Source organism: Vombatus ursinus, unplaced genomic scaffold (genome assembly GCF_900497805.2).
Source record: "Vombatus ursinus unplaced genomic scaffold, bare-nosed wombat genome assembly UNPS02014812.1, whole genome shotgun sequence".
Lineage (NCBI taxonomy): Eukaryota > Metazoa > Chordata > Mammalia > Diprotodontia > Vombatidae > Vombatus > Vombatus ursinus.
In genome coordinates this window covers 11,379,448-11,523,626 of record NW_020954590.1, presented here as the reverse complement: position 1 = coordinate 11,523,626, position 144,179 = coordinate 11,379,448, and positions in this window count along the sequence as shown.

Genomic DNA, 144,179 nt, shown 5'->3' with positions numbered 1-144,179 from the left:
TATCCACTCTCAGGAATTTAACGCTTTCCCAAAATCTTTAAGTTCTGCTCAAGCTTCTTTCCCATATATCTCTAGCCATGTACTTCATAAATCTCTTATTACATCAAATCCCGTGTTTCTACTTTTTCCTTTGATTTTTCTTTATTTTGAACATTAAAAAAAATTTTTAGTTCCAAATTTTCTGTCTCCCTCCATACTCTCTCCCACTCATTAAGAAGGCAAGCAATATAATAGCAATTTATACATGTGAAGTCATGTAAAACATTTCCATATTAGCCACATTGCAAAAAAAAAAAAAACCCCAAAAAAACAAACAAAACAAAAAACCCCAAAAATATAAAAAGTAAGGAACATAAAGAAAGTTTAAACAGTATGCTCCAGTCTGCATCCAGACTTTATCAGTTCTCTTTCTGGAGGTAGATAGCATTTTTCATCATGGGTCCTTTGGAATTGTCTTGGATCATTGTATTGATCAGACTTGCTAAATCTTTCACAATTGATCATTGTTACAATATTACTATTACTGTGTATGATGTTCTCCTGGTTCTACTCTCTTCAATTTACATAAGTTCGTACAGATCTTCCCAGGTTTTTCTGAAACCATCCCCTTCATCATTTCTTAGAGTAAAATACTATTCCGTCACAATCATGTACCACAACTTTTTTAGACATTCTCCATTTGATGGGAGTCCCCTCATTTTCCAATTCTTTGCTACCACAAAAAAGAGCTGCTATAAATATTTTTGTACATGTAATTCTTTTTTGCTTTTCTTTGATCTCTTTGCAAACCCAGTGTTTCTAAAATGAAATTCATGAAATTTGTACCCAGCCACTTTAGCACACCATGATCTTTTTCTCCTTTGTATTTCCATAGCAATTGCTGTGGGTCTGCACCATTCATTTGATGCTTAATCCTATCCTTATATTGTGTTGTATGACTTGTTGTGTGTGCATACCTTGATTCCTTAATGTGATTAGCCCCTCCAGAGAAGGGACATTTTTCATTTCAGACTTAAACCATGGTGCCTTGTACAGTACTATTTGTATAATAGATGCTCAATAATATTTGCTGATTGAATGTAGTGAACCATTTATAAAGTATTTATATTAAATAGATATGAAGATTGGATATTGTAAATCTTTAATATTTATATCAGTTATAAAGAAGTTTTTTTCAAAAGGAGCATACTTTTTATTTTTTTATCTTATTTATTTATTTTTAGTTTTCAACATTAATTTCCATAAGATTTTGAGTTCCAAATTTTCTCCTCCTCCCTGTCTTCTCCCTTCCCCAAGATGGCATGCAGTCTGATATAGGCTATACATATAAATTAATATTAAACATTTTCACATTAGTCTTATTGTAAAGAAGAATTAGAACCAATGGGAGAAACCATGAGAAAGAAGAAACAACAAGAGAGGAAATAGTATGCTTTGATCTGCATTCGGATTCCATAGTTCTTTCTCTGGATGTGGATAGCGTTTTCCATCATGAGTCTTTTGGAGTTCTCTTAGATCCTTGCATTGCTGAGAAAAGCTAAGTCTATCAAAGTTAGTCATCGCACAGTGTTGCTATTACTGTGTACAATGTTCTTCTGGTTCTAGGAACATACTTCTTAGCCTTGTGAGTTTTATAAAATTTGTTTTTGATCAGTGGCATCTAAATATTGTCATAACACATTTTGGCTTCAGGATTTTGGAAAAATCCAAATAATTTTCAAATGGATTCCAGATATTCTCATAGGTACTTGCTAGGTTTTTTTTCTTATGGTACTATGAATAACCCTAGGAGGACTGTTTGAACCCTAGGAGGACTGTTTGGCTTATCTTCGTAGCAGCTCCAGTCTTCACTTCTCCCTGTCCCATAATGAGCTTTACATTAAACAGATGCTAACAAGATTGGGGAGTTATATTTCCCTCCTTTTCCCCTGTTCATTTGTGGAATTTGCCATCCAGTTATCTTTCTGAAGTTCTTTTCACCCTTTTCAAATGACACCAGTTAAACTTCTGTATCACTTCATGCCATCATTTCTAAAATGAAAATCATTAGGACTCATATTTGAAAAATAGCATCCACATTTAAAATTCTCAGTTTAAGTCTTTGTACTTTTAACCTGACTCCTTAGTTCACTTCTCCAGCCTTCTGCTGGTTAATACTGAGTTGATTGTTCTGACCACAGCCTAGGAGAGAGGTAAGAAGTAAACAATTAAAATGACTATGGACTAAAATAACCTTGTCTCCCTTTACCCTCACTATTGACAGGTAACTCCCTTACATTTTTTCCTCCCTGCACCGCCCACCCCCTTTTTTTCTTCTAACAAAGCCCATTTGGTTTGGAAAAACTACCAATTTTATAGCATAAGAAGGAAGGAGGGGTGACATGGAGGAAGGGAAGAATAGTTCTTTGAGGAAAATATATTTCTTTATTTTCTTAAAATGTAGGGGGAATTCTGAATGAGGAAAATATATATGAGTGAATGCGGTGTCTGATTTCTTTAAAGTTTCTACAGTTCTGTAAGCAGCAGTCCAGTGTATCAGAAAGAGCATTGTACTTGAAGTTAGAGGTCGTGAAACATAGTCCTGGTTTTGGCACTAACCAGCAAGTCACTTAATTTCTGCCTCATCTTTCTCATCAATAAAATGAGGAGTTGGACTAGATGATCCATAAGCCTCCTCCTCAGAATTTCTATAATCCTCTGTTTCCCTGACCACATACTAGCTCCTTATCAAGCCTGGTAGATTAACCATTTTTGTGGTCAGCTGCCCCTCTCTTCAGCCCTGCCCCCATGTCTGGTCGTTAAGTCCTGTTGTTCCTTAGAAATATTTCTCATTTTTCTCTCTTGCCCTTCTCACTGCCACTGATCTAATCTAAACCCTCTTCACCTCACATCTGGGTTGTTTCACTAGGCTCTTAGCTTTCCTGACTCCAGCTGCTTCCCATTCTAATTTATTCTGTCTATTGCTGCAAAATGAATCTTCTTAAGGCAGTGAGATGATGTGTTGGACAGAATACAGGGCTTAGAGACCGGAAGAACTGAGTTCATATTTGGCCTCAGACACTAGCTGTGTGACTTTGGACAACCCTCAGTTTCCTCAAATGCAAAATGGGACTGATAATAACACTTAACAATCCGTGTTGTTGTGAGATATTTGTAAAGTAGCACAGTGCCTGTCATACATAGTAGGTGCTACTATTTATGTCATGATACTTCTCTAACAGTTTTTTTCGTACTACATGAGCTCTAAACTTTGGCTTTCGTGGTCACGTAAATAATAGTATAATATGTGTGTGTATATATATATATGTATAATGATATGTGTATATATCACATATATGTATGTGTATGTGTATATATATTATGTGTAATAGTGACCTTGTCCCTTCCCAGCTCAAGGGCCTTCAGTGCCTCCCTATGGATTCTAAATAAAACTACTAAAAAAACCAAACTACTCAACTTGGCATTGGAAGCCACCCTACAATCTTTTCCTAGCTTTTGTCACATTACCGCCTTTCCTACACTCTTATCTTTAATTTTTGTGTGTGTGTTTCCGTTTGGCAGTGAGCTAATGAAACTAATGAACCCTTTTCAGAATGATGTTTTTTAATGCATAAAATAGATGGGATTATGGCAGAAGCAAATTATATGGAAATGAAGTTATCAAAATATTAGTTAAAAGCAAGTTCATTGGCCCCACATTGAGGAGCCCCTCCCCTTAGCAGAACTGACCTATTTGATTCTAGAATTTGGCATTCTATCTCCTGGCTTTTTGTTTACGTATAAGCTACTCACATTGCTTAGGCTGTGTACCCCTCCTTCAGGGTTCAAGTCATATGCTACCTTCTATGAGAAACTTTCTTGAAAGCCCCAGTTGTTTAGTGTCCTCTCCCTTCCCAGATTATTGTGGATATTTGTTTATTTGTTGTTAAGGGAAGAAACTAATTTTTGCTTGTTTTTTTATCTCCTAGAACTCATATTTAGTAGATAGTAAGTGCTTGTCGAGCTGAATGAGGCTTTGTAAATATAGCCTAGGTTGGTCCTTGGATGCATGATCTACCTGGTCTATTACCAGTCCTTTAGGCAAAATATTTCTAACTTTGTAGGGATTGCCAGAGCTTGCATTCTAGGATGTCATAGCTTTCAATAATAGAAAGTGACACCCATGCCTTGAATCGTTAGAGTAAGAGTTTAGTGGCAATAATAGAGATTAGATATTATATAGTAAACACTGGGGCTTTTTTTTTTCCTTTTTTTTTTTAAAGCAATTGGGGTTAAGTGACTTGCTCAGGGTCACACAGCTAGTAAGTGTCAAGTGCTTGGTCTGAGGCCAGATTTGAACTCAGGTCTTCCTGACTTCAGGGCCAGTGCTCTATCCACTGCGCCACCTGGCTGCCCCTGCACTAGGACTTTTCAAACAGTGCTTTGAGATTCCTGGGGAGAAAGGTTGTTTCCAATGTGGGGGAAGGACAAAGGATTTGAGAAAGATAAATGGAGGAAGTGGCATTTGATTTCAGCTTTAAAGGTTAGGCTGGAGTTCAGGTAAAGAGGAGAGAGGATGACTAGAGAATGGCATGGATAAAGGCACAGGAGTGGGAATAGGACAGGGCATGTTATATTTGGGGGACAGTGAGTAATACAATTTGGCTAAAATACAGAGTAGGTGATGGGGATTGATGGGAAGGAGTAAGGGTATCACTAGATCTGATGACTTCGAAAGCCAGCAAAGGGTTTTGAACTTTGATAAGCAGTAGAGATCTGCTGAAGATTTTTGAGCAGAGCAGTGATGTTATTAGATCTGTTTGTAAGGGTGTTTAGTACTAGGGCCAGAAAGAGTCAAGATAGATCCCAGGTGGGTAGTAATGAGAGCCTTCTGATACTGGAGTAATGGCAGTTAGGATTAGAGAGGGTGGGAAAATCTGTGAGTTGCTTTAGTTGTTACAGAAAATGTGATGTCTAAAGTGGGAATTTAATCAGCAGGGATTGGTGACTGAGTCTTCTCTCATATCCAAAGATAACCCCAAGATTTAAAACATAAAAAACTGGTTGAATCATAGTACCACAGTTAGAAATAGTGATGTTGGAAAGCAAAGTGGCATTAGAGTGAAAAATAATTTGTAAGCACACTTGTATATAAGAAATTTAATTTCCCTCATCTTGAAGAAACTATTGTTACCTTTATCTTTTTCCAACTTTTGACTCACATTCTTTGCCTCCAGATAAGGAAGAAAAGAGTACCTATGTGTTAACTTGAATGTTGTCATTATTCAATCATTCAGTCTGTCCAACTCTTGGTAATCCCGTAGACCATAGCACGCCAGTGCTGTCCATGAGGTTTTCTTGGCAAAGATACTAGAGTGGTATGTCATTTCCTTCTCCAGCGGATTGAGGCAAACAGATTAAGTGACTTGTTCCGGGTCGTACAGCTAGTAAATATCTGAAGTCAGATTTGAATTTGGGTCATCCTAACTCCAGGCCTAGTGCTCTATCCACTGAACCACCTAGCCACCTCTGAAGTAGGAATGAGCTGGCCAAAAAAGGGAAGATTTTTGGTTCTGGTGCTTGAGCTACTATTTAGTAGCTTAATAAACATTAATGAAAGGAAGTAAACAGTAAAGCCTTGAAATTTGTATGTAATACTCAGTTTTCTGGGTAATGAAATGCAAAGCTGATCATCTCAGGTTATGTGAATCAGGTATGTGTGGAAATGTTAGGTTAATTTTAGGGTGGACAAATGCAAGGTAATAAATTTTGGAGAAAAATCCAAATTGCACATGGAAGATAATGAACTCTGACCCATATATAATCTGGGACAGGAAACTAAGATTCATAGTAGATTGGCCAGTAAAGATATCATTTCACTGTGGTACTTTAACCAGGCAGTCCCAACAATTCTGCTCATTGTAAATGAAAGATACTGAAAAATAATGCATGTATTTTTGGAAGTAGCACCTCAAGGAAGATAGAACCATTGAAGAAAGACTAGATATAGGTAAATGAAATGATCCAGAGGATAGACTTGCTTAGGTTCATAGCTTTAGAGTTGTAAGAGACCTTAAATACCACCTACTTCAGCCCCTCAATTTTACAATGAGAGAGACAGAGAGATTGAGAGATGTTTGCATAATGTCATACAAAGGAACAGCCAGTATTTGAACTGAGGCCTTCCAAGTCCAAATCATATACTCTGGTATAGCACCAAGAACAATTTTAAAAAATATTTTACTTTTCAGTGATTGAATTTTTTCTAGTGAATGAAGGTATGGCTAGGGATCACCATGGATTTGTTTACAAACCTCATAATATACTATTAATCTTATCCTCCCCTCCCCCCTTAAATTTTCTAGCTAACTGGAGATTCCCCTTTTAAGTGTCAGAGAATAGTTTTATATCATAGATAGACTTCTTTTTATAGGAAGGAATTTTCTAAACTTGTTTATGGAGCAAGCTAGAAATACAAGTTCAAGAAAATTTTAGAAAAAGAGGAGAGATCCATAATGGACTCGTTTTAAATTAGGTGTGTTTTGGGTACTGCCCTAGCTTCTGAGTTTATATCTAGTGCAGAGGTTCCCAAAGTGGGCCATACCACCTCTTGGGGGGTGCTGGAATGATCCAGGCAAGACGGTAGTATCCTCTGGTGCAATTGGGGGGTGTTGAATAAAAATAAGGGGGCAATGGAAGTATAAGGAGACAAGAGAACATTTTGAAAAAAACACTTTGAACATGTTTCATCTGTTGTGTAACAGAGTTAAAAAGTTGTAGTGATTACATTATTTTCCAAATAAACACGCAAAATGCAAGTTATAACCAATCACTTGTCAAGTCTGCTGACAGGTCTTAACAAGCAAGTATTGGCAGGTGAGCATGTAGTGCATCATTGGGATGTGTAGCATGTATTGGCAGGAATATGTGTGTGTAATGACTTGTTTACAATATGTTACTATACAGTTATATGATGCAATATTGCATCATCAAAATTTCAGTGTAGGAAAAAACTCAAATTTACAGTAAACTATTTAAGATGCATCATTTTAAAAAATTTATATTTTTTTGAAATGATGCAAATTTTAAAAAAAACCATTAAAGGTTAAAGAAAGATTTCCAGGAGGGTGCTGAGTAATTTTTTTTAAAGGGGGATAGTAGGCAGAATGTTTGGGAACCTCTTCTGTAGTGGAACATATCTGTTGTGTCCCACAAAGCTCCCCTAGGTCTTTTCTGCCAGAGGCCAAAATTGTTTGGGGAGAACACTGATCTGACCCAGTATAGCATTTCTGATCATATTAGTTCTTATTGATGCAAAGACCGAAAAGGACAAGATCATTGTCAATTTGATGCTTAACATAAAGGATAGATGATGACTAATTGAAGTAGAAATGTGTTCAGACTATTAATTCAGCAAAGTAAGAACACTTTTTATATTGTAGTTTTATAAAATTTGAAAATGAATCAGAAAAAATATTAAGATAAATGAAGTAATCTGCATTAATACATAGTGAACAAATAATTTATAAAGCATTTTCCTCATAATAGTACAAGTATCTTCCTTTTACAGATTAGGAAAATAGGCCTTTGAGAGATTAAAAGACTTGCCTGTATTTACACAGCTGTTGCCTGAAGCGGGAATTGAACCCAGGTCTCCTGACTCCAAATCCATTGTTTTTTCTGAGATAAAATTGCTAAGTAGTCCAAGAAAACAATAATAATAATAATAATAATGATAAATAGATTTCTTCTTTTCCTGGTTACTGTGATCCCTTTGTTTTTCATATTTTAAGCTTAATAATATCTAGCATTTATATAGCACTTTAAAATTTGTAAAAAATTTTATATCACACATAAATATCATTTGATTCTCATAAACAACTTTGTAAGGCAGGTGCTATTATTATCCCCATTTTACAAATGAGGAAACTGAGAGAGAGGTTAAGTGACTTTTCCAGGGTCACACAGGTAGTAAATGTTTGAGGCAGGATTCAAATTCAGGTCTTCCTGACTCCCAAGTCCCATGCTTTGTCTACTATGCCCCTTAGCTACCTCTCCTTAACCATCTACTATTACATATGCTTAGTTCTTGGACCAAATGCATAGAAATTAGAAAGGCAGATTCTGGCAAATTATTAAGAAAGAACTTCTAAACATGTATTTTTTGAAAATGGAGTGTTTTTCCTTGTTATGGAGAAAATTCTCCATCACTGAAGGTTTTCAAATAGATTGGATAAACATTGTCAGGCTTTTCTAGGACAAGGTCAATGTGTTGAGTAGATAGTTGGAACAAGACCTCTTCAGGTCAAATATTCTCCTTGATTTTGGTTGCTACATTTTAGGAGGAATATTGTTAAGTAGGAATACATTCAGAGGAGAGTGACCAAGATGGTAAAGGGCCTTGAGATCATACCATGTAAGGATGGATTAAAGGAAATGCTGTTATTTAGCCTGGAGAGAAGACTTAGGGGATGTGCTAATAATCTTCTGGTATTTGAACAGCTGTAGGGTATAGATGGCTAGGCTTGTTTTGCTTGGCCTCAGCAGGTAGTACTAGGACCAGTGGGTGACAGTTACAGAGAGGAAAAATTAAACACTTCCCAACAATTAGAATTATCCAAATTAGCTTCCCTAGCCCCTTCTAACTCTCACTTTCTATGATTCTGTGCAAATAATGGATTCCTCACCACCATAGTTCCTTTAAGCTGGGATGACCATTTGTTAGATAATCATATCAGTTTGTCAAGTATTTATGCATCCCCAATGATACACAAAACACTGTGGTAGTTATAAAAAAATAGTCCCTGTCCCCAAGAATCTTACATTCTCTTGATAAGTCATATAGAGATGTCTTAGAATTACTATTCAGATATAGATTGGAATAGATGGCCTTGGAGATCCCTTCCAAATATGATTCTGCAAAACACTCTCCCTGTCCTATTTAAAATAACAAAAACTCCTAAAATATAGTTTATTGAAAGTTTACCCAGTGCACGAAAATCCCCTTTTAGTTTCAGTGAGCTATTCTTTTCACAAATATGAAATTCAGCACTCCCTAGGCCACCTATATTGCTTCCAGCCCATTCCTCACAGCCATCATCTGGCAGTAACTTCTGGGGAAAAGGCCCCCCCCTTCCCGTTCTCACCAAATGCCCACAAGGCAGGCAACTAGCTGCAAGGCACTCTGAGGGAAAGACAGCAGCAGGTGCCGGACAAGTCAAACCACTATTGTCATTTTGACCACCATCTTTCCTCAGACCCTGATGAGACAGCCAGATGACCCTGAATTCAAAAGCTTTGGGAATAGCAATGCTTCCAGCACATTGCCCTGGGAATCAACATATCATCTTGGGAAACCACCCCTGTGGAGATGCAGCCTTGTAAATAAATAATCCTGCAGGTACTACAGCCACATCTGTTGAAAACTCAGAACAGAAAGTTCTTGATACCAAAATCCTTGATTCTGTTAAATGGTTCAACTTCAAATACTGATGTAATTTTTATCAGTGGAAGTGATATTAAAAAAGAGACATTAATGAAGCAGAAGACATACAGTGCCCTAAAGGCTAAGTTTTTTAAAGAAACAAATTTTAATTAAGAGTTGTTTTTCCAGCTCCTTGTGAGGCCCCTCCTGAACTTGAGGGCTTCGTGGAGTCTCTTTCCCTTATCTTGGGATACCATAAAACTTCCTCCCCTATCCTGGACCATAAAAATTCCCTGCCTTCCTCATCCTGAGTCATAAGATTTCCCCGCCTTCCTTATCTTGAGTCCCTATTCTGCCACCCATCTTCCTTATCCTGTGTCATGACAACCCCTCCCCTTATCTTGTAAGATAAAAAAGACCCCTATTCCTCTGTAAGTTGCTAGTTTTCTTTCCAGAGCTAGCCCGCTGCTTTTGCGTCAATAAAGCTCCCAATGGTTACAGACAAGGTCTAAGTGAATTCTTTCACACCTGAACCAGCTCTCCCAACTCTAAACCTCAACATTAACATCTGCTTTGCTGCACTTTAAGGACCACAGGACCTTTCCATCTGATTTGAAGCTGAAACCTTCTGCATGTGTTGTCTCTATCATTAGAATGTGAGCGGCTTGGGAGTGTCTTACTCAGTACATCTCTAAGTATGTTCTGTGGCCCCCTTGATCCTTTCAGAGGATCTGTGAAATCAAAACTTTTCATAATGATAATTAGATGCTATTGGCCTATGAAAATACTCTTCCCTGTCTCTGTGAGGCTGAATTTTCTTGATTAACTTCAACCGAAATAAGATATCGAAACAGATTGAATGAAGAAGCAGATAGAATCCACTTGTCTTCTGTTAAGCCAGACATTAAAGAGATTTGCAAAAATATATATGTAAAACAATGACTCTCTTCTTATTTTTTTTTGATTGGGAAAATAAAATTTTTCTTTAAAAATGTTATTATGTGAACATATAGTGGGCTTGTTATTTTGAAGTGAATTAGTATTTAAAAGATTTATCAGTTTTCATTTCCAATATAGCAAATATTGTTAGCTGTAATCCACATAAACAAAAGCTCTTTGGAGTCCTAAGTTTTAAAGAGTGTAAAGGGGTCTTGAGACTGAAAAGTTTGAAAAACCTGGTTTTTTCCTATTAGTATCTTTAGTGCTTAACACAGGGATTTGCACATGAAAAGTATTTTATTCATCTTGCATTCATAAATTCTACGATACAAAAGCACACATATGAACACAGTCCTTGGAGTTTTTGCTTCACTTCACCACTTTTGTATGGTTGGCTTTATGTGTGTCGTTAGCCATCTTTCATAGTCTTCTTTCTTGGTTTGTAAGTTACTAGAAATTTTATTCCTTACTGCTTTGAAACTGGACAATGCTACATGCTTGTTGATAGAATACTTTTTATGGGATGAAAAAAAGTTTTTGTGGTTCTTGACTTTTTCTAAGTAGGAAGGCCTTAAGACCCAGAATAAAATGTTGAGATCTGATCCCTATCCAGAGTTCTTTGCCTGGGCCTCAGGAATACTACCACTTACACAGTTTTTCAGGTGATGGTAGAAGGAGTGGCTCAAGGAGATTTGAAAGCTCTGTTAGGGGAGACAATATAAATTTAAACAACTGAGTACTTATTGAAATATTTCAAAATTGGTTGTCAGATAGCAGCATCAATATAAATTTGATAGAAAAAAGGAACTATTGACTGTAGTTAGCACTATAATAGTTATTTATATGTGATAATTTACTGCTTTTAATGTTAAATGAACGTACTATAATATGGGTCTGTGAATCCTAGTTATTTGGTATTAACAAAATTCCTTTTTGCTTATAAATTTGCCAGTTGCAGAAGTTTTTTTTTCAGAACTCTGAAGAGCAAATGTTAGTGTCATTATTTTAGAGGATTCTGTTAATTTAAAAATCTTACTCTGGGATGTTTGGATGTTTATAACAGCAATGAGCCATAAAATGTTCCTGCTCCTGTTTTGCAAAGGCGTAGTTTGGCTTATTTAAAAACGACATTCACTCTATGTGATATTTTAGCAAATTGTGACTATTATTGTTTCTCTTTTAGCCATTTGGTTAGCTATAACACATGGAATGTTTTTGTAAGTGCTTTTCTTTATGTATAAAATACTATTAGTACTTATCACAGATGAATAGTGTCAACTACTTAATTTTCAGTTGTCTACATTTTCAAAACAATGAAGACATATCACCGACTATAATATGGAAATAGCTGTCATTTAATATAGTTGAACATTTTCTGTGTCATTTGCTCTACAGAAGTAATCATGTTATTAAAATAAATATAAACAGTTCTGTGCATATGTAGATGTACTGATATATAATACTCATTACAGTTTGTAACCATAAAATAGAAACTTAATGGATATTTTGGTTTCTTTTCCAATACAGGCTTATAAAAAACTGAACCAGGTCCTGAGCTGATGTAATGCATTAGGGACACGGGTTTCAATTGAAACCGGAGATTAGGAAGCCTGTGACTTAAATTTTGTCTGTTTTATAGATAAGCTATTGAAAGGAAAACAGGGAACTAAATTAAGACAACATAAATGCTCTCCTTAGAATTCAGATTCACATGATCTTCGGTAACATTGCCTCTGAGAAGTCCTTTTCCAATCAAAATTTCATCTGCTTTATAAGCCATAAAAATAATTTCATAGAGTCTCCTATGTGGATGGAATACCAAGAGGTCATCTGGTTCAACTCATTCCTAAACAGAAATCCCCTCTCCACTGTCTTCAGAAAGTGGTTTTCAAGCCCTGCTGAAAGAGGAACTCTTCAAAATAATGATTTACTATAAACTTAATGTTGACCATCAGTCAACTAATTAACATATAAAGTATAATTATTTTTCAGTAACTCTAAATCTCCAAGATTCTTTGTTTTTATCTTCATTTTCTGTCACATTTTCTATTTTATAGAAATAAAATAGAAAATATAAAATTTTTATAAAAATAAAAATATAAAATTTTTTATAGCTGCTGTGAACTCTTTTCTGGTTCTGCTTTGTTTTCCACTATGCATTTGATGAAGGTGTCTCCAAATTTCTTTATGTTCCTCATACTTGTGAGTCTTGCATTATAGCATTTCGTCATATCAGTGTACTGCAATTTATCGAACCTTTTCCCTGTTGATAGACATTTAGGTAATTTTCAGGTTGTTGTTTGTTTGTTTATTTTCCAGTAGAAGTAATGCTACTGTGAAAATCTTTGAACAGATAACTCTTTTTTTGTTCTTTTTGATAATGCTTTCGGGGCATATTCCTTAAAATGAAAAAGCTGGGTTGAAAGATAGGATTAAATTTTGTAGCTTTTACTGTGTACTATAAGGTTTTTCTGATTAGGAACTCCACTTCTTAAGTAGCCCTTTTCCCTTTCAAATAGCTTTAATTCTTGTAGTTGAATTCTAGTTTACGAAAATGTCTACCACTGATTCTAGATCTATTCCTTCAGATCATATAGACCAAGTTTGATCATCCTTCCTGACTGGACCCCACTCTGACTTGACTCACATATACTGAGCTCTACATGGAAGGGTCCAGAGGCTCTTGGACTCCAACATTGACAGATACCACCTCCTGCCTCCCTCTTTGGAGACTCCTAGGTGGCTGTATCATTTTCCCCTTCTTGCCTTTGAGGTCAGCCTCTGGGACACTTTTAACCAGGGGACAACCTCCAACTTCTGACAGGAGAGCTTCTGCATGCCCTCTAGGACATAGCAACCCGAACTTCCATTCTTTTTGCTTTAGGAGCAGAGAAAGCAAATGGGGGTGGCATAACCTGGGATTGAGACAGGTGGAGGCTTAGTGGATAGAGAACTGGACCTGGTGGCAGGAAGACTAAAGTTCAAACCCTGCCTCAGATACTCCCTAGCTGTGTGACCCTGGGCAAGTCACTTAACCACTTATTGTCTGACAGAAAGTATCTACTGGGCCCACTGGAGGAGAAAAAAAAACAAAACAAAACACTCCAGTATCTTTTCTAAGAAAACTCAATAGACAGTTGGTCCACAGGGACAAGAAGAGTTGGACATAACTGACTGACTGAACCACCACAACAAAATAACCTGGGATTGATGATTGTAGATATAAACAGAAGCATAAGGGGACAAGGGATTCAAGGGCAGATGAAGGTACATAGATGAACTGGTTAACTACAGATTCAAGCAGATAAGGAAAGAAAAGTGAGACTGTGATGGGAGTGATGGACTGAAGGTTTGAGAGGGTGGAAAATAATTTGAGAGCAAGTGAAGGAGCAGAAAAAACGAAAAAACAAGTTTGTGATTAGATAGGGAAATTTCAAAGTTCGAGATAATAGAGATGGTACAGTTTTGGTTGAATGAAGAGATCTAAAGTGTGACCACGTCTGTGGGTGTCTGGGGTGGATTGAATGTAAGACATAGAAGCTGGGAGGGCTTACGAATTTTGGAGCCAGCGTGTGTTTGACAGAACATTAAAGTGTATATTGAAATCTTCAAGGTTGAAGGCAGGAGCCTTCACCTTACTGGTGAGAACAAGCAGAAAAGAGGGAAAGTGCTATGATGTAGAGTGAACTTCAAAAGAAGACTGGTTGGAAAGTGATAATAGCAGAGAGGGAATCTCGAAGTGGCAGTGGGTAGCATAGAATATGCCAACTTCTTTTCTTGACCCAGATAATTCAGAGGAAATAACTGAAAGAACAACCTGCACTCTCCCAGGATTTGTTGTCTTCTAAAGCCAGATTTCCATGATTACCAGAATAAAGTGAGAGGAAGAGACCTAGCATGGAGTTCCAAAGAGCAGAGAAAGGTGTCCAAAGGGATGATGGAAAGGTAGGACTAAAGTAATTGAGAATGAGAGTGAAGAAATGGGTTATAAAAGAAAGGAGTTTTTCTCTCAGTGGATGGAGACTTTGAATCATCAAAGGATGAATCAAAGGAATTAGAAACTTGAAGTTTGTTAGGTGTTGCATGAACAAATGGCAATTGATTCTCCAGCAGCCTGTGATGATCAGGGCCATTGGTGGTAGGACATTATCAGGAATTTTGGGCCAGAAAGAAGCTATGATGTTCAGGTCTTCAGGGACAAAAATGTACTCATACATAGTATTAACTCCATAGTCTGATTCAAGAACTAAAGTGGATGACACGCACCCAGAAGGCACTATGTATGCTAAGCATATACATTCTCTGCTTGGGCAATCTTTGTGTCTGTTGCCCTCACCTGGGCCATTAGTAGTGATCTTGATGTCTGAGGCCCTGATCTATGAAGGGGCTGTCTAAATTATCTAAGTAATAAAGCATAGTGAAATGTGATTTAGCTCAATTAACAAATATTAAGTGCCTGCTCTTTTGGCTAACAGAAATGCAAAGATGATAAATAATACCATGTCTACTTCTAAGAAGCTTATTATCTGGGAGTTTACCCTTTTTTTGTGCTATGTTCTTCTTTGTCCTTCTGGTGAAGCCTGTGGATTCCCTCTCAGAATAATGTGTGTGTTTTTTTAAATGCATAACATAAAATAGAATTACAAAGAAAAACTTTTAAAATGTAATTATAAAAATATTAAATGTTCCAAGTTCATAGATTCCTTGTCCCACCATCCCCAGCTGTGTTCTCTCTCTCTCCCTTTTTTTTTTTTTTTGGCAAGGCAATCAGGGTTAAGTGAGTTGCCCAGGGTCACACAGCTAGTAAGTGTCAAGGGTCTGAAGCTGGATTTGAACTCAGGTCCTTCTGACTCCAAGGCTGGTGCTCTATCCACTATGCCACCTGGCTGCCCCATGTGGGCTCCTTTTTAAGATCCCCCATTATAATCTAATGGGCAATATATAAATACAAATAAATATACAAAGTAGAATGCAATAAGAGTAGTGTGGTTGGTAAATGGAAAGGGATATTGGCTTTGGAGTCTGAGTCTTAGGTTCAAATCCCATCTCTGTTACTACTGCTGTAACCTTGGGCAAGTCACTAATTTCCCTGGACCTCAGTTTCCTTATCTGTAAAATAAAGGAATTGAACTGGATGACCTAAGACCCCTTCCAACTCTAAATCTGTAATTCTAAGTATAGATCCAAAGTGATTTGGGAAAATTTGAGGAGGGGGTAGGTTTCATGGAGGAAGTGATATCTGAGTTGGACCTTGATGGAGGAGAAGGTTAAAGTATGGAAATACTGTGCTAGGCTATAATCAGATCGTGGAGTGCCCTAAATGTCAGGCTGAAGAGTTTGTCTTTTATTCTGTAGGCCAAAGGGAGCTATAAATGTTAGAGAACATTTAATATTTGAAGCACCAGACTCAGGATCTACTCACTAAAAAACAAGCTTATTAAATGAACTATTCATTAAGGAGATTGTCCATAGAAATATTCAATTAGGAAAGATTTTTTAAAAAAATAAATTTATTGATATATTTTGAATTTTTTTATATCACCAAAATTTTCTTTAGTATCTTTCCTCCTGTCCCTTCCAGAGTGCCACCTCATATAACAAAGTACTTTTAAAGACAAAAAAAAAATCAGCATAACATCATAAAAGTCTGAAAAATATGCCACGATCCACACCCTTGGACTTCTATCTCTGCAAAGGAGGGGAGTAAGGATGTCTTTTTCATATTTCCACTTTGGAGCCATTCTTAGTCTTTGCAATTTTGTAACATTCACTTTGTGAGTGTGTGTGTGTGTGTGTGTGTGTGTGTGTTGATTCTTTCCATTTATATTGTGGTAGTTATTGCATGTATTGCTTTCTTGGTTCTACTTATTTTACTATGTATCAATACATATAAATCTTTCCATGCTTTTCTGTATTCATCATATTAAGCATTTCCTAAATCATAATAATATTCCATTGCATTCACATACCACAGTTTGTTTAGCCATTGCTATAAATATTTTGATAAATGTATGGTGACTTTCTGCTTATCAGTGGTCTCTTTGGGTATAAGCCTTGTAATGGAATCTCTGGGTCAAAAAATATAAACTTATATTTTATTTATTTGCATAATTCCAAATTGCTTTCCAAAATGGTTATACTAATTCATAGTTCTACCAACAGTCTACTAGTGTGTCAGTGTTCCTATATACACTCCAAACATTGACAATTCCTCTCTTCTGTCATCTGCTATTTTGCAGGGTGTGGCACAAAACTGCAGGGTTTTGAATTACATTTCTCGTATTAATGATTTGGAGCCCTTCTCATGTGGTTTTTAATAGTTTGCAATTCTTTTGAGAACTCTTTGTTCATATACTGTGACCACTTAGCTATTGGTAAATGACTTTTAGCTGTGTGTGTGTGTGTGTGTGTGGGTGTGTGGTTTATATATATATATATCTTAGATACCAAACTCTTATTAGAGACATTTGATAGAAAGATTTTTCCCCCCAAAAGACTGATTTCTTTCTTATCCTAGGTGCATTAATTTTGTGTAGTAGTTTTTCAGTTTCATGTTGAGACAAATGAAATGCCCAAGAGACAGTTTCTGGGTAATTAATAATCAATTTATTAATTAGGCTAGCACGTAATAAATGAGTGATCAGTGTTCTCAGTAACCAAAGACAAAACCATTGAGATCATTGAATGCTTAAATACCTTTGGAAAAGTAGATGCCCTTGTCAGGCAGAGATTAACCCTACTAGGTGAACAATTAATGAGGGGGTGGATGAGGAGGTGGGCTTGATGAGGTCTAGAGCTTAGGGCTCCTGGAATCCCAAAATCACGACAAGCAGGTCCTGCCCGAAAGAATTCGACCCAAGCCTTCTTGCAGCCAAAAACAAGGTTTATTGAAGATTCGCCATATTAACTAGACTCTTAAGGAATCTGAGCATCTATGGGCTATTGGCTAGATTGTGAAAATCTGAGCATCTTAATGGAGACAAGATGGACCTTTTTATACAGAAAGACTGTGGGAGGGATCCAGGAGTGGCCAAGTAGTCTATGAGGTAATATCTAGGAGTGGCCAAGTAGTCTATGAGGTAATAGAATTCCAGGGAAATGGAACCTAGGTGGGACCAAGGGTGGGAAGTGGCCTGGGGCTATAGGGAGGCAAGACAATGGAGGACCAGGCTAGGTCAAGGTTAACAGAATTGGGGGATTGGGTGTAGCCAAAACAATGGGAGTCATGGCCTCCAGGGAATGCCAGAGATCTCCTTGATCAAGTTGGAGAATTCAAGGACAGTCCAAAGGTTTTCTAGGGCCCATAGACAAATGGAGCCCAAATTGGGACAAAGGTCTCATTTTGGGCCCATACCCCATCAGGCTGAAAGCTCCTTTTGCTGAGAGAGTGGCTTGATCTTGAGACTCAGCTGACTCCAGCACTCTGGACAAAAGAATTGATCTCCACCCGACCACTGAAGTTGAACAGTGGGGGACCGTTGTGGGGTGGGGCAGAGAGAGGTTTCAAGGGCATGCCCTTGAGCCTAATACTTTTAGGGTTGGAATTCACCTAGATTAGATTCTGTTTACACTTTAATCAGAAGTAAATTCTCCTACTTTGGCGAAGGCCCATCCAAATTTGAGGAGAATGTTACAGGAGCATTTGGCCAATCTCATCAGCCCTGTCTTTCAGAGACTGACTGATCTACAACAGTTGTTCCCTGAATGAAGAAAAAAAGGGGGAAAAACCCAATCCTAATTTAATAATTGGTTATTAATAGAAAAATAATAATAATTTATCTCAATGTAATCAGTTATACTATTCTATCTTTTGTAATTGTTTCTATAATTTGGTTACAAATACATCTACTACCCTGGCTGTGAGAACCTGTATCCTAGAATCTCACTGGTCATTCTGCCTTTCCTTTTAACTTTGATTTGTAGGTGACATCGAAACTAGTTAGATGTGACAGATCTTAGTCTTAAGTGAGCAATTAAGTTAAATTCAAAAAGCACTGCATAACTGCCAACCATGGGCAAGGCACATTACTGGGCTATCCAGAAACAAGGAGAGCTTACAGTCCACTAGGGGGAATAGGGCATGTACATAAAGAACAGTAGGACAAGTGAGAATCTAAGTGTATGTGCAAGGTCAGATGGAGAGGCATGAAAGATTCAGGAAGGGTTGGAGCATTTCTAATTGGAAGGAGCAAGAACTAGAGAAGGTTTCAGGAGGAGGCATCTGAACTGAGCATTGAAAGAAAAGAAGGATTTTAGGGAGAGAGATAGGAAGGCACTCTTTTTTAGGCATGGGGCTCAGCATAGGTAAATGCAAAATCAGAAAAGGGTAGGTAGGATATGTTTGGAGAAAGGATAGTAGTAGATCAAATCAGCTGGAACATAGGAGTGCATGAAGATTGATAGTGTGAAAAAAGGCTGGAATGTCAAGTTAGAGCTTTGAATGCTAGACCAAAGGATTTTGTATTTTATGTGATAGATTCTTGAAGGTTTTTGAATGAGACCAGGTCACACTTGTGCACTAGGAAGACTACTTTAATGATACATCTATGAAGGATAGATTGGAGAGGGTGGGGCCCAGAGAAGAAGAAGATGGGAAAACCCAGCATTCTATAGACTCTTAGTAAAACGATATTTATATTGAGCCGACTCTGTGCTAGGCACAATGTAAGCACTTTACAAATATCCCATTTTAGGAGATCGGTGCTATTATTACCCCCATTTTATAGTAGAGGAAACTGAGGAAGACAATTAAGTGACTTGCCTAGGATCACTTAGCTACTGTCTGAGGTCAGATTTGAATTCAGGTCTTCCTGATTCCAGGTTCTTTTCCTGTCTCTCCATCCATCCATCGTACCACCTAGCTGTTAGCTCGATATTAGCTAATACCTAGCTGTTAGCTGAATCCTCCAACTTAATGTCAGGCAATTATTAGATTTCTAAATAATCCAGTTATCTAAAAGATAAGTTAGCTTAATTTCTTTTCCCCCTACTTAATCAACATGCTGCTTGAATTATTATTATTACTGCTATTAATCACAACTAGCATTTATATATTGTTTCAAAAGCTTGCAAAGCACCTTGCACACATCATATCATTTTTTTTTCTTCACATTATATCATTTGATCCTTAACAACAATCTCATGAAAAGGCACCATTCATATCCCCATTTGAAAGATAGGGAAATTGAGCCTGAGAGGTTAGGTGACTTGTCCAGGGTTGCATAGCTAGTAAATTCTTGTGGCAGTATTTAAACTTAAGTCTGCCTGACTTCAAGTCCAACATGCTATCCCCATTACTATCCCCACTATAACCATCTAGCTTTGTTATAGGAATAGCTAGCATTTATATGGTACTTTAAGCTTGCAAAACATTTCACAAAATTTTATCTTACTTGATCCTGATTTTCTATGTTGCCCCTAGATGGCAAAATAACAGAATAGTCCAAAACATTTCTTCTATGTAGGTGTCCAGGGTAAGTTTTTAGAAGCAACGTCTATCTAATTGGAAACACCTTAGTTCAGTTGTTCAGTTAGATGCTTAAATACTCCTTTGTTTAGAGCCATTTTTTTTACAGATATTTGGAGGGGTTTGGGGCTTAAATATTCCTTTGATAAGCTAAGACCCATTGCATGCATTTATTTCCACGTTTTTTTTCTGAGTAAATTAAATTCTACAAGCCTAAACCTTGTACTGTGACCTGAAAATGATCGTTAGCTCCTAATACTTTTTGTTTGTTTGTTTTTGCTTTTTGGTGAGGCAGTTGGGGTTAAGTGACTTGCCCAGGGTCACACCGCTAGTTAAGTGTCAGGTGTCTGAGATGGATTTGAACTCAGGTCCTCCTGACTCCAAGGCCAGAGCTCTATCCACTACACTACTGAGCTGCCCCAAGCTCCTAATACTTTTAAAAAATGCAGTCTCTCACTAAGAGCTTTTATTCTTAAACACTTTTTATGACTTTTGGGGAAAGAAAGAAATGCTTCTAATGGGAATCTTGCTGAGTAATGTGGGTATATGTTCTTTGCAGATGATAAGCAAATTCCTGACTACCAAAATGTATCCTTGTAAAAGATGTATTTACAAAAACGCAGAAGAAGTATTTCCACAAACAAAACAGTGATACCATTATTTTAAATGGTTGAAGTTGGGTTATGCATATGTGAGGACTGTCCAGGTCATCTCTATAGTGGTGGTAGGAATAGGCTAACAACCTTTGCTTTATATCCCTTTTGGTACCCTTGGATCCAGCTATGCTGATGGTTCCTCCATTGAAGACCTCACTGTCGTATGGGGGTGACCATGGGTTCTCCAAAGCTATTCTAGTGGAGTTGGTCCTACTAATAATAGCAGCTCATATTTATATTTTCTTTCTTTTTATTTTTAAATAATTAAAAAAATAAATAATTATAAATAAAAAATCATTTAAAAAATTAAATAATTAAATAATTAAACTAAATAAATTTTAAAAAAAATTAACAAGTATTCATTTTCTCTCATGCTTACTTCTGCACCAACCCCTTCCCTGTGGGGAAAAAAGAAAAGACCTTATAACAAATGTATTTAATCAAAGAAAACCAATTCCCATATTGTCCACATTCCAAAATATCTCATTCTGTATATTTGGTCCCTCACCTCTGTGTCAGGAAGTGGGTGGCACGTTTCATTTTTGCTCCACTGGATCATGGCTAGTCACTGCATTATATTCAGAATTCTTAAGTCTCTCAAAGTTTTTTTGTCTTAGCAATTTCGATATTTGTCTTAACATTGCTGTGACTATTCTACTGGTTTTGCTCACTGCACTCGGTAGCAATTCATACAAGTCTTCTTAGATTTCTCTAAAACTGTCCCTTTCATCATTTCTTATGGCAAAATATTATATCCATGAATCATAAGTTATTCAGTTATTCCCCATTGTTAGATAGCTCCCTAAAATTCCAGTTCTTTGCTACTCTAAAAAGGGTAACCCCCATTTACTTTATTTTTTGTTTTATTTGTTTATAACATTTATTTTTTTAAGAAAAATTTTGAGGTCTAAATTCTCTCTCCCTCTCTCACACCTCTCTCACCTATTGAGAAGATTAAACAATAAAACTTCAGTTATTCATGTGAAGTCTTGTAAAATATATTACCATATTAGTTATGTTGCAAAGAAAAGCAAAAAAGCAAGAAAAACAAAGAAAGTAAAAAAATATGCTTCAGTCTGCACTCAGAATTTATCAGTTCTCTCTCTGGAGTTGAATAGCATTTTTCATCATGGTAATGGTCCTTTGGAATTGTCTTGAGTAATTGCCTTGATCAGAGTAGGTAAATCTTTCACAGTTAATCATTGTGTTTTGTTTTGGTTTTTTTGGGGGGGGGGCGGTTAGGCAATAGGGTTAAGTGACTTGCCCAGGGTCATACAGGTAATAAGTGTTATGTGTCTGAGGCTGAATTTGAATTCAGGCTGGTGTTCTATCCACTGTGCCACCTAGCTGCCCCACACAGTTAATCATTGTTACAATATTACTGTTACTGTATACAATGTTCTCCTTGTTCTTCTCATTTCATTTTGCATCAGTTCACATAAAACTTAACATGTTTTTCTGAAACTGTCCTGTTCATTATTTTCTTAGAGCACAATAATATTCCATTACAATCATACACAACAAGTTGTTCAGCTGTTCTCTGATGGGCATCCCTGCAATTTTTAGTTGTTTGCCACCACAAAAAGAGCTACTATAAATATTTTTGTACATATAGGTCCTTTATATAGTCTGGCAGGTACATTTTTCCTTGCTTCCTTAGTTTACTTAAGATATCACCTTTCATATCTAAATAATTTACTAATTTTGACCTCATTTTGGCGTATGATTTGAGATGTTGGTCTATACGCCTAGTTTCTCTTAAACTGCTTCCCAGTTTCCCCAGCATTTTTTGTCAAATGGTGAGTTTTTGCTCCAAAAGCTTGGATCTTTCTTTGGGTTTATCAAACACTGGCTTACTATGGTCATTTACAACTGTATAGTGTATACCTAATCTGTTCCACTCTGTTTCATAACTGGTACCAGATTTTTTTTTTTTTGATGATTGCCACTTTGTAATATTGTTTGAAATCTGGAACTGCTAGGCTGCCTTCCTTCACATTTTTTTTCCCATTTATTGCCTTGATATTCTTGACTTTTTGTTCTTCCAAAGAAATTTTGTTATTATTTTTTCTAGTTCCATAAAATAATTCTTTGGTAGTTTTATTGGTATGGTACTGAATAAGTAAATTAATTTAGACAGAATGGTCATTTTTAATACATTGACTTAGTCTATCCATGAGCAATCAATGTTTTTTTCAATTGTTTAGCGCTGTTGTGATTTCTGTGAAAAGTGTTTTGTAATTGTGTTTTTATAGTCTCTAGATTTCTTTTGGCAAGTAGACTCCCAAATATTTTATATTGTCTGCAGTTGTTTTATATAAAATCTCTTTTTCTATCTCTTCCTGCTGGACTTTGCTGGTAATATATAGAAATGATTTATGTGGATTTATTTTATATTCTGTGACTTTTCTAAAGTTGTTAATTGTTTCAACTAGTTTCTTAATTCTCTAGGGTTCACTAAATATACCATCATATCATCTGCAAAGAGTGATAGTTTTATTTCTTCATTGCCTATTTTTATTCCTTTATATATAGCGAGCATTTTGAATAAAATACTGAATAATAGCAGTGATAATGGACATCCTTGCTTCACTCCTGATCTTATTGAGGAGGCTTCTAGTTTATGCTCATTATAGATATTACTTGCTCTTGGTTTTAGATAGATACTACTAATCATTTTAAGAAGAGATCCATTTATTTCTATGCTTTCTAGTTTTGTGCTTTCTCATGGGTGTTGTGCTTTGTCAAAAATGTTTTCTGCATCTGTTGATATAATCGTCTGATTTTTTTTATATGCTTAGAGTTTTCCTAATATTGAACCAGCCCTGCCTTCTTGCTATAAATCCCATCTGGTCATAGTATATGATCTTTGTGATATAATACTGTAATCTCCTTGCTAGTATTTTTTTTTAAGTTTTGCTTCAATATTCATTAGGGAAATTGGCCTATAGTTTTCTTTCTCTGTTTTTGATTCCCCTGATTTAGGTATCAAAACTATATTTGTGTCGTAGAAGGAATTTGGTAGGATTTCTTCTTTGCCAACTTTTTCAAATAGTTTATATATTATTGGGATTAATTGTTCTGCTTGGGGAGCATGGAAAAATTTACCTGTAAGATCTAGAAATTAATTATTATTCTTTCTACAATATTATTCAGACTATTTAAAAGATCAGTCTGTAAGCATTTAAGTGCCTACTATGTGCTAGGCACTGTGCTAAGCACTTTACAAATAATATCTCATTTTCCTACTATGTGCTAGGCATTGTGCTAGTTTCTAGGAATACAAAGGCAAAAATGAAGTTCTCTGCTCTCAAGTAGCTTACATTCTAGTGATGAGGAATTGGATGAATCTGATGTTCTGGCTGGTTAAAGGATTTGTCCAAGAATACACAACAGAGCCATAATTCAAACTCAGTTCCTCTAACCCTAATGCAATATCCTTTCCACTGTGCCTTCCTAACAAGGCGGGAAGTTTTGACCATTGATAAAATAACCCTATGCCTGTTATCCGTAGATGACACTAACCAAATTCAGAGATGTTCATCGCCAGAAGGCTCTCCTCCAGCTGCTTTTTTTTTCTCCCTAGCAGCTCATTTAACTTGTCTAGGCTAGAGGGGTTTCTCTCTTTATTAGTTAAGGAGACAGTACCTTATATTTCAGTGGATCAGTGATTCGTGAAATGACTGGTCCTTGAAGTATTGAAGTTATGACAAGAATATGACAAGCAAATGCCATTACAAGCTGCATTAGGAGAAGCATAGCGTCCAGAACAAGGGAGGTGATAATTCTGCAATAGACTGCCATGGTCAGACCACATCTAGAGTACTCTGTTCACTTCTGGATGCTAATTGTAAAATGGATAAAGACGAAATGGAGCACATTCAGAGGAGGAGGACCAGGATCACAAGAGGACTGAACAAAGATCTATTGAAGGGTCTGCAGATAGACTAAAGAAGAGAAATCTTAGGGGGAAAAGAATAAGCACTTATTAATGATTAATTTATTAATTATTATGTGCCAAGTACCTTACAACTATGTCATGTGATCCTCACAACAACCCCGTGAGGTAGGAGCTATTATTATGCACATTTTATAGTTGAGGGAACTGAGGCAGGCAGATTAAATAACTCTTTCTTAGGCTCACACAGCTAGTAATGTGTTTGAGGCTGCATTTGAACTCGGATTTTTCTGACTCCAGGGCTATATGACCTAGCGCTTCCTTGGGGAAGGCAATACGATAATAGCCGAGATGATAAAAGCCATTCATTCTTAGCCCCATGGTGGAGTTCCCAATTGAGTGGACAAACTCACCTGGGAAAGGAGATGTGGTCACTGGTCTGGAAAGATTGTTCCAAATGGGGAAGGGGCAGTGGCTGCCATGTCAGGGGAGATGATGAGATATCTTAAGGCATCTGGGATGGATGAACGTGAAAAATAGTCTGGGATCAACTAAATGAAGATCTTGTGCATGTTTGCATTCACTCAGTCCCAAGTTTAAAAAGCAAAATGTCAAAGGACTATAGTATTGAAATGCCTTTTAAATTATTGTTGCAGGCAAATGAGTAGCCATATTAAAAGATAAATTTGTACCTAAATTAAAATTTCTTTAAGCTGAATGTGGTGGTGCAGGCCTATAACCCTTGCTACCAGGGAGGCTGGGCAATGGTGGGGTGGCAGGGAGTGTTGGAGCTGTGGCCTAAGCTGATTGGGTGTCTTCACTAAGTTTTGCACTAAGATGGGTGTTAATATAGTGAGTCCCCACAGGAATGGAATTTACTGGGTTGCTTAAAGAGGGGTGAATCCTCGTAAGTCCAAAATTTATCAGACAGGGATGTGCCAGGAAATGTTTACAACCAGCTCTAAAAAATTAAAAGTACCCATAACACGCTTTTATGTTTAATCTTTTTAGAAAACAACTATTTAGTTTTAAATTTATGGAATAAAACGAACATTTCTATAACATAGTATAATAAAAAAAGATGATTGCATATGAAGCTACAAATCTGTTACACATAACTAGCAATGCTATTCCTTTTAAATATATAATGAAGTTATCATGTATATTTTCTCCTTTTTTTTCCTTTCCTCCCTGCCCAATCTTCATAATTAACATTTTCTCCATCACTCTCTAAAGTCTAGACAATCAACAAAACAATAAATTAAGCTCTGATTTGTTGTGCTTACCTATTTCCAAGGCTTAAATGTTCACAGTAGATATTTTTTTTGGCTCCAGCTTACCTGTGGTAGGTATTGATTCTGTGAGTAGCCCCTGTACCTCCATCGCAGGTAGGAAGGGGAGGCTTGGTTTAAAATATAAATTAAAAAAAAATTCCTTCAAAATGAATTTATTGCTTACATAGGGTTTACAAAAAGTCAGTGAAGTTTAAATCTTAAGCTTTTAAGACTTCAATATCAAACAAAGGAATTTGTATTTGATCATAGAAGTATTAGGGAACCACTGGAGTTTCTTGAGTAAGGAATGTTAAGGTCAGGGCTGTGCTTAAGAAAATATTTTGGCAACCATGGAGGATGGATTGGGGAGGAAAGAGAAGGGACTTGAAGGAAAGAAACCAATTAAGAGGCTGTTGAAATGTAGGGGAGAGGAAAGGGAGCATTAGTAGGTGAGTAATAAGGTCCTCAGCTGAGAAGGTGGGTCGAAGGGTGTATGGTATAGGAGACTTCAGAAGACAAGAGAAGCCTGGAGGGATCAAGCGACTTGCTCATGGTCACTCAGCTGCTAAGTAGCAGAAATGAGTTTCAAACTTAAGTACCTCCAGACGCTAGGAGTGGTATAATACGAAGAGTTCTGGTTGACAGCTAGGTAGTGCAATGGGTAGAATACTGGGTTTGGAGTCAGGAAGACCCAAGTTCAAATCTAGCCTCTTACTTGCTGTGTAGCCCTAGGCAAGTCACTTGAGCTCTCTTTGCCTCAGTTTCCTCATCTGTAAAATGGGGATTGTAATAGCCCTTCCTTTAGGGCTGTTGTGAGGACCAAATGAGGTAGTAATTGCAAAGCACTTTGTCAGCACAGTGCCTGGCACATTGCAAGTGCTGTATAAATGCTATTGTTATCATGACACACTGGATGATTGAAATGACATATTTACTGTCAAAAAATGTACAGGGTTTCCCAAAAGTCAGTGCAATTTTAAGCTTAATTGGGCTCCCTCTTCTCCTCTCTACACTTCAATAGCCTCCTAATTGGTCTCTCTGCTTCAAGTCTCTTCTTTTCCCTCCCCAATCCATTCTCTACACAGCTGCCAAAATGATTTTTCTTAGGCACAGATCTGACCATATCATTCCCCACTCAATAAACTCCAGTGGTTCCCTAGTACCTCTGTGATCAAATACAAACTTTTTTGTTTGGCATTTAAAAGCCTTTTGTAATGTAGTTCCAACTTACCTCTCTAGATTTAAAAAAAAAAAATGACTTTTCTCCTTTCACTGACTGGTCTAGTCAAACTCACCCTTCTTGCTATTTCTCATACATGATATTCCACTTCCCATTCCTTGCCTGGGATATATCTCCATCTCTTAGAATCCTTAGTTTTCTTTAAAGTCCAGCTTAAATGCCACCTTCTACATGATGCCTTTACTGATTTCCCCAACTGCTAATTCCTTTTGCCTTTGAAATACCTTGTTTTATTTCATAGATATTTTGTGTATATTTATATGTGTGCATATTATCTTCTCTCATAGAATGTAAGCTCCTTGAGGGCAGCGACTATTTCATTTTGAATCCCTAGCACTTCATGCAATATCTAGCATGTAGTAGCTACTTAATATTGTTGTCATTGTTCATCCTTTGTTTTCAAAGAGGACCAATGACATCACGGAATAATGTCTTGACTTGTGTATGAATTGGATTTAAGTGAGGCAGAGTTCCATAAACTTGTCAGCCTCACTTTCTCTTACGGAGTTATTGAAGTCCTGGGACAAGACAAAAGTCAGGATGACTGGCGATGGCCTGGGATGCAGTGGGTGTCTTATCATCTTTGAAGTCTGACCAAGCTCCACAGAGCCTACTTCAGCTGCCTTCATGACCATTGGAACAAACTGTTCTTATCTGCCCATTCTGCTGGAGGAAGTCTTCACATGCTTATCTCACTGATTGGCTTGAGGCCTCAACCTGATTTAGCCCATCTGCTGAGGTGGTTTTACCTGGGTGTGGCTGCTGTGCATTTGACATCTTCTCTGAGCCACAGGTGAGAGTTGGGTGACAGGTAGTCACCAAAAGTGGATGAGTAGTCCTAGGAAAGGCTCACCTAGCCCTCACATCACTGGTGCTATTCCTACTCAGGTAGGAATACATACATACACATACACCCCAGATAAAAGCCTATTAAAGAGCTATTGTATTCAGAAGACTGGCTTGCTGAAAAATGCTGTGATTTGTTATGCCTTCCTCCACTGTGGGGTGGGGCAGTCCAGCCCTATGAGGGTTCATTATAATTCCCTTAAAGAACTTTTACACACAACCTAGAAGAAGGATACTACCAAAGAGTGACTCTTCAGATGAGTGCTAGTTCTGCTTTCCACACTTTGGCATTTCTTTCCTTCTCCCACTGTTTGCGCCCTCCCCACCATACCCATTCAGTATAATTTATGCCCCCATTTACAGGAAAACATGGAGGATTCAAGTCCTGTCAGGCCGCCATGATGAAAGATGGAGAAGAAAAGGTGGGAGCAATGGGCTAAAAACTTGTTGGTGGCATAACCTAAAAATGAAATCTATGTTTATGTAGATCAAAACTAGGGGGAAAATGCATTTTTTAAAATCTAGGGTAAAAACCTTTGGCAGGGGTGCTGGTGGTATTTGCTAACAGAAGCAGTTATATAGGGAGAAGGGTTAGTCTTTTGTCACTTTGGAGTTTGGGTGGGGATTGAAAGGGGGCCTCTGAGAGAGGGGTAACATTACCATAAGACTTTGGGTAGGGTATAGAAAGACAAAATGAAAGCCAGGCATGGAGACAGTGGACAGTGGGACACAAGTATTCTAAATCTAGTGACACTGCTATCCCTGCTGCTTCTTAAACAAGATATTCCATTTCTGAATCTGCACTTCGCTGGCCTGTATGGGCCTGGAATTCTCTTCTTCCTCATGTCCCACTTCCAACAAGAAGCCTTTTCCAATCCCCCTTAATGCCAGTGTCTTCCCTCCGAGACTATCCCCAATGTATCCTGTATGTATGTTGTTTGTACGTTAGTTGTTTGAATGTTCTCTTCCCCATCAGGGTATGAACTCCTTGAGAGCAGGGGCTGTTTTTGCCTTTCTTTGTATCCCCAGTGCATAGCACAGTGTCTGGCGTATAGTAGGTGCTTAATAAAAACTTGTTGACAGATTCTTCCACAAACTAAAAAAGCAAAACAAAAGGCCTTTCCAACGATAGTTATTGGTAACTGGCAACCTGAGGGGTGATGTCCAGAGCAAAAGAAGAAATGATTGTAGATTTATCCTCAAAGTGTGACTTTCCTATTAATTTTGAGAAAATAAATGTTATCAACTTTGCTCTCAAAGTTCAACTCTGAGTGGTAGAGATAGTACTCTTTAATATAAGAAAGTTGTTTTTTTTTTCCCTTTAAGAAAGTTCTACTAAAATCCTACTGTAATGTTTCTTCATTGTATGGAGGTAAGCCTATGTTCTTCAGGACTTTGGCTGAGAAGTACAAACTGGCAAATTCTCACAAGTTGGAGAAGCTCCAAGGTTGGGCCCGGAGATGGATTGATTGTATGTCTTTTCAATGGACCAGCTTAGCTAAGTCCGGAGAAGCTCATGGTAATGGTTTTTGTTTGTTTGTTTGTTTGTTTTGTGTGTGTGTTTTGTTTTGTTTTTGCCCTAGTGAATCTTGTAAGTCACATGCTAAATCATAAAGGAGTTGCAATCTTCCTTTGTGGAGGGAGGGCCTCCACTGATTAGATCACATATCTCTCAGGTATTGCCTTAAAAGATCTTTTCTGTGACAGAGTAGCGACATTGGGACAAACTGTCAAAATATCCATTGTTCCTCAAGTTTGGTTAAAACAACCAGGGGTGAAGTAGTGTGCCCTCCATACCAACCTTATATCTTTGTTCTGGTAGGTGGCTCTAACTCATTGATCAAATAGGAATTTCCTGTGTCTAGTAAAACTTCCTTCCTTCTCCTCCTTCCCTCCCTCCTTCCCTCCTTCCTTCCCTCCCTCCTTCCTTCCTTCCCTCCTTCCTTCCTTCCTTCCTTCCCTCTTTCCTTTTCCCTTCCTTCCTTCCTTTTCTTTTTAAAAATTATTTTAGGCTTTAAGCCCAACACATTACCTTACATGTTTTGTCTGCATTACCTAAAGAATGCACTAGATGGCAGCATAGAAATATTATTTTTAAAATGTGTCAGCACTCAAGTCATAGAAATGTATTTTTAGGAAGACATAAACTAACCCCTTGTAATTTATTTGACCTTTCCTAAACACAAGAGTGGACAGTCAGTATGGTCAGGCTTGTTTCTCTATTCTGTTGTGAGAGGCAGAAAAAAAAGAGGTTTCCATATCATTCTCCATAGTCGATTCTTATCTTTGATGATGATGCTGTGGAGGAATGAATGAGTGTATAAATTCCTCACCTTCTCTTCTTGCAGTGTGCATGATTCTCATTCCCACAACTAAACTTACAGAACCTTCCCCTACGCCCATTCGGTTTTTGATTATTTGTTAGAGCTGACCTGTGGTGACTTAGGGCTTACCTTGTGGTCATGTAGGGATAAAAAAGAAGGCCCCAGTGGCAGAATACTTAGCTTTGGGTCTGTGTATCTGAAACTAGAGATTTGATAATCTGATAGCATTCCTAAATGAAATGGAAATAATTATTATGTCATTATTTTGTAGTACCTGAGCCTGTTCTGTTAGCAAAGATAACAGTTAAATACAGATATTTGCAATATATTTTTAGTCTATAAATTTGAATTATGAATTATGAATTTAGTCTGTGAAGGCAGATAAGTGTCTGTTAAATTAAAGAGTTTAAAACACCTCCACTTTATAATTTTTAGGTTATGTAAGTTTGCTTGATGAATTACCAAAAGGTATGGAAACTCCAGAATCTTAATCTTTCTGTTCTATGGTTATCATTGGCAATTGTTATTTATATAACTGCAACTAATCGATTTATTGTTTTGCCTTTTTGTCAGGCCTTTTGCTAGAGGATCTTAATTTCCTAAAGTTTACATGATCATTATGTGTCAACAGAAATTAGGCAACTGCAAATGAAATTAGCAATAAAAGCCTGATGTTATGCTATGTCTGGAGTGGGCAGAGTTTAACTAGTAAACGTAGTTTGTTAATGAAGCATGAGATATAGAGGTGAAAAAGTCCTGAATGTGTTTTGTAGGATTTGAGAGAAGCTTAAGCCCTGGAAGGGTGGCAGTTAAGGACAATAGGAAGTGACTTCTCTACTATCATTTAAAAAAAATTTTGTTGTATTACAGAGAGGTTTTTCAAAGCCTTTGCATATCCTGTGGAGTATGTGACACGTGTGCTGCACAGCCTTTCCAAGCCCCCAGTATTCTTTGCCTAGCTGTTCAAGGTGTTTGCTTTCATCTATAAAGTCAAATAGGATTGAAGTACTGGGTACTCTGGCGACAGCCCTCTCCTCCAATTCTCCCATGGCACTGGAGATCAAGGAGCAAACAGAGCTTGCTGAAGGTTTGAAGTCTAGGGACCCAGGGGCAGGGCATTCTCAGAGAAGGGAACATGACTCTGGAATTTCCTCCCTCCTAGTGGTCCAACAGAGCCCCTGTCTGTTTGCCTTCAGGGCACAGTAGAGGACCCATCTGTTTGTGCAAGCATTTGTCTGAGTGGTAGCCTTATGCTGGCTCTCCTCAGACCCCCTCCCCCCACTTCTTTCCAACCTACCTACCCACCAACCTTGATAGAATGGGGATGAACATTTGACATTTCTTATTTAGAAATAGGATATTCGAAAAATGTTTGTTTTATTTATACAAGTATTTCCATCTAAAGAATTAAAATGTTTTTCTTTAAATCAGGAAAGATAATACTTTGTATACAAAAAAGTAAAAAAAAAAATCAAATTCAGGACTGCATTTCATACTCTCTCACTTATAATTTTGTTTTTTGTTATGTTTTGACTAAAATTAGGCAGGTCCTAGAAGCTGACATCCCATCTTCCATCTCTGTGTCTTTATGCAGGCTTTCCTATTATGCCTGGAATGCAGTCCCTCCTAAAGTAATCATCATCATCATAATGATGATGATGATAATAACTGGCATTTATATAGTAATTTAAGGTTTGCATAGTGCTTTACATATATTATCTCACTTGATTTTCACAACAACCCTATCAAATTATTATCCCCATTTTATAGTAAAGGAGACCAAATTTGAGAGAGGTTAAGTGATTTGCCCAGGGTCACCAGCTAGTAAATGTTTGAGGCAGAATTTGAACTAACTTCCTCTTCATTTAAAAATCTTTAGCTTTCTTCAAGGCTAAGTTTAGGTCCTACCGCTAATGCGAAACCTTTTCTGATGCCCTCAGTTGTTAGTGGTCTCTCTCTCTCTTTCCTTAAATTGCCTTTACTTATCTTTCTCCAGTAGAATTTAAGATCCTCAAGGGAAAACACTGTTTTGTTTTTATCACTGTATCCCAGTACTTAGTACATTGCCTAGCACAGAGTAGCCTCTAAATATTTGGTATTGAAAACCACATTTATGTGGTTTTATACAAGCAGCAAATCTACACTTTATTGGATGAATGCTCTCAATACCATTGGTTCCTGTGTTCAGATCCTGCTTAGACACGTACTGGCTGAATGATCATGGGTAAATGAATCACCTTTTTGGGTTTCAGTCTTCTCATCTGTAAAATAAAGAGGGTTAGACTCAGTGGCTCCCTTCTATCTCTTAATCTGATCCTGTGTCCCTATGAGCTATGGAATCCCAGAATAAGAGTTCTCAGAGATCATTTTGTTCTACCTGAACAACCTTCCTATATAATATTCTTTATCCAGATTCTGAGTGAATTCCTCCAATATAAGGGAACCCATTTGTTCCCAAGACAGAATATGCCACATTGCCATATCTCTAATTTAGAAACTTTTTTTTACTTAAATCAAGTTATGCAAGTATGACTGAGTCAACAAAGTGCTGGCTATCTCAGCCATGTTAGTCCAGTGGGATTTTACTCAAGGAAAGAGTCCACACTCACCACTTGGTTGATTAATGCTATTTGTTGGCAAGAGTACTGGTCAAGAGAATGTGTACTTCACTCTGGACCCCAGATTCCCAAACACGCTAGAGTACATCACAACATAGTGCCTGCCCCTGGAGGAATCTATGGGCCTTCCATGAAGGGGTTAAATTGTCATTTGGGTGACTGGAGGACTAAATGTTGGGTGTTAGAACTTGGTTTGGAGTCTGCCATCCCTGGAGATCTTTAGTTTTGATTAGGTTTGTGAACACACTGTTCAAGGTGAGGTGATGTGTTGATCTAGCCGAATGTGCTGGTGATAAAAATACAGATTCTGGTAGCACACATCAGCACAAATTCCAAACCTGAATCAAATCCTGTTGGTATCACAAAGTAAAGAAAAACATTCTAGAATATTCTAATAATAATTCTTAAGGAGGGTATCTCAAATGAGGGCATGCTCTTGCATTTCTATTATGAACAAGCTAGGATAAAAAGTTAAAAGATTCAGGTTGAAGAATTATAGTCCTTCACACAGTCTAGGTATTGCATCAAGAGCCTTGGGGTGGGGATCCTATCTGGGTCAGATGGGGGAGGCAAGCACAGAAAAAAGAATAATCCCAGAAAGTAGCAGGGTGGGGACTCATGAATAGGGGGATGCTCAGTCATGAGACTGAGAGAGCCAATTGAAAATATGCTTCTCAGGTTATAAGGGCCTGTGTTGGCCAGGTCTGCTGGCAGGATGCACAAGACTACTCTACTTCTCTCCATCACTCCTCGCTCTTCCCACCAAGGGCCAAGCAGAACGTCTAATACAGGTTCTTCATGGCTGATATTCAAATATGTGAAGACAAATATCTTTGCCTCCTTAAGCTTTCTCTTTCCAGGTCAAATACTCCCAGTTTCTTCAGCCACCTTTCATGTAACATCTTCTTAAAAAGAAAATAAAAAGAGGAGCTTTATACAAGGGGCCAGGGGTGGGTGGGAAGAGACGGGTGAATGGAGAGAAGTAGGGAAAAAAAAGATTTAAAGAGGCAAAAGGAAAACCTGATCTGTGTTAGGATTTTTTTTTCCTATTAAAGTATTTTCACATTGGTGATGTTGTAAGAATTAGAACCAATGGGAGGAACTACCAGAAAGAGAAAACAAAACTCAACAGAAGAAAAAAAAATAGCAAATGGTATGCTTCGATCTACATTCAAACTCCATAATTCTTTCTTTGGATGTGGATAGCATTATGTTAGGATTTTGAAGAGTGGAAGAATGTCAGAAAGAAGAAGAAAAAGAAATACCATTGTACACTTAGAATTAAAAAACACATGAGTAAACAATAATATAGGCATACCTTGAAGATACTGGAGATATTGGGTTCAGTTTCAGACCACTGTAATAAAGCAGATATTGCAGTAAAGTGAGTCACGTGAATTTTTTGGTTCCCCAGTGTGTATAAAAGTTACGTTTACACTATGCTGTAGTTTTTTAAGTATGCAATAGTATTATGTCTTAAAAAAGTACATACTTTATTTAAAAATACTGTATTGCTAAAGAATCCTTACCATCATCTGAGCCTTCAGCAAGTTGTAATCTTTTTGCTGGTGAAGGTTCTTGCCTCAGTGCTGATGGTTGCTGACGGATCAGGGTAGTTGTTGCTGAAGGTTGGGGTGGCTGTGGCAATTTCTTAAAACAAAACAATGAAGTTTGCAGCATAAATTGACTCTTCCTTTCACTTGAAGGCTTAGAGGCCATTGTAGAGTGATCAATTGGCCTAATTTCAATACTGTTGTGTCTTAGGCTCAAGGAGAGGGGGGAGGGAGGGAGGGAGGGAGGGAGGAGGAGGAACCACTGGTCAGTGGAGCAATCAGAACATGCACATTTTTCTAGTGAGTTTGCTGTCTTATATGGACACAGTTTGTGTTTCCCCAAAACAATTACAATACTAACATCAAAAAATCACTGACCACAGATGACCGTAACAGATATAACAATAATGAACAAGTTTGAAATAATGGAAGAATTACCAAAATACGACACAGAGACACTATGTGAGCACATGCAGTTAGTAAAATGGCGCAGATAGATTTGCTCCATGCAGAGTTGCTACAGACCTTCAATTTGTAAAAAATGCAGTATCTGTGAAGCACAGCAAAATGAAGAGCAATAAACCAAAGTATATCTGTAATAACTAACATTTATATGCTACTTACTATATGCCAAACACTGTGCAGAGCACTTTACAATTATTATCTCATTTGATCCTTACAATATCCCTGCAAAGTAGGCACCCTTACTATCCTGATTTTACAAATGAGGAAAATGAGGCAAACAGATTAAGCGACTTGTCCAGGGTCTTGCAGCTAGTTTATGTCTGAGGCCACATTTGAACTCAGTTCTTCTTGACTCTAGTCCTAGCTCTCTATCTATTGTGCCACCTAGCTGCATCTAAATGAGTAAAGAACAACAAAGATAAAGACTTTTATGATGCCAAGGGTGCCCAAGACACAAACTCATAAAAGGAGAACAAATTAAAAACCCTATCCACAAGCAAAAACTCAAAGAAAAAAATAGTTTGCATAAGAAATCAATTAAAATTCCTTGAAGAAATAATGCAAGAACTGTTTTGTTGCTTGTCCTTTGTTCTTGAAGAGGACCATGATATCAGGACGGTGATGCCATGACTTGCAAGTGAATTGGATTTAAGTGAGGGATGGCTGTGCAAAGTCACCAGCCTCACTTTCTCCTCTGGAACTGTGTGGGTCCAGTGACAAGATAAAGATCAGGCTGACTGGAGATGGTCTAGCAAGAACTAAAAAAAGAAAGAGAAAGAAAGAGAGAGTTAAAATAATATTATAAATGAAATGAAAGCTATGGAGCAGAGCCTTGGAAAAAGAATTAAAAATACCATATGAAAGGTTTGTGACTCCAGAAGGCAACAAGTAATATTAAATAAAGTGAAAAGACTGGAAAAAAAAGAAGAGAATGTAAGGTGTTTCATATAAAAAACAACTGACTTAGAAAGTAGATCAAGGAGAAATAACTTAATCATTGAACTATCTGAAATACATGATAAAAAAAGAACATGACTATCATTTTAGGAGAATGTTCAAAGAAACTACCCAGGTATATTGAAATAAGAGGATGATGTGAAAATAGGATCTACTAGTCATCACTTGAAAGAAGCCCCAAAATGATGAGTTCTAGGAATGTCAATCATTGACAAAATCCAGAGCATCTAGATCAAAGAAAAGATATTGTAAATAGCCAGAAAAAAAGATTTCAAATACTGATAACCTACAGTCAGGATCACACAAGCTTTTGCAGTTAGTACTATGAAAGAATAGAAAACATGGAATGTGATATTTTGAAAGGCAAGATGTAGACAGGCAACCAAGAATAACTTATTGAGAAAACTGAATATAATCCTACAAGGGAAAAATAGACATTTAGTGAAATAGAGGACTTATTACAAAGTAACTGGAACTGAATGACAACTTTGAAAGACAAATATGGGAGTCTAGAAAAAAGTTAAATATAAATGAACAATTATTGAAAGGGAATTTATTTACATCCTAATTGGGATGGGAAGGAATGATAAAAAGACTTTTCAGAATTGTATGTCATTGAAGGTCATAGAAATAGTCAAATGAGACAGAAGACCTAGAAAAGGTTATGTCATGTTTTAATACTGAAAGAAGGAAGAAAAGAGAGGAGGGAAGTATACACTAGGTGGAAAATAGGAAGAAAGATGGGAAAACTGATCTCACATAGTCAAGGTGTGCAAGTAGAAGTGCAAATACATACAAATGTGGAAGAAGTGGGAAGAGTGGGTGTCAACGGTACTTCACTTTCATATAAATTGGTCAAAAGAGGGCAAAACACACAAATACATACCCATACACACACACAAAGATTATGATGTAGAAATACATTCAACTCAACAGGGATACAGGAAGGAACAGGAAGAGAGGAAAGGGGGGAATAAGAGGGACAGTTGATTCAGGGAGGTGTTAATCATTAACAAAATAAACTCTAACCTGGGAGAGGAGATCATGAAGAGGAGGTTAAAATGAAAGCCTGTAATAAAGAGAGGGCAGGTAACAAAGAGAAGAAAACATACATGAGAACAGTATGGAGGGAAATATGGAATTAAATATTAATGTGAATGGGATGAACTCACCAACAGAATGGAAGAAGATAACAGAATGAATTAGAAAGCAGAATCCAACAATATGTTGTTTATAAGAAACACAGTTGAAACAAACACTCACACTTTTAAGTTAAAGAGTTGGAGCAAAATCTGTTATGCCTCAGCTGAACTAAAAGAAAAACAAACAAGGGTAGCAATTATGATTTTAATCGAGGCAACGGCAAAACTAGATTTAAAAAAGACAACAGAGAAACTACTTTTTGGAAAAGGATATTATAGGCAATGAATTAATTTTAATACTTAGCATGTACACACCAAATTACACAGAATTTAATATTTAAAAGAAAAGCTATTAAATGAATTATAAGGAGAAATTGACAATGAAATTATAATAGTTGAAAAAGTTAATGTATACCTTTAGCCGTAGTTAAAAAAAATCAGAAGTTAAGGATCTGAATAGAATGTTGGAAGAGTTAGATACGATAGACCTCTGGTTATTACTGAACAAGAATACAAAGGAGTATACATATTTATCATCTGTGAAAAGCAACTTCAGAAAATTTCCTATGGAGCAGCTAGGGGATGCAGTGAATAGATCACCAGCCCTGGATTCAGGAGGACATGAGTTCAAATCTGGCCTCAGACACATAACACTTACTAGCTGTGTGACCCCATTGCCTAGCCAAAAAAATCCAAAAAACAAAAAAAAATTTGCCTATGCATTAGGGTATAAAACTTCACAAAATCAGATATATGAAACACATCCTTTACGGACAACAATGCAATAAAATCATATTAAATAATGGGCAACAGAAAAAAATATTAAACATCGACTGTTGACCACATAACTTGATTTTAAATAATTGATGGGTTAAAGAATAAGTCATAAAAATGATAGAATAATTTTATTAAAGATAACAATGACAATGAGAAAACATACCAAAATTTTTGGAATGCAGTCAAAGCAATTCTTAAGGGAAATTTTTATATCTCTAAACATTGTCATTAACAAAAAAAAAAGAGAAAGAACAGATCAATGAATTGGACAGACAACTGAAAAAAAAAACCTAGGGAAAAAAAACCTGAATAAAGGTTCAAAATATAAAACCTGAAAATCAAGGAACATATTAAGAATATAGTGAACACTCTAAGAACAACACAAGAACAAGATGAATAAGTAACACTAAGAGCTGTTTTTTTTTTTGAAAAAAAAAACCAGCAAATTTTATTAAAAAGAAATGAAAACTAAATTATGATTATCAAAAATGAAAAAGAATTCACAACAAATGAAGTAGCAAGGGTTATTATTAGAATCTATTTTTTCAATTCTGTGCCAACAAACCTGATAATTTAAAATGAAATACATTAATATTTGCAAAAATATAAAATCTCAAATTAGCAGAACAAGAAATAAAGAATTTATGCAATTTAATCTCAGAAAAAGAAATTAAAGAAGTCATAAATGAGCTCTTAAAGAAAAAAAAAACCAGGACCAGATGGATTCACAAGTGAATTCTACCAAACCTTCAAAGAACAAGTAATTCTAATATTATATGAGCTATTTGCAAAAATAAAAAAAGAAAGGATCCTACCAAATGCCTTCTATGACAGAAATATGGTCCTGATACCTGAACCAAGGAGAGTCAAAACAGAAAAAGAAACCTTAGACCTATATTTCTAATGAATATTGATGCAAAAATTTTAAATAAAATATTAGCAAAGAGGATTCAACATATCCAAAAATTAACACAGATTGGACTTTTATCAGGAATGAAAGGCTGCTTTAATATTAGGAAAATTATAAACTTAATTAGCCACATTAATAAGAAAAAGCAACATACTAGTAGGTACAAAAAGAGTTTTTGACAAAATACAACATACATTTTTGTTAAACACTAGAAAAATAGGAAAAAACGTACTTTTCCTTAACATGATAAATAACACATATCTAAAATAAAAAGCCAGCATTATAAGTAACAGGGATAAACTAGACTGAGGTGAAACAAGGATGCTATATCAATAAGCAAGAAAAAGAAATTGAGGAAATAAGCATAGGAGAAGAAGAAAGAAAACAATGTAGATTTTAGTAGGTGATAGAGTGATATAAATGGAGTTCTTTGCTCTTTGCTATGTGTTTTCATTGTGTAACTGGTATTATGGGGGAAAGGGGTCAAAACTTGGATTCAGAGCTTGGGGTCCTCCTTCCCCCCACCAAATGACAAAGTGATTAGAAGTTAGATGGAACTTGATTACATCCTAGTCTAGACTAATGATATTTTTAAGGGAACAGATGGATATATCCCTAGCCTGTTGACCACATAACTTGATTTTAAATAATTGATGGGTTAAAGAATAAGTCATAAAAATGATAGAATAATTTTATTAAAGATAACGATGACAATGAGAAAACATACCAAAATTTTTGGAATGCAGTCAAAGCAATTCTTTTCTCTACTCTCAGACCCTTCCGCACTGAACTGCATGGCGTTATCTGCTGTGAATGAATTAAGTTTTTTATCACAGGAAAGAGAGTGCAAGATTAACTTTTGAAAAAGGAGTCTTTGTGTAGGTGAAGAACATAGGAATTGGGAAGTTAAAGGACCACGATTACTTCGCTCAACAAATGCTTATGGTGGCATTGTAACAAGGGTGAAGAGCTCAATCTCCATCTGAAGAATGATGGACATCATTACAGATTGTTAAGGAGTAGGGGACATAATTAAAGCAATGTGCACAGAAGGTGTCTTTATCAGCAGTGTTGAGGATACATCCATAAATCTCAAAACACAATTTAATTATGTGAAAGACCTTTTTAGCCACGCTCCAAGATGTGGTCATATAGCCACAAAGCATCATTTTAATTTCATCAAGGTTTAGCTTGGGACCAAAGAAGTCAAATTAACCCTAACTACCTGCTTAGTCTCTGAAACGATAGTCCATTGCACTCACCTAGGGACTGGTTTTCTGCATCTTGTCTGGTCACCAAATGAATGGCATCCCTTGGAGATAAATTAGCATAATATTTTGCCACTTATACTCCAATGTCTCTTCTTGCCTTTGACTCTGACTTACATTATATGCTGTCTCTTTAATGACATTTCAGGAGTTAGGAAAGGAAAAAGAAGTTACATATAGTAGGACTTAGCAATGGATTATAGGATTTGGAATTGCAAGGAACCTTAGACACGCTCTAATCCAGGATCCTCATTTTACACATGAGGAAAAAAAGTCCCAAGGAGGGTGGTTTTTTTTTTTTTTTTTTGCTTTGTCTTTCTTATCCCTAACATACAACTAAATACATGCTTGTTGGATTGAAATCCTAACCCACATCTTGGGACTCAAAATCTAGTGCTTTTTCCAATATGACACATTATGTTACAGTTTTGTTGTTCCTTCAGTTTGGTAATATGGTAGTATAATGAGAGCACAGGTTGTTGCAGCTGCAAGAATGTTTCTCTGGTAGTAAGTAGGAGTAAAAATCCAAATGAAGTCAGCTTTTCACATGGAAAGACAGGGTGTGTGGGAAGGACCTAAGGAGACTGTCCTTGTATATGGGTCACAGTGTGGGAGGAAAATCACTTTTGGGGAAAAAAAGGAATAGATAGACCTTTTCTTAGCTCAAGATCAGAAGAACTCAGAATTAATCTTCTCCATTGTTTTGAGGACAGCAGATGGAAAAAATGGATGAAGATAATGAAGGAGAATCTCAGGAAACCAGGCAGCAAAGTAGAGACACTGAAAGCTTATATTCTTTTTCTAATGTGGACTTTGCAGTGTGCTGATTTCAATTAAAAATAATGATTAATTCAAAGATGAGTAAGTCATAGTGCTTGCTTCACAAGAGAGAGAAGTTGGAGATGGCTCTGAGGTTTCTAGATCAGGCGATTGGCAGAATGTGGTATCATTAGTAGAAATGGAGAATGTAGGAGGACAGTCTGGGTCTTTGGGAGAAAGATGATGAGGTGAGTTCTGGATATGTTGAGTTTGAGGCAGTAGTGAATTGGTAAATGTTTAACAACTGGCTTTCTGGGGAAAAAATGTACACACACCTCACTTTTAAATTTAATTTTCATTAAAAACGTTATTTTTACATCACTTTCTTGAGTCTGGACAATCAATAAAACAAATCAAGGCCTGATCTGCAGCAGTTGCTGATACCTGAGGTAAAATGATCACACTGAAAATTGAACAACCAGATCTTATGAACTAGTTGAAACTGGTTCCAGAACACCACTGTTTTGGGATCTATGGGATTCAATTTAGAACCAACAAGTTTTGCAAGCAATCAGGTGAAAGACCTTCAAATGTAAAGGAAAGGGAATTCTAATAACATAGACTATTCTGCTCCCACCAGAAAACACAGGAGGGAATGGAATAATTTGTTCTGAAGAGATTTGGAGCTCAGGATGCAGCCTAATTTATCCTTCAAATACAAACAGCCATTTAAAAAATGGATGTTTTTGAAACATTCTCAGAAAGAAAGCCAGATCCAAAGAGATTATGTGCTTCTAGAGCACTCTTGACAACAGGAAAGCAGGTAGGACAGTAATGGAAACAGATTGATAGTCTAGTAAGAGACTTCTTTCTCAAGGTAAAAACACAAAAGAGGGAGAGATAAAGGAAGGTGGAGGTACAGTGAAGAGGTGGGCCTGGGGCATTATGGACAGAACCTGGTGACACTCTGTGAATCAATGTTTTTTTGTGGGATTACATTACAAAGTGGTAGGGTGAATGAGGGGTGATGGAAACCTTATGTTGGGTATGGTCTGAGGGGCTGGTGCTTCAAAGGATCATTTGTCTTTCCTCCAGAGTGGGGGCGATTAAAACTCTTGGAGGCTACTGGCACTTGGGAGAATGGGAGGAGATTTTGAGGCAAATGGAATAAAGCTGACCCCTAGAAAGGAGAGCCCAGAATGTGTACCTTGGAAATTTTGATTCCACAAGGAACACAAAGAATAGAGAGAGAGACTAGATAATTATAGGGCTCAGGAACCAGAAAATGAGGGTCCAAAGTAGACAGAAAGATAAGATGGATAATGAAGAGAGTTAAGAGAAATCCTTTTTGGAAAAGGATGAAAAAAAGGAATTAAAAAAAACTAATGAACCGGACTAATTGAAGAGGAGAGTAAGGGAGAACCTACTTGACACAGAGAAAAAAAGGGGGAAGAAGTGAATCACCGGATTAAAGTAGGAAAGAAAAAATAATTAATAAGTAAAACCCCTAAAGCAAGCACAAAGAGGAGTTATTAAAAACTAAAGGCAATACAGATAAATTTGAAACAAAACCCTCCATAGAAATGATAACTAAACTAAAAGCTATTTCTTTCAAGAGACTAATAAAATTGATAAACCTTTGGCTAATCTACTTAGAAAGAAGAGGGCAGAAAATAATATCAATAAAATGTCAATGAACAAGGTGAAATAACAACAAAATTAGAAGAATATATAGTTACATGATAACAAAATTGAGAATCCAAAAGAAATAGAAAAATGCTTTCAAAAATTTAAAATATCTGTACTAATCAGAAGGCCAGATAAAAGACTTTAAATAATCCAATCTTAGAGAAAGAAATGGTTGTGGCTATAAAGGAAATACCAAAGAAAAATACTGATAGTCTTGATGGATTTATAGGAGAATTCTATCAAACTTTTAAATAATAATTAATGCCATTACTTCACAAATTATTCTTAAAAATTGCACAGGAAAGCACTCTACCAGAATCCTTTTATGAGACAAATATAATCTTAATATTTAAACCAGGGAATCATAAAATACAGAAGTAAAACTATAGGCCAATATCATTGATGAATATTGACTCAAATTTCAAACAAAATCTTGTCAAACAGATTACAGTGATTTATCCAAGAAATCATTCATTATGAGTAAGTTCGATTTATATCAGGGATGCAAAGATGGTTCAAAATTAAAAAAAAAACTTGTCAATATAATATAAACCAAAATATTCAAAATTCTTATGATTATCTCAATATATTCAGAGAAAGCCTTTAACAAAGTTCAGCACTCTTATGCTATAGGAATACTACAAAATATAGGCATAGAGGGACCTTTTTTTTACTATAACAAAAAGTATCTTTCTCAAACCAAAAACAAGTATCCTAAACAATGGTGATACACTAGAACTTTTCCCAATAAATAAAAGAGTAAAGCAAGGATGCCCACTTTCCCCACTATTATTTAATATAGTTGCGGAAATGCTAGCAATATCAACAATATGAGAATTAAAGGCATAAAAATAATCAAAGAGGAGATAAAAAAACTATCCCTATTGCTGATGACATGATGGTATACTTGGAAAATCCTAAGGAATTAGCAAATATGTTGACTGAGATGATAATTTAGACAAATTTAACCAAAAAAAACCCCTCAGAAATCAATAGCATTTCTGTATGGAAATAACAAAATCCAAGATGCAAAAATAGAAAGGGAAATCCCATTCTGAAAAACTATGACATGCATAAAATTTGGGGATAGATATCTCAAAGCACACAAAAGACTTGTATAAATTAAATTACAAAGTGCTCACTAAAGAAAAAAAAGAACAACTTAAATAGCTAGAGGAATATTTAGTACTCATGGCTAGGCCATGCCAATGTAATAAAAACAATAATTATCCCAAAGTTAATTTAAAGTTTTTATGCTAAACCAATCAAATTACTACTTTATTGAACTTGATAAAAAATAACAAAGTTCATTTGGAAGAAAAAATGATCTAGACTATCAAAGAAATGACGAAAGGAAACAGAGATAAAGAGGCAGCAGCATTTCTAGACCTCAAACTATATGATAAAGCAGAAACTATAGAAACCATCTAGTATTAATTTAAAAATGGAGAGATAGATTAGTGAAATAGACTAGACAAGGGAGAATCAGAAACAATGGAACTCAATAACCTGACGATAAATTCTAAAACATAAATTACCTAGAAAAACTCTTTCTTTGATAAAAACTGGGTAACCTGGAAAGCAGTCTGGCAGAAATTAGGCTTAAACCAACACCTTCCACAACATTCCTCAATACAGTCTAAATAGATACAAAACATTAACATTAATGATCATATTATAAAAAAATTAGAAGAGAAGGAGAATCTATTCCTCTCACAGTTATGAGTAGGAGATATATTCTTAAGCAAATGACATAGAGGCAATTGTAAAAGGTAAGATCGATAACTTTGATGACATAAAACTGAAGAGCTTCTTTACAGACAAAATTAATGCACCTAGGATACTCCCATGTTTCTCTGTCTTGCAGAGGCCTTGTTGTATATAAACAAACAAACAAATGTAGTTGTAGTTAATATAGACACATATGCCTATGTGCATATGCATACACTCATATATACATGCATATATACACACATACATACAACAAGGCCTCTGTAAGACAGGGAGAAATGTGTGTATACTTATATATGCATACACACACACACACACACACACACACACACACACAAAACTAGGTGGCTCAGTAGATAGAGTGCTGGGCCTGGAGTCAGGAAGAACCTAAGTTCAAATCTGACTTCAAACACTGTGTGTGACCCTGGGAAAGTCACTTAACCTCTGTTTGTTTTAATCCACTGGAGAAGGAAATGGCAAACCACTCCAGTGTCTTTGCCAAGAAAACCCCATGGTTGGTATTGGTGTGATGTGATCCATGGAGTCATGAAGATCTGGACACAACTAAATGACTGAACAACAACATATATGTTTGTGTGTGTGTTTGTATATGTGTATATGTATACACACATTTATATGCACATATGTATATATACACACATATATATTTTATACAATAACCACTTCCCAATAGATACACAATCAAAGAATATGAACAAAATAGTTCTCCAAAGAAGAATTGTGAAGTATTCACAGCCATATTAATAAATTCTCCACATTATAAGAAAAATGCAAATCAAAGTAACCCTGAGGTTACACATTACACTTTGCAAATTGGCAAAGGTAACCAAAAAAATAGTAATATTCAATGTTAAAGGGGTTGTGGAATAATAGCTACCAATATATTATTGGTCCAGTTATGAAATGATACAACCATTTTGGAAAGCAATTTGGAATTACAAAAATAAAGTGACTAAAACGTTCATGCTCTTTGAAGCATAGACTCTGTTACTGAGCTTACACTATCATTAAGAAGCAAGTCTCCATATACATAAAAATATTTATAGTAGCATTTTTGTGTGTGATAGCAATGAATTGGAAACAAAGTAGATGTTTATCTATTGGAAATGTCTAAATAAATTGTGGCACATGAATGTAATGGAATATTACTGTACTGTAAGAAATGTATGTGATGAATACAGAAAAAAATGGAAAGATTTACATGAACTGATAACAGAGAGAATAAAAGGGAGCCAGAAAAACAATATATATAGTAAGCACAACAATGTAAATGAAAGAACAATCCCCCCCCACCAAAAAAGTGAATGTAACAAAAGTATAAAGACCAAGCATAACTTATGCATCAGATCTTTGTGGAGGTAGGAGGTTTACAGGTATTCCACACTCCACATGTTTTTGGACTTTTTCAATGAATCTGATGCACTGATTTTTTTTTTCCTCTTTGAAAAAATATAGGATAGTTCTGAGAATCAGAGGGGGATGGATACCGAGGATAACTATGATGATATAAGAAACAGAAGACATCAATAAAAACTCATTTTCAAAAAGAAAGTGTTTATGATTCACAGACATGAAGAACTTTAGTCTCTTTTTTCTTCTTTTTATTAATGTCTTTTGTTTTTATGTTGCTTTGCATATAAATACATACATAATATACATACATGTAATCCCCACTTTCCCTACTCTGTGATCCTTTCCTTTTAAGAAAGATTAAAAGAAAAAAAAAACTACAGCAAAACCAAACAACAGAGCAACCATGTGTGATAGTCTGTTCGTTATTCACCTCTTTAATAAAAAGAGGGAGGTACATTTTCTCAACTATTCTCTTGAGAAAGACTTGATCATTAAAATTGGATAGTGTTCAATTTTTTTCTTTTGTTCTTTCCATTTAGCCTGTTAAAGTCATTTTGCATATTGTTTTCTTGGTTCTGTTTATTTCACTCTGTATCAGTTCATATATCTTCCCATATTTCTCTGAGTTCTCTATATCTTTTGTTCCTTATGACCAGTAATACTCCATTTTATTCCTCTGCCGAAGTTTATTATCCATTCTCCTACTGATGGACATCTGTTGTTTCTAGTTCTTTGCTAGCACAAAAAAGTGCTGCAGTGAATATTTTGGTATTCAGGGGAGCCTTTTTCTGTCTTCATCCTCATTAGGTTATGCCAAGCAATAGTTAATGTCTTCTCATCCACCCTGCATGTCACTGTATGCTCTGGACCAGTGGACCTTGACATTCTCCCTGCTGCTTAGGAACAAGTTCTTCTAAGCCTCTAATTATCCACTTTATTTTTTTTTTTTGCCAATCTGCCACTGTTGTTCCAGAAATAGAGGGAAGATACAAGTTTTGATGGTCACTTTGTATTTTTGTTTGTTTCCTAAGTGGTCATCATCATAAGCTTTATTATCTCATTTCCATTCTTCTATTGATGAGCCTCTCAGCATTTTAACAAGATTGGTCCTTGGATGGCAGACATAGACTTGGAACGGAAGTAGTTTAAAGGTCATTAGTTTTTTCCTATGTCCTGAGTGATTTGAATGGTCCATGACTGACAAGATAGAAATGGAAAAGGGTTGAGAGGAATTTTTGCACCCTAAGTCAAATAACAGGTTGAGTTTAGGGAGTGGAAACTGAGGAAAAATCAAAGGAGTTCAAAAAGCAGATTTAATCTGAGATTCTGCTGGTTAGCTGGCAGATTTGGCGCTTAAATCACAAAAGAGAGAAATAGTCTCTAATTTAGCTTTATGCTTGAAGACCTGAAATCTTCCTCATGGGAGTAGAAGAAGCTACATAGCATGCAAATTCAGTGGTAGATTGGCACAGCAGAGGACAAACCCCAGCCTCCAGGGACCACAGGTAGTAGGACAGAAGAGAGGAAAAGCTCAGTAGTGTAATCCAGAAGCTTATGATCTAACATCAGCAGTTCTGTGGGGTGTGTGTAGCAAATGGCATCATCAGTGGTGGAGAGATATTCTAGCTAAAATGCAGCACGAGAATTGTGAGTTGTTCTGGACATGCATGTTTCTTATGCATGTGCCTCTAACGTGTTTCCTGGCCATGCATGTTCCTCACAAGTATTCTTTTTTGTATTAGTAGTTTGGGAATCTATAGGAAAGTCTATTTCTCTGTATATGGAGAGACTTTCCCTTTGTTATTTTTCTATGTTGTATAAGTTGATGTATTTTGCTTTGAATTACTGTGTCTTTGACTTGGTCTGATAAAAGGAGCAATGATTTTGTTGTCTTCTTCCGGTTGTATGTTTTGATCTTCTTTGTCACCAAAGTAAGATAATATAGTCTGACTCTTTTTGCGGGGCTTACTCATGATCCCGGCCAATTACTTGAGTTTTAAACTCTTTGTTAAGGTAAGAGTCTGTTTCCAATGTGGAGAATGTACTGTCCCAAGCTTTGGGGGTTTGTACACATGTTTTCAGAGGTACTTCTGCTGACCTGAAAAGTGTTAGTTCTTCCAAGGTGCTATGATAAGGGGTGAGGTGTTTCACCTCCACCTCCACAACAAGCTGCACCATGCCAGCACTCCTCTTTGCCCCAGGACTGCCACTCAGAACTGTGACCCAGATCCTGAAGCTCAGGAGGCAGCCGCTGCCCCAGAGACCGTGTTCAGGACTTACGACTGAAACCTAGCTCCTTCTCTCACTGCAGTCACAGACTTTTCCCACTGACCTAAGTTGTCTTTGGTGTTTGTGGGTTGAGAAGTCTGGAAACTGCCACAGCTGCCTGCGATTCAGTCCTCTGAGGCCTACTCCAGGTTCGTTGCGGCCTGCGCCCCCACGCTGAACTGCGCTCCTCTCCCCGCCCTGTGCGATATACCTTTCCGATGAACCATCCAGGCTGCCTTGGTCTGGAAATTTGTTTCACTCTGTCTTTTTGTGGGTTCTGCTGCTTTAGAATTTGTTTAGAGCCATTTTCTACAGGTATTTGGAGGGGTTTGGGGCTAAAAGGAACAATGATTAGGGCTTATGTGCAATGGTTCTCAGGAGAGGGTGACCCAAAACATACATTGAACCTGCAGTAGCCTTGGGAGTAGAGGGTGCAGGGTAGATACATGAAAGGGAGAAGCTGGATTATGCAGGTAAAGAAAAAGAAATGAGGTGTTTTTGTTTTTTTTTTTTTTGGCACTACTAAAAGAAACAACATGTGTGGATACTGAAGAGAATCAACATAAAGTCAGTCATCCCAATACTTTGTCCAACATGCATTTTATTATATATCTTTTGGAAACAGAGACTTGCAACGTTTTGGTCACAATTCAGGAGGTAATGCTTTTGAATATTTACCATATCAGCAAGAAGTTTCTATCCCAATACTGAATTTGTACATTACCAATAAGCTTGTACTAGATTTATCTGACCTAAAAAAACTAATTATAAGTGATTGATGTTCATGCCCAAATATTGTCATCAACATGTCAGAATGAGCTGGCTATGAACTTTATCGAGACTACTTTAATTCCCATTTGTTGCTTGGGTGTCTTCTGTATTAACAAAAATACCCAAATTTTTATCACCTAATCAGTATGAGGGCCCCTAGGTTAAGGGTATGTTAAATGCCCTAAAAACTAGTGCAAGAACCTCTTGAGTGGACTTCCTCCCACTATCACCAGCCTTCTCCAGTACGACTTTGCTGTTGCTGTAGCCTCTAATTATTTTTTCTCATATCTTTTTTAAATTCGGAAAGCGGGTGATTTCTCATCACCTTATTTGGATAAAGTCTCTAAATTTTTAAACTCTTCACTGAGCACTATTCCTTTATCCTTGCTTTTTCTACTTATCTCAGATAAACCTGTTCAGAATTCTTTGTTTACTCTTCCATGCGTAGTTCTATTTTTTCCCAAAGTAGCCTCTTATGCTTGAAATGCACTTTTCCCAACTCATGGAACAGTCTCTCTCTCATGACCTTCCCTATTGTCAGTATTAGCTATTCCTCAGGAGCTCTAGCTGTTCCAGGTTTAGTCTTCACTGACATGAGGCCTCCAAATGAATCCATTTTCTCAAATCCTTAATTACATCTGATGCACAGGGGAGGCACCTCCTAAGGACAACTGAGAATGACCTGTGAATATTAAAATGTTTTCCAGTTAATTTTTAAAAATTTATTTGGGAGCAGGCTGTGTGACCAACTCCCAAACTACAGTACAGATAGGCATTTGCCTGAGTTACTTAGATAGTTAAGAGCTGACAGTCCTCAGATGTTTGTGCTCCAGATCCTCAGATTTCTACTCAGAAATTAAGTTTTCACAGTGTGCCATCTGGGCCCTGGATGGAGGAAAAAAAAATTTCTCTAATCTTCAGTACTACTTTTTCAAGACAAAAATAAAAAAGGGTCATTTATAAGCAGAACCTGAGAAATGATGGTGTTTTGTCCTAAAATATCACAGTTGTCAAAAGTGTCTTGGTCCTCTGGTGATAGGTGCTATATAAAAATACAGAAAGACCAAAAAATATCTACCCTAATAGATTTGACAGAGATGCTTCTTGATTTAGAGTTTTTTGATGTGGGTATTTGGAAATTTTTGTGATGTGTATATGATACTGAAATCCATAAAAATGTCCTTGCTGTCCTTATTCTTGTGGGTGTTTTGATAGTGGGATAGATATTAAGCATAGACTTTTTTGTGTTATTCTAATTAACTATTTAGAATATTTTTTAACTAAGATTTTTCAGATAATTGCCATAACTTATATACTTTGCCAATAAACATATAATTGTAAAAATATAGTTGTCAAAGTTTGATGAAACCCTAGATGGGAAAGGATAAGGACAATTCAGTGTGTAGAGGTAGAAAAAAGAAATAGCCAAAACACAACGAATATGATGGTAGCTCCTGCTCTTATAAGCCGTTTAGATGAATGGCATGGAACATTTCGGGTGAACCTCCTTTCATTATACCCTTTTCTCCATTGCCATTTACAGTGTCAGATTAATCCTTTGTCCTTTGTGCCATGTGTATTTAAATACAGAGTGTGAGTATTGTCCTGTTTAAAATTGTGTATATTTTCCAGAGTCATCTCTCCATTCTTTGTTTTATAGGCTATCATGGCCAAAGCATTTATCACCAAAGGGCCAGTCTATTAATGATGAGCTTTTTTGTCCCTAGCTAGGCTGATCTTCAGAAAACAGACTTCATCTCTTTCCAAGACCATACTCATAATCTTTTCAGTATGGTAGAAGCTGCCAGACATTATGCTTTTCTGGCATAATCTCTGAGAATCCAGGGTCAAATCTCTATGCCATGATGAGGCATCAGAATAAAGTTTTATTCTGTACAATGTAGATTGTGCAAGTGAACCATCCAACTGGCAATTTATACAAGAATGTGTTTTCTATTTCTGTTAGCATGGATGCTGTACCTATTTCTTGTGCTCGGTTCTTATAGCAAACCTCCCACTATACAATCATATTGTGAGAAAAAGAAAATAAATGATGTTTTATTGAAATTTGAAAAGGAAAAATGGAAGGGAGGAAAAAAATAAAGTGAGCACTGGATTGGAAATTAGGATACTTGTGTTCTAGGGTCAAAACTTTCATATGTGTGACCTTCGGTAACTCAATGTAGATCTTTTTTTTTTCATCTTTAAAATAAAGGGAATGGATGAGTTTTCCTCTTAGGCCTATTTAGCATCTGATTTATAATTTCATAATTCATACATATATGTACACACTCAAATATGCACATATTAATTCCAAAGACAGACCAACAAGTAATAAATTTTGGTGGAATTGAAAGTAGGAAAAATTGGTAATGGTGGTGTTAGCTTTCTTAAAATATCTAAACTATGTAACTACAAAGATATTGATTCTCATCAACAGAGAATTGTGAAGGTTTTTAACTAAGATGTTCAACTAATTGCCTTTCCCTTTCTCCCCACTCTTCAGGTTGTCTTAATAAATTAATTCTATGTATTATTCAAATGCTTTTTTTCATATTGCAGAAGGCAAGCTGTAGCTCCCATGAGTTCAATTATCATCGCTGTGCAGACAACTTCCTAATCTATATCTCCAAACCCAGTTTCTCACTGGAATTCTAGTCCTGTATCACCAATTACCTGGTGAACAACCTTTATTGAATTTACCATAGGCATCTCAAATTCAACACATCCCATATTAAACTCATCATCTACCCTCAACCTTCCCTTTCTCCAAATTCCCCTATTTCAGACCCTCTTTGCAGTCATCCAGGTTCCTAACTTCCTAACTTTCCACTTCAGTCTCTTTCAATTATTCATATATAGAAGAAAAATCCTAAAGGGGAAATACTGAAAATGTCACAGTGAATTATTTGTCTAGTGCAGTTCAGCATAGGCAGACAGACAAGGAAGTCTGAGGATACTGGGGACAGGGTAACTTGCACCCTTCAGGGAGTACTTCAGCACCAAGGAAGAGGCTGTGCATTGGAGTAAGAAGAAGTCCCAGATTCATACAAGAAGCATCACCAGACCCATAATAGGGCAGTGTGACAGAGATAAGTGCAAACTGGCAGCTTTGTTGCCTACTATTCAGTCTTGGGTCATAGCTCCAAGGTGGAGTGAGAAGGGGATCTGTACAGGGTGTGGTGTTCTCAGGTAGGGAGGCCTTAGTAGTATTATAGTAAAAGGTAAAGAGGTATTATGGTGGAAAGGAAGCTAAAGACATAAACACAGAAGAAGAGAATGACTCCAAAACATCTAGAAGTAATGCTTTAGAGGAAAACATCTTAGGCACAAAACAATTGGAATTCCTAGAAGAGATGAAGCAAGAGTTAAAACAAAGAGTTTAAAATGTTTTTGTAAATGAAATACAAGTGCTTGAGGAAAAATTTGAAAGAAGTAAGAATACATGTACATATATACACGGAATTCTAGAGTTTGTACATATTTATTCCAAATTTATTTCAACACGCAGAAGTTGGGTACAGAAAGACAATTTACTCAACAGTGAAATTTCGGAAAGAGGAGAGGGGAGATTAGAATGAAGAAAGATCAAGAGATAGATTAGTCCTAAACAAAACAAATGCTAAAGATATACAAAAATAACTTACCTGGGAAAACTGAGTGTAATGAAAAAGGGGTTAAAAATAGACCCATAGTGGAACAAAGGACTTCTAATCATTCCTGAAGTAAAGACCAGACCCGTGGAGAAATGTTGAAGTTCAAACACAGTAGTGAAGAGAAATGTAAATAAGAATGAAAAATGATAAAAGACTACACAAAGATAAACTCCTTAAATTCAAATATGAGCAGATGGTATGTGTCCCCTCTCAACTCCATCATCATTAGAGGTCATAGAGGCAATCTAATTAGACAAAGCTTGGGTGTGGTCCTGTTATGTCTTGATGATCTTAAGAGAAGCATGGAAAGAGAGGGAAAGAGAGGTCTATTGGGAAGGGGAAAGGAAAAGAAAAGGGGGAGCAACTGACACTTGAATCTTATGAACTGGTCACACAAAAGTATTTATGGCTCTTTTTGAGGTGGCAAAGAATGGGAATTTGAGGAGTTGCCCACATATTAAGGAAAGGATGAACAAATTTTGGTATATAAATGTGATGGAACATTATTGAACTCATATCAGTGTAATGAGCTACCAAAATTCCAGAGGACTAATGAGGAAACATGCTATATACCTTCTGATAGAGAGGAGAAGGACTCAGAATGCAGAATGGGACAAATTGTTTTGTTTTTGTTTTGGATATGGCCAATGTGGAAATTTGTTTTGATTGTAGCAGATTTTGTTTTTCTTGTGTTCTCAATTTTGGCAGGGTGGGGTTGGGGGTGAAATGGTGAAAAGGTGAATCTTGACTAATTAAAACAAATAAATATCTTAAAAAACCACACCATATATAATCAATTGTAATGCCAGTCTCCCATCCTGGGAAGATACTTGCTCCTCACTTCGACCTCTTAGAATTTCTAGCTTCCTTCAAGGATCAGCTCAAATAACACCTTCTACATGAAGCTTTTCCTGATTTCCTCAGGTATTAATGTTCTCTCACTCCTGAGATTATTTTGCATTTATTCATCAGAATACATATTGTACCTCTCCCCGTCTTATACTCCCAGTAAAATAAGAGCCTCCTTGAGAGTAGGATCTATTTAGGATAGAACCTTCTACCCTCCATATGAGGGCAGAAAACTTTTTTGTCTTTGTATTCCCAGAACTTAGTACTTTGCCTTATCAAACAGCAGTCAGTGTGCACCTACAAACTTTCCCATTGGCTTCCATCTCTCCCACTGCTGATCAGAGGGTGTTTAGCTTACACATGAGTATATTATTTCCCCCTTCCCAGACCCTAGCTCTCCTGAATTCAGTGTTACTGGTCCTAGGTTTTATACCTAGGAGTATAGAACCTATATACACCTAGTTCTGGATTTTATACCTAGGAGTATGGGTTCACTAAGGGAGTATACCTATGGATTCTCTAAACCTATCCCTAGTTCTAGGTTCTATACCTAGGCCTGGCACATTCTCAAAAATGAACTATATCCCCAGTTAGGTTCTCCTTTTTTCTTTTATCACTGACTGACTTCATTCATAATGCTTAGAAAATGTACTTTCTAATGCACATATGATATCTTGAAAAACAAGCTTTGGATTCCTCTCTGTTCCTCCTGTCTCCAACCCTTTATTTGTTGTGGAATAGGGAGAAGGATTTGTTCTCAGATTAGTTCAACAAGAACTTGGAGAAAGGGGATTGGGGGAAGGAGGGGAAGTTCCAGAGGCTAGTATCAGCTTCTGTTTAATCTGGGGTAGGGACTGGAGGGGCAGTAAGAAGGGTGCTCTTCTCTAACTGTCCCTGCCTTTGGATCCTTGATGCAGCTGTCACGGCTCTTTGATTGTCCTTCAATCTATTCTGGTCCTCTGCAGTGACAATGCACAGCCACAAGGCCTCCTGGCCTCTCGGGCCATTCTTGTTCCAAAGCCTTGAATGGCCAACTGGAGGAACCAGTCTCTCTGCTTCCCACCCGCATGAAGAAGCTCACATGGGGAGGGGAACAGGTCAGGGAGGGTCCAGGACCTCTTGTTCATTGATCTTCATTCAAAACGTCATACTGCCTGCAAACCTCTGGCATGATCTCATCTGGGTCTTGATTTCACACCAGGGGCAAAGGGGTTGGTAAATAGGAACCCAAGGCTTTGAAAGCTCCAGTAGATTGTCTGAGGTCACACAGTTATAGAGTGGGTTTTGCGGGCTGGGTTTTCTGACTTCTTTTCCATACTCTGCTGACTCTTGTTGTCCCATATTTCTTTGCACCTTTCTCTCCTATGCCCTGATATGAACTATATATACCTTATAAATAGAGATTATCAGCTTCTACTTACAATGACATTTTTTATTGAATTCATGAGTCTTGACTGGCTGACAGGCACTTTTTATACTATACGCCAAACACTAATTTGTTAAAAATGCTTACAGTGTCAAGGGAAGGAAGGATGCCAGCCCAACATGGGCACTAGGTGGGAGAGAGGTGCTGAGCAGATGTAAAAAGGAGAGTTCAAAGCATTCCCTCTGCTCATAAAATGCTGGGAGAATTGCAAACAAAGACCCATTCCTGGGCGATATCAGAATGTAGTTGATGTTGGTTAGGTACAGCTCTGAGAACAAAGCCTCTTGGAATTCAGAGAGGTAGAAGTATTTAGAGGCAGCTAGGTGCCATAGTGCTTAAAGTACAGGGCCTGGAGTCAGGGCCAGGAAGACTCAACTTCCTGAGTTAAAATCTGGTCTCAGACACTGTTTGTGTGACCCAGGGCAAGTCATTTAACCCTGTTTGCCTCAGTTTCCTCATCTGCAAAATGATCTGGAGAAGGAAACGGCAAAACCACTCCATTGTCTTTGCCAAGAGAGCCCCAAATGGGGTCGTAAAGAGTTGGACGTGACTGAAATGACTAAACAACAGAGGCATTTAGCAGTTAGACTAGACCACACACCTTAAATTAGATCTCTTTGAATGGGAAAAGAAGACATAGGCATGCACTGAGAGGTAGCATCGATTAGAGGTTAAATTTAGGTTATATAGAAACCAGATTTGGGGTGAAAATGCGTATATTTGAAAAGTAACTGTCCAGAGTTCCTTTTGGATGCAAATAGATTTCTTTTTTCAAAAAAGAAACCAAATTGATCAGTATGTCTAAAGAATACTAATGTATCTATGTTAAGATGAGTGGAGACTTGAGTTTTTCCCTTTTTAAAAGAAAAAACAAAACACTTTAAAAGAGGGAAAATTGATCAGAATGCTTCATTAATTAGTTGCACATATAGAATTGCTAAAGTTAGGAAAAATTCTCATAAAATATCTGAGCTTTGAGGTAGTTCTGTTTTCACTTTAAATTCAGTTTAATTCATCAAACATTTATTAAGCACCTACAGTGTGCAAGGCACTGCTCTGCCAGTAGTATTACTTTAAATAATATTAATATATGTCCTTCATCTTCACAGAATTTAAGAATCTGATAATTGGTAACCCCTGAGCGGCCCTCGTGAAGGTCTTCCCAGCAGTGAAGGTAGTTGTCATGATTTACAAAACTGCATCTTTTGGTGCAATTTATTCAAAGAGTTATTTTTTTTTTCTAAAAGCTCCTGATGTTCTCAACTCCCCACATTTTCTCTTTAATCCTACTTGGAGATCTTATAAAACACCCCATCTCATCTATTTCCTCTAGTGAGATATTTCACCTGGGTTATTATCACAACTATTTTGCTACGTGCAATGAAATTATCAGTGATTCCATTTGTTGAAATCATATGTAGATGGCAAGTACTCTCTGCCTTATTACCAAATGAGTACAGCATGCCCTTCAGTAATTCTCTAAACTCTCAAATGCCTTGGAAATAATATGCTGGAATATTACTGAACTGTGACTGAAGCACCATTTGTGCTAAATGTGACAGCCCACAAATGATATTCCTCCATAAAAGTTCAAACTACATTAATCTTTTAGGGAGCTTCATTGACTGGGAAGATGGCTTTAGATACAAAATGAAGATACTCAGGCCCATTTTTGGAGGTTTTCTGATCTGGTTTTCTAGGAACGAGTGTGTGGTTTAGTCCTGTTTAACTCCATCTCCCAAAATGGGAGGTGGGGTGATGTGTAGGGTTGATGCTAAGGTATATAAGAATTAGGGCATAAGGGTATATGTCATCCAGCTCAAATATGAATCATTGCTGAGAAAAAAATAAAAAGTAAAACAGATACTAAAGGGTTGAGGAAAACAAGCAATATTTTTGCTGTTGGAATCTCTGAATTCAAGCTGGTTGAGAGTTCACGGGAAAATATACATGATGCTTTTGGGTTTAACTTTAAAGCCTATTGTGGATCAGAAAATATGGTAGGCTCTTTTTACTCTGTGCAGTCTGTACAATGAGTTTGTTATCCTTCATTTCTCTTAGATGTGTTGGTAGGGTCGTATGGCCTGGGCCCAATGATCTGGAGCTTCTGCACAGGTGTGCTGGTAAATGTTTAACAACCAGGTCTTTGAAACAAAAACTTCTGCATGATATATTTTAAAGTTTGATCTTACATTTATTAACATTTCCTCCTTTTTAAAATGAATTAATTTTAATTTTCTTCTTTACTTTTCTCCTATTCTCAGATCTAGGCAATCAATAAAACAATAAATTATGCTTTGATTTATAGTATTTCCTGATTTTGGAGGTGTAAATGTTCTCACTGATAATTTAACAGTGGTCCAAGCTGGCTCCCACACACTCCTCCTGCTGATTCTGCCCCTTTGACAACACTCTGACTTCATGACAACATACTTTTCAGACCAGCCTTCTTGATACCCATCTGTCTGACGTAATTAATCTGTTGAGGATCTGCTTCCTCTAGCTTTCCTGCTACCAGGAACCTTGAGAGTTGCAGCCACTGAGTTTCCTCCATTTCGCCATTTCCTCCTGTTGCTCCTTGAAATAGTATGCTAACCTTCTAGGTGTTTTTAAGGAAGAATTAATGAGTTCCAGCAAGATGACAGAGTAGAAGGTCATCTGTAAGTCAGGCTGCCTCTTACAATCTAAAATAGCTAGAAATGCATTGAACAGACAAAAAAAAACTCCAGCAGTAATAAGTAAAATAGGGGAAAGGGATCCCTATAAGTAAGTTCCCACGGGAAAAAAATAGCAGCGATGACCTCCACGATAAGCGGCCCATACCACTGATTGGACCTTTAGGCCTGACACCGTATTAGAACTGAGAGAACCATCTACCTTACTGCGTCAACAGAGGCCCAGTCTCATACATCCTGTCCTGTGCCCCAAATAAATAGTCCCCTCATGCTTCATGACTTTTTGTGACCATTGAAGCTGTTGATTTGTCTTTTTTCTTCTTGACTCTCTCTTCTCCCTAAGTTTTTGGAACACTGCCCCCTTTTAGTTCTCTTCCCCCCCCAGTCTCCTTTGTTAGATTCTATCTCGGTCATTTCTACTGATCATAGGTATCCCACAGGGCCCATTTATCCTTCTATACTGTTTCACTTGGTGATCTCATCAGCTCCCACAAATGCAATAATCATTGCTCTGCTGATGATTCTTAGTTCTATTTATCCAGCCCTAATCTAACTTTCCTTCTGATCTCTAGTTCCTATCCAGTCACCCAGGCTCACTAAGTGTCATCCTCAATTCCTCACTAATTCTCACTCTGTATATCGAATTTGTTCCCGGGGGTGGGGAACCTGTGGCCTCGAGGCCACATGTGGCCCCCTAGGCCCTCAAGTGCGGCTCTTTGACTGAATCCAAACCTCATAGAACAAATCTCCAAGGATGCCACATGTGGCCTCGAGGCCACAGGTTCCCTGGGAGACCTATTGCTTCTACCTTTGAAGCTACTCTTGGATATGTCTTTTTCTCTCTTCTGCCACTGCTGCCACACTAATATAGGCCCTTTTCACCTCACATCTGAGTTGTTGCCATAGCCTGCTGGTTGGTTTCCCTGCTCCAAATACCTCTCCATTCAGCTGCCAAATTGATCTTCCATCAGCATGGGTCTGACCATGTCATGCATCTACTTCATGTTGTCTCTTGAAAACTGGTTGACTTGTATAGCACCAGTCCCCCATTTTAGCCTTGATGGTATGTTACTGTTACGGTTAACTTTCTTACTTCCCTATCTATTCTTCATCCCTTCTTCCCTGGTGTGCATTCTAACCTCATTAGGTAATTTGGAAAAATACCTTCATTTTACTGGTCCTGTGGATAATAGGGCAGTCTCCCATTGGTATCACACGGTCTCTTTGTTTCAAATGCTATATTAGGTCAAGCCCTGAGGATCCTGGAGCCTTCAGCTAGTGTGGATAGCTGCCCACTGCAGACATAGAAGCCACACACAGAGACTGTCCCTGATAGCAATTGTTTTCCTCTTTCTCTTGTGAGTAGCAATAAAGTTTGTTAAAGCAATCTCTGAGTGGGATGATGCTTTTCATTTGACTTCTCCTCTGCTACACTCCATAAACTCCCATGGCTTCCTATTACCTGAAACATCAAATATAAAATCCTGTTTGTCTTTCAAAGTCCTTCGCTACCTAGCCTCCTCCTACCTTCTGGTCTCTAGTACCTTACTCCCCTCCCAGTACTTTATGAATCAGTGACACTGGCATGCACCTGTATGTTGTTTGTACATAATTATTTACATATTGTTTTCTCCTTTAGAATGTAAGCCTCTTGATGGCAGGGACTGTTTTTGCCTTATCTCTAGTGCTTAGCACAGTGCTTGGCACATAGTATGTGCTTGATAAATACTTGTTAACTTGACCCACATTGTCTTTCCCCAGGCCAGGCCCTTTCACCACATTAACATTTTCCTTGTGCCCTGGGAGGCGAAGAGAAACCAGAATCACATAATTTGAGAGTTGGAAAGGATCTTGGCAGCCATCTACTCTAACCCATATGTGAAAGGAATCACTACCATACATACCCAACAAGTGACTGTCCAAACTTTGCTTAAAGTCTTCCAAATAGGAGGATCATGCTGCCCACCCTCCCCCCCACCCCTGCCCGGAGGCAGCCTATGCCACTTGTGGAGAGCTTCTCCTATCTGTTAGGAAGTTTTCCCTGACATCAAGCCTAAATTTATTTCTTTGCAACTTCTACTCATTATTCATTCTATCTTCTGGGGGCAAAACAGAACAAATCTAATCCTTTAATTATAGTGATTATTATAATAACCATTATTATAATGATGCCCTCTGTGTCTTCTCTTCTTTAGGCCAAACATCCTCAGTTCCTTCCACTTGTCCTCATATAAAGTGGACTCAAGGACATTCACCATCTTTGATATCCTGCTTTGGACACTCTCTAACTTGTCAATGGTCTCTGTGTCATATGTGTGCTTCCATGCCCTCCCAATTGATCCCGTATCCTAGGAACTCATTGGTGAAGCTATCCACCTGTATCACTATTAACCAGGACTGCCTGTTCCCTGATGACTCAGAGGCAAGGCAAAATCTTCCCTCTGTATTCTTTTGGCCCCAGCATGGACTTGTAATCTCTCTTTACGGGGTTTCAGATCTTCACATTCTGACCCTTGGTGTTCTCTCTCTCTCTCTCTCTCTCTCTCTCTCATATATATCTCTATTCTAGCTGATATACCTTAAGCATCTTCCACTAACCCTTTTGCTGCTGGTAGGAATGTATGACAAAGGAACACAGAGGAAATAGGGTCAGTCTCCAGCCCTGCCAGCTCCACCTGACTCTTTTGATTTTACCTTAAGTTGATTTATGTGGCAATAAAGAAAAAAGATCTTCTCACCCCAGATCCACATAACTCCTTTGCATTTTGCTAAGGGGAGTCCTTGGGTTGTTTTGAACTGACACATACCAATGGCCAAGAATTTGTAACTTTAAGTCAGATAGGAGATTGGGTTTAGGGATCCTCATACCAACATAAGTGAAAATAGTGCAAAAGACATACTTAACATGTCTGAGAACTTCTCTAAGTGGCTAGCTATGTGGGTTTTGATTCTTTTTTTTTTCAGCCAAAAACAAGGTTTATTAAAGATCCGCCATATTAGTCAGACTCTTAAGGAATCTGAGCATCTGTGGGCTATTGGCTAGATTGTAAAAATCTGAGCAGTGGCTAGATTATAAGAATCTGAGCCATAATATGATTAAAGTTTTTGAGGGTTTTGATTCTTGAAAGAGATATTGATGACCCCTGGGATAAAGACCAGAAGAGAATAGCACTTCAGAACAGAGAGCTACAGCTCAGCAAAGAAAGCAGTTTGACCAACGTCATCACCAAAGGACACTGTCAGGGCTTCAGAATCAGAGACATAAACTTCTGGTAACATGACTAATAAGAGGACTAGGCACTTGCTCTGATCCTCACAATATCTCAAGCCTCTCCAAAATGGGAAATATGTATAAGAGATAAGGCAATTTCAGCTGCCTCCGTGGTCAAAGATACCAGCAAACCTAATGAGGTAACAATCAAATGAACAAACAGCAGAGAAGGGCCAATTTCTACTGGCTAACACTTTCACACAGCACCTCCTCCTCTACTGGCAACTATATTCTGGCAAGGATGCACAAGCCAAGCCATAGTTTTGCAACAGAAATCAACAGCTGCCCCCTCACCTTCACTTCACCTGCTGCCACAAAAAAATATAATCCAGAATCTTGCTTTGGCTAGGACAGCAACATGGCGGTGTTCTCTGCTGTGAAGTTCTCAGCCAGAGAATGGAGGAACAGAAGGAACTGGCAAAATTTTGGGTGTGTCTCCACCAAACTCAGGGAAAAAAGAGACTGGAATTCATCTGTCTATGACCAGTTCTGTCCATCCCCCACTCCCAAAGTAACTTGGCGACAGATACTAAGGCTAGTGATTTATGAATTGTCTAGCATGGGAAAGGGCCAATACAGCTTTGAGATCCAGCTCCTGGAAAGCTTCCATCAAAAGGGAAGGAGTCAGAAAGTGAGCAATAGGGAAATATAAGGGAAAAAAAAGACTGAAATTATCAAAGATCTCAGGAGGAAGAAAGCTCAGTTAAAGATCTTGAGCAAAAGCAGGTAAACCAATAGGTTAAATATTAATAACAGAAGGAAATATAGCCTTTAGATCACCTAAATGTTTCAATGAATAATATTGTAAGATAAAGGAAGATGAACCAATACCTGATGAGGTAGAAGACTCTTTGGATTCCCAAGAGAGCATGAAACAACAGCAGGTATATTCCTGAATGGTTTAAAAGAAAAATAAGTGTTGTGAAAGCAGAATTTATGGCCTATACAGCAGAAATAATGGGAAGAATGGAAAAACTTGAATCCATGGTGGCAAATCTCATCAAAGAATTAGAATTAAAAGCATCAGCTGGCCTATTTATATGTAGAAGAGTAAGCTGGTTTGGCTACACATGTTCTCTATGTGCAGATCTTTTCATGTATTTTTTTTTTTTTTGGTCAGTGGGATTCCCTGTGTGCATATCCTCCACCACTGGTGGTATGGGGAGATAATATATGCTTGGGCATATAGGGGATTTCCTAGTCACTTATTTTGCTCTGCTGTTTAATGACATGTCTTTTGCTTTGAACTAATGTGTCCTCTGATTGATAAAAGAAACACATCAGTAGGTGTGCACTATTATTTTTGGTAGATGTTGACTAATACCCATAACATGTCTCAATCCTGTGGAGGCTTTCAGGTTGTCCATATGTCTGAGAGGCCACAGTGACTACGATATCTCTGTTTCTGGACCACCTAACTAACTCTTCAGCCACTTGTATTTTTGTTCTTTAGTAACCTCAAATTTGTATGTGTTTCATCTGTTGTGTAGCAGAGTTAAAGTCATAGTGATCACATTATTTTCCAAATAAACACACCGATTGTAAGTTATAACCATTCAGTGGTCAAGTCTACTGACAGGTCAAGCAAGTGTTGGCAGGTGAGTGTATTGTATGTTGTTGGGAAGTCCAGCATGCATTGGCAGGAATGTGTGCAGTATGATTATTTACAGTATGATACTATATGGTTACATGGTGCAATATTGCATCAAAATTTCATCAAAATTTCAATGCAGGAAAAAACACAAATTTACAACAAATTATTAAATTTAAGATGCGTCATTTAAAAATATTTTATATATTTTTAAAATGACACAAATTTAAAAAAAACTTTAAAGGGTTAAAGAAAGTAGATTTCTACGGGGCGCTGAGAAATTTTTTTTTTGAAAAGGGATTGGTAGGCCAACTAAATTTGGCCTAGACCTCTGGTCTAGGTCAAAATGGCCTTCATTTTGAACTCATCTGACAGGGCAGGCTACCTGCTGTACCACCTCCTACCTCACAGGCAATAGCTGAAAATGGAAAATATGGAAGATTTCCTTTAGAAACTCAAAGCAGTTTTGGACATGTTAAGTTTAAGATGTCTATGGTTCATTCAATTTGATATGTCCAATAGGCATTTGGAGATGTGAGGCTAGATATCAGGAGAGAGGTTAAGACTAGATAAATTGATGTCAGAATTGTCAGCACAGTGATGATAATTGAATCTTTAAGAGCTGATGAGGTCACCAAGCAAGATACTATTCAGAGGTTATGAGCCTGGACAACTAGGAGGATGGTGGTGCCCTCTTTAGTAATAAGGGTATTTAGAAGAGGGGGAGAGTTGGGGAAGAGGAGATAGATAATGAATTCTTTCTTGAATATGTTGAGTTTGAGATATCTACTGGACATCTAAAGTCAATTGGTGATATGGAAACAGTTCCTGAGAGAGAGGAGGCAGTATACATTTATCTATATTGATATTTATATCTGTATGTCTGGAAGTCATTTGTATAGAAATGAAAACTGAACTCATGGGAGCAATAATGTTACCAACTGAGTGTATACAGTAAAGAGAAGAGAATCTAGAGCATGCAGTTTTGGTATACTAATACTTAATGGGCATGGTGTAGATGAAAGTCCAGCAAAAGTCATCAGCTTGGGAAATTAAGATATCATTGGTAACTTTGCAGAAAGCAATTTCATTTGAATGATAAGTCAGGAAGCAAGACCACAGAAGATTTTGAAGTGAGTGAGATGGGAGCAAGTGCAGACGCCAAGTATAAGATAGCTTTTTCGAGATGTTTGGCTGAGAAAGTGAGGAGAGATATAGGACAACAGTTAGTGGGGAATGTGGGATCTACTGAGGTTTTTTTTTAAAGGACGAGATAAGTTTCCCAGAATAATGAAATTGAGGAGATGGAAGGGAGAGTCAATCAACAAACATTTGTTAAGTGTCTACTATGGGCCGTGCACTGTGCTAAACACTGGGAATGCAAAGAAAGGCATGGTGTGTTCTATGTTCTATTCACCTTCATGGTCATTTTAAAATGAGCACCCTCCAGCTTGTTTATGTGTTTCCTCAAATGAAATGCCCTAAATCAAACCAGATTTAGATTGACCAGGGGGAATATAGCAGAAATATTATTTCTATTATTCTGGGCACTATGCTTTTCAATGAAGCTTAGGATAGCAATAACATTTTGGGCTGCTGTGTTACATTAATACTGAGCTTGCAGTTTACTAAAACCTACACTCTTTAAGTAGGTGCTCTCACCATACCTCCCCTTTTCTGCATCCTATATTTATTAGGTTGATTTTTACCACTCAAGTGTAGAACTTTAATTTATCCCCATTAAATGACATCATATTCAACTTTACCAATCCTTATTTAATATGTGATAGTGTTATGCGACCTACATGAATTTTTTCTTGACCCTTCTTGGCTGCTAATTACTTTTGTACCCAAACTAATTTGTTTTCATTGTGCTTGCGTATATTCTCTCTGTTTCTGTCTCTTTCTGTCTCCGTTTCGGTCTCTGCATATGTACACATATGTATTTGTTGTCTCCTGTCTTGTTAGGATGTAAGTTCCTTAAGGACAGGGTTTGTTTCACTTTTGGTTCTGTATCTTCAATGCTTAGCATAGCACTTAGGACATAGTTGGAGCCTGATAAATGTCTGTTGATTGATTGACTGATTGGTTGATAGTTTTGGTTCTGCCCTTGACTAGCACTGTGAATTTATGCAAATCAGTTAATCTCTTTGAAATGAAGTTTTATAATCTGTGTGCAACATAGTGGTTGAACTAGGTAGGTGATAAGGTTCCTTCTATCTTTAAAATTTTATGATTCTATAAAAAATAGAAAAAGGTTCCTTACATATATTAGAAATCTTAATAGTCACCCAAAGATCTTGAAAAAAAATGTTCAGCTAGGTGTGGTGGTGCATATCTGTAATCTAGATACCAAGGAGGCTGGGGCTAGTGGGAGCTTGGGAATTCTGAGCTGCAGTGGGACATGCCAATCAGGTGTACACACTAATTTTGTCATCAATATGGTGAACTCTGAGGGGCATGGGGCTACCAGGTTGCTTAAGAAGGGGCAAAATAGCTCAGGTTAAAAATAACGCAGGTCAAAGCTTCTGTACCAATTAGTGGAATTGTGCCTGTGAGTAGTTTGCATACTTTTAGCCTGACTGAGATGGGGATACCTGCATCTTACCTAGGCCAGGAAAATAATTGTTCATTATTCAGGAAGACAAAAGAAATGGGATAGGAGGAGACTCACTGTTAGGATAGAAGTCTTGACTCTAATTTTCCCCTACCCCCAGACTTGTGGAAAATAGCATTCTAGGATGACTAGTGAATAGTCTGATACAGTCTCTTGGAATGCAGTCTTTCTTATCTAACTTCTGTACACTGGATTGGGAATGGAGGGGTCAGAGTGAAATTTTAGCTCAAAGTTGAATAGATTCTTTTATATGAGGAATCAGAAGAAAAGAATTACTAAATATTTACTTACAAACTTATTATTATTGTTACAGCATATCATGTCACAGGTGAGGCTTTCAAAGTCAAACAAATGTTTTAAGGGAAAAAAATATTAAAGTGTTAGTCTAGGCAGTCCAGTCCCAAAGTTAATGCCTTTCTTCATTAGTCTATGTTGGGGGAAAGTTCATAGTCAATAAATTGGAACGATCCCTAGATCCTTAGGATCATCTAATCCAACTTTTTTGCTTTGTTGATTAGTTAACCAAGATTCAATGAGAATAAGTAGTAACTTTTCTAGGGTCACAGGAGGTTAATAAGTAGCAGAGCTTCATCTATTTCAAAGTCTTTTTTTTTTTTCTCATGAATTTCCATCCATTGGAATTTGAATGCCTACTATATTTACTTTTAGACTGGGGAGCATATCTCTGCCAGTTGCCCCAGAAAACAGTTCAGGTTTATGGTAAACCTGTCTTAACAAAAACTAGAAGAATGAAAAGATAATGTTTAAGGAATGTAACCCTGTAGTAGGCTACAGGCTGGGATGTGCTGGTAAATGTTTAACAGCCAGGTTTCTGAAAAAGAATACACATAACACACTTTTAAGTTTAATTGCATTATTAACATTTCCTCTATCATGTTCTTAAGTATAGACAACGAACAAAACAGTAAATCAAGCCTTGATCTGTAGCAGTTGCTGATTTCTGAGATGTAAAATGTGAGCACTGAAAAATTTAACAGTAGGCTGTCATGAGCAAGTTCCAGCACATTCTTGGTTGTAGGACTTACCACCTGAGATATGAGAAAGGAACTTGCCCAGCCTTCCCCTTGGAGGCAGTATGTATAGTGGAAAGAATGGCAAATTTAGAGTCAGGAGAGATGTAGCACTTATCAGCTATGTGATCATGGGCAAGTCACTTTCCTCCTCTGAGTTTTTTCATCTGTAAAATTGGGATAATAATGCCTGTAGAACTTAACTCATAGAATTACAAGAGTCAAATGAAATAACCCTTATAAAGCACCTTGACCTCTCTACCATTTACTGGAGAGTGCTGTGATTAATAAGGCCACAACTCTCCTCATTCAGTCTTCTCAGTCAAAGTCTAGGTAACTCTTCCTTTAAGCCAAGATAAGATCAGGTGTGATTTTTGATCTTAGAATTCTTATGTTTGACTTTCCTGTGAATTCTTTGACTTCTTTGTCTTGTCTGTTAAACATTCTCTTATACTTTCTTCTGAGTCTCTTAGTTCAACTGAATTCTAAATCATGGTCAGAAACTAATTTACCTTTTTAGTCTCATCTTTCTTTTTTTCTTTCTTTTTTAAATTTTTAGGCAGTTGGGGTTAAGTGACTTGCCCAGGGTCACACAGCTAGTAAGTGACAAGTGTTTGGTCAGAGGTCGGATTTGAACTCAGGTCCTCCCGACTCCAGGGCCTGTGCTCTATCCACTGCGCCATCTAGCTGCCCAGGTCTCATCTTTCTGTCTCCTCTCTCTGTCCTCCCAATGAGATAAATATCTCCATGACTCCATTCTCTCAAACAAAAGTGTTGCTGAGTGACACCATGATTTGGAAACTATTTCTGCCTTCATGTTTCTCTAATGTATGTAAATAGTAGTGCCTGTATAGGTTAAAAAAGGATGAAAAAGCTATTGACTTTTGTCTCATTTCTCTGCAATACATCACAGCCTGGTCTCGCCCAGCTTTCAGAAAGCTTTACATAAAGTATATATTGAAATCCTGTGTTGCTTCTTGAAATATTTTGGAGAGGTTGTCTATTTTATTGTGCAGCTGGGCAAAGTTTTGAAAAACAGAATGCTTTTATCCATAGGATTTCCAGAAATGTATCTTACAAATGTCAACAACATGCATGTAGGTCTGTTTATTGGCAGGGCAAAATAATCACTCTTCTTAATCTTTAAAACCAGCTGTCATAGACATTAATTGCCATGCCACTTAGACTCCTTGAAACAGTACCATTTGACAATGGCACACATTTAAATTTGTTAGTTGCATTAGGTTCTATTCCACTTAATATCACATTTATTATAGGTGATGAGAAAGTCTGTAACTGCAGTTGGCTTACATTTCTGCACAACATATTAAGATTCCAAAGCAGATCTATTTGAGACCATCATTAATATGACCAGAGCTCGGAAAGGAAATTCATTGACTGTGGAAACTAAAGTTTCCCAACGATGAAACAAAGCTGATTTATCTATTCTGAGGCAGATGCTCTGTTTGCAACTATGTTGCAATTTCAAGGGCTTCACACTTCCCACCAACAAGCACTGAGACCTCTTTGCAGCTTTGTACCAGCATTAGTAATGGCATACCTGATGTATGTCTCAGCCTATTTTCCTCACTTTATTAATTTTACCTGCACTGAGTCCCTGAGAATTATCTATTATCTCAGATACAGGTAATATGTCTCTTCCAAAAAAATACATAGCTATATATTATGTAAATATTATATATAGTATGTAAATTTGCAGGGTGATAGTGTGGTACAATGGAAAGAGCCCTGGTTCTGGAGTCAGAGGAGCTGGGTTCAAATCCTACCTTTGATGCTTATTACTTTTGTGACCTTGGAGTGAAGTTATTTAACTTCACAGTGTATCAGTTTTCTCATTTGTAAAATGAAGGGTTTGAGCCAAATGGCCTCTGAAGTCTCTTCCAGCCACATTCACTTTCATTACAACCAAATTACAATAAATTCTATAATACAATACTGAATTTCACCACATAATCATTGCAGATTTTATGCCAAATTTTTTTGCAAAAAAGTGGGGCGCGACCATTATGGGAAGCTTTAAAAATTCTGCCAGTATTACTTAAAAATTATTTATTACTAAACTGTCTTTGGTGCAAGATTAAGATGCATGAAATACTAGTGAATATATGTTAAAATTGGAAAGATGCAAGTCTTGCTGTATCATGTGACTTAGTCATGGCAGCTTCGCCTGCCCGCTCACTCCCCTTGTGCCTATGGCTCTTCGTCGGGTTGAGTGACAATACTGTTAACATTGTAGTGCTCTAAACAAACCACACAGATTGGCTTTCAGAAACATACTGACAATGCACTTGTGCTGAGAATTCTAGGCTCCAGGCTCACAATGAAAAAGAGATAAATGTATATCCACATGCCTCTGGTGAATACATTGCTGCTCTGTTTACCTTTTAAATGGTGTGATGAACAGAATTATGCCATGCTACAATTATACGATGAAAGGCATAAACTAATTTTTGGAGTGAAAAAACAGGGTGAGGAGATTATGTGGTGGTGGGATTATGCAGTGAAATATGGTATATAACCCAGTAATTCCTGTAATTGCAAGTCTGGAAGCCGTTCTCGGATATACTTATGCAGATCTGGTGAGTGTGGACAGGGATGCCAGTGTGATCCAATGCCAATGATTCCATTTTTCTTTATGATAATCTATAGGCTTTATATTTTTAAAACTGAGACATATTTATGGGTAGGGCTTGTCCTTTCTGGTTGGGCCTGCTGATGCCAATTTGACCTTTGACTCCACTCGCCCTAGTTGCTATATATTAAAAAAAATGTTGTTCTGTAGAACTTCCTATGTGATGTAATGTTATATAATTTAGGGGAGTGTAGTGGTGTTGTTTTTCTTGTGGAGCATCCTTCTTAGTTACACCAAAGTTCAAGGTACTGTTTAAATCACCATTTATTCAAAACTATGGCTTGAGTCCTCACCAATACATCTCTGAGACAGATCATACCAAATGCACGTAAATTCAAAAGCAAAGATGCATTTCATGAAAATAGAATAATGAGGTTAATAACAATGAAATAAATCAGGTAGTCAGTATTTTCTACACTTTTACACAAATGGTTGCCATCTTCTCTACCACTGAAGTCGTATTAGTCAATCTTTCCCCTACTCCTCCTTAATTCTTCTGTGTTTCTAGCATAGAGGGAAGTTTAGACCAAACTTAAAACACCAGGGTCAAGGCTTAGCTGCTGTGCCTAATCAGCTTCCCCTTTAGCCTCATTATGGCAGGGCTAGCAGGGCTTCTTAAACTTTTTCTGCTCATGACCCCGTTGTTTGGCATTGCATGGCCTGGGGGCATGCGCAGTGCAAAGTGCATATGCTTTGTGTTCAGAACCAAGGCTGCCGGGAAGTTGTGTGATGCACTACAGCAAGTGTTGCCAGAAACACTTCAGGTTCATTACACATTTGATTTTGAATTAATTTTTGGTCATTGCATGTTCAAAAACCCTTTATTGTTGCCAATTTTTTTGTGACCCCATATGTGGTCACAACCCACAGTTTAAGAAGTGTTAGGCTAGAGAAGGAATGCTAGACTTTGGTGCCATGGACAAGTCCATGCCACTTTTCTCACCATGAGCTGGCTTTTCTTTTGCTCTCATCTCCATTACAACCCATGTCTCCATCATGCCAGACTGAAAGGGAGGCTGATTAGGCAGAGTAACTTGGCTCATTTTTAACATTGGTAATATCCCACCACGATGGGGTCAGAGAAGAATTATATGGGGAGTTGACTAATACTTCTCTGGAGGCATTGTAGACAGCAGTCATTTACTTATGGGTGCAAGGGAAATTTATTACCTGATTCAGTTCATTGTTATTTATCTGATTAATCTATTTTAATTAAGAACCTTTTCTTTTGAATTTGTGTATTATTTTGTATGATTTGGCATCAAGACATATTGACGGGGACTTGATCTATGGTTTTGAATAGATGATTACTCAAAAAGTTGCTGGTTTCTACATTGTTACTTCTCTTATTACTGCTACTGCTAATATGCTAATAGCTAGTTTTTATAAGGCATTTTAAAGTGTACAAAGCAACTTACAAATATCATCTGATTTGATCCCCAAAACAAGCTTGCAAGGTGTTATTATTGTCCCTTTTACTGACTGAGACTCTTGCAATGCTTTTAAAATCTCTCACACTGCAGAACTTACTTCCTACAGGTGATGTTACCTTGCTGTGTAGCCTCTTGGGAAAGGTAGTCTAGAGAATTATTCCCAATGAAGGAGACTCTCTCAGCCTCAAGTATTGTAAGAGACTGAGGCCATGAGCGTTTCAAACTGACTGCGACTGAAAATATTCCTTAATATAGAAGTGTCACACAATAGTGGTGACACAGTGGATAGTGTGCAGGGCCTGGAGTCAGGTAGACCTGAGTTCAAATCCAGCCTTAGGCACTTACTAGCTGTGTGACCCCGGGCAAGTCACTTAACCCTGTTTGCCTCAGTTTCCTCATCTGTAAAATGAACTAAAGAAGGAAATGGCAAATTACTTTAGTATCTTTGCCAAGAAAACCCCAAATGAGGTCATGAAGAGTTGGACATGACTGAAATGACTGAACAATGACAACACACAATGGAAAGAGCATTGGGTTTTGATTCAATTCCCAGTTTTGTCATTTAGTTATATGACCTTAGGCAAGTAATTTAATCTCTGGGCCTCAGTTCCTTCTTATGTAAAATGAGGAGGTTGGATTGGATGGCCTTTTAGATTCCATACAGTGCCAAATTTATGATTTTAGGAGTTTGTGATCCCTGGGAATTGAGGACTTGGAGTCTGAAGTCCTGAGTTTGAGTCTCAGCTATTCCACTAAATAGTTAGATAACCTTGGGCAAGTGATACACCTCTCTGAGCCTCAGCTTCTTATGTAAAATGGAAAAAAAGAATACTTTTACGACTTACCTCACAGGTCTATGGTGAAAAAAGTACTTTGTGAACTGAGGTTATTACTAGATTTATCCATACCTCTTTTTCTGTTTTTATTTTCCCACAACATGGCTACATTTCCTCAGAGATGCCATCTCACAGCTATGTTGCGTTATATTCACATTTAGGAAGAATAGATCATAGTATCATCAGATCATAAATTTAAAGAAGTGGTGTAGCTTAGTGGATTGAGATCCTGCTATGGAACCAGGAAACATGGGTTCAAGTCCTGTCCACGACACATGCTAGCTATGTGACAATTACACTTTTGACAAGAAAGACTTCACAACAGTCTGTAGAGTTGACAATTTTCCATGCAGGCATGATATTCTAGATTAGAATCACCCCCTTCTCTCTGGCAATAGGCATTGGATTCAAAGTCCTTAAAGTTAATTTTAAAATTATCTCCCCTCTTTTCCAATCTAAGATGGTTCAGAATCTTCCTGTCCTCAGTTGGGTTATCTGGAAGAACTAGTGCTTGTATTTCTTTTGACCTCTACCGGTTCCCTATGGGTATCTGCACTTGTGGAGGTTAAATTGCCCAGGCCAGATCCATAGTAACAACCTACCATGAAAATCTTCAAACTGCTAGTGTTGCTGTTGCTCATCTCCTCGGGTACATTTATGCAACTTGACCCTATTGGAATGCAGGTGAAGTCCCAGTGAGGCATCTATTGCCCTCCCTGATTTATATATGAGCTCCAAAGGGAGTGAGAGGGGAAAGGAAGAATCTCAGCTATACCTAATCTTCTCCCTGTCCTAGTCTAGTTTCAGGGGCTTGGGTGGGTTACTTAAAGTAGAATTTGTTAAGCCAAGCCCGGGAATATAACATTATGGTTCAATTCTGGATGATGTAGGATGCCCTAGAATAAGGGTCCTGTCATCTCTACAATCTAAGGCCCTTTGGGGGATAGAGAAAGAGATTGGATTTGTGATTCTGTTGATAAAGGGAACTCCTAAACAAGGAAACTCCCTCCATCAGTGTAGATTAGCACCTTCTTTACAACCTACAATTTTAGAGAGTTACCTAGAGCACTCAACCTTTGAACTCTTATCTAAGTAGATAGGTAGTATAGTAGATAGAGCACTGGATTTGGAGTCAGGAAGACTCAAATTCTGTTCATATCCTGCCCCAGGCACTTATTAGTTAGATGACCCTGGATAAGTCACTTAACCTTTTTCTGCCTCAGTTTCCCTATCTGTAAATTGGGGATAATAATCTATCTAATAGGGTTTCTGTGAAGATAGAATGAAATAAAATATGTAAGAATTCCCTTTCTTTAGGGAATTTAAAATAATAATAATAGTAACATTTATATAGTGCTTTAATGTTTATAAAGCACTTCACATGGCAGCTGTTTTTATTGTCTTCTAAGTTAAAAAAAAATCCCAAATTGGAATCAATTTCTACAATGGGTAGAAGCTGACCTTTCCTTATACCTAATCCCATCTGTTTCTTAAACAGAAAAATTCAGGTAGATTTATAAGACTCTGGGTCTTCTTATACTCCGTGATGTGATGTCATTTGTTATGCCTTCCACATGCAAAGCATTATTTGAAGACGACATAGGTCTAGCTTGTAAATAGTTTATGATTCTAAGAGGAAGACAAAACAAATACACGTAAAAACACATAAAATGCTAAATGACAAAAGCATGAAGAAGTACATAACTGAGGAGATGTCCTCATTTTTTTGGTGTGACTTTTATTGGGGATAGTTAAAGTAATCAGTTCATTTTTACATATTTATTTTTGTGCTTTCTGACATATAGGTAAAGAGTAGAAAATGCATATAGTCAGTTTATAAGTTTTCTCCTTCTGGGAAGATATAGAAGAATAGGAGCCAAGATGGCAGAATACAGACTGGGACCCAGCCTTTCCCAACATTCCCCTCCAAGCATATTTAAAGTAATGCTTCAAATCAAATTTTGAAGTGGCAGAACCAACAAAAAATCAGAGGGAGACATTGGACTCCAGGAGAGGTCTGTAACACTGGGTGTCTGCAGGCCCAGAGTGTGACAGGAGTACCAGCAATGGGCCTTGGAAGGGGCTGTAGTAGCAGAAGCAGCAGCAGTGGCTTTGGGAGCTCTTGCCTAGAGATGGTAATGGGGTCAGACAACTAGTTCAGAAAGAGAACGCAGTGGACCCTTTGCTGGCACTGGGTGTCACTGGTGCTGATTGGCAACTGTAGCATCCATAAGTAATTCTGGGTCATAGTTCCAGGGCAGAGAGGAATGATTGTGATTTGTCACAAAGGAGCTGGGGCCCTGCTCATAGCTTCCAGGACCAAGAGGACCACTAGCACTTGTGGCTTCAGGGGAAGGAGGGGCCCTTCCTGGGTAAAGACAAGAGCACAGACCAAGAGAGCAGTGACCACATCTCTCCCAGGACAACACCAACTTGAAAACATTGAAAACTTGCAGACCCCCACAACTAGCTTTGAAAATAGCAGCACAAAAAGCCTGAAGCTTGGAAAGTGCCTCACCACCCCAAGGTGAGCAGAGCTCAACTTTAATGTAAAGTTCAAAGTGAAGAAATAGTCTGGGAAAATGGGCAAACAACAACACAAAACAACTTGACCAAAAAAAGCTACTACTGTGACAGGGAAGACCAAAACATAAATCTAGAAGACAACAATGTGAAAATAACTATAAGCAAAGCTGCAAAGAAAAATGCTAATTGGGCTCAAGACCAGCAAGAATTCCTGGAAGAGTTAAAAAAAGAGATAAGAGTGGTGGAGGAAAAACTGAGAAAAGAAATGAGAGTGCTGCAAAGAAAAAATGACAAGAAGAGAATCAACAGCTTGGTTAAAGAAGCACAAAAAATACTGAAGAAAATACCTTAAAAAAATTGGCCTATGGTAAAAGAAGCACAAAAATGGTAAAAGAGGCACAAGAAAAGAACTCCTTTAAAAACAGAATTGGCCAAATGGAAAAAGAAGTTCAAAAGCTCACTGAAGAATACAATTCCTTAGAAATTAGAATTGGGCAAGTGAAAGCTAATGACTCTATGAGACGTCAAGAAACAATAAAACTCAGTCAAAAGAATGAAAAAAATAGAAAAAAGTGAAATATCTCATTGGAAAAACAAATGACATGGAAAATAGAATGAGGAGAGAGAATTTAAGAAATATTGGACTACCTGAAAGCCATTTTTTAAAAAAAAAGAGCCTAAACATCATATTTCAAGAAATTATAAAGGAAAACTGCCCCAATATCTTAGATCCAGAGGGTAGAATAGAAATGGAAAGAATCTACTGATCACCTCCTGAAGGAAATCCTAAAATGAAAACTCCCAGGAATATTACAGACAGTTTTCACTTTATATAAATCTCTATCTAAAGATCTCTACCTAAAGCAATTTTTACATAATGTGAATTTGTCCATGGACGTGAAGAAGGAAAGTAGGGAGGAAAGGGACTGTGTGTCTGTGGAGGGAAGAGGCTTGTACATGGTTCAAAAATATGTGGGGGCTGGGGATGGAGAAGTGAGAGCAGGAGGAGGAACACATGGGGCTTGGGGCCAGCCATGTTGGGACCTGGCCAGAACTGAGAGGAAGAACATGCAGGGGACAGATATGTGGAGGCCCAACATGGACATAGACAGAGAAGGATAGGTGACACATGGGGACTGGGGACAGACATGCAGTATCTGAGCATGGATGGAGGGAAGACAGACACATGATGGTGATAGAGCAGGGAAAAGGTTCATCTCTTGGCATTAGTGATCTCAAGCTGAGCCCCCAGTCTGGTGGTAGTGGCTGTGGCAGTTCTGCTTTCACTTAAAGGATTTTTTTTTGTTTTTTTTTTAGGGAGTGGGAGGCCACGGATTGCTAAGCCAAGGGACAGGAGTAGAGAAAGAGAGAGCACAAAACTGTTCAGTAAAATTAGCATAGGTGATTTTTTTTTGAATGCTAATTTTGTTCAGAATTCTTTACATAAAATCGAATTTACAGAAGGCAAATTTACATAAAGTAAAAATTGTCTATATGGACAAATTCCAGAGCTCCCAGGTCAGGGAGAAAATACTTCAAGCAACCATAAAGAAACAATTAAAATATCAGGAAGCCACACTCAGCATCACACAAAATTTATGAGCTTCCACATTAAAGGAGCACATGTTATTCTCGAAGGCAAAGGAGCTAGTATTACAAACAAGAATAATCTATTACCTAGTCAGCAAAACTGAGTATAATTCTTCAGGGGAAAAATGTATATTTAATGAAATAGAGGACTTCCAAGCATTCATGATGAAAAGACCAGAGCTGAATAGAAAATTTGACATTCAAACAGAAGAGTCAAGAGAAGTATGAAAGGGTTAACACGAAAGAGTAATCATAAGGGACTTATAAAATTAAACTGTTTATATTCCTGCATGGGAAGATGATGCATGTAACTCCCAAGAATATTATCATTATTAGGACAGTTAGAAGGAGTCTGTACAGACAGAGGGTGAGAGTAGATTATGTTGGAACACTCTCCAAAAAAAAAATATAAAGGAGAGAGAGAGGTATGCACTGGAAGAAGGGGGACGGGAGAGGTAGAATGTTAAAAATTTTTTCACATAAAAGAAGCATGCAAGAAAGAGCTTTTATCGTGGATTGGAAAATGGGAGTATGGCAGGCAATGTTTGAACCTCTCTCTGATGGGAATTGGTTCAGAGGGAGGAATACACACATATATATCTACACATACATACATACATATATGTGTATATATATATATATTTACATATACATACACACACCCAGTTGGATATATAAATCTATTTTGCCCATTAAGGGAATAAGAGGGGAAAGGGATGACAGATATGGGGGGAGGAGATGACAAAAGAGAGGGTGGATTAAGGGAGGAAGCTGTCAGAAACTAAAAAGACTTTTGAGGAGGGACAGGATAACGAGAGAGAGAGAGAGAGAGAGAGAGAGAAGGATTAGCAGAAAAAAATAGGATGGAGGGAAATACAGTTAGTCATCATAACTGAATGTGAATGGGATGAGCAAACCCATAAAACAGAAGCTAATCACAGAATGGATTGGGAACCAGAATCCAACAATATGTTGTGTACAAGAGACACATTTAAAAGAGAAAGACACGCACACAGAGTTAAAATAAAGGGCTAGAACAGAATCTATCATGCTTCAGCTGAAGTAAAAAAGGCAGGGGTAGCAATCATGATCTCAGACAAAGCAAAAGCAAAAGAAAAATAGGCCTAATTAAATGAGACAATCAAGGAAACTACATTTTGCTAAAAGGTACCATAGGCTATGATTTTTTTTTTTTTTTTGCGATGTGGTTGGGGTTTAGTGATTTACCCAGGGCCACACAGCCTGTGCTGTGTTTGAGGCCGGATTTGAACACAGGTCCTCCTGACTTCAGGGCCAGTGCTCTATTCACTGTGCCACCTAGCTGGCCTGACAGTGTAGTAATATCAAACAATTTTACAGCAAGTTTCTCTGATAAAGGCCTCATTTCTCAAATATATATAGAATAGAATCAAATTTATAAAAATATTGGCAAATTGATTAACGGTCAAATTGATGAAAGGTCAAATATATGAATGGACAATTTTCAGAAGAAGAAATCAAAGCTATCTATAGTTACATGAAAAAAATGCCCTAAGTCGCTATTGATTAGAGAAAGTTAAAGTAAAACAACTCTTAGGTACCACCCCATACCTATCACAAATGAAAAATGGTGGAGGGGATGAGAGAAAATAGTTGTTGGTAGAATAGTGAACTGGTCAAACTATTCTGGAGAACAACCTATGCCAAAAGAGCTATAAAACTGTGCATATCCTTTGATCCAGCAATACCACTGTATAAAAATATTTCTAGCAGCTCTTTTTGTGGTGGCAAAGAATTGGAAATTGAGGGGATGCCCATCAATTAGGGAATGGATGAACAAGATGTGGCATATAATTGTGATGGAGTACTATTGTGCTATAGGAGATGATGAGAGGAAGAAAAAATATGGCAAGACATTTATGAACTGACACAAAGTGAAGTGAGAAGAACTGGGAGATCATTGTGCCTAGTAACAGCAATGTTGTAATGATGATCAATTGTGAAAGACTGGGTTATTCTGATCAATAAAATGACCCAAGATAATTCCAAAGGACCCATGATGAAAAAATGGAATCCACCTCCAGAGAGAGAATTGATAAACTCTGAGCACAAATTGAAGTATAATTTTCTTACTTTATTTTTTTTACCTTTTTTTTTTGCAATGTGGCTAATATGGAAATATGTTCTGCATGATTTCATAGGTATAATTGATATATTGTTTGCCTTCTCAATGGGTGAGAGGTTGTGGGAGGGAGGGAGAGAATCTGGAACTCAAATTTAAAAAAAAAGAACGTTAAAAATAAATAAATAATAAATAAAAAACCACAGAGGAATATTTTAAATAATATGAGAGGAAAGGGAAGAGATGGAAGTTCTGAGTGGGCCTGTGAGAAAATATATGTCATTTTAGGCAGATTTAGGATAACTGAATATGCTGATTTTAATTTGGCAGTAGTACACTTATCTTTCAGGTAATTTACCTCTAATTAAGGAACCATTTTTTAGAGTTAGAGAGCACAGTTAACACTAAGAGAGATATGCCTGAGATAATGCTGAGAGAAAGAGCATTTTGAAATCAGAAGGAATTTCAGATGGCATGAGGACAACCTGGGGCTGAAGATTGATTTTAATTAAGAAAAATCAACCTTTATTAAGTGAATATAACATTAACTATTTTGAAAACAAAATCTCGTTTTACGTTTTAACAACATAACTGACATTCAGGACGCTCAAACTTTCCCAGGAGAGACAAAAGTAATTTGTCGTGAAGTTAGTGACCAGACATAACTTACTGACTAGGAAGTGATTATATATCTGATTTCTTTGAAGAAATCAAAATAGAATGAGTAATGGTCATAGTTTAATTTTGTATACTTTGATATAATAGACACATATTATTACAAATTTTTAAGTATTTTGTTTTCTGATTTATATTATTTATGTGTAGCTGATTTTTTCACATACCAAAGTTACCAGATCACTTACTTACAGGTTCTAATAAAGTTCAAGTACCTGGTGTTTTCTATTGTCTGATAGTGGTGAGACCAAAGGATGATGGTGGGTAACATATAACTGAATTTCTTTTTTTTTTTTGTTTTTTGGCTAGGCAATGGGGTTAAATGACTTGCCCAGGGTCACACAGCTAGTAAGTGTCAAGTGTCTGAGGCTGGATTTGAACTCAGATCCTCCTGACTCTAGGGCTGGTGCTCTATCCACTGTGCCACCTAGCCGCCCCTTGCATTTCAACGTATTTGTGATGATTCTATAATTATAGAATTCCAGAGCTGGAAGGTACCTTAAAGGTTATTACTCTAATGAGGGTGGGGAACCTGTGGCCTCAAGGCCACATGTGGCCTTCTAGGTCCTTGAGTGCAGCCTTTTGACTGAGTCCAAGTTTTGCAGAGCTAATCCTTTTATTGAGGAGATTTGTTCTATGAAGTTTGGATTCAGCCAAAGGGCCTCACTTGGGGACTTAGAGGGCCGTATGTGGCCTTGAGGCTGCAATTCTCCACCCTTAGACCCCTACCCAGATCATGATTCTTAGTTACATCATCCCTGACAAGCGTAGAATGGCATAGGGAGAATTAGCATGATAGAGAACTGCCCTTGGAATTAGGAAGCCCTGGATTCAAATCCCACCTCTGACACCAGCACTGTAATAGTGTGACTATGGACAAATCACTTAATCATCAGTCTTCCCAACTGCAAAAAGAGTATTATAATAATACCTATAGTAGATATTTCAGGGTTATTGAAGAATTGTATTGAGGTAAGGTACGTAGAGTACTTTTAAAACTAGAAAACACTATAAAATTGCCTTTCTACACTTATCAAGCTAGGAAGACAATGAAAGTGGAGACAACCAAACATTCACAGGAGACAAAATTCAACAAAAGGTTAATAATGGCCTGGATATCTTTACACAAATGCAGAAAATATGAGTAACAAGCAAGATGAACAAGAGATCTTCACTAAAGCTTGGTGGAATGAGACTTATGACTAGATTATAGCTTTGGAAGGGTTTACCTTTTGGAAAAGGAATAGGATACGTGATGAGCTAGAAGTAGCTTGTATATCAAGAAGATAAACATATGGGGAAATCCAGGAACCAGAGTGGATATGCATAAATCAATTAAGAAGAACTTATTAAGTGACTACTGTAGGAATGAATGAAAAAGCATTGATTAAATACTTACTATGTACCAAGCACTGTGCTAAATGCTGCAGATACAAATAGAAAAAAACAATGTAGTCTCTGCTTTCAAGGAGAGAAAAACTCTCTAATTGGGGGAGGCAACACATAAAAGAATATTACGCTATGGGGCAGATCCTGAAAGGTCCAAGTCCTTAAAGTTGTAAGAGTACTGTGGTCTGTCATAGGGCAAATGGCAAGACCCAAGTCTCCTTTAGAGGGTCCACCAATAGGTCATATGACAATTTTGGGGGGACTACAGGTAGTAGGGGCAAGTGGTAAGGCCTGAAGGGTCTTAGGTAATGGCAACGCGTGTGGTATAGTCTGATGGTTCTGTCTCATTGGAAGGAATACAGTGGTTGACTCTAATGTCATTCAAACCCTCTGAGAAATCAAGCAGCTGGGCTGAAGAAGAAAGGAAAGAAGTGAGAGTACCACTGAGGCATCGAGCTCTCCTAGATGGGTTCTAGAACAGCCTGGATGGGGATATAAAGAAGATGAGGCAAGTGCTATGAAAAATGTCCATTTTCATGGCACCCTTTAGCTGCTGATTTTGTCATGCTGTATTGATTATCACTTCTTTCTCATTTGTACTTTTGCTTTTTTAAAAGTTTACCTAGATTTCACAAGATTATAGAATCATAGACTTAGAGCTTACAGGTGGTCTTTTTCTTTCAGATTCTCATAGTTCTATCAAATCTGAAAGATACCTTCTTCATGCCTTTCATACCAAGAAAGAAAAAAGAGACTACTTTTGTTCCTCCTTGGCTGAATTCTAATTTCCTCAAAAGTGTGGCTTCTGATGTTTTCCCAAATTCAATTGAATTCAACATTTATTGAGCACCTAGGTGATGAGAGTGACATAAAGACAAAAGCAATACCTGCTCTCAAGGTGCTTACTATCTAATAGAGGGTGAATGAGATACATACACGCATAAAAATGTCATGCCAGCTAAAGGATGAAAGTGTGTAAATGTGATGAAGTCCCATATTAGGCAGAGACCACTCCTGGACTAGAAGAAATGAAGGGAGATTTTGTAGGCAATGAGGGTGGATGGAAGTTTTTTGGGTTGCTTTCCACTATTCTTTAACAAATTGTCTTGAAGAAGCACTAATTTTCACATGGTTGCCTTCTTTGAGAGTTAGAGCAGTGGGAAGGAAGTGAGGCTAGAGTATTGTATTAAGGAAGAAAAACAACATGAGGCTTATTGTTATTTTCTTTAATTATGACTACCCTGAAGTGTCTTGGTAACAAAGCATTTTATTTAAAAAAATATTACATGCCATCTGTCACTTCCAACCACCACCAAAAACAGAAGATATAGTTTTCTCTGGGAACTGGATTAATGGCTATCTGTGTATTCCAGTAGTCATCCTAGGCAGGTCTGGCTCCGTTTTGGACGCTGGCATGGTAGAGATAGTCCCCAGCCATCATCGTTTCATGAGAGTGCTCTGGATTGCCCTGTGACAGATGAGTTAAATGCTCTCACTTAAGAGATTAACCTGCTATTTCTTAAGCAGTAATTACAGTGGGAGCAATGTGATGAAGTAAAATGGGGTTACTTAAATTGGAGCTTCAGCTATATTGATAAATCCATTCACCTAGACTGACCTCCTGATTCTGAGTTACAGAGCAAATCTCAAGCCAGTTTAGACCTTGGATTCCCTGAACTCAGCAGGCTCACAAAAAACCAACGAATGTGACCTATTTTAAAATGAAGCCACACTTACCAAAGTTAGTAATTCTGATGTCAATGATGCCACATTTAAGACCTCATTCAAAAGAGGCCTATGGGACCTATATGTTTCTGTCTTTCTATCTTTTTATTTAAATAGGGTTGGTTAGTACATTTGGGCAAAGCATTTTGCTGAGGCCAAGGGGTCATGGGTTAGAGCCTGTGTGTGCCAATTGGCTTTACTCTTTCCCATGGCTGCAGATTACACCCTTCACTAGCCAACTAGATCTAAATGTGCACTGTCGTTCATGGGAGAGTCTTAGTGAGAAAGAATAGATCAGTACAAATTTATTGTCACTACCAGAAAGACAACTGATAGTGCATCTCCCATCTTTTGGGGAATGGCTAAGCAAGTGGTGGTACATGAATGTAATAGAATATCACTGCAATGAAATATGTATAATTCAGAGAAAAATGAGAACACTCATATGACCTGATAGAGTGATACAAGCAAAACCAGGAAAACAGTACATATAATGATTATAATAAGGCATATAGAGAAAAACAAAAACAATAACAAAAAAGAAAGACTTAATAGAATGTAAGTCAGTTCTATAATCTTTGTACATTCGTGTTTTATTGGTGAAAGAGCATAAGGGTTACATATTACTTAAATATTATAAAAAAACTGAGAAGAAAGCAAAATAGCATCCAAATTTATTTGGAAAATGGTTGTATTAGTCTACTCAAGATAGCATCCAGGATTTTTTGCCTTCTTGCTCGTAATCTTGGTCAGAACATCATCAATAATTTATTACCATAATTTCCTAGGAAATTGAGAATTCCAAGTATTTATTTTTTTTTAGGCAATTGGGGTTAAATGACTTACCCGGGTTACACAGCTAGTAAGTGTTTGGTCTGAGGCCAGATTTGAACTCAGGTCCTTCTAACTTCAGGGCCGGTGCTCTATCCACTCTGCCACCTAGGTGTGCCCCCTACCCCCAAGTATTTTTTGTGGGATGACACTTTAAATTAGCATCTACTCTTACTGTATTCAAAAATAAGTTTCACTGTTGCCTCTTTTTTCTTTTCTATTCATTTTCAGATAGACTCTTCCCTTAAAACAAAGAAAAACAATGAAGCAAAGCCACAGCCAACATAGTGACCTTGTCTGACAATATATGCCACATTCTGTATCTGTATTTCCCTTCCTCTCTATCAAAAGGCTGAAGGTTCTCTGGGGCCTACATTGGTCACTATAATTACTCAGACTTAAGCCTGATTTTAGTGCTTTTTTTATTGATGTTATTGTAATCATTTTGCATGTTTTTTCTCCTTTTTCTGCTTCCTTTACTTAACCAATCAACAAGCATTTATTAAGTACCTACTATGTACTGGGACTGCAAAGACAGAAATGCATGAACTTTTAGCATATTACATACTAGAAGACCTCTGTATTTTGAAATTACTGGAAAGACCCTCTTCATTCAATTCAATTTAACAAACATTAAGCAACTACAATGTGCAAAGGCATAGTGCTGGAAGCCAGATTTTTTTCAAAAGGAAAAATATAAAATGGTGTGGCATTTGAAAATGAAATACTGCAGCTTTGTATCTACTACCTCCAATGTCAAGATCACCATTTCACTTTTTTATTTTTTCCTAAAAGGCAGAGAAATACGGACTAATAGGAATAACTGGCTTTTAAAAAATCTTATTTTATTGGTATCTTTTGTTTTTATATCATTTTTATTTCCACAGATATCCCTCCTCTCTTACCCAGTGAGCCATCTCTAGTAACAGAGATTTAAAAAAGAAAAGAAAAATAGACAGATCAGTGAAACTATATCAACGTATTAATTTTGTTTAACAGTGTATACAATGTCCACATTCATAGACTCTGATCTCTGCAAAGGTTAGACGAAGGTACATTTTCTTAACTCTTTGCCCAAAACAGCCTTGGTTACTTTAATTACATATTATTAAATTTTTCTTTTTTCCCCATATACCTTATTATAGTCATTGTACGTACTGTTTTCCTGGTTTTGTTTATATCACTCTATCAGGCTGAATAGGTATTCTCATATTTCTCCAAATTATACAAATAAATTTTTTTATTGCAGTAGTATTCAATTACTTTCATATACCAGCACTTGTTTAGTCATTCCCCAAATGATGGGCATCTACTTTGTTCCTAGTTCTTTACCATAAAAGAGTTGCCATCAATATTTTGGTGCATAAGTTCCCTTATTTCAGTGTTTATTGAACATCCTTAAGGTATATAACTAGCAGCGGAATCTCTGGGTCAAAGAATGTGGATATTTTAGTCACTTTCTAGACAAAATTCCAAATTGATTTCCAGAGTGGTTTGATCAATTCACAGTTCCACCAACAAATGTATTGGTGTGCCTGTTTTCACAATATTGACCATTCCTATTTTTTGTCATCTTTGCATATTGGTTAGATATAAGACGAAACTTCAGAGTTTTTTTTTTTTTTTTTGCTTTGAGTTTCTCTCATTATTAGTGATTTGGAATATTATTTCCTATGCTGTTAATCATTTTCAGCTCCTTTGAGAACTCTTATTAACTGCCACTTACAGAGCACTTCAAAATTTGCAAAGGGCTTTACAGATATTTTCTCACCTGAACTTTCTCAAAACACTGTGATGCAGCAGCTAGGTGGCTCAGTGGATAGAGCACTGGACTTGGAGTCAGAAAGATCTGAGTTTGAATCTGGCCTCAGGCACTTACTAGCTGTGTGACCCTGAGCAGGTCACTTTTAACCCTTTTTGCTTCAGTTTCCTCATCTCTAAAATGAGCTAGAGAAGGAAATGGCAAAACACTCCAGTATCCTTGTCAAGAAAATCCCAAATGGGGTCACAGAGTTGAGCATGACTGAACATAAACTTACAACCCTTACATCCAAACTAGTCTCCTTGCTTGAAAAGAAAATGGAATCTTTTGAGGAATATTTCTCTATGCTCTGGTTTATTTGGAAAAAGTAGATGAAATCATCTAAGAAAGCATACAAATAGTGAAAAATTCTGAGGAGGTAGGATGGGGAAGATAAGGGATATAAAGGAAGAGAAAGGGAAAAAGAATAAAACAATTGCCAAGGCTGCTTGAATCTTTTGAACATGTTCTTTTAAATTGAAAGCTCCTTGGAGAGCTTCCTATGAAGACATCTTAGTGTCATTACACTCCTCTCTCTGTGCTTTCTTTTTCTTTCTTCAATGCTTAAAATTCCATCTCCTACTTGCATGACTTTGCACAGTCTGCCTCTTATGCCTGGCATGCTGTTTCTTCCCTTTACCTCATGGAAGCCTTTGCTTCTCTCCTCATCTCAAGCTCCACCTCCTCCAGGAATCTTTTCCTGATTCTCTCAGTTGTTAATGCCTTGCCCCAATCATTGTCCATTTTTAGGGGTTCGTATTATGAATTTACTTATCTGTGAATATGACACATTTCCTTCGTCCAGGGATTCTTAATCTTTTTTGTGTATGAGTCACAGTGAATGGAACCCCAGGCCCAGAATCAAGAAGATCTGAGTTCAAATCCAACTCATTTAGCTTCTGTCTGCTTCAGATTCTTCAGTTGTAAAATGGGGATAACAATAACACCTATCTCCCAGGGTTGTTGCAAGCATCAAGTGAGATAAGATTTGTGTTTAGCCCAGTACTGGGCTAAACACAAATAGTAGGTGCTTAATAAATGCTTGCTTCCCCTCTCCCATTCCTAGTCTGGTAAAGCCTATAGGCCCTTTTTCAGTATATGTGTTTATTTTTTAAAAAAATCATAATTAAAGAAAATACTGAATTTTAATTAGAGGTTAGTGGAAATAAAGATACAATTTTTTTCCCATCCAAAGTCACAGACCACCTTCCCCTCCACCCCAAAATCTATCCACAGACCCCTTTGTGCTACTTTAGTCCCAGGTTAAGAACTTTTGCCCTAGTAGAATGTAAGCAACCCTTGTGGACAATATGTATATAATGTAGATTGGATTATTGAATAATTAGGTGGGTATGTAACTCATTGCATGCTTGTGTGAAGTACCTAGTGGCATGCCATAGGGCTGGAGTAGTGAGTCCAATGCTGAGGAATATATTGTGAGAGAATTTTAGAAACTCATTTGATCTTAAATTATTAAAACCAGAAGAGACCTCAAAATTCATCTAATTGAATATCATCTCTGCTATTTACCTTATTACTTTACTGCTATATGACTTTGAGCAAGTCACTTTTCTGATCCTGTTTCTTCATTTGTAAAATGAGGGGGTCTGATTAGATGTTTTTCAAGGTAACTTCCAGCTCTAAATCCTGTATACTATGATGCTACTTCAATAACCTCACTTTGCAAATGAAGAAACTGAGGCTCAAAGGCATTTTGGTTTACCTAAAGTTATAAAGCAAGTTAATGGCAGCTTTAGGGCTAGCATTCAGTTCTCTGGATAGTTCCCAGTGATCTGTCCATTATGCCTTGATATTGATAAATTAGATGGTATCCAGAATGGGGTGAATGAAGTACTAAAGGGTCTGAAAACTGTCATGTGAGAAATGATTGAAGAAGTTATGCCTGTTTAGTTGGAGAAGAGAAAATTTAAAGGGACATGATGCCTGTCAAAATATAAGCTTCTTGAACTCAGGAAGAGTTTTATATTTGTGTTTTCATTTCTTAGCGCAGTGCTGTGCACATATTAGGTGCTTAATATATTTGTGTTCATGAGATCATAGGCCATAGGATCATAGATTTAGAGCTGGAAGGTCACCCATTTGACAGATGAGAAAATCAAGATCTAGAGAGGTTCATTGACTTTCCCGAGATCATACAAGTAAGTGGCATAGCCAGGATATGAACCCAAGTCATCTCAATGCAACTACAATAACCTTTCCATTGTACCATGTTGCTTCTGCTTTGTGGAAGACAGATAAGATTTATTATGGTTCAGTCCTCAGGATCAATGGTAGAGGTTATAGGAAGGCAAATTTCTGATCAATATGGAGAAAAATTTCCCAACAGTTCTAGCTATACAAAAATGGAATGAAATACCTCTTATGGTAGTGTGTTCCTTGTCATTGAGGATCGATACACAAGAGGCTGCATAGTTACTCTCAGGGTTACATCACAAGGTGTTTCTTGTAGCAGATAGTGGAGACGGAGTAGATAGCTTTTTTCATATCTCTTCTAACCCTGAGATTCTGTATTTCAAAGATGTTCACATCCTATTTCCTCCTATAGGGTTAGGCCCAAGGCAGTATGGGGTTTCAAGGAAAACACTCATTTTCTTTCTACCTTGTGCTGCTTTGTTCTCAGTACTGGCCCTAGCTAACACATTGCCTTAGGTGATCAGCCCTTTAGAAATATATAGATTTGCACGTGTTCTATGTGGGAGGGTATCACTAACATTGTAGGTGGCGAATGATAAATTCAGTTGTGTAGGAAACCTTACGTAAGTGCTCCCCTCCCCATTTTCCCCATAGAAACATAAGAATGAGGCCGCTGGTTTATGGAGTGGGGAATATCCATTAGTCTCTGGTGACTTGAGCCAACATAAATGATTCTTCAGAGCAATGAGATGGAAAACTAGAAATCTAACTAACTGCATTCAGGCCAAGGAATTGGCTACCTCCCATAATTAACATATGAGGTGTGAACATTGCTCTTTGTAGTGTCTGATGGTCTCCTTACACCACGTAGCTCGTTGGAGGTGAATGATGTCTGCTTGTTTATCTGAAAATCTGAAAGTTTGTCTTGGTCTTATCTTTACACCTCATTGCTCCTCCATTGCTTTTTCAAATCTCATTTAGAAGATGTTTAGGTATTTCTCCCTTGCCCATCTCTCTTAATTTTACTCGGCCTCTGTTGATGGCCTTGTGACTCAGTGTGTTACAGGAGTCAGAATCTCCTTTGCCTTCTTTTGTCACTCAGGGCCTATTATCAAGTGCCTGAAAATTTGTTCTGTGAAACTCTGCCTAGACCTTTAGATTACAGTGGTCTAGATTGATGGGGCAGGTAAAGTATGGCCACTTGTATGCACTCTTCAGTCTATTTACCAAGCTACTGCTTCCATTCTCAAACGTTCATTATTGAAGAAACAATTATGAATTAAAAGGCATAATAATAACATGATATTTAATATTGTTGAGTCATTTTTCAATTGTATCTGACTCTTTGTGACCCTATTTGGGATTTTCTTGACAAGGATACTGGAATGGTTTGCCATTTCCTTCTCCAGCTCATTTTACAGATAAGGAAACTAAGTAAACAGGGTTAAGTGACTTGCCCAGGGTCACACAGCTAGTAAATGTCTGAGGCTGGATTTGAACTCATAAAGGAGTCTTTACAGTGCCCGGCACTCTATCCACTGTGATACCTAGCTGCCCAATAATATTTAACAGCTGCTTTAAAGCAGGATTCCCTAGCTTCTTTCTGTTTAATGGTGGGGAACTACTCTGTTTCTCACTTGAAACTGTGGTTAACATAGAGTATGAGATTATAATGAAAACTGTATGTGGGTTAGGGGATAGCGGTGGAAGCACTTATGATGTGGAAGTGTGTTTTATATGAGTGTTTCCATGTGATGCTAACCGATATATTTTGCCAGTAAGCAGCAGAGAAGGAGCTGAGCCTGTACCTAGGATTTCTCAGACTCTCAACCGAAAGGATTTCAGTGACCACGTAGTCTAACCCATGCCTATGTGAAAATCTTCTCTATAATAGCCGCAGCAAATGAACATCCACCTCAGAGCTTGTTCAACAACTCCCTCACGCTAATAAAAATGTTCAAGTGATGCAGAGAAGGTAGCATGCCAGCAGTCTGTGCACATCCCTTTGCTCTAGCCAGAAGACATTCGAAGTCCTGGCAGCCACAGGTCCCACATTTCCTTCTTATAAACTATGGGCATTTTAAATTATATTAAATTGCAGGGAAGAGAGGTAGTCTTTAGTCTCACTCTGTTTCCTTAACAGGGGTGGGGAATCTGCAGTCTTGAGGACACATGTGACCTTCTAGGTCCTCAAGTGCAGCTCTTTGACTGAAAACTTAGTTTGATTTGACTGAAACCTTAGTTTGATTCAGTCAAAGGGCTACACTTGAGGACCTAGAGGGCCACATGTGACCTTGAGGCTGCAGGATTCCCACTCCTGCTTTAGCATTTCAATGCTCATGACCAACCAAGTGGGTGCAGGGGAGTTGAGGGGATAGTCTATGATTATCTGTTTACAATCAACTTGTTGGGTGCCCTGCCTTTAAGTACTTAACTTACATTGGAAAGCAGCTTATCAGTCTGAGAAAGTGGATCAATCAATCAACCAATAACCATTATGCATCAGGCTCTGTACTAGGTGCTAGAGATACAAAGAGAAAAATGAAACAGTCCTTGCTTCCCAGGAGATTACATTTACACCAGAGATGGCATATACACATAGAAGTTTATACAAAATACATATCAAAAAATGTAAGATAAATTTGAGAGAGGCACAAGTCCCTGGGAGGGTGGTCAAGAATGGCCTCATCTAGAAAGTAACGTTTGAGCTGAGCCTATGCAAAGACGCAGAGATGGGAAATGGAGTCTCATACGTGAGGAAATCCAAGAAGGCCAGTTTAACTGGATCTGAGAGCATGAAGAAATGTACAGTAAAGATCTGGTTCAATACATAGAGAGGTGTTATCTTGAGTAAAGTTAGCCTTTGGCCCAGGTCACAGACTTATGAACACAAGAAGTATTTTTCAAGAAGTCATTTGTCCCTGCAGATAATCTCTTTCATCTCACAAGCCATTGGGATGGCTGAACCTCCCTGGAGGATGGCAGGTAAATCAAGACACAAGAAGTGGGAGTGTGATTTTTCCCCTGCCTGTGAGTGGGCTGGGAATTTCAGTTTCTGGGCTACCTTCAAACTTTGTGAATGCCAACATGTTTGTCTGTATTATTCTTGGCAATATTGGTCCTGGAAAGTGTTTCTTGGATAGATGTTGCATTGCAGAAACTGTGGATTCATGGCCAAGGTGACACCATTCCAAAGGAGCTCTGCCTTACAGTGGCAGGCTTTCTGGGAAATTGGTTCTGTGCCATTGTGCACCTGGGGGGAAGTAACATTGTCCCTAGGGGGGCCTTTTGGGAAGAACTGGCCAGAAACAATTTTAATAACAAGGGAAGAGGGTTAGCAGAAACTCCTCCAACCCAATACTATCTAAGAGTGAATTTTCCTGAAGTCAAGAGCTTATTCCCTTATTTAAACCATTATAGCAAGACATCACTTTAACCAAGGCTGGCCAGAGAAGATAAATGAGATTATGGTTTGGTACTAGATTAGGAACTCTGTGAAATCAGGGATCATGGCTAAATTTTTTTTTTGTCATTTCTCTCAGTGACTAGACAGTATTCTGCACAAATAAGTGCTTAATATTTATTGATTTGTATTGTAGTTATTTTGCTGATGATCAGGTCTCCCTACCAGCCCTCAGCCATAGGGATCAATTTGTAAACTTCTAGGTTTCTTTAAAGCAGGGGTTCTTTTTTTTCTCTTTTTTCGGTGAGGCAATTGGGGTTAAGTGACTTTGCCCAGAAGCACACGGCTAGTCAGTGTTATTTGTCTGAGGCCGTATTTGAACTCAGGTCCTCCTGACTCCAGGGCTGGTGCTCTATCCACTGGGCCATCTAGCTGCTCCTAAAACAGGGTTATTAACCCTTTTTGTGTCATGGACACCCCTCCCCCTGCTCCCTCACCCCCACCTGTCTGAGGAAGTCTATATGCACCTCATTTAAATGCACAAAATAAAATACATAAGATTACAAAGTAATTATATTTAAATACAGTTATAAAAATATGTTAAAAGTCAAGTTCACAGACTCCAGGTTAAAAAAACCCCTTTAAAGTTTAAAAGAAGCTTTTCAGTTGGTATTATTCTCAAGCTGTTGGAGGTTTTTTTTTTTAAGAGTAGAAAATATAAACCGAAATATTGCTATATCATAGTGGCATAAGCAAGAAAGCTAACCTCCCTACCCTTTTTTTCTTGATGGGGGGTAGAGTGGGTTCCTAGACATGGGCAGCCATATTGCTGCAACTGGTCACAGCAGTTGAATGAGATGATAGTTAGATACTATATTAGGAACTCTGAAGGCAGGGACCATGGCTGCATTGTCTTTGGTGTGATTTCTCTCAGTGGCTAGATGGTGTTCTGCACAAAATAGGTGTTTAAGAAATATTTGTTGAATTGAATTATAGTTATATAGACCATATAGAATATGTTTGTTCAGTCATGTACAACTCTTCATGACCTCATTTGGGGTTTTCTTGGCAAAGATACTGGAGTGTTTTGCCATTGCTTCTCTAGCTCACTTTGTCAAGGAGGAAACTGAGGCAAACAGGGTTAAGTGATTTGCCCAGGGTCACACTACTAGTAAGTGTCTAAGGCTGGATCTGCACTCAAGGAAGTTGAGTCTTCCTGACTTTAGGCCTGGTACTCTATCCACTGCACCACCTAACTGCTTGTATAGAATAGTCATTTTCAATATGCTAGGGGTAATACTGGTGGGAGGGAATATTCTCCTACTACTCAAAACTCTAGCTCCTGAGATCTTACCATTATGCTTCCCATTCAACCAAGATGACATCATTAACTTTTTTTTTTTTTTTTGGCGAGGCAATTGGGGTTAAATGACCTGCGCAGAGTCACATAGCTATTAAGTGTTATATGTCTGAGGCAAGATTTGATCTCAGGTCCTCCTGACTCCAGGACCAATGCTCTATCCACTGTGCCACCACTACTAACTCTTAATCAGAAACATTTACTAAACAGAAGGCAAAGTAATAATAATTACTACACTCCACCTATAAACACAAAGAGAAAAGACATACACTGGTACAAATACACACAATTTGCGAGGGAGCGAGTAGGCAACAAACTTACAGAACCATAACAGGCAGCCACATGAGCAGGGAACACATGTTCAGGGGTAGAATGGGGAGGGAGAACTAGAATAAATCTCCTTTCTCTTCTACACAATCCTTTAATTTCAGTAAGCTTGGGGCAACTAGAAACATTGAACTTCTTGTGTGATGACCCGTTTCTTCTTCAGGCACAGTCTGCACTACGGTTTGCTGATAGGGAGGGTTGTTTCTCTGCTGGCTACTCATCTTCTAGGTTTCTGAATCAATGAATATCTCTTTCAGCAAAACAATAACCCTAAGCCTTGGGTCAACAAAGACTTTTCAAGTCTGTTGCCTTGGCTGGGCTCTGACTACTCTCAGGTAGTAGATTTTAGCGGGAGAGTAAGGGTAGAACATTTCTCCTCCTCTTATCTACTCCATATACCAAGGTTTTCGCTCCAAACAGTGACTAAGCATCATGGCTTTTTCCTTTAGTCAGCTCTTCCATGTAGGAGAGTATTTATTTTCCCTCCAATCGACTCCTTCAAGTAGCAAGTGGCAATGCAGACTTTGAGGTCTGGTGGTGGGACCAAAATCCAGGTTACTTCATGAATCCATTTAGATTGTAAACTCCCTGAGGGTAGGAACTATGTTTTATTTCTTTTTGCATCCCCAGCACTTAGCACAGTGTCTAGTACGTAGTAGGCACTTAATAAATGTTTATTGATTAAATGAATGATTGAATCCAGCTCTGATGATAATTTTCAGGACCATTTGACAGTCTAGTCTTGACCAACGCTATTATTCTAAAGCAGTTTCTCTTATATGAAGTGACCTTCCTCGTACTTATAGTAAGGAATGAAAATCCATTTTCTTCTGGTCAAGCAACAAATAGGCAATACTCAGCATCCTATAGTTACCAAATAGTTCTAGATGTCAAGATTTTCCAGGTTTCAACCTCAAAGTATCCATTTTAGTCATATGTAAATTTGATGCTGGGAAATAGGCAGGAGTATGCTGGCAAATATTTAATAAGGATTTCTGGGGGAAAATGTATGCATGACACAGTTTTGAGTTTTATCTACATTAGTAACATTGTCTCTATCACTTTTCTTAGTTTAAACAATCAACAAAACAATAAATCAAGTGCTTCTTTTTAGTATTTGCCAATTTCTGAGCTATAAATCTCACATTGAAAATTTAACAATTGACTCTCTGAGCTGCTTTGAGCTGGTTCCAGCACACCTCTGGAAACAGGACACTTCAGCCGACTTTGTTCTAAGTTCATATTTTTCCTTTGAGAGGCTGCTTTTTCAGTCTTACACAACTGCCCTTATTACTTATTTTGACTGTGCCCTATTTTAAACAGTAAAGTTGTCCCACTCAGAAAAGGGCACCACCTTGCAAAAAATAGATTTTTTTCTTGAAGGACCTCAATTTAATTAAAAAAAATGTTTATCAAGCATCTCTTGGATATAAGGCATTGAGAATACAAGAAAACCCCCCTACAATACAACAGTCTCTTCTCCTAAAGAGCGTACATTTTACTGGGGAAGGGGAAAGAACACATAACCAGATAAGTTTATACATAGTGTGAACTAGCCAGGGGCCTCCCCAAGCCATTTTGAGTCCCCATCACCTGAGAAAGGTCTAAAACCTGCATTGGTCAATCAGAAAAAACACATTTTTGGCATACTCTGAGCTTAACCTACCATAATGCCTTGTATGCTCTAGCATAACAGACATGCTTTGCTTTGCTCTCTGAGTGAACCCAAACGCTTCTTCCTGTGTCAGCAACTACAAGGCTGGATGAAGCTGACCAGGAGCTTTCTTCTGTTTATGACTGCCAAGGACAAGGTGCCTTAAACTGGACACTAGCTTGACTTTTCTTATGTTATGTTATGTTATGTTATGTTATGTTATGTCATGTTGTATTGTGTCATGTTAACAATAGAAGAAACACAGACATCCTGAAACTATAATTTCAATTGACACTTATCTTATTGTATTTACGATCTATCCTATTAAGAAAATTCCTTTCTCACATTGTGGTTAACACATATGGAGACTACAATTTTGGTTGTCACAGGCATCCTGAGCTGGGATTGCTGTAAGTGTATAAAGGGTCTCCTTCAGCTTGCTTACCTTGGAGTTCAGAATTATTTTCTGACTCCCATGCATGCATGATTCTCTGGCTTAAAGAGAATAAATAACTCAGTAAAGGGGCAGCTAGGTGGAGCAGTGGTTAGAGCACTGGGCCTGGAGTCAGGAAGATCTGAATTCATATCCAGCCTCAGACTCTTATTAGCTGTGTGACCCTGGGCAAGTCACTTAACCTTGTTTTCCTCAATTTAATAATAATAATAAAAAAGAATAAATAAGCGTGTTATAGCATATGTGCAGCCTGATTCTGTTTGTTCCTTGGTCAAACCTTTGGTAAGGTGAAACCCATTGTGTTTGATCTTTGTACAGACCTTCAGTTAAGTGGGAAACTGATTCTGTTTGTTTCTTTGGACCAAACCTTTGATAAATGCTTGATAATGGTAACATGAGATAGTAGGAAAGTATACTAACAGCTAAGAGGACCAGGAAAGGCTTCCTATAGGAAATGACACATGAAGTGGGACTCCAAGGCTGCGACAGATTATGAAGGACAGAGGAGGAAGTACATTCTATCAACAAGAAGCAGCCCATGTAAAGGCACAGAGATAGGAGCAATGAGAGTGTCTACCTGGGGACTCCCTCACAGTTGGCAGGGCTGGTCATCTAGGGAGTGGCTTCCCTAGGTTTAGGCTACTCTATAGATCTGTTGCTTAAAACTAGTTCATGACCTCTTAGTGATGCACTTAACTTTAACAGTTAGTCAGAGGACACAATTAGTTCAAAGCAAAAGCGTTTAATGAAATAGTAAGAAAAGTAGCCATAAAACCTTTCTCCCACAAACCTAAAGTGCACTCTCCCACAAATACACAATTGACTAGACCGTCAAATGGTCCAAATACAATGGAAAGGACAGATTCCTAGGGAAGGTACCCGAAGGCACACTGTCTGATGGGGGCATACATGTAGTGGGGACATTTACATATACACATGCATAGTGACACTGGGATGCACCCTTACACCTTCTAGCGATATCATCATGCTGCTCCCATAGTCTCTACAGAGGTTGACTCTGCTCTGGTGGTCTCTGTTGTCAGATTCTACTTGTGTCTCTATGACTTCTAGCTCCTTGCTCAGTTGTAGTTCTTGGCTATACATTTCTTACTGTTGTTGAGTTGTTTCAGTCGTGTCTGACTCTGTGATCCCATTTGGGGTTTTCTTGGCAAGGTACTGGAGTGGTTTGCCATTCTTTTTTCCAGTATATTTTACAAATGAAGAAACGGAGGCAAACAGGGTTAGGTGACTTGCTCAGGGTCACACAACTAGTAAATATATGAAGCAGTATTCAAACTCCTATCTTCCTAATTCCGGGTCCAGCACTCTAACCATAAGCCGTCTAGCTGACTCATGAAAAAACAGGGGTTTTTGTTCCTGATGGAAGCTTAGGGTCTTTATAGGATCTCTGCAATTTCCTGACAAATTCTGCTCACTCTCTTCCTTATGTTTAATTTTGGCAATTTATTGAATGGAAAAGATTAATATTTTTTTAAATAACAAGAAATATCAAATCCATAGATACAGAGCTAAGAGGCTCAGTGGCTATCCAACCCAACCCACTTATTTTATAGATGGGGAAACCGAGGCACACAGTAACTTGTTCGAGGTTATATAGATGGAAAGTGCCAATGTGGGATTTAAACCCAAGTTCTCTGACTTCAGAGTGTCATCTTCCCCCCTTCCCCAATATATCGCATCATCTCTTCAGGTTAATTAATATCTGAGCTCACAAGGGTTTTCTTTTTTGCTGCATAGACTAGGGTTTTTATTTCTTATTTAGGATGGTCTTGCTTATATTAAAATTATTTTCCAATAGCATGGCTTGTTTCCCCCAGAGAATCATTCAGTTCAGTAGCCTTCAATGATAATGTGTTTTCCTGGATATGAAAGCTTCTGGCTGAGGTTGAATAAGTTCCCTTGGAAGACAGATATTTGTTCTTCCCATATGTAATAGAAAATCCATTTGATGTCTCATCAGCACCAGGCCAATGATGTGATTCAATTCCAGGTACTTTGTCTCCATGTAAACTTTTCTATTATTTTACAGATGGAAAGAGAGTCTTAAATTGGATTTGGGGGTGATGATGGAAGTTAGTTCCCACCTCATTGCTCTTGGCAGACCTTCTCTCTAGTCATTCTGGTCACCCAGGAGAAAAGCCTCTCCTCCACCTCCATGGTTCTTTCGCTTTTTAAAAAAGGCCATCCATATCTTTAAGCTTTATTCAGCTTGCCACAGAAGGGCCACTTTCCTGAATTCTACAGCCAATGTGGTGGGTAAGCAGCCACCCCTGAGCTCATAATCCTTCTCTCTCCTTCTCTCTCCACTGATCTGATTTTGTCATTCCCTCAGAATCCCAAGATGTGTTCCATGTAGGTTAATGGTAGATTGGTTGTTAACTTGCTGAATTAAATTCATGTTAGGAGGTCTTCTCTATCCCCAATACCAGTTTTTAGGTAGTCGCAAACCAAATGTGCTTCAGCAATAGCAACTTCTCGGTGTTTATCATTACATTTTCTCAGTGAATAGACTTGTTATTGAGCAATCTGAAGCAAAGAATTAGGTCAGGCTAAAATCTCAGTATCTATCTATCTATCTACCCTAGGGCCCTCTGCTTAGACCTCTGCTGTGTCCTCTGGTACCACTGCTTTCTTGCTGACAAATTCTCCTTTATCTTTGCTCTCTTAATTATAATAAAAATAGTCACATTTACATATTGCTTTACAAATATTATGCAATTGGTCTTCACAACTCTGGGAGGTAGGTACTATTGTTGTCCTTATTTTATAAAGGACTTAACTTAGGCAGATAGAGGTTACCTTACTTGCCCTGGGTCATATAACTACTAAATGTCTGAGGCAGGATTTGAACTCGGGATTTACCAACTTCAATTCCAGCAATCCATCCACTATACCACCTTCTTTTTAACACTCTTTCTTCAGTCACTTCCCCATCCTGTTTTCATTCTACCCACCTCTAAGTAACACACAACACTCAAGGCCAGGCAGAGGAGTTCACAGACTCGTTGCTCCCAATGGTTCTGCCACCATTGGTCAACCATTTTTCCTCTTTTGACATACACATCTTCCACATAGACTATCCTATCTTGGCCTTTGTTTATGCTGCCCAGATAGTCTCCCACCTGCTTCCTCAATGTCTTTAGGACCTGATTTACAATTTTCTCCACTCCAGTGCCTGTCATCATTCTGTGTGACTTTAGTATTCACATTGGTTTACTGTCTAATCTCTTGATTTCTCAGTTCAACTTCTTCATTTCTCATGCCCTCCCTCTGCACTCTCCTGTAGCTTCCCATGAGGGAGTTCCACTAGATCTCACCCTTATCCCAAGCGATTCCACCTGCACAATCCTGCATTCTGAAATTCTCTCTGATCGCCATCTCCTATTCTTTCATCCCGTCTACCATCTCACTCTCCTTACATCTACTTTTTGTCCTCATCATGACTTCTAGTACCTCGATTCTTTCCTGTTCTCCTTATTCATCAATCTCATTCTGTGTTCACTTTTTACCTTCATAGTCTTAAGCTTGCCATAGTTAAATATTTCAACAACCTCCTGTCTCCCACCCTTGAATCTCTTGCTTCCTTGTCCTGCTTGTTATTTCTGTATTACTTATCCACAAAGCTGAATGCTTCTTATCATTTGCCTTCTTTCCTTCTATATCTAGGCTGCCAAGCATTGCTTGAGTAAATTATTAAACCTGTTCACTAGATCCCCTGAAAATTCCTGCATTTAACCGCAACAGGCCTCTCTTTGCTTCACATTGGACCTATTTATTTCTAATTGATTCCCTATCATACTCTTCACAGCAGGAGTTCCAGACCTCCTCTTTTCTCAGATCCCCAAGTCTACCTCCACTCCTTTCTTTCAAGAGATGAACTTTCTTATACTAAATATAGTTGTTGTTTAGCAGTTTCAGTAGTGTCTGACTCTTTGTGACCTCATTTGGGGTTGTCTTGGCACAGATACTGGAATGGTTTGCCATTTCCTTCTCCAGCTCATATTATAGATGAGGAAACTGAGGCGAATAGGGTTAAGTGACTTGCTTAGGGTCATATAGTTAGTACATGTCTGAGGGAAGATTTGAACTCAGAAAGATGAATCTTCCTGACTCTAGGCCTGGCACTCTGTGCACTATGGTGCCATGTATCTGCCTGAGTATAATACATACTGCCTATTCTGTACTAAGAAGATTTAGGCAATTTGTCATGACCTTCCTTATCTCCTTTCTCTCAAAGTCTTGCTATTTTTACTCATCTCTGCTTCTCTTTCGTATGAGGATGAAGTAGCCCTTCTCTTTGGCAACTCCAACCCCTGCTCTCATTCTTGGGTACCTTAACATAGGTATCTTAAATCTCTCTATTTTAAATATCTCTGTGGTCCCATAGGCTTCCTCAACTTTCTTTTTTGTTTTCCTTTTTTTTAATCAATTTTGCCAATTTAATGAGTGTGAGGAAGAACCTCAGAGTTGCTTTAATGAATATTTCTCTATTAGTGATTTGAAGTGTATTTTCATATGGCTATTGATAAACTTATATTTCTTCTTTTGAAAATTGCTAGTTCATATCTTTTGACCACTTGTCAATTGGAGAATGACTTTTATTACTATAAATTTGAATCCATTTCTTAAATATTTTGGAAATGAGACCTTTATCAGAAAAACTTTCTATAAATATTTTTCCAATTGTTTCCCTTCTAATCTTGGCTGCATTGGATTTATTTTTGCAAAAGTATTTTTTTTAATATTGTGCAATCATAATAGTCCATTTTGTCTTTTGTGATCGTCGCTATTCCATGTATGGTCATAAATTCCTCCCCTATCCATAGATCTAAAAGATCATTCTTTTTACTTGCTCCTCTAATTTGTTTATAATGTGACCTTTTGTACCTAAGTCATATATCTATTTTGAGCTTGTCTTGGTATACTGTATGAGGAGCTGATCTAAAACGGATTTCTGCCCAACTCCTATCTAGTTTTTCCCAGCAGTTTTTGTCATACAATGAGTTTTTACCCCAATAGCTATGGGTCTTTTACCTTAATAAACACTAGACTGCTATGTTTATTTGTTTCTTCATGGTGCACATCTAATTGATTCCACTGATTGACCTCTCTATTTTTAATTCTCTATTTTTAATTGCTGTTTTGCAGTATAGCTTGAGATATGGCACTGCCATGTCTCCTTCCTTTATGCTTATTTTCATGATTTTCCTTGAGATTCTTTACCTTTTATCCCTGTAAATGAGCATTTTTCTAGCTCTATTAATATTTTATGTTGTATTGTATATCATAAAATAAATAAGTTTAAAAACACTATCATTTTTGTTCTATTGGCTCATCTACCCATGAGTAATTAATATTTATCCAATTATTTAGGACTACCTTTATTTCTTTAGAGTGCTTTGATCTTTGTATTTATATAATTCTTGTGTGTGTGATGGTAGGTAGATTTCCAATTATTTTACATATTCTGTAGTTATTTTAAGTGAATTTTCTCTAATTTTATGTTTTTGAAATTGAGCAAATCATCATCATTTACCTCTTGGATATATTAAAAGCCTTTTTAAAAAAGTAATATGCATTGGTTGGTTAAACTAGAAAGCTGGTTTCAGGGTGGGATTTGGGATTCATGTCTTTTCAATAGTTTTATGCCTATAATTTTTGGTGTATGTGATTTTTTTTCTTTAAATGGATATAAATATCTTCATCCAGATCATAATTTCAGTTATAATCTTTGCGTGGAATGATCTACATCTCTTTCACCATACTGGTTTCCTTCCTCTGGACCTATTCCATTTGACTAAATCTTTCCTTAAGTGTAATGTCCAGAAATGAGCATAAATACTCCAAATGTGGTCTGGTCAGGCAGAGTGGAAGTATTTACTTCACTCAGTCTAAGATAGCATTAACTTTTTTGGCTGCCATGTTATATTTTTTGACTTATACCAAACTTGCCATCTATGATTTCATCAAAGGTCTTGATAAATTTTTGTAACAGTAGAGGGTCAAGGACGGTAGAGACCTTTCAAGTTGAATTCTATTAATAATTTCTTTCTGGGTCTGGTCATTCAACCATTTCTGAATCCTTTGAATTGTATTATCTGGTTACACACCCCTTCATCTTGTGTAGCATTACAGACTATATCAAATGCTTTACTGAAATCTAAATATATCTTTAGTTACCATATTGAAAAAGTAAAGTAGGTTGATCTGTCATGATTTGATGAAGCCATGCTGGCTTTTAGTGATAACTGTTTCCTTTTCTAAATGTTTGTAAGTCATTCTGTTAAATATTGTCCTTTAGAATTTTGTCAGAATAGAAAGCAAACTCCCTGGGAAATGGTTTGCAAATTGTACTTCCTTTTTACCAAAAAAAAAAAAGAACCCAAAAAAACGAGCCATTTGTTCTTTTCCAGTCCTATAATCTAGCTTCTATTTTATCAAAAATCACCTACAACAGTTCAAAAACAATCTAATTTTTTAGTACCATAGTGTGGACAGGCCCTATCTGAGCCTATTGACTTGAACTTCCTGAGGGCAGCTAGATTCTGTCAGACCATCTCTTCACCTGTCTTGGGTTTCTATTGTTTGCTATTCATTTTTGTGCCATCTTTCTCAATCCAAAGATAATTCTGATTGAAAGAGAAAACAGAAATAAAACGACATTAGTATTTCATTCTTCTTAGTGTTCTCTGTTACCATCATGCTATTTTTCTTAATGCATTTCTTCTTTGATCCACATCTCGACCCAATATAGCTACCTCCCCCTTTTTGTTGTCCTTAGCATTCATTGCTCTCCTTAATTCATTTCAGGCTTTAGCACTTCAGACGCTATTCTTATAGGACTGTGATACCCCTTTTCATTCTTCCTCAGTGTTTTGCTCTTGTTTTCACCTTCTATAAATGTATTAAAAATTGTTTTATTGTAATCATGGCCATCAGAAAAGCAGTGAATTAAAGCATACAAAATAATAATAATAATAATAATAATAATAATAGCTAGCAGTTAGTGCTTTAAGGTTTGTAAAATACAGTACATATTTAATCATATGTGCTTTGAGAAAACATATAAGGAATAGTATCTTTTAAAAATTTCTAGCATTTAACAAATTAGAGCTATTCTCTCCCCTTTCCCTCCTTCTTTTTCTTCCTTCCTTCCTTCCTTCTTTCCTTCCTTCCTTCCTTCTTTCCTTCCTTCCTTCCTTCCTTTTTTCTTCCTTCCTTTTCTTCCTTCCTTCTTTCCTTCATTCCTTTTTATCCCTCCCTCTCTTCCTCTTCTTCTTTCTTTCTTTGTCTTTGTCTCTGTCTTTACTTCTAAGTTTCTGTTTCTCTGTTTCTATCTTTGTGTCTCTATCTCTGTCTCTGTCTGCTTCAGAAGTTCATTCTGTGAACTTCCCATCTTTCTGGGGCTAACTTCTTCTGCAAAACATTGAAATCATTTTCCATAAATCTAGAGTGCCTGTCACATGCCTGACTTTCCTCATTTTCCTAATCATGAATTCTGTGATAGAATGGCCTTATTTCACACATAACCATTCCCTTTTATACAATCCATGTTCCAACTAAATTGAACTACTAGTTACTCCTTGATCTTGTACTGTACTCTTAATACCTACATGCATTTCTGCACATTTTGTTTCTTGTGCCTTGACCCCATCTTTCCTTGCTCAACTTGTGTGTTCTACGGTGCACTTGTGTAACTGACTTACTGTTACTTATGCCAATTAGTGTGATGAAAACAAAAATGAGACTTACTTTTCTCAATGTATGCAATCAAACTTTATCAAAGTATGCAAACAATATTCTTTTTTTTAAATAAATAGCATTTTTTTCCTGTTACATGTGAAGGCAATTTTTAATAGTCATTGTCAAAAATTTTTGAGTTCCAAATTTCATTTCTCCCTCCCTTTCCTCACCATTCCCTATAATGGTAGACTATTTTATGTGGGTTTTATATGTGCAATCATGTAAAACATATTTCCATATTAGTCATGTTGTGAGTAAAGAAACAGACTAAAAGGAAAAAAGAAACACAAAACAATAAAGAAAATGAAAATAGTATGCTTCTATCTGCATTCAGACTGCATCAGTTCTTTTTCTGGATGTGGATAGCATTTTCAATCGTGAGTCCTTTGGAAATGTCTTAGATCATTGTATCGCTGAGAATAGCTAAGTTATTCATAATTGATCGTCATACAATGTCCCTGTTACTGTGTACAGTATTCTTCTGGTTTTGCTCACTTCACTTTGAATCAGTTCATGCAAGTCTTTCCTGATTTTTCTGAAGTCCTACTGCTCATCATTTCTTATAGCATAATAGTATTCATTACTTTCATATACCACAACTTGTTCAGCCATTCCCCAACTGATGGGCATCCTCTCAATGTCCAATTCTTTGCCACTGTGAAAAGAACTGCTATAAATATTTTTTGTACATGTAGTTCCTTTTCCCTTTTTTATTATCTCTTTGGGATACAGACCTAGTAGTGGGCATAGACAATACTCTTTTTAAAAACAAAGCCACTAAATTGATTCTTAGAAGTTCGATTAGGTTAGACTTCTTTCACACTTGACTCATGACAAGATTGTATCTCCTTCTGAGATGGTCATCTGGCAAGTCTTCGTCAATCAGCACTGTCCTTAAGTGAACATAGGCTGCTTGAGTCTCAAGTGTGGAGAAGACGGGAACCAGTCTTAGCTATATCCCGTGAACAAACTGATGATCAAGACCACTGGTGAGTTTTTTATACTTTTAGCTATGATTGTTCCTAAGTTTATTGCATCATTTGATTGGTAGCTAATTATATGAACTACTGATAAAATTGTCTATAATATTTTTTCATTGGTAGTCTGTCTTGGCAGAGGGTTCACATATGTTTATGAGTTGTTTAAGAACACACATGCATTTTTTAAAGCTACATCATCCTACATGGATACTTATTCTGTTATTGAAAATCATTTTATAGAAAAAAGAACAATTTATTCAAAACAGCTCAATCATAAAATGGAGGTTGAAAACAACAAAATGGAGTTAGTTATGATAAGTTGACAAACTTTCCTACTGTCTTATTAAAATAATATAGCTTACCTTATTCTCACTACAACTTGTTGAAATCCTTTTTTTTTCCCCTTTAAAGTTCAGTTAAAATAACATCTCCATAAAGCCTTTCCTGTTTTACCTACTCTTTCCTCAGGTCAAAGTGGTCTCTCCCTTTTCAAATTTGTGAAAACATTTTGTTTGGATCTCTGTGTTCCTCTATCACACTCAACCTTGTATTCTACTTATTTGCATGAATGATATGTCTTCCACATGTAATCTTTTTGCATGTAATCTTCCTACTGACCTCCTTAGCAGCCTTTAAGTCCCAATTAAATCCTATCTTCTACAGGAAAAGTCTCTCCCAACCCCTCTTTTAATTATTTCCTATTTATCCTGTATATACCTTGCTTTGTATACATTTGTTTGCATGTTGTCTACCACTCTCTCTACTCCTCTCCCCTCTCCCCCCCATTAGATTGTAAGATCTTTGAGGAATTGCATCTTTTTCAAAAGGGGCAACACTTAGCGTAGTGCCTGGCACATAGTAGGCACAAAATGTTTATTGATTGATTCTATGTAGACTTTTTAAGGACACCTACCAGGTAATTTTTCATCTTCGTATCCTTAATATCTTGTGTAGTACCTAATAAGTGATAAATCCTTATTGAATTAAATTGAATCTGGAATTAACCTGGCATTTGAAGGTGGATTCATATGTTAAATTACACATTGATTCAATATTTTAAAAAAATACCTATCCTCATTACCTGAAATGTTCCATTCTTTCTAAAACTTCCTTATCTCACTGCTTTATGGAGCATTATACTGGGGTGGAATAATGTGACCTAATGAACTTCTAGGACTGAGAATTTCTCTTCACAGTTTAAGATTCCTCTTCCGTGTAGTACTCATCACCCCTGACTAATTTATTTTGCATTGTATACAGAAGATCCAGACTCAAAATTTCAAAGCCCTTAACAATAAATGAAATAAACTAGCTTGTATGGTTTGATGTGGGGTTTTATGGTTCACAATGGCCAGGCGCATGCTTATTGCAGGCTCATTCATTTCTCTTATGTTTGAAAACTTAGCCCTGAATTGCCTGTAATGTAAGATGCTTGTGTAATATTGAGGTTGTTGCTCACTGTACCATCACTGATGTGCAACATTCTGACCAAATGACTAACTTTGCAAATAGACTATTTATGCCGAGTAGGAGCAAAGCTTCTCCACCAAAGCACATTTTTAATGATCTACTTTAAGAGTAAGTGGGCTTAGAAGTAGCTGCCCAGCAGTCTGATTGGCTGGCACTGATGCCACTTCCCATAATTACCCAATAAACCATAAGGGCTTCTTTGGCACATGTATTCATATCTGTCATGTCAGACCAGCTGCCACCCAGCATTCTAGGTCCACTTCTAATACCCTCTTTAAAATCTTTGTGGAGAAACCTGACAACTGTGTACCACAAAGAGAATTTCCTGATGAGACAGGGTTTTCTTTTTGACATTTTCCTATAACTACTGAAATTATGATTTGAACTAAATTATTTATATCCATTAAAACACCCCCAAAATTATGGACATAAAACTATGGCAAAGACATGGATACCAAATCACATCCTAAAACCAGCTCTCTAAGATAACTAACCAAAGCATGTTACTAAAAAAAGTTAATATGTCTTAGAAGTTAACAAATGATGATCTTCTCAGTTTCCATGGAGAAATTAAAAAAATCCAAGAGTACAGGAAAGCATCTTAGACTGTGACCACCATACTATTTTCCTATTTCCATTGAAAGTTGATGCAAATGTATTTGCAGACTGAAGACACAAAAAGACCCCTGTATTGCTTTAATATTTCTGGTGTTTGCTTCCTTAAAGTATTTAAATGGATAGTTGAATGGCCAGTAGACAGACTTACACATTGTAGATTTTTAGAGCAGACCACTGATGCATAGATTTAGAGCTGGGAGAGACGTGAGAGTTCATCTAGGCCATCTTGTCCCCTCTTCCCAACACTCTGCCCTATCCCATTTTATAGGACCTGAGAAGTTATGTGACTTGCCCAAGGCCACATGGAGCCAGGATTTGAGTCTAGGTTTTCTGACTCTAAATCTTGTGCTTTTCCCACTGTGACATGATAAAACAGCTGCTAAGGAAAGTTAAGGGCCTAATGATGACAGCTCAGGCTAGAGCATGGGTAGAGCTGGAATTTGGTGCTTGAGAGAGAGTCTGCAGAACTGGTGTGAATTCTTGAGGTCATCTTCTCCTTAAACCTAGTTAATTTAATGTCATGGAATCATAGATTCAGAGTGGGAAGGGACCTAAGACATCATCTAGTCCAACCCTTTCATTGGGAAAATTGTTTACTTGGAGATCCTTGGATGAATAGTATTGTATGCTATCAGCATAAAATACTCCCCTTCTTCATGAACCTGTCTTATATCTCTGTTATGAGAGAGAGAGACATAAACTTTGTAGTAAATTAAAAGGCAATTTAGTTTTGTTTGGGGTTTGGCTACATGGAGACAATAGCAATGGAAACACAGTAATTTGGGCTTCCTCACATACACACTCAGCTGTGCTTATTACTGCATAACCCAGGCCTCAGCTGCAAGAGGCTGGAGATGGAGTAGATGGGGGCAAATTGGTGGTTCCGAAGGCATCCCTTAAAGGATGCTCATCTTTTTTGCATGTATCTTTCTCAGGGAGATGGTGTAGCATCTCAGATACCACGTGGGTGATTGTTGATAACGGGAGCAACTTGAATTATTTTTTTTTCTGTCCATTTCCACTGGCTTGTCTCTGTCACACTTTCCACACTGTGTGCTTCGTGGTTGTGTTGGCCTCTTGAGCAAATAAATAGTAGAAAGTGTATTGGGAGACTTAAAAGAACTAGCACCCAACGTATGTGGATGATTTGACAATTCCAGAGAAGAAAGAATTGCTTCTCCATTCGGAGAGATTGTGATACCCTAATAGTGCCACTGGATGAGCAACCTGAATAACCCTAGACCAAGTCTTATTTGAATCTACCTGGAACCCCAATTCAATGATATTTCTTCAACAGCACACCAGGATCCATAGGGATGAGAATATTGGCAATGGGCTACTACATAACAGAAGAAATTAAATGCACTTGACAGTAATTGCCTGAAGAAAATTCAGGAGATGCGATAGCAGCAACAGAGCACAAACAAAATAACACGATTAAGAACACATTAGCCATATGTCTCTATTATATTGAGAAAACCACAAACTGAGTAACTGGGTGGTGACCTTGACCTAAAACTCCAAGGCAGTTGACTAGGGCCATAACTACACTGGGGAATTTGGGAATGCTGCCCATTTATAGAAGCTCAGATTTCAGTTGAAGTATCCTACCTCCAATTTACTTACATTTTTATGTGACCCATAACTATTTTGGGAGCCCTATGGGCACAGAATTCTTGCGCATTGTCCTGTTGTTGGACTGGAAACTGAAGGGTACAGAAAGGAAGAGGAAATTAGAAATAAGAATTGGAACTATGTGTAAATTACAGGTGATGGTAACTGAATAAGTAAATGCTAAAGTTAGGATAAAAAACTTCTAAAATGGATTCTGTATTCTGAGAACTAAATGAAACTAACAACATAAGTCTCAAACTGAATTTATTTTCTATGCAAATGTATACTCAGAAAGTATTTGTATATATGTTACCAAATATTTCTATGCTAATACACTTTTTTTTTAGCACGTGGGGGATGGGGCTGCAGAAAGCACAGGTGGGTTTTGACTTGTGATTTCATTGGTTGTGGAGAAATTCCTGGTGGATAAAATCTTTCCACTGATGAATCTGCAACTAGTTTGTAACTTACAGATTTAGTTTCCTGGAACCCTGAGAAATTAAATGACTTCACACAAATAGTATATGTGCCAGAGGGAAGACTTGAGGCTAGGTATCCTTGACTCCCAGATTGTCCCTTTTTAAATTTTTTTTTTAAGTGAGGCAATTGGGGTTAAGTGACTAGCCCAGGGTCACACAGCTAGTAAGACTCAAGTGTCTGGTCTGAGACCAGATTTGAACTCAGATCCTCCTGACTCCAGGGCTGGTGCTCTATCCACTGTACCACCTAGCTGTCCCATGATTGTCCCTTTTTTAAATAACATGTATCATTTTTGGACTATGCTTGAGATTGTCTTGCTGTATGGAACTCCCCTATGTACAGATTAATTCTGCAACTTATAGTACCACAGAGGTGCCAAGGAGGAGGTTAAGTGATTTGCCCATGGTCACATAGCCAGTATGTGTCACAGGTGAAACCGGAACATAAGCCATTGTGATTCTGAGGCAGGCCTTCTGTCCTATAGAACACATTATCTTTCATGTGTATCTGTAGATATATAGGTATCTAGCAACAAATCAAAAAGTATTTATTAAGAGCCTGCTATGTACAAAGAATGAAACTATACACACATACATATATTTTTCTGTGTATGTATATATGTAGCATATATTTATATATATTTTATTTGTATACATTTATTTGTATACATATTTATTATATTTATTTATATTTACCTCTGTGTATATGTGTATTATATATATATATGTATATATATATATATATGTAGTATAGTTTTGATCTGGACTTTTAATTTCTTTGATTTAAAGATTTCCTGGTGAGGAAATCCTCCTAACAACTGAGATCATTCACATCTTTGCAACTTGTAATTGTAAAGAATTGTTTGGGCTCCTGAGAGGTTAAATAATTTCCCCAGAGTTAAAACTTGAATGCAAGTGTTCCTGATTCCCATGCTGACCTTCTATATACCACACCATACTTCTTTCAATCTGTGTATTTCAATTTAGGTTCAAATCCTGCCTTAGACACTAACTATATGACCCTGGGCAGATCAATTAACCCTAGTCTCAGTTTCCTTGTCTGTAAAATGAGAATAATTATAGCAACTACCTGTTAGGGTTATTGTGAGCATCAAATGATATAACATAACTAAAGCACTTTGTAAATCTTAAAGAGCTATATAAATGTGAGCTGTCATATTATTTTATTAAAATAAAATTATCCTTTCAATTCATGGATATATTACAGATGAAGATTGTTATCCAAAGACCATGGTTTCTTTTAGCCAACAGTCTCTTCTATACCATGCAGATGTAATTCTCACTCTCCCATGCTGATTTCCTTTTCAGTGAGTCTGTAGTCACTTACACATCCAACCCTCCCTTTTAGATTCCCATTCTTCCTGATGTAGGAGGGCCAGGTCCACCAACTATTATCTAAATTACCTGGACAATTTAATTCTAAGGAGTGAAACCCTAGCACGTGCTCTATTAGCAGTGGCAGGATGATGAATGTCATTATAACTTATTTATAAGTTGTTTGGTAGATGAGCCCAGATGGAGCTGTTGAGAATATAAAACTTCTCTATGAAAGTTTCACTTACATTGTGGTACACCTGATGCAAAAGGGGTGTAGCTTCTTTTCCTAGCATCTTCCTCACCATGCCCTGCCCCCCATCTCAATCTCAAGATTAGTCACATGTCTAATATTGCAACATCTGTCAGAATTTCACCAGTTGACATAATTTAAGACTTCTTGTTTCTGTTTATTTCAATCTTTTCATGTGATTCTTGTTTTGTTGCCAGAGGAGAAAGAAAGAAGAGGAAATGCTCATCCTTCTCTTTTAGGTTAATTTACATCTGGGATCACCTTGGTGTTTTGGAGAGAGTTACTTTAGAACTCTGGAGAAGGAAATGGCAACTGGAGAAGGAAATGGAAAACCAGTCCAGTATCTTAGCCAAGAAAAACCCGAATGGAGACACAAAGAATCAGACATGACTGAAATGACTGAACAACAACAACAATGGCAACAACAACTTTATCTGGATGTAGGAATGCATGGTTGGTTCTGTGTGATGCCATCTTGACAATGTATTCCAAACCACAAGTACTTGGCATAGAGGTGGCATGACCTAAGTAGGAAGTGTGTTGGACCTGGAGTCAGAAAGGACATGGGTTAAAATTCTCCTTTTGAAGCTTATTACTTGTATGACTATGGACAAATGACAACCTCTTTGGGCCTTGCATTGTTTATTTGTAAAGAGAGAGATAATAATACCTGTGGAACCTATGTCATAGAGTGTTGCAAAGATCAAGTGAGATTATGTATGTAGAGTGCTTCACACTGATATAACTTAAAGAGTTATATAAATGTCAGCTTGCATTATTTGTAATTTGAAATTAACTCATTTATCTTCAGTATGAAAAAAGGAACCAGGTCTTGAATCATGGAGACATATCTACTAGGATCTCAGATTTCAGATTTGGAAATTTGGTTTGGTAGGTGCCAAAAGGAAAATGTATTCTTGGCTAACATAGGGAGAAAAGAGAAATTAGATATCTCTTCTTTACTTTACACCATGGAAACTACAGCTTTTTTAGCTCAGATAAATTATTTCCAAAACTAATAGCAGAATGTCACATGTAATTAAAAAGAGGAGAGGCTCTTAAATTGGAAGCTGCCAAAATATTATGCATGAAGCACTGGGCTAAGGGGGTTTAAAATTTGTAGATATGAGATTTGGGGCATTACTTGCCACCTTAAACTTTGATATTCCTTTGTTCTTCTCTTCCTGATTCATGTGAAGAATCTTTAGCGATCCTAGTCACTGGTCTATTTTGAAAAAAATCATAATTCAGGAAATATCAAATTAGCTTGCTGGGCAATAGGTTTAGTGAGGTGCCACTACCTGCACATAGCCATGATTTTGATTCCCTAAAGGACTAATTATCTGACCTGCCAGACAAGCTAATATTGGTGGGTACTGAAGGAGCCAAAGATGCAAACTCTAAATTGGGTAGAAAAGGGGAGAAGCAGGTCAATGAGTAGGAAGGGAGAAAGAGGTATATTAGGTTGGATGAATATAGTGAGGTCAGTCTAGGTTTTAATAGCAAATAATTGGTCAAAAAGGTTGCAGCTATAGACAAAATAGTAAAGAGAACTTGTGCCCTGGCAGGTAAGAAATCTATTATCATATCAATGAATTGTCTGATCTGAATTCTGTTAAATTTTGGAGAAAACTACTTTCCTTCTGCCTGTTATTTCTTTCCTTAGGCTTTATGATTTTCTTTAATTTTAAAATTAAAATTTTAAAACATATCAATGGCTTAGAAAACTTACAAACGCAGAAAGAGAAGGAAACAATTGGGTGTTCATTCCATGAACACAAGGGAACACTGGATTTGGAGTCAAAAGATTTGGGTGTGACTTCCAACTCTGCTGTTTACTAGCTATAAGGCCTTGGACAAACTATTTCACTTTTGAATTGTGGTGTCCTCATCTAAGGGATTAGATGTCTACCAGATTTCCTTCCAGCTCTCAAAGTCTATGATTTGTTTTTGTAAAAATGAATCCAGTAAAAACAGACAAAAAATAGTACACTATCATAGTCTGTATTTAATGATATCTATATTTAAAGATGATGACGGTTGTATGCATTTAAGAGGAACAGATTGTGTTGTCATTAGGATGTACAATGTCTTATTTTCATTGAGGACTGATGTCGGCATCTGTGGGTTCCAGCCACCAGACGGGAGAAAACAGAGCTGACCGAAAGTCACATAGTATTTAGGCTGGACAGCATATGAACATCTCTTTAATTTTGGCTTAATGATCAACTTATGTTGATTGTTGAGTGTCCCTGGTAAACAGGTGGCTTGGTCAGGCCCCCTCCTTCCCTACCCTTTGGAATAATGTTGATGAAAAGAGGTTGAATGGATGGAGAATTGGTGGATTTCATATGTGACTTTGGGGCACAGAGTCATAACTAGGATGGTTCCACTGGGATTTCAACCCAGGAGAGAATATTCAGAGGGTGCCAACAACACTGTATCACATCACCCTCTGTCCAATCTCCTTTCTCTTCAGTCCTGATCATCCTTCAATAGAAGAGGCAGTACCTTTGCCCAATTTTTAAGAATCTGGAGAAAACGTGCCAGTTCCTAGGACTGGAAAGGACTTCCAGAGATCCCTAAGTCTATTCCCGTACCAATGGGAGAAGCTTTTTTTTTTTTTATTATTAACATCACAAACTATTTTAATTGCCTGAACACTGATACTTAGAAACTTTCTAGTTTAATCAAACTCTTTTCGGTCCAAATAAGCTTCCTATGCTACTAAGTCTCTTTATTTGTGTTTTCTCCTGAAAAACCTTATTCTAAGGGTGAAAATTCTCTTGTAAGACCTCTCTATTGTTTAGTGTTCTCTAGTCACTGCACCAGTGGCTTATACAAGGGTGTTTCTGGGTAGGGCTTTCTAGAACGACATCACACTAAATAATGCCTTCTATACGCTTTGCCCACCCCCCCCCTTCCTCCTTTTATATACAAGTGAAGGAATTAGAACTGGACTAATACTTTCATTGATATAGAGAATTCCTTGAGATGGGGGAGAAGAAGGATTCCCTCTACCAGTGGAGGTCTAGAGCACTGAGTGCTTTGTCAGGGGTCCCACAGCCAGTAGGAGGCAGAACTTGAACCTGTTATCTTCCTGATTCCAAAGCTAACTCTATTTATTCTCCCTCTGGTGAATTCAGGTTAAAATAAACATTGCTTTCCTCCCTTTTGTGATTTAACTCCTTAAGACAGCTGACCACAATCAATGGGTCCACTTCTTTTCCTTTTACTCTCTTCTTAACTCTTTGAAATCGCTTCTAATCTCATCATTCAAATGAAACGACTTTCTCCAAAGTTAACCAATTATCTCTCATTCTCCAAAGTTAACCAATGATCTCTCAATTGACAGATTGAATAAATTCTCAGCCCTCATCCCTTTTAACCTCTGTATTGTATAGCTTTTGACATAGTTGATCACGGTTCCTTTTGGTACTCTCTTTTCTTTAAGTTTTTGTGACACTATTCTCTTCTGGCTCTCTTCCTGACCATTCTTCAATCTCCTTTGCTGAGTCTTTACCCAGGTCATACTTATTAACCATATTGTTATTTAGTCATTTTTGGTCTTATCTGATCCTTTGTGATGCAATTTGGTGGTTTTTTTTTGGGTGGGGGGGGGAAGATACTGCAGTAGTTGGCCATTTCCTTCTCCAGCTCATTTTAGAGATGAGGAAACTGAAGCAGAATTAAGTGACTTGCCCAGGGTCACACAGGTAGTAAATGTCTGAGGCTAGATTTGAACTGAGGAGGATGAGTTTTCCTGACTTTAGGCCCAGGAATCTATCTACTGTGCCACCTAGCTGACCTTCATTAATCACTAGTTTCACTTAAGGCTCTGTCCTAGACTCTCTTCTTTTCTCCCTCTGCATTATTTCTCTTGTTGATCTTAGATTCAATGATCATCTCTAGGTAAGTGACTCTTAGACCTATTTATCTAGCAATAACTCCAACTACCCATTGGACATCTTGAATTGGATGCCCCATAGACATCTTACACTCAATATGTCCAAAACTGAACTCATTTTTCCTCTCAAACCTTTCCCTTTTCTTAACTTCCCTGTTACCAATGAGGGTACCATCATCCTCACAGTCACCCAGGCTCATAATCTGGGGATTATCCTTATTTCCTCACTCTCACCTCCCCCTACCCATATCCAATTTGTTGTTGAGTCCTGTCAATTGTATCTTAGCAACATTTCTTATAAGTGTCCCTTCATTCTTCTGACATTGCCACCATTCTGGTTGCATGCCCTCATCACCTCTTGCCTGGATTATTGCAATAGCCAGCTTGTTGATCTTCCTGCCACAAGTCTCTCGCCACTGTAGTTCATCTACCATTGAGATGTCAGATTGATCAAATGTAATATCCTTTGCTTGGTTTTAAAAGCCTTTGATGACCTGGTCCTTTCTTACCTTCCCCATCTTCTTAGAGTTTATTCCCTATATTGTGCTCTAAAATTTGGTGACACTCCCCATGCCCCTGCTGTTCCTTCCACAAACTACTTCATCTCCTGAGTCTGTATTTTCAATGGCTGTCCCCTATACCTGGAATACTCTCCCTCCTCATATCCATCTCCTGGCTTCCCTGGGTTCCTTCTAGTCTTAGGTAAATAATTGTATATATATATATACATATAATTGCATGTATATGAGCTTCAAGTTTTTTTTTTAATCTCCTTGGTGGTAGCAATTTTTTCTGTTTAAGTGACTTCCCAGCCTGGTCCCAGCAGGGCCTTAAAATAGGAGTCATTATTTCCCCTATTTGTCATATTTTAAAGATGCTTCAGCCATTGACAACTAGGAGATTTAGTATAAAGAGCACTGGGCTTGGAGTTGGAGTCTGGAAGAACTGAGTTTGAATTCTGCATCAGACACTGGCTGTATGATGCTGGACAGTTCATTTAAGCCTAAGTCTTAGTTTCTCAAGCTGTAAAATGAGTATAATAGTACCTACCTTACTGGATTATTGTGGGGATCAAATGAGATAATGTATCTAAGGTACTTTGTAAATCTTAAAGTACAATATAAATATTAGTTATTATTATGAACATTTTTATTTTTCTATTAATTTATTTTGATTTATCAACAATCACTTTCATAAGCTTTTGAGTTTTAAATTTTTCTCCCCCTCCCTCCCTGCTTCCCTCCCCAAGACAGAGTGCAATCTGATATAGGCTATACATATACATTCCTATTAAACATACTTTCACATTAGTGATGTTATAAGGAAGAATTAGAACCAATAGGAGGAACCACAAGAAAGAGAAAACAAAACAGAAGAAAAAAAATAGCAAATGGTATGCTTCGATCTGCATTCAAACTCCATCGTTCTTTCTTTGGATGTGGATAGCATTTTCCATCATGAGCTCTTTGGAGATGTCTTAGATCCTTGCATTGCTGAGAAGGGCTAAGTCTATCAACGTTAGTCATTGCACAACGTGGCTGTTACTATGTACAATGTGCTCCTGGTTCTGCCCGCTTCATTCAGCACCAATTCATACAAGTCTTTCCAGGTTTTTCTGAAGTCTGCCTGCTCATCATTTCTTATAGCACAATAGTATTCCATTGCATTCATGTACCACAACTTGTTCAGCCATTCCCCAATTGATGGGCATCCTCTCAATTTCCAATTCTTTGCCACCACAAAAAGAGCTGCTATAAATATTTTTGTACATATGGGTCCTTTTCCCATTTTCATTGTTTTTTTTTTGTTTGTTTTTTTCTTTAGGCAATTGGGGTCAAGTGACTTGCCCAGGGTCACACAGCTAGTAAAGTGTCAAGTGTTTGGTCTGAGGCCGGATTTGAACTCAGGTCTTCCTTACTTCAGGGCCAGTGCTCCATCCACTGCTCCACCTAGCTGCCCCTTTTCCCCATTTTTATGATCTCTGGGATACAGCCCTAGAAGTGCTATTGCTGGGTCAAAGGCTATGCACATTTTTATAGCCCTTTGGGCATATGAACAAATATTTAAATGACACCTATTCAATGTGAAGAGAATACTCTGGTTATGGCTGTCTTAACTCTATTCATATACACAAAAACACTGAGCTAATTTGAAGTTTAGCTGAATAAATTACTTGAAAGTTCAGTATAGTTTCTTGATTTGAGATTGACTTTTTAAAATTGTACTTCATTTGGGTAGAGGGATCTTTTATTTTGTCTACAATGAGGGTATAGTACATGCTGATGTATTTCCCACCCTGGATTCTGAAAGAATTCGAGCTATGCTGGGGCCCTTTTGTGTTTAAAATTTATCCATCAGATTAGGTGGAAGGGTCATAAAGCATTCTGTGAAACCAGGCACTGATATATCACTCTTGAAAGGTGTTAATTTGGTTCTCCAGCTCTGATTTGTTTAGTAGAACATATTAATTGCTTGGTGGACAGAATTAAACCTTTCTATGCTTTGAAAAAAATGGGCAGCTCTGAAAAATAAATAGCTTGATCTTAGCAGGGCATTCATTCTGATTACAGCATCCTGGTCGTCAGACAGTATGAGTACGATCTCTTGGAGTTCTCAACAAATGTTTTAAAGCAAGGCCCAACTGTTGCTACAGTTCAAAATGATGTTCCTTTTCTTTGGCTTTTTGCCAGAATAAAAAAAATTCTAGATTGGCTACAGAATACTGTGATGTGATAATATGGGAGCTGGACAGCAGAAGGCACTATTATCATATGAAGGTATAGTAACCAAGAAGAAGGAAGGAGTTTGGACTAGGCTCAACTGTATTCAGTAGTTTTAATAGGGATTTGCTAGTAGTGTTATGGTTATGAATTATTGTGCTTAATAAAATGAGTTATTCACAGCTTTTCTGGGGAAATGGATTATCCTACTTGAGTCAACTAACTTCTTTGAACTCTGCCATCTATTTGTTACTTTTCTTCTTAGCATTTTTGGCAGCACTCCTAGGTGTTGTAAATAACATACAGAGGCATTTTTGTGTTCAGTATAGTCTAAACCAGGGGTGTCAAACTGAAAGAGAAACAGAGGCCACTAAAGTGTACATAAGGATTCCTGGGGGCTGCATATTGAGTTAGTTTTAAATGTAATATTATCCATGTTTTATTGTATATTTACTTATTTTGTGAAATATTTTCCAATTACATTTTAATTTGGGTTGGGCCACTCTTGGGAGCATTGTGGCTTGCAAAAATTTGATGCCTGTTTGACACCTCTGGTGGAGTTAGTTAGGACTTAGTGTCAGAAGATCTGAGTTCTACTCATGGCTCTTAAAAAATTTTGCCATCTATATGTTAAGCTTGGGAATTCAAAGACAAAAGCAAAATTGTGCCTGCTTCCAAGGGACTTACATTATAATTCCTCTGCTTAGCTAGAGAGGGAAACAGTGTGGGATAATGGAAAGAGCACTTGATTTAGAGTATGAATCTTAACTTTGTTACTTACCCCTTGTGTGACCTGGGCTACTCACTTCAACTTCCTGGGCCTCTATTTCCTTATCTAGAAAATATAGGAGTTGGACGAGATGATCTATAAGGTCTCTTCTAGCTGCAAATCAAATCTGTGAGCTCTGTGAATCTGTAAAATGGAATAATAATGTTTATGCTACTAATCTTACAGGGTTATTGTGAGTAAAGTACTTAGTAAGCTGTAAAATATCATATTAATCTAATTCTCATCTTTTTGATGGAGGGGTGAGAAAGAGAGACAAAGAAAGAGAGAGAGAAAGATGGAGAGACAGAGAGATTGAGAGAAAGTCAAAGGGAGAGGGAGAGAGACAGAGAGAGACAAGGAGAGAGACAGAGAAAGAGAGAGAGACAGAGAGAGAAACAGAGAGACAGAGAGACAGAGAAAGAGACAGAAGCAGAGAGAAAGAGAGAAACTATTTCTCTGAAAATGCCATAATTTATAGCAACTGTTCTTCATATTACTGGCGTGTCTTAAATACAGATACAGTTTGGCTAGATCACAGAGGGAGGGAAGAGAAGTAATGTCCAATGAGTCTGGAAAGATAGATTGGGGCCCCTTTGCGTAGGGCTTTAAATGCTAAACAAAGAAGTTCATATTTTATCCTGGAGATGATAGGAAACCATTGGAGTTGATTGAGCATGTTGAATCACGTAGTCAGATTTGCCTTTAAAGAAAATTACTTTGGAAGCAGTGTGTAGGATGTGCTGGAGTGGTGAGAGATTTGAAGTAGGGAGGTAGTGATTAGGAGGAGGTTGTTGCAGTAATCAGAGGGAGAGATGATGAAGACCTGAACTAAGGTGGTAACTGTCTGAGTACAGAGAAAGAGCTTTGTGTAAGAGACATTGTGAAGGTAGAAATGGCAAGATTTGGCAAGTGATTTGAACATATGGGGTGATGGAGGGTGAGGAGTCCAGTATAATGCTGAGATTATGAACCTGGAAGACTAGAAGGATGGTGGTGCTTTTGAGAGAAATAAGGAAGTTTAAAAGATGAGATGGTTTAGGAGAAAAGATAATGAGTTCAGTTTTAGACATGTTGAGCTGAAGATATCTCTCAGAAATACCATTTGAAATGTCCAATAGGCAATTGGCAAACAAACAACTGAAACTTAGAGTAGATACATATGTGTGCACATGTGTGTATATATCCGAGTCATCTGTAGAGATATGATAGTTAAATCCATGGGAGGTGATGAGGTTACAGAGAGAGAGAATGAGATAGGGAGAGAGAGAGAGAGAAAGAGAGAAAGAGAGAGAGAGAGAGAGAGAGAGAGAGAGAGAGAGAGAGAGAGAGAAGGGAAAAGGGAAGAGGACCAAGAACAGAACCTTGGAGAACACCCACAGTTTGGGGAGAAAAAAAATGATATAGATGATCAGTCACCAAAGGAAACTGGGAAGAAATGGATAGAGAAGCCAAAGGAGAACTAAGAAAAAATAATGTCACAAAACTCTGAGGAGAGGTTATCTTGCCTTCTCAGTGCTATGAAATCATCAAGAAACACTACTTGCTCTGCTATTCTCCATGGTAAACTGATCATCCTGAAAATTTCAAGTTGAGCTAGCCTAAAACTCTATACTGTTCATCTATCTATGTCTTTGATGCTTAGGAGCAATTACATCACAGTGACTATGAAATGGAGATTTTGTGTGTGTGTGTTGTTATTTTTAGTCATATCTGACTCTTCATGACTTCCTTTGGGGTTTTCTTGGCAGAGATATTGGAGTGGTTTGCCATTTCCTTCTCCAGTTCATTTTACAGATGGGGAAACTGAGGCAAAGAGCATTCAGTGTGACCCTGTGCCCAGGGTCACACAGTTACTAAGTGTCTAGGGCCAGATTTGAACTCAGGAAGATGAGTCTTCCTTACTCCAGGTCTGGCACTCTATCCATTGTGTCATCAATACTGGTATTGCCAGAGCTCAACTAACTAGCATTTTGGGTTTCCTGCCAGGCCTTTATAGCTACTGTAGCGATAGCTGGCCAGAGTTTCCACTTTACCTTAGCCTGGATGACATTCTCCTACTTAGCCACTCCTTACTTACTTACTTACTAACTTAAACTCCTTAACCACTACCACTCCTGCCTCTCTGCTCCCCCACTCCCTCACTAATGGTGTGGATGATGGGTCATTATTATAATTATTATTATCTCATTTTCTCATATTTTTAATGGGGGGTTCATATAGAAATAGTCCTGGAATGTCTTTGCTCTGCTATCATTCTTTTATATTTAATTTTATGTGGATTATTGAACAAGTGAATAAAAATGATTTTATTATTGATTAAGAATGTTGGGACTTAATCTTTCAGAGGATCACTGAAACCATCTTTGGGACAAATGTAGTAGCAGACAGGATGATGGTCTACTTTGTATCTCAGTTTGTTCCTATATGTTTTTGATCTCCAAAGTCTCTGTATTTTGAAAGTTTTTCAAACCACATAATCTGGAGATTACGAGTATTTGAAATTTTAAATTATATGAAGAACATAGCTCTTAAGTTTTTGTTGCTCAGTGGTGTATCTGGACAAAGAGGGGCAACAGTTTCTTTTTTGATAATGGAATAGTTCCAACACAGTTTATGGTTGATTTCTCCAGCATATTTTGAGGTCTGTATTTGTAGTGTGTGAATTTGTCACCTGCTAGTCTATGAGACTTTTGATATATAATTCTGTCTTACAGAATTAGGTCGTGATTTGCTAACTGTATGGTAACTGCTATTTTTTTTTTTTTACAAACTATAGTGTTGGACAGTTTTGGTCGTTTCTTTGCATAATCTCCACTGATGACTAAGTTTGGGTCTCTGGAGGAGAACTCATCTGCAAATTTTGGTTGGCTATTATTATAAACCCAGATATTCCCTCAAAAAAATCCACATGACTTCGTCAATTATTTGACAATTCATTGTTTGCATGTCATTGGTTGAAATCATGTGGATGATGTACGTGGAAGACATTTTGAGTCCATTCTTGGTTTCCATTTCATAGGTCCCATCTAGAGGTAAACAAACTACTTCAAAGTACATCTGACAAATCCAATGTTATCACCATTTTCTATTGCTTAATGAAGAATTCCTTCTTGTACCAAAAATATTCTGTAGATTTATTTTTAGCTATTTATTGTGAATTTTAGTAATGTCTATCAATCCTCTTCTTTTTTGGTAAGTGTTAATCTTTCTATAACTACCTTAGGGTGATGAAACATGTATTTATTTCATTAATGTTGTACAGGTTTTTGTTAGGATACTTTCCATATCTCTCATGATCCATTTTACAGTTTTGAAAGTATACATTACAACTAGTACCAAGATGTCAATTGCTTTAAATTTGTTTTTTTTCCCCATTCAGCTTTGGTTTCAGGATAAGTCTTTTAATGTATCCAACTACACTCTCTTTGATTTTTTTTATAATTAATATGTCTTGCTTGGAGGAGATAAAGATATTTGTAAGTATTGCCTTCATCTAATGGTTTGATGTTAATCCCTAGATTTAAACTCAAAGCCTTCAGTTTATATTTGCTTTGGAGTATATTAAGAACTACACACTTATTGAGTCCATATTAAAGTTTAAAATCATTGGTGAAAGATTCCACAAAGTAAAGGTCTTCAATGTTTTTTCATTGGAGTCATATAGTTTGAAGTCATACATATTCTTTAAGTGATTAATAAGATGTTTTAGTACGACTCTCTTTTTAATTTGAAAGCCATACTTAATTATATTTAGATGAAGTGATAACAGATTGAAAGCTAGGCAGAACCAAATGAGCTTAAATTGTATCTCTGAAAAATTCTACATTTTACAGCAACAATTCTTTACATGTTGGTGATGTGTTTTAAATATAGAGCAGTTTTCAGTGTAAGCATCAAATACTCTAGCATTCTCAACAAGGTCTCTTATATATTTGCATTTTATGAATAAGCAATGAGTGCAGAACTGAGTCAAAAGCTTTTCAATAATCCACAAAGGCAGTGCAAATATTATAGCCCTTTTGGTTAACTTGTTCAGAAACTATCAAATTGATAATAAATTGTTCTTTATATTCTTGAAACTTTTTGTATACCCTTTTTGTTCTTTAGCTAATATATTGTTTTGTGTGTAGATTTTTTTTTAGTGATGCTAGCTGTCAATGTTTTGTGTAAGTACATAAACACATAATTGGCATTTATTTGGAGGGGTTGTTGGTGTTCTCATCTTTTGGTGATAGATACAGATAGAGAGATAAATAAATGAAGCACTTATTAAATGCTTACTATTTGCCAGGCACTACACTAAATTCTGAGGATACAAATACATGCAAACAAGATAATTCCTGACCTTAAGGAGCTTACATTCTAACAGAGATCTGGAAAGCAGGGAAGATATGTGCAGAGAGGTATGATGTGAAGTGGAGTGGGCCAGAAAGTGGTATGGAGGCCTGGGCTCCAGTAATATAAGGAATTTCTCAGAGCTGAGGGACCCAGGAGCAGAGTCCAGGTTACCAGTGAGGAGGAAATGGAGGTAATAGATCATGTAGAGAAGACATGACATGGAGCAGTCTAGGAAGTGTGGTACCTGGGCCAATAAGATAACACAAAAATTCCCCAGGATAAGAATCCAGGTCATGGGTAAGGAAGAGGTGGGTGTTATGGTCTGAGTAGAAAAAATATGGTGTGTTGTGGATTAGGCCAGGAAATTCCATTGAAGCCTGGCCAGGTAGGTGGCATAGTAGATAGACCCGACCCGTCTTGGAACCAGGAAAACTTATCTTTATGAGTTCAAATCTGGCCTCTGACACTTACTAGCTATGTGATCCTAGGCAAGTCACTTAATCCTGTTTGCCTCAGTTTCCTCATCTGTAAAATGAGCTGGAGAAGGAATGGCAAACCATGCCAGTATCTTTGCAAAGAAAACCCCAAGTGGGGTCATGAAGGGTCAGACATGAGTGAAACAACTCAACAACAACAACTGGGCTCCAATAAGGCAAGACCAAAACTTATCTGTTAGACTTGAAGGACCCAGGGACAGAGCCTGGGTTATTGGTGGGATGGAGATAGATGTGATGGCCTGAGCAGAGAATGTCTTTGGTTAAGAAAGATGAGATCAGGGTTGTATCTGACAGGAAGGTTTCAGTCTCCTATCAAGACCTAATTATGTCATTCATTATATTAACAATGCATAAGGTTTCTGTTTTTCATTTGGTCAAATCTGGAGTTTTGTTGAGTTATGCTTGCTACAAATATATACATGACTAGAAATTATCTACATTCTTTTTTAGGGAGTTTTTCTCACTTCTGATTTCTTTATTTCTCAAGCCTCTATAATAAAATGTCTGATTATGTTGAATTGTTTATAATAATATCCAATATTTATATAATGTTTACCATGTGCCAATCAATCAAGAAACATTTATTAAGTGCCTACTGTGTGACAGGCACTGTGTTAAGTGCTTTACAATTTTTATCTCAGTTGTTCCTCACAACAATCCTGGGAGGTGGGTACTATTATTATCTCCATTTTATAGATGAGGAAATTGAGGCAAATAGAGGTTAAGTAACTTTCTCAGAGTCACACAGCTAGGAAATGTCTGATGCCAGGTTTGAACTCAGGGCTTCCTGACTCTAGGCCTGGCATTATGTGCACTGTACCCACCCAGCTGCCCCTTTGACTCCTATTGCCTTAACCTTTATTATTATTATTATTATAATTTATTGGTACTACCCTAAAATCATTGCGATCTGGTGGGTAGGCCAACACAAAAACATGGAGGCATTATATATAAAATGCTGAGTTCTGATTGCCTCCAGCCACACTTAGTTGTATTCTTCCTTCTCTGTTTTTTTGTTGAGGAGAAGAACAAAATTGGGGCTTTTGTTCTGAGTGCTCATTCTCGTGATACTACCCATTAGAAATAATATTCTTGGCTTCCCATCCTCGAGAGAAAAAGATAAAGAATGAATCTTTTACTTAGGTTAAATGCAAATGAATAGTGGGCTTGTCTTTTATGGAAATTGGCAATGGCAAACAGGTGACTCATACTAAGGAATTTGGTTAACTTAAATGGGTGCCCACCTATGAGAAAATCCACATAAGTTTGCCCCAGGGGCACCCAGAGAATCTACCCCAGGCTCAAGGTACTCAGTGGTTCTTCATTCATTCAAAATCAATAGCTGAAGAGACTCATCCCATAATATTGGGTGTCAAACACACTGGCACCAACCTGCAATACTCCAGAATAGCCTGAACCAGTTTAAAATATAATTGGGAAATATTTTTTAAAAAATAAATGAAAATACAATAGAATATAGATAATGTTGATATGTGGTTTTCTAAGTCAATGTAAAGCCTGCAGGAATTCTTATGCATAGTTTAGTGATACCCATTTTTATTTGAGTTTGATGCTACTGAGCTAGAGGATACAATTAGTTAAGGCAAAAGCATTTGACAAAAGCAGCAATGAAATGTTTCACTCAGAAACTTGGGGTATAATCCTTCACAAATAAACCCACTATCAGCCGGAAGACTGAGAATACTTAAGGAAGATTCCTGAAGAGCTATGTAGCCAAAGCAAACGTTGTGTGGCAGCTAAGCCTCCTATGCTACAGGGCAACTGACATCTGGACAGCTGGGCCTGCTCCTCAACCTTGTGCAGGTGCATTTGGACAGGTATGTGGGCATAGGACACACCCATCTCTGACAGGTATTGCTTCTTGCTTGTTTGGTCGCTTTAGCCAACTCTCTGTTGATTCCATGGTCACTGCTGGTTGTTGCCAGGATTGGCCCTATTGGGCATAGGGTTGTATAGCTTACCTTTGTTTCTAGACTCAGGTTTCATCTGGAGTGCTAGCCATTTCCTGTTTTTAGCCAGAAACCCTGAGGATCTTCCCCTTCCAGGTTGATTTTTTCTTTTTAGACTAAGTAAAAGAGGACCTTCTTTACTTCATTTCTTACTTAGCCTTAATCCCTGAATGGGCATTGCCTCAATAAAACTGAGACCTGGGAAAGACCTTAAAAGGCCAAGGTCTCCCACTGCATACTGGGACATTGCCAGTCTTCCTGATCTATGTCTTAACACTGGACCCAGATGGCTCTGAAGGAGACAGTGAGGGTGGTGACTTTGCACAGCCCTGCCTCACTTAAATCCAATTCACTTCCAAGTCATGGCATCACCTTGTTGTCATGGTCCTCTTTGAGAAAGAAGGACAAACAACAACAGAGAAAGAATGTACCTTATTGCAAATCTTTTAGCTTATAGCCCAGATGCTTAAGTTTAAGCTCTCAGAGGAAGGCAGACTATTCGCATAGACACTATTAGATTAGGAAAAACTCTTAGGAGCTTTTCTATAAAAATAGCCATGATTGTGATAGAATTTCTTTCCCAGAAGGGGCCAAGCTCTTTTGGAATACTGAATGGCCAGCTAAATAGCACCAGAGGCATTAAGTCTATCATTTTTACCTTCCCTTTCCTGCTGGGTGTGGGGGTGGTGGTGAGATGGCGAAAGAAACTTCTAAGCCTCTGACAGAAGCTTAAAAAGTTTTTGTAACTCCCATAGTAATTGCCAAGCAATACCCCTTTCAGATTTCAGGTGGCTTTCCTTTCAATAAACCACCAGTAGACCTCTCTCCACTTCCCTCAAATTCTCTCAACCCCAAGATCTTTTTTGATCTGTCATCAAAAGAAAGAAAGGAAGGAAAGTCAGGTAGAGTAATTTTTAAAGACTTATCGGAGAATGCTATGGAAGGAAGAATACTGACAATGGGATTCAAGGGCCTGGGTTTGAATGCTGACTATGTTCTTACTATCTTTGTGACCTCGGACAAGTCAACTTCTTCATTTTTATGGGCCTTAGTGTTCACATTTGTAAAACAAGTGGTTGAACCAAATGACAACTAAAATCCCTTTCAGTTTTAAATTTATGACTCCATGGTCCTATGAAAAGATCTGTATTTCCATGGTTTGGGGTCTTCTCATAGGATCCCCTCTCCACCAATAAAGATCACAACTCCTCCATGCCTTGGTAAGTAGTATAAATAGGCTGTTTACTCCTCTTCCTCATTTGTCTGTTTAAAAAAAAATAATATGGTACAAAAGGCAACTTGACTTAGAGAAACAATTGGGCTGGTTTAGAACCAAGATTTCACCATTGACTTGAATCAGATGAAACTTGGACCCATAAATTAGCATCTATGGGCTTTATCTGCAAATTGGAATAATATAATTGGCAATTTTAAGTCAGAAAGGACTGTTGCAGTGAAAGTGTGTTGATGTCTGTGAAGTGAACAGAACTCCTTAAATGAGTTTGAAAATGAAATCTTCCCCCAAAAAGTACAAATGCAAAAACCTGGCAGAGTAGTCTTAAAAAATTCCATTGAATTGCAAATTTAATAATCACATTTTCTTTTCATATGTCCCTCTTGGTCCTCTGAAGACCAAAAGTGTAACATTTCCTCTGCTGGTTTGGCGTAATAGGAAACATTATTACTGCAGATCCTAATTGTATAAGTTGGGAGAAATAGTGACATTTCTCATTTAATTAGCTTCTGTATTGTGTCCAATATTACAATCCACATTTTCTAATAAGCTAAAGAATGTGAACAAATGATATATCTTGCTATTAATAAAATAAAATCCAAGGGACACCAGCCACATGAAATCTGATTTTATTATTAGTCCTGATATGCTTGCACTGATCTATGGTGGCCTCAGATGCTGCATTAAGTCAAGCACCATATAATTTTCCAGTGGATCAGAATGGAGAACTCAAAGTTATAGTTTGGGAATTATCCTTAAAATTTTTCTATTTGTGATTTTTTTCTATGCCAAATAAGGCATTGAACTAAATGATATATAAGGTCCCTTATAGCTCTAATAATTTTTGTATGGGACAGTGTTTGTTGGTGGGTTGGTTGTTGCTGGTGTACGTGGGTAAGAAAGAGTGAATGGGGTGTCAGCAATGGTTGTTGGATACAGTTAATTTGGCAGATAGTGAGGCGAGGAATGTGAAGAGAGCTTGTAGACCCAAGGATTCTTGTCTATGTGAATTAAGGGAGGGATACTGCACATATTATTAAAGAAAGTGAAACTTCAGGATTTAGTAATTTCCATTAAAAACATTTATTAAGGATCATACAATAAGGAGATAATATTAGATGTTAAGAAGGTTTTTGATGGTAAGAATGTTATAGGATCACAAGATCTCTTATGTAGAGCTTGATGGTACCTAAAGGGCCATCTGATTCAACCCCATCATTTTACAAATAAAGGAATTTAGGCCCAGGGAGGTTGTGACTTGCTGAAGGTTATATAGATAGTGTCAGAAGTAGAACTCAGGTACTCTGACTCAAGAACCAGTGCTCTTTCCATTGCAGCTTGGTAGATGTATTTTCAGACACACATAAAAACATACACACATCATCATAAGCAAAGATGGCATTATTGACTCACTTTCTATAGGATTGGTATTTTAGAATTGCTTATATATTAATCAGTCCACTAGTCAATAAAATTTTATTCAGTCCTTCCTGGGTGCCAGGCACTGTGCTAAGTACTGGGGATACAAAGAAAGGAAAAAAGTAGTGCCTATCTTCAAGGATTGCCCTGATCCTACCACATTGCCTCACTTATGATACTCTTTGCTGGGTCACATTCCTTGTAATCATGGGCATATATTTTCAGGGGCCGAAATTAGGGGCATGGTCTGGTCATGGAAAAGAGCAAAGCTAGCTGTTTTATGAGGAAATTGAAATAGAGCGTGGACTCAGGAGGGCCGTGCTCTAATCTGATGTCATTTCTGTCTAGCTTTCTAGAATGCCATCCGAATACTGTAATGCTCAGGTTGACAAGCATTTATTAAACGTTCCAGGCATTGTGCTTGCTAAACATTGGGGATATCTTATCTTTGTACCTTCAATTGCATCTGTGATATTGAGGACTTGGGAATTCCTTTCGACAATGTAGAACACAGCCTACCTACACCTTTCCAACCCATGTGACTCTCATCTACATCCTCCCAAAAGCGTACCACAGGAGGGTAACTCATGGAGGCCTTTCTCACTTTCCTTTGACATCATAAAAGTATCAGTGGAGCACTCTGGTCCCCCACTTGAGAACCCTCAATCTTGCCATTTGACTGGCCCATTTCCTATTTCTGTCATATAGTTCTTTGATGGCATCTTTTATTTCCATTCTTCTTTGAGTTTCTTCATTGGTTATATGTTATAGCACTGTGTGTCTTCTCATTGCCTTCTGTGTGATGCTAAGTACCACGCAAATGGCTTAGAAAAATATATTTGGCTTGCTCAAGGTCAATTCTTCAATTTAATTAAAGTGTTTATTATTTTGCCTGATCCATAGTTTTGCCCAAGTCGATTTCCTGTTCAAAAACCTTCAGTTGGTTCCTATTGTTTAATAGAATAAAATACTAACTCCTTACACATACTCTGGGGGCCCTCCATAATTTGACTCCAATCCACCGCCCTATTCTTCACTCTTTGCTCCTTATCTGCTCTGCATTCCAGCCAGACTACCAGACTGAATCTTGTTTGGCCTCTCCAGCTGTTGTGCATTTGCATTGGCCATCTTCCATGCCAGGAGCATACTCTCTCCATGTTACTATGTGTTAAGTCCTTCTCATCCTTCAAGGCTCATCTCAGGTCTCATCTTCTTCTTGAAGCTGTCCTTGATACTCGTAGCTGAAAAGAATCTCTTCCTCAAATACTTTTTACTGCACTTGGGATGTTTTCTGCTTTCATCGGATTCTACTTTGAATCACAATCATCTGTATACATGCTATATTTCCCAAATTAGGCAGCAAACTCCTTGAGGACAGGGATTATGTAATTTTTTTTTATCACTATAGCTTTAGCATTAGCACAGTACCACACACATAGTAAATAGGCAATAAATATTTATTGGAGTAAATTGCTCAAAATGCACTCACTTCTCATTGGAAGGAAGGAAATGTAGCTTATGAATTTTTTTAAAATGAAAGGCATTTCATATGTGAAGCCAGAGATAAACTACTAGACTAAGGGATAAAAGTGCGTTTATAAGTACCTAAAAGGCTATATTTGTCCCTGCATTTAAGTGGGTTAGGGTTTTTTTTTCCTTGCTTGACTCTATAATGCAAAATGCCCAAGTTGTAGGAATCTTGCTAGCAAATGGAAGTTTTGCTCTTCTAATTTTGTGTAACTTTTGGGGTGTAATAAAGGTCATCCAATTTTTCAGATTCATCCGTCTAAACTTTTTGGTCCATCTGTTTTTGTCCTGGCACGCACAGTAGTAAATTCTTCATTTCAGAGCTGCTTCACTGCTCTTCCAGAACAGAGAAAAGGGAGCACTCAGAAATATTATTAATCTCCAAATAAAGTGGGCCAGGTCTCGTGTTCTCTAAAAATGGAAACAGTTCTTTCACAAACCAAATAGGGGGTAAGATGTTAGCATGGTTTGTTGAAGGGTGGCTGTCAAACTCTTTGTATAAAAAGGCAATTAGCTATGTGTAAAGCTGGCAGTGGGGGCCCTTGAGAAGAAGGCCGGGGGAGGGGCGGTGAGGAGAGGGTCAGGTCCTTATTCTCTGCAGCAGCCCAAGTGGTTCTTTCCTGGCAGAGCTCCCCTTGATGTCAAAGTGAGCTGTATATGCCAAGGAAAGATGTCGAGTGAGGAGAAGTTGCTGCTGGCCCTGAGTGGTTTGTGTTTTTAAGGATGGTGGGTTGAAAGAAAGGGGCTCTCGCATTCTGCACCAAGGTGGTCCTGGGAAATTTTTGGCAGGAATTGATTACCCCCTTTCCCCCCAGCAGGGTGTATATGTGTGTATGTTGGTGGAGGCAGTATCTCAGAATGTGTAGCCACGTGCAAAATTTAAGTGGTAAAGAGGAAAATTGAGCTAGGGCTAAATCCGGACAAGAACCTCCATGTTCAAATCACATCTGAAACCAATTAGTAAATTCAGTGCATCTCTTGGACCGAGAAGGGGACCTGTGACCCTTTGATCTGTATCCTCATCTCTTCTATTAACTTGCTCTGTGACCTCCCACAATTAAACTTCTGCCTGGTGCATTTTAGTAATGTTATGCCTAATACAATACTAAATAAATGCTTTTTCATGTAGATGATGTTTCTGACCCTGCTTAGGTACTATGACTATGCACTGTCAATATCATAGAAAATTAAATTAGTCTCAAGGTCATATAGTTAAAGTCTTTTCTTCTTGACAGTATCTATTCAAACTAACTAATACAAGCTGACATTTTCACAGTCATTTAAGGACTTGAGACTGCATCCACTATCTCATTTCAGTTTCACAATAATTCTATGAGGTAGGTAGGGCAAATATTACTATGCCCATTTTATCAATGAAGAAAGTGAGGCACAGAAAATTTAAGTGAAGTGTCTAGGGTGACAAAACCAGAACAAAACAGAACCTATTACCTCTCTTCTAAAACTTTTTTTCTCTTTCTAACTTTCTTATTTCTGTTGAGGATATTGAAAACAATCTTTTTGGTCAACCAGGTTGACCAAAATCCTCCTTGACTCTTCCGTCGCAATTCTCACAATCAATCAATTTCCAGGTATAACAGGGCCCTCCCTCTTTGTAACATGAATAGGTATTCTCTCTGTTTTCCTGTGGACTATATGGGAGCTGTGGAGGTCTAGTTTCTGGTCATATATGACTCATTACTGATAGTCTCTTTATTGATCAGCCAAAAGAATTGATTAAATAGGGTAACACACTTGGAAGATAAAAGAAGTGGTAGCTTCTGGCTGGGATCCTCTTGAATCAGCCCTCTAGGTAACAAGATGTGATTTCAGTAAGGGATGGAGAGATATAGCCCTTTTCTATCCCTATTGTAATGGTGGTGGTTGCTGCCATTTTTCCAAATGGAGAAGGGACCAAGCTGCCTGAGATTACACTGGAGTCACTGTCTACCTTTGTTTCATTTTCTGTTACTGTCCTTTAGCATCAACCTTATGAGTACCAAAAGATTCTTGAGCAAGGAGAAAGTGCCTAAGTAGTAGCAGGATGGCCTGGTATCAAAAGCAGAGTCAGCTCTTGGGAGAGGCCCGCAGGAAGGCCAGCCTTGCCTATTTAACTGGACAGTGGGCCTCATTGGCAGAGTTGCAAAAACTGTTTTATGTCTCTCTCCACCCCCAATTGAATATTATTCTTCTTTTAGCTTATCATACTAGTTACAATAAATTAAGGTATTGAATTCTGTTTAAATTGTTCTTTTAATGAGCACTATGATTCTCTTGTGCTTCTCTTTGCTTTCTGGGAATAAATGGGAAAAAATGACCTGACTTAGAACCAATTCATAATGTGTGTTGGGTACCTCTTTTACTTTGCCTCTTTTTTGGAAGCCCTAGGTTGGAGCCAGGATCAAGTTTAATGAGCCAATAAATGTGAGAATGGAGAGCCTGCTTCCCTAAATGAGAGGGTCATGTTTCCACCAGAGTTGAGCCTGGGCAAACTGCAATGGCTAGGTGAGGCTAGGGACTGGGGCAAGTTGCCTAGTCTGGTGCTTCAGCCAAGCAGTTGCCTCTAGCCTCTATGTTAGACAAATCTTCTTATTTTACATCCTTATATAGCTCCCAGAATATGAGAGTTAGAAAGGAATGCAGCAGTCAGTTAGCCCAGCCCATACACCAAAGGAATCCCTGCTGTAACATACCCAATAAGTAGTCATCCAGCTTCTTCTTGCAAGCCTCCAAGGAGAAGGGCCCCACAGCCTCTGAGACTGCCCATTCTACTTTTGGAAAACTTCAACAATTAGGAAGCTTTTCCTGACACCAAGCCCAAATCAGCCTCTTTGCAACTTGCATCCACTGTTCCTGGTTTTGGTCTCTGGGGCCAAACAGAAAACTGAATCTTTCTCTACATACCAGCCATTCAAATACTTGACTACACGACGTGCCCATTTCCCCTCACCCTTCTTTGCCCTGAGTCTTCTCTTCTTCCAAGTGAAATGTGCCTAATCCCTTCAAACACTCTTTACATGACATGGACTCAAAGTACTTCACCATACTGATTGCCTTCCTTTGGACACTCCAGCTGATTGGACACTCCATGGTGTCCATGGAGCTGAAATGATACTGCCGATAAAGTCTGATGAAGGATGATCACCTGTCTATTCCTGAAAGTGATGCCTCACTCACTGAAATCCAAGATCACGTTACTTTTTTTTGACTGACTGAAATCCACTAAATGCTGGGATATTTTTCAGAATAGCTGGTGTTTATCCATGCCTCTTGTCTTATACTTGTGAAGTTGGTTTTTTATACCTAAGTACATGACTTTATGTTTATCTCTATTGAAATTTATCTTGTTAGATTGAGTTCAGTGTTCTGGCCCGTCAGGATTTTTTTGGATCGTGATTGTCACATCTTTTCCCTTCTCTCCCATTACATAGCCACCACCCTAGTTCAGGCCATTGTTGCCAATCACTTAGATTATAGCAATGTGCTCCTAATTTGACTTCTGGTCTCTACCATCCTCCACACAATGGCTAAATTGATATTCCTAAAGCATAGGTCTGTTTGCATCATTTCCATGCTAAATAAGTAGTAGTGGCTTCTTTTTGCCTCCAGGATAAAATACAAATGCCTCTATATTAAAGCACTTCACAGTATGTCTTCAGCTACCGTCTCAGGTTTATTTCATGTTTCTTTCCTTCATGAATGCTCTGTTCTAGTAAATTTGGCTTGCTTGTTATTCTCAGTAAAAAAATATATATATATAATATATATATATATATGTATATTGTCTCCTACCTCTTTGTCTTTGCACAGGGTTTCCCCTATTCCCTTGTTTTTTTTTTTTTGTCTCCTTATCTCATAGAATCCCTTTTGGCATAATTCCAGATTGCTCTCCAAAATGGTTGGATCAGTGCACAATTCCACCAACAATGAATTGGTATCCCAATTTTTCCACATCCCCTCCAACATTTATTGCTTTCCTATTCAATCATTTTAGCCAATCTGATAAATGTAAAATGGTATCTCAAGGTTGTTTTAATTTGCATTTCTTTAATCAATAATGATTTAGACTTTTTTCACATGACTGTAAATTGTTTTGACAATTCAAAGTTCAGTTCAAATGCTACCCACCCTCCCTAAATGACTTTGCATGTATTTTCTACTTAATTCTCTGTGTACATGTTGTCCCCAGCCCCTTCCCCAATAGAAACAAGCTCCTTGGGGGTAGGGACTGTTTCAGTTTTGTCTTTGAATCCTCAATGCCCAGCACAATGCCTGATACATAGTAGGACCATACGCCAGGAAGCTGATTATTGGGATAACCTCATCCTCCTGTAAGGTCTCATCAGCCTTGGTACTATACCTCATCATTATTCTCTGCCTCTCTGATTGGAGGATGGAGCCATGAACTCCAAACCTCCATTTAAAGAGAGAGCTAGGTCAGAACATCTCATTTCTCATGTGACTGCACTACTTTGGGACTTCTTTGGCTGACTTCTCCAGCATGTCTCCTCATTGATCCCTTCCCATGCTCTGCTCCTTACTCCCTTTCCCCCAACCTTTTTAGCTTTCTTTTCTGTGCGGTCTTCTTCAATTTAATTATAAGGTCCCTGAAGGCAGGGACTTTTTTTTTTTCATATTTGTATACCCTGAGCTTAGCACAGTGCCTGGCACATAGTAGTCACTTAATAAATACTTGTCAACTATTGACTAAGAGTTTAGTAAATGTTAGCTTATTAATTTATTTATGGAAGAGGCCTGGTAGTGTTTCAGAACTTGGTGCAATCAGCAAAATATCATCTTCAAGCAGGAACATTTGGAAGAACATTAATCTTATTGTCAGTAAATGGCTATTAGGTTTTTAGTTTAATTTTTTTCCAAACTATTGCTCCTAATACCTTTCTCAGTATCTATGGAAAAATCACCCCTCTCACCTCTGATCAATCTTTATTGATTGGTTTCACTGGTTTTTCTTCCTGCCCTCCTTTTCCTATCTTCCCCCAAATGTTGGTATTTTCCAAGGCTCTGTACTTGCCCTTTTCTCTTCTCTCTCGCTATTCTTTCCTTTGACAATCTCATCTATTCCCATTGTTTTAATCATCACTATGCAAAGGATCCCCAAACCTACACATCCAGCCTGATAGCTCTCCTGTGTTCCAGTCCCATATTACCAACTAATTGCCAGTATCTCAACCTAAATATCCTGTGGACACTTTAGACCCAGCATTTCCAAACCTCATTATCTCCTTCATGTTGATTTTCCCTTTTCCATCAGCAACCCCCTTCTTCTAATTGTCCAGTTTTGAAACTTCTAAGCATCCTTGGTTTTTCCCCCCTTCTCCACTCATATCAAATGGTTGTCAAGCCTCTTTCTGTTACCTCTAGCATCTTTCATAACCATACCCCTCATTCCACCTCTACTGCCCCCATCCTAGTTCAGACCCTCAAATCACCAAAATTAGGCAAAAGCCTAACTGGTCTCCTTGTCTCTGGTCTCTCCCCTCTCTAATCCTCCTTCCCCACCACTGAGAAATTGTTGTTGCTAAATTACAAGTCTGACCATTCTACTTTTCTGTTCAAGAAGTTCTAATGAGTTCACATTGCTTTGAAGATAAACTCCTATGTCTTGAATTTTTTTGTGTGTATGTCTTGAATTTTAAAACTCTTTAAAATGCAGATCCAGTCTATCAAGGAGGCAACATAGTACAGTGAGAAATACATTGGTTCTGGAGTTGGCAGACCTGAGTTCAAATCCCACTTCTGATGTATAATACTTGTGTGATCTTGGGTAAGTCGGTTAACTTCCTTAGGCCTTTGTTTTTCTTATCTGTAGAAAGAGGAGATCAGACTAAATGGTGTCAGATCCTTCTCAGCTCTAGGTGTGTGACCCTAGTGCAACACTTTGTTACAATAATTAGCTTGTTTTAAACCTCAGGGATATATAATGGTCCTGACAGTCAACGTGGTTTTTTTCACTTTTAGAAATTTATTTTTGAGAAAAAAAATCACAATTTCTCTGAACTCACAGTTAGGGGGGAAAATTCCCAATATTTAGGTAGAGGTTAGGCTTTCTGTCTAAATTTAATTTATATTATATACATTTATATTTATATTATGTACATTTACATTTAGGAACTAAACTCATGACTTTTTCAAATTTGAGGCGAAGTCCAGGAATTTGCAGGAAGTGAGACTGTGAGGAGCAAGGTGGAATGACCTGACCAACCTAGTCCATTTGTAGCAGAGACGTGACCATGAATCCGTGCATGCATTTGCTAGTGAGCTTGGTGGGGCAAATTCTGAATTATCGTAAGTTTGAGCCTATTCTCCCATGAGAATGAGGTATTAGAGGAGAAGGCAGGCTTACAGATGATTGGGGGGTGGTGGCAGAGAAATTTATACTTCTGTTCTTACTCTATCTGCACAGGATATAATCCAGAGCATATTGATGCAAATTGATAAAATGGAATTGGGAGCAAATCGCTGGTAGCTAGCTGACTGTGGGAAGAACGCACCAGAATGGGGGCTTGAGCTGTTAGCATTAGAGAATGACTTCCCGGACAGCTCAGGCGTAGTTCTACAGCCTTGAGTAGGAGATGTAGCTGATCTCACCCAGGAAGAATGAATGGAGAACGTAAAATTCTTCCATGGTTTTCTCAGAACCTGGCTACCAGCTGCAGTCTAGGCACAATTTTCTAGGTTCCCCTTTTTACACAGGGTACAGAAAAATTTCTATAGGAGTCCTTGTTCCATAGACCACTACCTTTGAAATCCAAGAACATTTCCCCTTATTTCAAAGAAGAATTCTCCAGTGGATCCATGTCACATCAAGTGCATTCTTATTAGAGTTCTAAACTTACTGAGTAATAGGACAGATAGGCTCAGTTAGAGACAATAGAGAACATAGTCAAATAAGCCTGAAAAAGGGTGAGGCCAATGACGCTGGCCTCCTTGCCATTCCTTGAACAAGATAATCCATCTCTTGGCTCTGGGCACTTTCACTGGCTGTTTCTCATGCCTGGAAAGCTCTCCCTCCTCATCTCTCCCTCTTGGCTTCACTGGCTTCCTTCAAATTCCATCTAAAATTCTACCTTCTACAGAACCTTTCCCAATCCCTCTTAATTATAGTGCCTTCTCTCTGTTGATTATTTCCTGTTCATGCTGTGTATAGTTTGTTTGTTATGTAGTTATTTGTATGTCCTCTCCCCCATTAAGTTGTGAGATCCTCAAGGGCAGAGACTGTCTTTTGCCTTTCTTTGTATCTTCCGCACTTAGTACAGTGCCTGAAATATAGTAGGTGTCTAATAAATGCTTATTGACTGACTCACTGATGCTACTTCCTTGCATCTCACAACTGAGAGTCTCTTTATTCTCAAGAAAGCTAATGCCATTTGAACAAAACAAAGTTTAAAAAAATAAGGGAAGTGAAGTTAATAAGTGTTCATTTTGCACATTGGTAGCTACATTTTTACATGATTTACCCTGGCAAAACTGTGAACTGATCATCTTCCATGTCAAGGAGCATTTTTTTCTGATTCATCAAACCGCTCTTGCATCATGACAAATTATTACAGTAATGGGCATCTGACTTGTAAAGGGTGTGGAGAGGTTCAGAGAAGGCCACAGTCCAAAGAAAATCTGCAATTATGCAGCAAAAATGGAGTGCTTATGGAGTGGGTTTAATTACAGATGTTTTCTTACCCCCAACATATTGCCATGAGGATTTATGCACATTTTATTATACAGTGATTTATATAAATGGAAACTACATCACATGCACACATGCTCATTGCTCTGTGACACGAGCAAGTCACCAAACATGATACTTTTTGAAAATGAAGTGCTTTGAGAATTCTATGAAATAATCTTGGCTGGAAAGTCAACGGATCAAGATTTCAATCTTTGCTGGACCATTGTTGAATTGGGCTGAGTTTAAGGAGCATTTTCTTTCTGTGCCTGTTTCCAGAACTGAAAATGGAGGCCAGCACATCTGTTCTTCTCCTGTCATGAATATAAATATGATAGTGTGTGATGGATTTTGAGCTCCTTGGAAACATGGTACAAAATAAGCTCAAAGTGTCGCTAACATTAATTGGGCCCTCTTTGTTTTTTTGAGCTACTCAAGGTGAAATGTATCAATTATTAGAATAGTTAGGATAGAGAACTGATAGTGAAGAAACTTCCTCCTCTAACTGCAGTGGACAAGGAATCTGTTACTTGAGTAGGAAAGTTGGAGAGAATTGCCTAGGCACATAGATGTTAGATGACTTGTTCGTGGTGATACAGCTACTCAAGGACAGTCATGATTTAAACTTGAGTCTTTATGTCTCCAAAAGTAGTATCCTCTTGACTCTACCTTGCTGCCTCTTGACTTACTAGAACTGTGATTGGAAAGTCTAAGGAGTACCCTTGCCCTAGACTCTTTCTCTGGCCTTGGTTTTGATGGGATTGCTCTCTTTCTGTCTCTCTTTCTTTATCTCTGTCTCTCTCCCTTTTTATGACTCTTTCATTTTCTACATTACTTTTTTTTCCTCCTTTCTTAACCTTTTTAGCCATCTTTCATTTCCCCAACTTTGATCATTGAAGCAGATGAAATCATCAAGGAAGAAAGTATTGAGAGAGTGAAGAGGACCAAAGGCCACATTGGAGGCATACTCACACTTTGTGTGATGGAAAGAGGAAAATGAAAGTGAGAAGCAGTGGAATGGTCAAAGAGGGAGAAGGGGAAGGAAAGAGAACAATGACATAGAAGAATGAAGCTTACATGTGATTCTCTAAACCCTTCTTTCCCAAAATAACTAGTAGGGTCTTAGGCGTTATTATTGTTGTATAAACTAATACAAATACCACAGTAGACTGTAAAGAATCCCAATAGTAAACAGGCAAAGAAGGGAATCAGGAGTCATGTCATCAACACACCAGCTCATTATACACAAAGTCACCAAGAGGGTAATCCTGCCATCAAACCCACAAAACTAGGCTAAGTGGAGAATAGAGTAAAGCAAACAGGGATCAAGGCAAGGTTAGACGGAGCCATTTCATGATGTATTTAATGGGAGCTTTGTGCTCTCACTCTTCTTCCTTCTATGTCCCATTGCTTTTTTAAACACCCCCTCCCCAGGAGATGTTCTGGGGAGGCTCTTTATACCCCATGCCCACATATGCTACTAGGATGCAAGAGCTCAGCACACTGTAGGTGATAAAATAAAGGTACATTTTGTAGCTGTAACTCATTAACAGAGACAGATAATATGAGAGATGCAATGGAAAGGTAGCTTCTGGGTCCAAGTTTTAGGAAATCCCAAAGAAATATTAGACAGAAAAAGGCAGCATTATGCTGTCAATCAGCCAGCATTTATTAAACCCTCATTACGTGTCTGGCTCTGTGTTGGGCAGTACATTATTTGATTTATAGCAAACAAGTTATATAAGATGGGACTCCTAAGAGGTTTTTCTACATTTGCATGCCCAAGAGCGATTGGAAATCATTGTTTTAATTATTCAGCAAATGATAGCTATTAAGCATTCTAACCTCTCCCAGTGAAAACTGTCCTTAGCCAAAAATTTATTAGTGCCCCAAGAGGCAGTAGATCTCTGTTCACTGGCAGCAGAAATCAGACACTGGGATTGGGAAGTATGTATTCGAGATGTAGAAAGACAACAAATTACTGAGGGCTGGGTTGGATTTGTAAGCGTGTAGCCAGTTGAGATATAGAAAGAGAAGAAATAATTTGAATAACAGGTTGGATTCAGGATTGTATTCAAGGGGAAGGGAAAAGCCCTAGATAAAATAGGGGCAGAGAGTTTATGATCCCCCCCAAGCTTGCTCCTCTACCCTCCCTTCCCCCACAACCCTTTTGGGGGAAAATATTCCAAAGGCTCCCCAAAGGCAAGTTCTTTTAGCCGAAAGAACAACTGGACACTTGCTAAGAGAAAGGACTGTGCTGCTATGCCTTTGCTATGAAACTCAAACCCATGGATTGAATTAGATAGTTTTGTGTCTGGTCAGATTACCTAAGATTCTGAGAAATGAATTCAGGAGAAGTGAATCTGTTAGAACTTATTTCTACATGTATTACAGATTATTGCAGTAAACACTTAAAAAGTGCCCTACTAAGTCCATGGCTTGACAAGATTGGTCCATCATCACTAAACAATTTTTGATCTGCAGTTGAATGTAAGCTCTGTGAGGGCAAGGACTGCTTTGTTTTTGTTTTTGTTTTTATTTTCCTAGTATGTAACATAACACCTTGGATAGCCTATGTACATAATAGATTCTTGTTGAATTGAATCACATTGATTTAGTTATAATATTTCTTTCTTTCTTTTTTTTTTAGGCAATTGGGGTTAAGTGACTTGCCCAGGGTCACACAGCTAGCAAGTGTCAAGTGTTGGTCTGAGGCCAGATTTGAACTCAGATCCTCCTGACTTCAGGGCTGGTGCTCTATCCACTATAATATTTCTTCTATAACAATCTTTTGCTGTAGTTATATTTATATATATAGTTGTATATATATTTATATTTATATGTATAGTTATATTATCTTTTGACAAAGGTCTCCTTACCCCTGACCCATGCAATAGTCATTCTATAAGAAACAAAACAAATAATTGCTATGTTTTTACCCTGTAGATTTGTGTTCTATAGTGCTTTTTTTGGCCATTAAGTAGTCATTATCTTTCAGCTCTTATTGCTTCTTAGCACTTCAAATACCTTAACTATCCAAGATGCTAAAAAGAAATCCATCAGAATACTTAGATGCACTGGATTCATCAATGCTGGTACTCCTTGAAATGATGCAAAGGGCTTGTCTGTCTACCCATTGCCTACCCATTCTGTATCAAAGCCCTCCTATAAATTACTCGTGGGGGTCCACACAAAGTGCTGGGGAATTTCTTTGCATTCTTTTCACCTTGCATAGATAGGAATGGAGCACTTGGACTGCCCATTCGTTTATTTCTTACTCTATTTCCATTACTGGCCATTCATTTTTCAAATCATGCATTTATCTCATGATATATTTTATATTGCTTCTAGGTAATTATTCATTTGTAAAGTGCTTCAATTTGCTCTCACCTGCCATATGCCATTTTAATACTCTTTGGGTTATCTTCTACTTCACTCCTCCAGAAACTGTACTGTTCCATGGCTCGTAGTAACACATCACCATAAGAATGGAAGGTATTAAATATATGGGCCTTTCTTTCAAGGACAATATTATAGCTTAAATCCTATAATTTCCCAAGGGCAATCTAGCCTACTCACTCCCTTCCATTCAATTCTGGGCCCAATTCATTGTCTATTTACAGTGTCTACCCAAGACCTTAATGCTGATGAAAGAACTCTATAGGTTGTCTAAACATATATCATAGTCTAGACAAGAGATATTTTTCATCTACTTGCATTTTTCTGTGTGTATAGTTAGTCCTTGAATAATTATGGATCTTATGTAAGAAGTTCTGCAGTGTTCAAGGGCTTGATCTGATCAATAACATGTCATCGTCAAGCAGGAGTATCTAGAGGACCTCCTGATCTATGAGTAATTCTTCTTTAACTTGAAGTCTCCATAGGAACTCTTCCATGAACATGGAACATGGATGACAAGCATATTTGACCTGTTTGGGGCCTCATTTGATTTTAGTCATCAGAGGGTCAGCAAAACATGTTATTTCTGTTAAATCTTTCCAGGATTTGTGTATAATTTTAACATATATATAGGAGACACCTTGTTTCATGAGATATTTTAAAGCAGAATTTTATTCTACCAAATCAAATGTTTTTATAGTCAATGAATGATAAAGAAGTCAACAAACTAACAAGTATTTATTAAATTCATGAATTTTCTTTTGCAGTGTGCTTTTCAGATAATTAAGCACAGTTATGATCATATCAATTCCCTATTTCAGTGGCTCCCAATTGCCTCTAGGGGTTTATGGGGTGTTCAGGAGGACTAGCAACTCTGGTATGAGGGCTTGCTGAGCCCTTTTCAGGGCTGCTCATCCACCTGATTCCAACTCTCACCTGTGGCTGCAAGAAGCTGTAGCATATGCAGCGGTCACACCCCAGTAAACCATCTCAGCAGACGGGATAAACCAGGCTGAAGGTAATTGATGGGCCTCAAACTTGTTGGTGAGTTAGGGGTGGGGTGTGTACTCTAAGCATGTGAAGACTTCCTTCCCAGTAGAATGGGCAGATGAGAACAATTTGTTTCAAAAGCCATGAAGACAACTAAAGCAGGTGCTGTGGAGCACTTAAAGCTTGCTCAGACATTGAAGGTGCCAAGGTCATCCACTGCAATCTTGGGCCATTGTCAGTCATCTTGGCTTTTGTCTTGCCATTGGAATTTGATGATTCTGGAAGAAATAGTGAAGTTGATGACTGTGTAACTCTACCTCACTTAGATCCAATTCATGTATAAGTGAAGACATCACCCTGTGATGTTATTAGTCCTTTTTGAAAACAAAGGACAAACAACAACAATTGCCTCTAGGATCCAGTACAAACTTCAGAAACACACAAAGCTACCAAAGAGACATCAGCAACTACTGATCCACACGCTTACCTTTTTATCCTGGTAAGAACGGTCCATGTCTATAACAGGGTATCATCTTTGATGAAAACATACCACAGAATTGGCAGGATTTTCAGATGATTTTCTATAGTGAAATGTATAGGATCATAGCAAAGAGCTGGAATGGGACCTTAGGGGCAAACTTGTCTAACTCTTCATTTTATAGATGAAAAAGCTGAAGCCAAGGAAAGTCATGACAAGCCCAAAGCCCACAGATAGAGTCAGAGGTAGGGTTTGAACCTGGGACCACCAATACCAGTCAGTACTCTATCCATTATAACAAGCTGCATCCACATCTTTATAGTTATAATACTATACATGCCTTAAAATTATACATGACTAAGAAGAATAGAAAATACTAGATCTGTTGTGTCTATCATTTATTGATTTTTTTAAAAATAAAGCTCTTGACTTGGTAGGAAAATAATGTGTCTTTGAAAGCTCTCCTCAGACAGTAGATTTACTATATGTATATATACACATATACATATACATATATATACACATGTGCTTATGTATATGTGTATATATATGACATTAAAATGATACTAAACTTCATAATAGATGTAGCTGAAATAACTGTTTAATAATCTGATGAGTAATGACGTTAAATGAAGTAAAAAAAAGGGATACCCATGATTGTCTAAGGTACTGTTCACCAATGCTACTAAGGAAGATTCACCAAATCCTTCACAGCTTTGCCATTGAAGGGCATGTTTTCCAAATGTTCTTGTTTGCAGAGGAAATCATATGATTGTATTAGAGTTTTTTCACTTCGGTGCTTCTTTAGTGAAGCCCATAGCAATGGGAAAGTGATACACAGTGAGGGAAAAATGTACTTGAAAATATATTACTCTTGTTGAGAGATGTAGCAGGATGAGAGAAACTCATATATTGTACTGTTTGCTAGGTAGTTTTAGTCATGTCTGACTCTTCGTGACCTCACTTGGGATTTTCTTGGCAAAGAAATTGGAATAGTTTGCCATTTTCTTCTCCAGCTCATTTTACAGATGAATAAACTGAGGCAGACAGGGTTGAATGACTTGCCCAGGGTCACACAGCTAGTGTCTAAGTCTGGATTTGAGCTCAGGTCTTCCTGACTCCAGGCCCAGTGCCCTATCCACTGTGCCACCTGGCTGTCTCATACATACTACACTCAGAAGTTGTTCATCCTTTGTTTTTGAAGAAGATCAATGACATCACAGAGGGATGGCTTGATTTACCCATGAATTGGATTTAAGTGAGGTAGAGTTGCACTAAGTCCTCAGCCTCACTCTCTCTTCTAGAATCATTGAAATCCAGTTATAAGAAAAAAATCAGAATGACTGGCGATGGCCCTGGATGTTGGATGACCTTGGCATCTTTGATGAGTGACCAAGCTCTAAGCACTCCACAGTGCCTGCTTCAGCCACCTTCATGGCTGTTGGAACAAATTGTTCTCATCTGCCCATTCTATCATAGGAAGTCTTCACATGCTTGGGGCAGACATTCCCCTAACTCATGGACAGGTTTGAGGCCTGTCAGTTCCCCTGAACCTGGTTTAGTTTGTCTGCCGAGACAGTTTTACTGGGGTGTGCTGTTGTGTATGCTAACAGCTTCTTGGAGGCACAGCTAAGGGTTAGGTGACAGGTAGACACCAAAGGTGAATGAGCAACCCTGAAAAGGGCTCGGCAAGCCCGCACACCAGAGGTGCCAGCCCTCCCTGAACATCCCATGTCACTTACTGATAAATGCAAAACAGTTTTAGGAGGTAGAGATTACTAATACCTGGTGTGGGTGTGTGTTGGGGGACAGGAAAGGATTCATATAAAAGCTGTGCTTTGAAGAAAGCTAGGGAGTCTAAGAGACAAAAGAGAGAAAGGAATATATTCAAGACAGGGCAACACTTTGCAAAAGGAAGGAAATGGGAAATGTAATATCTTGTATGGGAAACATCCAGTAGACCAGTTTTACTGGAATAGATAGTGCATGGGGAGGAGTGATATGAAATAAGACTGGAAAGGTAGGTGGGAGCCATATTGTGAAGGGCCACTGCCAAACTCTAAAGTTTGTATTTTATCCTAGAGTCAATAGAAGGCCACAAAAGACTTTCGAGGAGTGGAGTGATGTTCATATCTGTGTTTAAAAAATATGTAGAAAGTCTTTAGTGTTTTGGGTGAATCATCTATGAAGGAGTGATTTCTGGGAAGGCAAGGACAAGTGTCATATATGATGATATGATGAGAAGTCATGTATGTATAGAGTTGTGATACACATTGGTGGGGACTATCCACACTGATGGGATCATCGATTCCCAGAAGGGTCAGAATGTCAACAAATCGAGTGGCCATTTTCATGGTGCCTTGCAGTTTACAAAGCATTTCATATACATGATCTCATTCGATCCTCACATCTTCCCTGGGAGAGAAAAAGCTATCAGTGTTTGTTTAGCATACAGAATGAACTGGAGCTGATTTTCCATTTGAGAACTCAGTTGTTTCATTCATATATTGATGGAAAAAGATTTGTTTTTATATCCAATGTTTTATTCATTCGGCACTAATTATGTAATAAAGTTACATATGCTCCCTGCCCAGCAGGCTGAGCTTATTTGGTACTAGATTATACTAAAGGCTTCTGACTTGATTTGTTCCCTTTGGTCATTGGATACAATTAAATCACAAAATCTTTGAGAGTTATAGAATAGTTACAGAGTTGAAAACTGGAGAGAGTCATAGAATTGAAGACAGTAGGAAAGAAGCTAAGGTCAGAGCTCTGGTTCTTTTTACCAATTTTTTTTTATAAATAATAATAAATAGTGTTTATTTAGAGTTTTGAGATTTGCAAGATGTTTTGCAAATATTATCCCATTTTTTCCTCACAACAATCATGGGAGGTAGGTAGTATTATTATTCCTATTTTACAGATGAGATAATAGAGGAAGATAGAAGTTAAGTGACTTACCTGTTGTCACACAGCTAGTAAGTGTCTGAACAGGGTTTGAACACAGGTCTTCTTGACTCCAGGTCCAGCACTTGATTTAGGACCCTAGCTGCCTCTAGAATAAAAAAAGAATTATTACCGATATTTAGTTACTGAGCTACTCTGAAGTGGTTCAAGGGACATTATGTGATGTAGAAAGAACATTAGATTGGAGTAAGAGGGCTAGGGTTTAAAGCCTGGCTTTGCTACTGCTAGTGTGACCTTGAGCAAGTCACTTAACCTCTGGACCCATTTCCTCATTTTTAAGTCCCTCCCAGCTTTAAATTCTGTGATCTTACAATACTCAGAGCTTGTGAAGGAACAGTATTAAGTGGTTCTTTTGTCTATTGGAGTCATTTGACTATGGTATCAGTGGTTATATTTTCAGGGATTTTAATAACATTTAGACTGCATTCTTGAAAATGGCTGTGCTAGAAGAATATACACCAGATGGGACAGGGGAAAAATAGCCCTCTAGCTCATATTCAGTAACCAAGGGAATTTTGTTAAACAAGTAAGCTAATGATATTCCGAAAAGTCACACATACACCACACTAGGATATGTGTGCTTTGCATACAGGTCTCTCACTTTTCTGCAATATCTTGTTAAATAGAATGGCTTGCTTCTTCATTCCAGAGGCAACGTGTTAGAGTGGAAGGACTACTGTGCAACAGATACTCTCCACTGAAGCATCCAAGAAGTGTTTCAAGGTTATAAGATGGAAGGTATCTGCTAAGTGATGGTGGATAGTAGGTTTCTCTGCTAGCTAGGTAGCACAGTGGATAGTGTTAGACTTGGGGTCAGGAAGATCTGAGTTTGAATTGGACCTCACACACTTCCTAGCTGCCTGACCCCGGTCAAGTCACTTTGTTTTTCTCAGCCTTATCCAGGTTCTAGTTCTCATCATCTCTCCTTGAGACTATTGCAGTTACCTCCCATTTGTTCTTACTGAAGTCTTTCACATCTTCATCCCATCCTGGCATAGCTACCAAAGTAGCTGTACCAAAGTATCAAAGAATTTTTCTAACGCACAGGTCTGACCATGTTACTGGTATGCTCAGTGATTTCCACTAGCTACCTATTGCCTCTTGGATTAAAAACTATTTGGCATGTAAAGTCCTTTAAAATCTGGCTCCCTTCTAAGTGATCCTTTCACTTTATAATTCAGCCAAAATGGCCACCTTGCTGCTGGCCACCTTTGTGTGGTACTCTTATCTTCTTTGCCCAGGCTTTCTCCATGCCAAGAGAAATGCGTTCTCTTCTAATCACCCTCTTAGAATCTCAATTTCCTTCAAAGCTTGGTACAATGCTTTCTCCTAGATGAGTTCTTTTCTGCCACCCCCCCCCCCAATCAGGCTGCTGGGGTCTCCTGCTTAACAATACCTTGTATTTATTTTGTATTTTACTTATATGTACATATGTTGTCTCTCCTTGTAGAATGTAAGTTCCCTGAGTGCAGGGGCCATTTTGTTGTGCCTTTTTGTCGCAAGTACCAAGCACAGGGCCTGGCACATAGTAAGCACTTAATAAATACTTGTTGATTGATAGGACTGCTTAAAGCAAGCATGCCACTCAGGAAATGCCCTTGTAGTCTTGTACAGAAAAAGCAGGATGATAGTACCTTTTGGTAATCTGGTTTTCAGGACTAAAGAAAAAAGAATGACATCCCAGGATTCTAATAGAATTGATGGCAGAGCCTCACTCAGGGATCTTTGAAAAACCACAAACAACAGGAGAGGTGTCACAACATTGCAGAAGACCAAAGATTGTCCTAATTTGAAAAAAAGGAAGAGGATAAAATGTGCAAATTATAGGCTGGTGAGTTTGAATTTGACCACAGGCAAAATTCTAGCACGTATTATTAAAAGGAATTGTGTATGATCGTTTAGAATGAGAAGCAGTGATCACTAAAAGCCAGCATGATTTCATTAAGTGCAAATTATACCAGACTAAGTTCATTTCCATTTTTTAATAAGTTACTCAACTGTTAGATCAAGGAGATGTTTGATGCAATATACCTGAAATTCAGGTAAAGTCTGTCCCAAAGTCTTTAGTGCTATGATTGTGGACCAAATGGAGAGCTGTGGGCTAGATAATAGAGTTAGCTGGATTCAAAACTGATTGAGTGATCTGACCAAAAGGTCAGGCATTAATGGATTGATTTTAACATGGAGGCAGTGTTTTATTAGAATGGTCCAGGAATCTCTCATTGGTCTGGTTATTTAACATATTTTTCAGTGACTTGGATGAAGGCATAGAAAGTATGCTTACCAAATTTGCAGATGACCCAAAACTGGGAGGGAAAACTAACATATTGGATGATAAAGTAAATATTCAAATGGATCTTGACAAATCAAACTGATTAGCCAGTTTTAATATGATGTAACAATGGAAATAAATATAAAGTTCTCCAAAACAGATTTTGTACTAGAAAGGACCTTAGAGGTGATCTAGTCCATTGATTGATGGCTCTCTCATATATATATATATATTATATATATATATATATATAATATATATATACACATACACACACACACATATATTTAACATGAAGGTTGAATATTCAATAGATAGGCCCAAATTCCATGTAAATTTTGGATTTCTACTCTATTGACATTTCCCCATATCTCAAAAATTATTTGGATAAAAACCCCAAAACTCTAACCAATAGATTAAACTATATAACTATAGGTTTTAAAGGTAAGTTGTTATTTCCTATTGACCAAACAATGTATTTTAGACCATAAACCCCTGACAGATATGAATTACATGTTTTCCATATTATTTAATATCTTCCAAACCAAAGATGGGACATTGCACCCAGCAGATGTAAATGCAAATTAACTCACAATGATGGAACCTCTTGACATTTTGCCTCAAAATGGTTCTTGTATAAATTACATATGCAAAGAAGTTATTATAACTTCATAGGTTTAGGCTTGTAAGGTACTTAAAGGCCATGTAGACCAACACTTTGGTTTTATAGATCATGAACTGAGGTTTAAAGAGGTGAAATAACTTGCCCAAGGTCACATAGGCAATAAGCAACAGAGTCAGGATTTGAGTTGAGGTTCCCTAATGCCAAAGCCAGCATTCTTTCCATTATATAACACTGCCTATCTATATCTATACCTATATCAATCTATATCATCTGTAGCTATATATTTATCTGTATCATCTATAGTCATATCTATAGTTATATCCACATCTACATATATCATCTATATCTATATCCGTATCACCTATGTCTAGATATCTATATTTCTATTTCTATTTATAACCACATCCATATTTATATCTGTATTCATATCCATAAGTATAGCCATATCTATTCCCATATCTATATCTATTATCTCCACACACGTATATATACATATGTATACTCATATATATAGTAC